Here is a 144,179-nt window from a genome sequence, read left to right as displayed (position 1 = left end):
GTCACGCCTAAACCAAAGGAAGAAGCACACACTTCAACAAATATTTTGTTCAGGTTGACCTCCTGAAACCTAAATGAGCATTAATTTGACCACAGAACTCATTCCTATGAAGATACATTCAAAGTCAGAAAACGTGCTCAGCTCGGCACGAAAATGAATTTAAAGCAATAAAACTCAAATTGAGTGTCACGCCTAAACCAAAGGACTTATGCACACATTTGAACATGTATTTTGTTCAGGATGACCCTAACCCTAACCCTGACCCTGACCCTGACCCTGACCCTGACCCTAACCCTAACCCTAACCCTAACCTTAACCCTCGGCCTGAAAATGCATTTAAAGCAATAAAAACTCAAATTGAGTGTCACGCCTAAACCAAACGACTTATGCACACACTTCAACATGTATTTAGTTCAGGATGATCCCCTGAAGCCTAAATGATTATTAATTAAACCACACAACTCATTCCTATGAAAATACATTCAAACTCAGAAAACGTGCTCAGCTCGGTCTGAAAATGCATTTAAAGCAAAAAAACTCAAATTGAGTGTCACGCCTAAAGCAAAGGACTTATGCGCACACTTCAAAATGTATTTTGTTCAGGATGATCCCCTGAAGCCTAAATAAGCATTAATTTGATCACACAACTCAAACCTATGAAGATACATTCAAAGTCAGAAAACGTGCTCAGCTCGGCCTGAAAATGCATTCAAAGCAATAAAACTCAAATTGAGGGTCACGCCTAAACCAAAGGAAGAAGCACACACTTCAACAAATATTTTGTTCAGGTTGACCTCCTGAAACCTAAATGAGCATTAATTTGACCACAGAACTCATTCCTATGAAGATATATTCAAAGTCAGAAAACGTGCTCAGCTCGGCACGAAAATGAATTTAAAGCAATAAAACTCAAATTGAGTGTCACGCCTAAACCAAAGGACTTATGCACACATTTGAACATGTATTTTGTTCAGGATGACCCTAACCCTAACCCTGACCCTGACCCTGACCCTGACCCTGACCCTGACCCTGACCCTAACCCTAACCCTAACCCTAACCCTAACCCTAACCCTCGGCCTGAAAATGCATTTAAAGCAATAAAAACTCAAATTGAGTGTCACGCCTAAACCAAACGACTTATGCACACACTTCAACATGTATTTAGTTCAGGATGATCCCCTGAAGCCTAAATGATTATTAATTAAACCACACAACTCATTCCTATGAAAATACATTCAAACTCAGAAAACGTGCTCAGCTCGGTCTGAAAATGCATTTAAAGCAAAAAAACTCAAATTGAGTGTCACGCCTAAAGCAAAGGACTTATGCGCACACTTCAAAATGTATTTTGTTCAGGATGATCCCCTGAAGCCTAAATAAGCATTAATTTGATCACACAACTCAAACCTATGAAGATACATTCAAAGTCAGAAAACGTGCTCAGCTCGGCCTGAAAATGCATTCAAAGCAATAAAACTCAAATTGAGGGTCACGCCTAAACCAAAGGAAGAAGCACACACTTCAACAAATATTTTGTTCAGGTTGACCTCCTGAAACCTAAATGAGCATTAATTTGACCACAGAACTCATTCCTATGAAGATACATTCAAAGTCAGAAAACGTGCTCAGCTCGGCACGAAAATGAATTTAAAGCAATAAAACTCAAATTGAGTGTCACGCCTAAACCAAAGGACTTATGCACACATTTGAACATGTATTTTGTTCAGGATGACCCTAACCCTAACCCTGACCCTGACCCTGACCCTGACCCTGACCCTAACCCTAACCCTAACCCTAACCCTAACCCTCGGCCTGAAAATGCATTTAAAGCAATAAAAACTCAAATTGAGTGTCACGCCTAAACCAAACGACTTATGCACACACTTCAACATGTATTTAGTTCAGGATGATCCCCTGAAGCCTAAATGATTATTAATTAAACCACACAACTCATTCCTATGAAAATACATTCAAACTCAGAAAACGTGCTCAGCTCGGTCTGAAAAAGCATTTAAAGCAAAAAAACTCAAATTGAGTGTCACGCCTAAAGCAAAGGACTTATGCGCACACTTCAAAATGTATTTTGTTCAGGATGATCCCCTGAAGCCTAAATAAGCATTAATTTGATCACACAACTCAAACCTATGAAGATACATTCAAAGTCAGAAAACGTGCTCAGCTCGGCCTGAAAATGCATTCAAAGCAATAAAACTCAAATTGAGGGTCACGCCTAAACCAAAGGAAGAAGCACACACTTCAACAAATATTTTGTTCAGGTTGACCTCCTGAAACCTAAATGAGCATTAATTTGACCACAGAACTCATTCCTATGAAGATACATTCAAAGTCAGAAAACGTGCTCAGCTCGGCACGAAAATGAATTTAAAGCAATAAAACTCAAATTGAGTGTCACGCCTAAACCAAAGGACTTATGCACACATTTGAACATGTATTTTGTTCAGGATGACCCTAACCCTAACCCTGACCCTGACCCTGACCCTGACCCTGACCCTGACCCTGACCCTAACCCTAACCCTAACCCTAACCCTAACCCTAACCCTCGGCCTGAAAATGCATTTAAAGCAATAAAAACTCAAATTGAGTGTCACGCCTAAACCAAACGACTTATGCACACACTTCAACATGTATTTAGTTCAGGATGATCCCCTGAAGCCTAAATGATTATTAATTAAACCACACAACTCATTCCTATGAAAATACATTCAAACTCAGAAAACGTGCTCAGCTCGGTCTGAAAATGCATTTAAAGCAAAAAAACTCAAATTGAGTGTCACGCCTAAAGCAAAGGACTTATGCGCACACTTCAAAATGTATTTTGTTCAGGATGATCCCCTGAAGCCTAAATAAGCATTAATTTGATCACACAACTCAAACCTATGAAGATACATTCAAAGTCAGAAAACGTGCTCAGCTCGGCCTGAAAATGCATTCAAAGCAATAAAACTCAAATTGAGGGTCACGCCTAAACCAAAGGAAGAAGCACACACTTCAACAAATATTTTGTTCAGGTTGACCTCCTGAAACCTAAATGAGCATTAATTTGACCACAGAACTCATTCCTATGAAGATACATTCAAAGTCAGAAAACGTGCTCAGCTCGGCACGAAAATGAATTTAAAGCAATAAAACTCAAATTGAGTGTCACGCCTAAACCAAAGGACTTATGCACACATTTGAACATGTATTTTGTTCAGGATGATCCCCCTGAAGCCTAAATGAGCATTAATTAAACCACACAACTCATTCCTATAAAGATACATTCAAAGTCAGAAAACGTGCTCAGCTCAGCATTAATTTGACCACACAACTCATTCCTATGAAGATACATTCAAACTCAGAAAATGTGCTCAGCTCGGCCTGAAAATACATTTAAAGCAATAAACCTCAAATTGAGTGTCACACCTAAACCAAAGGACTTATGCACACACTCAACATGTATTTAGTTCAGGTTGACCTCCTGAAGCCTAAATGAGCATTAATTTGACCGCACAACTCATTCCTATGAAGATACATTCAAAGTCAAAAAATGTGCTCAGCTCGGTCTGAAAATGCATTTAAAGCAATAAAAACTCAAATTGAGTGTCACGCCTAAAGCAAAGGACTTATGGACACACTTCAACATGTATTTTGTTCAGGTTGACCTCCTGAAGCCTAAATGACAATTAATTTGATCACACAACTCATTTTTATGAAGATACATTCAAAGTCATAAAACGTGCTCAGCTCGGCCTGAAAATGCATTTAAAGCAATAAAAACTCAAATTGAGTGTCACGCCTAAACCTATGGACTTGTGCATACATTTAAACATGTATTTAGTTCAAGTTGACCTCCTGAAGCCTAAATGAGCATTAATTTGACCACACAACTCATTCCTATGAAGATACATTCAAACTCAGAAAACGTGCTCAATTCGGCCTGAAAGTGCATTTAAAGCTATAAAAACTCAAAATTGAGTGTCACGCCTAAACCAAAGGACTTGTGCACACATTTCAACATGTATTTAGTTCAGGATAACCTCCTGAAGCCTAAATGAGCATTAATTTGACCACACAACTCATTCCTATGAAGATACATTCAAACTCAGAAAACGTGCTCAATTCGGCCTGAAAGTGCATTTAAAATAAATAAAACTCAAATTGAGTGTCACGCGTAAACCAAAGGTTATATGCACACATTTCAACACGCATTTAGTTCAGGTTGACCTCCTGAAGCCTAAATGACAATTAATTTGACTACACAACTCATTCCTATGAAGATACATTCAAAATCAAAAAACGTGCTCAGCTCGGCCTGAAAAAGCATTTAAAACAAATACAACTCAAATTGAGTGTCACGCATAAACCAAAGGTTTTATGCACACATTTGAACATGCATTTTGTTCAGGTTGACCTCCTGATGACTAAATGAGCATTAATTTGACCACACAACTCATTCCTATAAAGATACATTCAAAGTCAGAAAACGTGCTCAGCTCAGCATTAATTTGACCACACAACTCATTCCTATGAAGATACATTCAAACTCAGAAAATGTGCTCAGCTCGGCCTGAAAATACATTTAAAGCAATAAACCTCAAATTGAGTGTCACACCTAAACCAAAGGACTTATGCACACACTCAACATGTATTTAGTTCAGGTTGACCTCCTGAAGCCTAAATGAGCATTAATTTGACCGCACAACTCATTCCTATGAAGATACATTCAAAGTCAAAAAATGTGCTCAGCTCGGTCTGAAAATGCATTTAAAGCAATAAAAACTCAAATTGAGTGTCACGCCTAAAGCAAAGGACTTATGGACACACTTCAACATGTATTTTGTTCAGGTTGACCTCCTGAAGCCTAAATGACAATTAATTTGATCACACAACTCATTTTTATGAAGATACATTCAAAGTCATAAAACGTGCTCAGCTCGGCCTGAAAATGCATTTAAAGCAATAAAAACTCAAATTGAGTGTCACGCCTAAACCTATGGACTTGTGCATACATTTAAACATGTATTTAGTTCAGGTTGACCTCCTGAAGCCTAAATGAGCATTAATTTGACCACACAACTCATTCCTATGAAGATACATTCAAACTCAGAAAACGTGCTCAATTCGGCCTGAAAGTGCATTTAAAGCTATAAAAACTCAAAATTGAGTGTCACGCCTAAACCAAAGGACTTGTGCACACATTTCAACATGTATTTAGTTCAGGATAACCTCCTGAAGCCTAAATGAGCATTAATTTGACCACACAACTCATTCCTATGAAGATACATTCAAACTCAGAAAACGTGCTCAATTCGGCCTGAAAGTGCATTTAAAATAAATAAAACTCAAATTGAGTGTCACGCGTAAACCAAAGGTTATATGCACACATTTCAACACGCATTTAGTTCAGGTTGACCTCCTGAAGCCTAAATGACAATTAATTTGACTACACAACTCATTCCTATGAAGATACATTCAAAATCAAAAAACGTGCTCAGCTCGGCCTGAAAAAGCATTTAAAACAAATACAACTCAAATTGAGTGTCACGCATAAACCAAAGGTTTTATGCACACATTTGAACATGCATTTTGTTCAGGTTGACCTCCTGATGACTAAATGAGCATTAATTTGACCACAAAACTCATTCCTATAAAGATACATTCAAAGTCAGAAAACGTGCTCAGCTCAGCATTAATTTGACCACACAACTCATTCCTATGAAGATACATTCAAACTCAGAAAATGTGCTCAGCTCGGCCTGAAAATACATTTAAAGCAATAAACCTCAAATTGAGTGTCACACCTAAACCAAAGGACTTATGCACACACTCAACATGTATTTAGTTCAGGTTGACCTCCTGAAGCCTAAATGAGCATTAATTTGACCGCACAACTCATTCCTATGAAGATACATTCAAAGTCAAAAAATGTGCTCAGCTCGGTCTGAAAATGCATTTAAAGCAATAAAAACTCAAATTGAGTGTCACGCCTAAACCAAACGACTTACGCACACATTTCAACATGTATTTAGTTCAGGTTGACCTCCTGAAGCCTAAATGAGCATTAATATGACCGCACAACTCATTCCTATGAAGATACATTCAAACTTAGAAAATGTGCTCAGCTCGGCCTGAAAATACATTTTAAGCAATAAAACTCAAATTGAGTGTCACGCCAAAACCAAAGGACTTATGCACACACTCAACATGTATTTAGTTCAGGTTGACCTCCTGAAGCCTAAATGAGCATTAATTTGACCGCAAAACTCATTCCTATGAAGATACATTCAAAGTAAAAAAATGTGCTCAGCTCGGTCTGAAAATGCATTTAAAGCAATAAAAACTCAAATTGACTGTCACGCCTAAAGCAAAGGAGTTATGCACACACTTCAACATGTATTTTGTTCAGGTTGACCTCCTGAAGCCTAAATGACAATTAATTTGATCACACAACTCATTTTTATGAAGATACATTCAAAGTCATAAAACGTGCTCAGCTCGGCCTGAAAATGCATTTAAAGCAATAAAAACTCAAATTGAGTGTCACGCCTAAACCAAAGGACTTGTGCACACATTTCAACATGTATTTAGTTCAGGTTGACCTCCTGAAGCCTAAATGAGCATTAATTTGACCACACAACTCATTCCTATGAATATACATTCAAACTCAGAAAATGAGCTCAGCTCGGCCTGAAAATGCATTTAAAATAAATAAAACTCAAATTGAGTGTCACGTGTAAACCAAAGGTTTTATGCACACATTTCAACACGCATTTAGTTCAGGTTGACCTCCTGATGACTAAATGAGCATTAAATTGACCACACAACTCATTCCTATGAAGATACATTCAAAGTCAGAAAACATGCTCAGCTCAGCATTAATTTGACCACACAACTCATTCCTATGAAGATACATTCAAACTCAGAAAATGTGCTCAGCTCGGCCTGAAAATACATTTAAAGCAATAAACCTCAAATTGAGTGTCACACCTAAACCAAAGGACTTATGCACACACTCAACATGTATTTAGTTCAGGTTGACCTCCTGAAGCCTAAATGAGCATTAATTTGACCGCACAACTCATTCCTATGAAGATACATTCAAAGTCAAAAAATGTGCTCAGCTCGGTCTGAAAATGCATTTAAAGCAATAAAAACTCAAATTGAGTGTCACGCCTAAACCAAAGGACTTACGCACACATTTCAACATGTATTTAGTTCAGGTTGACCTCCTGAAGCCTAAATGAGCATTAATTCGACAGCAACACTCATTCCTATGAAGATACATTCAAAGTCAAAAAATGTGCTGAGCTTGGTCTGAAAATGCATTTAAAGCAATACAAACTCAAATTGAGTGTCACGCCTAAAGCAAAGGACTTATGCACACACTCAACATGTATTTAGTTCAGGTTGACCTCCTGAAGCCTAAATGAGCATTAATTTGACCACACAACTCATTCCTATGAAGATACATTCAAACTCAGAAAACGTGCTCAATTCGGCCTGAAAGTGCATTTAAAGCAATAAAAACTCAAAATTGAGTGTCACGCCTAAACATAAGGACTTATGCACACATTTCAACATGTATTTAGTTCAGGTTGACCTCCTGAAGCCTAAATGAGCATTAATTTTACCACACAACTCATTGCTATTAAGATACATTCAAACTCAGAAAATGTGCTCAGCTCGGCCTAAAAATGCATTTAAAATAAATAAAACTCAAATTGAGTGTCACGCATAAACCAAAGGTTTTATGCACACATTTGAACGTGCATTTTGTTCAGGTTGACCTCCTGATGACTAAATGAGCATTAATTTGACCACACAACTCATTCCTATAAAGATACATTCAAAGTCAGAAAACATGCTCAGCTGAGCATTAATTTGACCACACAACTCATTCCTATGAAGATACATTCAAACTCAGAAAATGTGCTCAGCTCGGCCTGAAAATACATTTTAAGCAATAAAACTCAAATTGAGTGTCACGCCTAAACCAAAGGACTTATGCACACAATCAACATGTATTTAGTTCAGGTTGACCTCCTGAAGCCTAAATGAGCATTAATTTGACCGCACAACTCATTTTTATGAAGATACATTCAAACTCAGAAAACGTGCTCGACTCAGCCTGAAAATGCATTTAAAGCAATAAAAACTCAAATTGAGTATCACGCCTAAAGCAAAGGACTTATGCACACTCTTCAACATGTATTTTGTTCAGGTTGACCTCCTGAAGCCCAATTGACAATTAATTTGATCACACAACTCATTTTTATGAAGATACATTGAAACTCAGAAAACGTGCTCGACTCAGCCTGAAAATGCATTTAAAGCAATAAAAACTCAAATTGAGTGTCACGCCTAAACCAAACGACTTATGCACACACTTCAACATGTATTTAGTTCAGGATGATCCCCTGAAGCCTAAATGATTATTAATTAAACCACACAACTCATTCCTATGAAAATACATTCAAACTCAGAAAACGTGCTCAGCTCGGTCTGAAAATGCATTTAAAGCAAAAAAACTCAAATTGAGTGTCACGCCTAAAGCAAAGGACTTATGCGCACACTTCAAAATGTATTTTGTTCAGGATGATCCCCTGAAGCCTAAATAAGCATTAATTTGATCACACAACTCAAACCTATGAAGATACATTCAAAGTCAGAAAACGTGCTCAGCTCGGCCTGAAAATGCATTCAAAGCAATAAAACTCAAATTGAGGGTCACGCCTAAACCAAAGGAAGAAGCACACACTTCAACAAATATTTTGTTCAGGTTGACCTCCTGAAACCTAAATGAGCATTAATTTGACCACAGAACTCTTTCCTATGAAGATACATTCAAAGTCAGAAAACGTGCTCAGCTCGGCACGAAAATGAATTTAAAGCAATAAAACTCAAATTGAGTGTCACGCCTAAACCAAAGGACTTATGCACACATTTGAACATGCATTTTGTTCAGGTTGACCTCCTGATGACTAAATGAGCATTAATTTGACCACACAACTCATTCCTATAAAGACACATTCAAAGTCAGAAAACGTGCTCAGCTCAGCATTAATTTGACCACACAACTCATTCCTATGAAGATACATTCAAACTCAGAAAATGTGCTCAGCTCGGCCTGAAAATACATTTAAAGCAATAAACCTCAAATTGAGTGTCACACCTAAACCAAAGGACTTATGCACACACTCAACATGTATTTAGTTCAGGTTGACCTCCTGAAGCCTAAATGAGCATTAATTTGACCGCACAACTCATTCCTATGAAGATACATTCAAAGTCAGAAAACGTGCTCAGCTCGGCCTGAAAATGCATTCAAAGCAATAAAACTCAAATTGAGGGTCACGCCTAAACCAAAGGAAGAAGCACACACTTCAACAAATATTTTGTTCAGGTTGACCTCCTGAAACCTAAATGAGCATTAATTTGACCACAGAACTCATTCCTATGAAGATACATTCAAAGTCAGAAAACGTGCTCAGCTCGGCACGAAAATGAATTTAAAGCAATAAAACTCAAATTGAGTGTCACGCCTAAACCAAAGGACTTATGCACACATTTGAACATGCATTTTGTTCAGGTTGACCTCCTGATGACTAAATGAGCATTAATTTGACCACACAACTCATTCCTATAAAGACACATTCAAAGTCAGAAAACGTGCTCAGCTCAGCCTGAAAGTGTATTTAAAGCAATAAAAACTCAAATTGAGTGTCACGTCTAAACCAAAGGACTTATGCGCACACTTCAACATGTATTTTGTTCAGGATGATCCCCCTGAAGCCTAAATGAGCATTAATTAAACCACACAACTCATTCCTATAAAGATACATTCAAAGTCAGAAAACGTGCTCAGCTCAGCATTAATTTGACCACACAACTCATTCCTATGAAGATACATTCAAACTCAGAAAATGTGCTCAGCTCGGCCTGAAAATACATTTAAAGCAATAAACCTCAAATTGAGTGTCACGCCTAAACCAAAGGACTTACGCACACATTTCAACATGTATTTAGTTCAGGTTGACCTCCTGAAGCCTAAATGAGCATTAATTCGACAGCAACACTCATTCCTATGAAGATACATTCAAAGTCAGAAAACGTGCTCAGCTCGGCACGAAAATGAATTTAAAGCAATAAAACTCAAATTGAGTGTCACGCCTAAACCAAAGGACTTATGCACACATTTGAACATGTATTTTGTTCAGGATGATCCCCCTGAAGCCTAAATGAGCATTAATTAAACCACACAACTCATTCCTATAAAGATACATTCAAAGTCAGAAAACGTGCTCAGCTCAGCATTAATTTGACCACACAACTCATTCCTATGAAGATACATTCAAACTCAGAAAATGTGCTCAGCTCGGCCTGAAAATACATTTAAAGCAATAAACCTCAAATTGAGTGTCACGCCTAAACCAAAGGACTTACGCACACATTTCAACATGTATTTAGTTCAGGTTGACCTCCTGAAGCCTAAATGAGCATTAATTCGACAGCAACACTCATTCCTATGAAGATACATTCAAAGTCAGAAAACGTGCTCAGCTCGGCACGAAAATGAATTTAAAGCAATAAAACTCAAATTGAGTGTCACGCCTAAACCAAAGGACTTATGCACACATTTGAACATGTATTTTGTTCAGGATGATACCCCTGAAGCCTAAATGAGCATTAATTAAACCACACAACTAATTCCTATGAAAATACATTCAAACTCAGAAAACGTGCTCAGCTCGGTCTGAAAATGCATTTAAAGCAAAAAAACTCAAATTGAGTGTCACGCCTAAAGCAAAGGACTTATGCGCACACTTCAAAATGTATTTTGTTCAGGATGATCCCCTGAAGCCTAAATAAGCATTAATTTGATCACACAACTCAAACCTATGAAGATACATTCAAAGTCAGAAAACGTGCTCAGCTCGGCCTGAAAATGCATTCAAAGCAATAAAACTCAAATTGAGGGTCACGCCTAAACCAAAGGAAGAAGCACACACTTCAACAAATATTTTGTTCAGGTTGACCTCCTGAAACCTAAATGAGCATTAATTTGACCACAGAACTCATTCCTATGAAGATACATTCAAAGTCAGAAAACGTGCTCAGCTCGGCACGAAAATGAATTTAAAGCAATAAAACTCAAATTGAGTGTCACGCCTAAACCAAAGGACTTATGCACACATTTGAACATGTATTTTGTTCAGGATGATCCCCCTGAAGCCTAAATGAGCATTAATTAAACCACACAACTCATTCCTATAAAGATACATTCAAAGTCAGAAAACGTGCTCAGCTCAGCATTAATTTGATCACACAACTCAAACCTATGAAGATACATTCAAAGTCAGAAAACGTGCTCAGCTCGGCCTGAAAATGCATTCAAAGCAATAAAACTCAAATTGAGGGTCACGCCTAAACCAAAGGAAGAAGCACACACTTCAACAAATATTTTGTTCAGGTTGACCTCCTGAAACCTAAATGAGCATTAATTTGACCACAGAACTCATTCCTATGAAGATACATTCAAAGTCAGAAAACGTGCTCAGCTCGGCACGAAAATGAATTTAAAGCAATAAAACTCAAATTGAGTGTCACGCCTAAACCAAAGGACTTATGCACACATTTGAACATGTATTTTGTTCAGGATGATCCCCCTGAAGCCTAAATGAGCATTAATTAAACCACACAACTCATTCCTATAAAGATACATTCAAAGTCAGAAAACGTGCTCAGCTCAGCATTAATTTGACCACACAACTCATTCCTATGAAGATACATTCAAACTCAGAAAATGTGCTCAGCTCGGCCTGAAAATACATTTAAAGCAATAAACCTCAAATTGAGTGTCACACCTAAACCAAACGACTTATGCACACACTTCAACATGTATTTAGTTCAGGATGATCCCCTGAAGCCTAAATGATTATTAATTAAACCACACAACTCATTCCTATGAAAATACATTCAAACTCAGAAAACGTGCTCAGCTCGGTCTGAAAATGCATTTAAAGCAAAAAAAACTCAAATTGAGTGTCACGCCTAAAGCAAAGGACTTATGCGCACACTTCAAAATGTATTTTGTTCAGGATGATCCCCTGAAGCCTAAATAAGCATTAATTTGATCACACAACTCAAACCTATGAAGATACATTCAAAGTCAGAAAACGTGCTCAGCTCGGCCTGAAAATGCATTCAAAGCAATAAAACTCAAATTGAGGGTCACGCCTAAACCAAAGGAAGAAGCACACACTTCAACAAATATTTTGTTCAGGTTGACCTCCTGAAACCTAAATGAGCATTAATTTGACCACAGAACTCATTCCTATGAAGATACATTCAAAGTCAGAAAACGTGCTCAGCTCGGCACGAAAATGAATTTAAAGCAATAAAACTCAAATTGAGTGTCACGCCTAAACCAAAGGACTTATGCACACATTTGAACATGTATTTTGTTCAGGATGACCCTAACCCTAACCCTGACCCTGACCCTGACCCTGACCCTGACCCTGACCCTAACCCTAACCCTAACCCTAACCCTAACCCTAACCCTCGGCCTGAAAATGCATTTAAAGCAATAAAAACTCAAATTGAGTGTCACGCCTAAACCAAACGACTTATGCACACACTTCAACATGTATTTAGTTCAGGATGATCCCCTGAAGCCTAAATGATTATTAATTAAACCACACAACTCATTCCTATGAAAATACATTCAAACTCAGAAAACGTGCTCAGCTCGGTCTGAAAATGCATTTAAAGCAAAAAAACTCAAATTGAGTGTCACGCCTAAAGCAAAGGACTTATGCGCACACTTCAAAATGTATTTTGTTCAGGATGATCCCCTGAAGCCTAAATAAGCATTAATTTGACCACACAACTCATTCCTATGAAGATACATTCAAACTCAGAAAATGTGCTCAGCTCGGCCTGAAAATACATTTAAAGCAATAAACCTCAAATTGAGTGTCACACCTAAACCAAAGGACTTATGCACACACTCAACATGTATTTAGTTCAGGTTGACCTCCTGAAGCCTAAATGAGCATTAATTTGACCGCACAACTCATTCCTATGAAGATACATTCAAAGTCAGAAAACGTGCTCAGCTCGGCCTGAAAATGCATTCAAAGCAATAAAACTCAAATTGAGGGTCACGCCTAAACCAAAGGAAGAAGCACACACTTCAACAAATATTTTGTTCAGGTTGACCTCCTGAAACCTAAATGAGCATTAATTTGACCACAGAACTCATTCCTATGAAGATACATTCAAAGTCAGAAAACGTGCTCAGCTCGGCACGAAAATGAATTTAAAGCAATAAAACTCAAATTGAGTGTCACGCCTAAACCAAAGGACTTATGCACACATTTGAACATGCATTTTGTTCAGGTTGACCTCCTGATGACTAAATGAGCATTAATTTGACCACACAACTCATTCCTATAAAGACACATTCAAAGTCAGAAAACGTGCTCAGCTCAGCCTGAAAGTGTATTTAAAGCAATAAAAACTCAAATTGAGTGTCACGTCTAAACCAAAGGACTTATGCGCACACTTCAACATGTATTTTGTTCAGGATGATCCCCCTGAAGCCTAAATGAGCATTAATTAAACCACACAACTCATTCCTATAAAGATACATTCAAAGTCAGAAAACGTGCTCAGCTCAGCATTAATTTGACCACACAACTCATTCCTATGAAGATACATTCAAACTCAGAAAATGTGCTCAGCTCGGCCTGAAAATACATTTAAAGCAATAAACCTCAAATTGAGTGTCACGCCTAAACCAAAGGACTTACGCACACATTTCAACATGTATTTAGTTCAGGTTGACCTCCTGAAGCCTAAATGAGCATTAATTCGACAGCAACACTCATTCCTATGAAGATACATTCAAAGTCAGAAAACGTGCTCAGCTCGGCACGAAAATGAATTTAAAGCAATAAAACTCAAATTGAGTGTCACGCCTAAACCAAAGGACTTATGCACACATTTGAACATGTATTTTGTTCAGGATGATCCCCCTGAAGCCTAAATGAGCATTAATTAAACCACACAACTCATTCCTATAAAGATACATTCAAAGTCAGAAAACGTGCTCAGCTCAGCATTAATTTGACCACACAACTCATTCCTATGAAGATACATTCAAACTCAGAAAATGTGCTCAGCTCGGCCTGAAAATACATTTAAAGCAATAAACCTCAAATTGAGTGTCACGCCTAAACCAAAGGACTTACGCACACATTTCAACATGTATTTAGTTCAGGTTGACCTCCTGAAGCCTAAATGAGCATTAATTCGACAGCAACACTCATTCCTATGAAGATACATTCAAAGTCAGAAAACGTGCTCAGCTCGGCACGAAAATGAATTTAAAGCAATAAAACTCAAATTGAGTGTCACGCCTAAACCAAAGGACTTATGCACACATTTGAACATGTATTTTGTTCAGGATGATACCCCTGAAGCCTAAATGAGCATTAATTAAACCACACAACTAATTCCTATGAAAATACATTCAAACTCAGAAAACGTGCTCAGCTCGGTCTGAAAATGCATTTAAAGCAAAAAAACTCAAATTGAGTGTCACGCCTAAAGCAAAGGACTTATGCGCACACTTCAAAATGTATTTTGTTCAGGATGATCCCCTGAAGCCTAAATAAGCATTAATTTGATCACACAACTCAAACCTATGAAGATACATTCAAAGTCAGAAAACGTGCTCAGCTCGGCCTGAAAATGCATTCAAAGCAATAAAACTCAAATTGAGGGTCACGCCTAAACCAAAGGAAGAAGCACACACTTCAACAAATATTTTGTTCAGGTTGACCTCCTGAAACCTAAATGAGCATTAATTTGACCACAGAACTCATTCCTATGAAGATACATTCAAAGTCAGAAAACGTGCTCAGCTCGGCACGAAAATGAATTTAAAGCAATAAAACTCAAATTGAGTGTCACGCCTAAACCAAAGGACTTATGCACACATTTGAACATGTATTTTGTTCAGGATGATCCCCCTGAAGCCTAAATGAGCATTAATTAAACCACACAACTCATTCCTATAAAGATACATTCAAAGTCAGAAAACGTGCTCAGCTCAGCATTAATTTGATCACACAACTCAAACCTATGAAGATACATTCAAAGTCAGAAAACGTGCTCAGCTCGGCCTGAAAATGCATTCAAAGCAATAAAACTCAAATTGAGGGTCACGCCTAAACCAAAGGAAGAAGCACACACTTCAACAAATATTTTGTTCAGGTTGACCTCCTGAAACCTAAATGAGCATTAATTTGACCACAGAACTCATTCCTATGAAGATACATTCAAAGTCAGAAAACGTGCTCAGCTCGGCACGAAAATGAATTTAAAGCAATAAAACTCAAATTGAGTGTCACGCCTAAACCAAAGGACTTATGCACACATTTGAACATGTATTTTGTTCAGGATGATCCCCCTGAAGCCTAAATGAGCATTAATTAAACCACACAACTCATTCCTATAAAGATACATTCAAAGTCAGAAAACGTGCTCAGCTCAGCATTAATTTGACCACACAACTCATTCCTATGAAGATACATTCAAACTCAGAAAATGTGCTCAGCTCGGCCTGAAAATACATTTAAAGCAATAAACCTCAAATTGAGTGTCACACCTAAACCAAACGACTTATGCACACACTTCAACATGTATTTAGTTCAGGATGATCCCCTGAAGCCTAAATGATTATTAATTAAACCACACAACTCATTCCTATGAAAATACATTCAAACTCAGAAAACGTGCTCAGCTCGGTCTGAAAATGCATTTAAAGCAAAAAAACTCAAATTGAGTGTCACGCCTAAAGCAAAGGACTTATGCGCACACTTCAAAATGTATTTTGTTCAGGATGATCCCCTGAAGCCTAAATAAGCATTAATTTGATCACACAACTCAAACCTATGAAGATACATTCAAAGTCAGAAAACGTGCTCAGCTCGGCCTGAAAATGCATTCAAAGCAATAAAACTCAAATTGAGGGTCACGCCTAAACCAAAGGAAGAAGCACACACTTCAACAAATATTTTGTTCAGGTTGACCTCCTGAAACCTAAATGAGCATTAATTTGACCACAGAACTCATTCCTATGAAGATACATTCAAAGTCAGAAAACGTGCTCAGCTCGGCACGAAAATGAATTTAAAGCAATAAAACTCAAATTGAGTGTCACGCCTAAACCAAAGGACTTATGCACACATTTGAACATGTATTTTGTTCAGGATGACCCTAACCCTAACCCTGACCCTGACCCTGACCCTGACCCTGACCCTGACCCTAACCCTAACCCTAACCCTAACCCTAACCCTAACCCTCGGCCTGAAAATGCATTTAAAGCAATAAAAACTCAAATTGAGTGTCACGCCTAAACCAAACGACTTATGCACACACTTCAACATGTATTTAGTTCAGGATGATCCCCTGAAGCCTAAATGATTATTAATTAAACCACACAACTCATTCCTATGAAAATACATTCAAACTCAGAAAACGTGCTCAGCTCGGTCTGAAAATGCATTTAAAGCAAAAAAACTCAAATTGAGTGTCACGCCTAAAGCAAAGGACTTATGCGCACACTTCAAAATGTATTTTGTTCAGGATGATCCCCTGAAGCCTAAATAAGCATTAATTTGATCACACAACTCAAACCTATGAAGATACATTCAAAGTCAGAAAACGTGCTCAGCTCGGCCTGAAAATGCATTCAAAGCAATAAAACTCAAATTGAGGGTCACGCCTAAACCAAAGGAAGAAGCACACACTTCAACAAATATTTTGTTCAGGTTGACCTCCTGAAACCTAAATGAGCATTAATTTGACCACAGAACTCATTCCTATGAAGATACATTCAAAGTCAGAAAACGTGCTCAGCTCGGCACGAAAATGAATTTAAAGCAATAAAACTCAAATTGAGTGTCACGCCTAAACCAAAGGACTTATGCACACATTTGAACATGTATTTTGTTCAGGATGACCCTAACCCTAACCCTGACCCTGACCCTGACCCTGACCCTGACCCTAACCCTAACCCTAACCCTAACCCTAACCCTCGGCCTGAAAATGCATTTAAAGCAATAAAAACTCAAATTGAGTGTCACGCCTAAACCAAACGACTTATGCACACACTTCAACATGTATTTAGTTCAGGATGATCCCCTGAAGCCTAAATGATTATTAATTAAACCACACAACTCATTCCTATGAAAATACATTCAAACTCAGAAAACGTGCTCAGCTCGGTCTGAAAATGCATTTAAAGCAAAAAAACTCAAATTGAGTGTCACGCCTAAAGCAAAGGACTTATGCGCACACTTCAAAATGTATTTTGTTCAGGATGATCCCCTGAAGCCTAAATAAGCATTAATTTGATCACACAACTCAAACCTATGAAGATACATTCAAAGTCAGAAAACGTGCTCAGCTCGGCCTGAAAATGCATTCAAAGCAATAAAACTCAAATTGAGGGTCACGCCTAAACCAAAGGAAGAAGCACACACTTCAACAAATATTTTGTTCAGGTTGACCTCCTGAAACCTAAATGAGCATTAATTTGACCACAGAACTCATTCCTATGAAGATACATTCAAAGTCAGAAAACGTGCTCAGCTCGGCACGAAAATGAATTTAAAGCAATAAAACTCAAATTGAGTGTCACGCCTAAACCAAAGGACTTATGCACACATTTGAACATGTATTTTGTTCAGGATGACCCTAACCCTAACCCTGACCCTGACCCTGACCCTGACCCTGACCCTGACCCTGACCCTAACCCTAACCCTAACCCTAACCCTAACCCTAACCCTCGGCCTGAAAATGCATTTAAAGCAATAAAAACTCAAATTGAGTGTCACGCCTAAACCAAACGACTTATGCACACACTTCAACATGTATTTAGTTCAGGATGATCCCCTGAAGCCTAAATGATTATTAATTAAACCACACAACTCATTCCTATGAAAATACATTCAAACTCAGAAAACGTGCTCAGCTCGGTCTGAAAATGCATTTAAAGCAAAAAAACTCAAATTGAGTGTCACGCCTAAAGCAAAGGACTTATGCGCACACTTCAAAATGTATTTTGTTCAGGATGATCCCCTGAAGCCTAAATAAGCATTAATTTGATCACACAACTCAAACCTATGAAGATACATTCAAAGTCAGAAAACGTGCTCAGCTCGGCCTGAAAATGCATTCAAAGCAATAAAACTCAAATTGAGGGTCACGCCTAAACCAAAGGAAGAAGCACACACTTCAACAAATATTTTGTTCAGGTTGACCTCCTGAAACCTAAATGAGCATTAATTTGACCACAGAACTCATTCCTATGAAGATACATTCAAAGTCAGAAAACGTGCTCAGCTCGGCACGAAAATGAATTTAAAGCAATAAAACTCAAATTGAGTGTCACGCCTAAACCAAAGGACTTATGCACACATTTGAACATGTATTTTGTTCAGGATGACCCTAACCCTAACCCTGACCCTGACCCTGACCCTGACCCTGACCCTAACCCTAACCCTAACCCTAACCCTAACCCTAACCCTCGGCCTGAAAATGCATTTAAAGCAATAAAAACTCAAATTGAGTGTCACGCCTAAACCAAACGACTTATGCACACACTTCAACATGTATTTAGTTCAGGATGATCCCCTGAAGCCTAAATGATTATTAATTAAACCACACAACTCATTCCTATGAAAATACATTCAAACTCAGAAAACGTGCTCAGCTCGGTCTGAAAAAGCATTTAAAGCAAAAAAACTCAAATTGAGTGTCACGCCTAAAGCAAAGGACTTATGCGCACACTTCAAAATGTATTTTGTTCAGGATGATCCCCTGAAGCCTAAATAAGCATTAATTTGATCACACAACTCAAACCTATGAAGATACATTCAAAGTCAGAAAACGTGCTCAGCTCGGCCTGAAAATGCATTCAAAGCAATAAAACTCAAATTGAGGGTCACGCCTAAACCAAAGGAAGAAGCACACACTTCAACAAATATTTTGTTCAGGTTGACCTCCTGAAACCTAAATGAGCATTAATTTGACCACAGAACTCATTCCTATGAAGATACATTCAAAGTCAGAAAACGTGCTCAGCTCGGCACGAAAATGAATTTAAAGCAATAAAACTCAAATTGAGTGTCACGCCTAAACCAAAGGACTTATGCACACATTTGAACATGTATTTTGTTCAGGATGATCCCCCTGAAGCCTAAATGAGCATTAATTAAACCACACAACTCATTCCTATAAAGATACATTCAAAGTCAGAAAACGTGCTCAGCTCAGCATTAATTTGACCACACAACTCATTCCTATGAAGATACATTCAAACTCAGAAAATGTGCTCAGCTCGGCCTGAAAATACATTTAAAGCAATAAACCTCAAATTGAGTGTCACACCTAAACCAAAGGACTTATGCACACACTCAACATGTATTTAGTTCAGGTTGACCTCCTGAAGCCTAAATGAGCATTAATTTGACCGCACAACTCATTCCTATGAAGATACATTCAAAGTCAAAAAATGTGCTCAGCTCGGTCTGAAAATGCATTTAAAGCAATAAAAACTCAAATTGAGTGTCACGCCTAAAGCAAAGGACTTATGGACACACTTCAACATGTATTTTGTTCAGGTTGACCTCCTGAAGCCTAAATGACAATTAATTTGATCACACAACTCATTTTTATGAAGATACATTCAAAGTCATAAAACGTGCTCAGCTCGGCCTGAAAATGCATTTAAAGCAATAAAAACTCAAATTGAGTGTCACGCCTAAACCTATGGACTTGTGCATACATTTAAACATGTATTTAGTTCAAGTTGACCTCCTGAAGCCTAAATGAGCATTAATTTGACCACACAACTCATTCCTATGAAGATACATTCAAACTCAGAAAACGTGCTCAATTCGGCCTGAAAGTGCATTTAAAGCTATAAAAACTCAAAATTGAGTGTCACGCCTAAACCAAAGGACTTGTGCACACATTTCAACATGTATTTAGTTCAGGATAACCTCCTGAAGCCTAAATGGGCATTAATTTGACCACACAACTCATTCCTATGAAGATACATTCAAACTCAGAAAACGTGCTCAATTCGGCCTGAAAGTGCATTTAAAATAAATAAAACTCAAATTGAGTGTCACGCGTAAACCAAAGGTTATATGCACACATTTCAACACGCATTTAGTTCAGGTTGACCTCCTGAAGCCTAAATGACAATTAATTTGACTACACAACTCATTCCTATGAAGATACATTCAAAATCAAAAAACGTGCTCAGCTCGGCCTGAAAAAGCATTTAAAACAAATACAACTCAAATTGAGTGTCACGCATAAACCAAAGGTTTTATGCACACATTTGAACATGCATTTTGTTCAGGTTGACCTCCTGATGACTAAATGAGCATTAATTTGACCACACAACTCATTCCTATAAAGATACATTCAAAGTCAGAAAACGTGCTCAGCTCAGCATTAATTTGACCACACAACTCATTCCTATGAAGATACATTCAAACTCAGAAAATGTGCTCAGCTCGGCCTGAAAATACATTTAAAGCAATAAACCTCAAATTGAGTGTCACACCTAAACCAAAGGACTTATGCACACACTCAACATGTATTTAGTTCAGGTTGACCTCCTGAAGCCTAAATGAGCATTAATTTGACCGCACAACTCATTCCTATGAAGATACATTCAAAGTCAAAAAATGTGCTCAGCTCGGTCTGAAAATGCATTTAAAGCAATAAAAACTCAAATTGAGTGTCACGCCTAAAGCAAAGGACTTATGGACACACTTCAACATGTATTTTGTTCAGGTTGACCTCCTGAAGCCTAAATGACAATTAATTTGATCACACAACTCATTTTTATGAAGATACATTCAAAGTCATAAAACGTGCTCAGCTCGGCCTGAAAATGCATTTAAAGCAATAAAAACTCAAATTGAGTGTCACGCCTAAACCTATGGACTTGTGCATACATTTAAACATGTATTTAGTTCAGGTTGACCTCCTGAAGCCTAAATGAGCATTAATTTGACCACACAACTCATTCCTATGAAGATACATTCAAACTCAGAAAACGTGCTCAATTCGGCCTGAAAGTGCATTTAAAGCTATAAAAACTCAAAATTGAGTGTCACGCCTAAACCAAAGGACTTGTGCACACATTTCAACATGTATTTAGTTCAGGATAACCTCCTGAAGCCTAAATGAGCATTAATTTGACCACACAACTCATTCCTATGAAGATACATTCAAACTCAGAAAACGTGCTCAATTCGGCCTGAAAGTGCATTTAAAATAAATAAAACTCAAATTGAGTGTCACGCGTAAACCAAAGGTTATATGCACACATTTCAACACGCATTTAGTTCAGGTTGACCTCCTGAAGCCTAAATGACAATTAATTTGACTACACAACTCATTCCTATGAAGATACATTCAAAATCAAAAAACGTGCTCAGCTCGGCCTGAAAAAGCATTTAAAACAAATACAACTCAAATTGAGTGTCACGCATAAACCAAAGGTTTTATGCACACATTTGAACATGCATTTTGTTCAGGTTGACCTCCTGATGACTAAATGAGCATTAATTTGACCACACAACTCATTCCTATAAAGATACATTCAAAGTCAGAAAACGTGCTCAGCTCAGCATTAATTTGACCACACAACTCATTCCTATGAAGATACATTCAAACTCAGAAAATGTGCTCAGCTCGGCCTGAAAATACATTTAAAGCAATAAACCTCAAATTGAGTGTCACACCTAAACCAAAGGACTTATGCACACACTCAACATGTATTTAGTTCAGGTTGACCTCCTGAAGCCTAAATGAGCATTAATTTGACCGCACAACTCATTCCTATGAAGATACATTCAAAGTCAAAAAATGTGCTCAGCTCGGTCTGAAAATGCATTTAAAGCAATAAAAACTCAAATTGAGTGTCACGCCTAAACCAAACGACTTACGCACACATTTCAACATGTATTTAGTTCAGGTTGACCTCCTGAAGCCTAAATGAGCATTAATATGACCGCACAACTCATTCCTATGAAGATACATTCAAACTTAGAAAATGTGCTCAGCTCGGCCTGAAAATACATTTTAAGCAATAAAACTCAAATTGAGTGTCACGCCAAAACCAAAGGACTTATGCACACACTCAACATGTATTTAGTTCAGGTTGACCTCCTGAAGCCTAAATGAGCATTAATTTGACCGCAAAACTCATTCCTATGAAGATACATTCAAAGTAAAAAAATGTGCTCAGCTCGGTCTGAAAATGCATTTAAAGCAATAAAAACTCAAATTGACTGTCACGCCTAAAGCAAAGGAGTTATGCACACACTTCAACATGTATTTTGTTCAGGTTGACCTCCTGAAGCCTAAATGACAATTAATTTGATCACACAACTCATTTTTATGAAGATACATTCAAAGTCATAAAACGTGCTCAGCTCGGCCTGAAAATGCATTTAAAGCAATAAAAACTCAAATTGAGTGTCACGCCTAAACCAAAGGACTTGTGCACACATTTCAACATGTATTTAGTTCAGGTTGACCTCCTGAAGCCTAAATGAGCATTAATTTGACCACACAACTCATTCCTATGAATATACATTCAAACTCAGAAAATGTGCTCAGCTCGGCCTGAAAATGCATTTAAAATAAATAAAACTCAAATTGAGTGTCACGTGTAAACCAAAGGTTTTATGCACACATTTCAACACGCATTTATTTCAGGTTGACCTCCTGATGACTAAATGAGCATTAATTTGACCACACAACTCATTCCTATGAAGATACATTCAAAGTCAGAAAACATGCTCAGCTCAGCATTAATTTGACCACACAACTCATTCCTATGAAGATACATTCAAACTCAGAAAATGTGCTCAGCTCGGCCTGAAAATACATTTAAAGCAATAAACCTCAAATTGAGTGTCACACCTAAACCAAAGGACTTATGCACACACTCAACATGTATTTAGTTCAGGTTGACCTCCTGAAGCCTAAATGAGCATTAATTTGACCGCACAACTCATTCCTATGAAGATACATTCAAAGTCAAAAAATGTGCTGAGCTTGGTCTGAAAATGCATTTAAAGCAATACAAACTCAAATTGAGTGTCACGCCTAAAGCAAAGGACTTATGCACACACTCAACATGTATTTAGTTCAGGTTGACCTCCTGAAGCCTAAATGAGCATTAATTTGACCACACAACTCATTCCTATGAAGATACATTCAAACTCAGAAAACGTGCTCAATTCGGCCTGAAAGTGCATTTAAAGCAATAAAAACTCAAAATTGAGTGTCACGCCTAAACATAAGGACTTATGCACACATTTCAACATGTATTTAGTTCAGGTTGACCTCCTGAAGCCTAAATGAGCATTAATTTTACCACACAACTCATTGCTATTAAGATACATTCAAACTCAGAAAATGTGCTCAGCTGGGCCTAAAAATGCATTTAAAATAAATAAAACTCAAATTGAGTGTCACGCATAAACCAAAGGTTTTATGCACACATTTGAACGTGCATTTTGTTCAGGTTGACCTCCTGATGACTAAATGAGCATTAATTTGACCACACAACTCATTCCTATAAAGATACATTCAAAGTCAGAAAACATGCTCAGCTGAGCATTAATTTGACCACACAACTCATTCCTATGAAGATACATTCAAACTCAGAAAATGTGCTCAGCTCGGCCTGAAAATACATTTTAAGCAATAAAACTCAAATTGAGTGTCACGCCTAAACCAAAGGACTTATGCACACAATCAACATGTATTTAGTTCAGGTTGACCTCCTGAAGCCTAAATGAGCATTAATTTGACCGCACAACTCATTTTTATGAAGATACATTCAAACTCAGAAAACGTGCTCGACTCAGCCTGAAAATGCATTTAAAGCAATAAAAACTCAAATTGAGTATCACGCCTAAAGCAAAGGACTTATGCACACTCTTCAACATGTATTTTGTTCAGGTTGACCTCCTGAAGCCCAATTGACAATTAATTTGATCACACAACTCATTTTTATGAAGATACATTGAAACTCAGAAAACGTGCTCGACTCAGCCTGAAAATGCATTTAAAGCAATAAAAACTCAAATTGAGTGTCACGCCTAAACCAAACGACTTATGCACACACTTCAACATGTATTTAGTTCAGGATGATCCCCTGAAGCCTAAATGATTATTAATTAAACCACACAACTCATTCCTATGAAAATACATTCAAACTCAGAAAACGTGCTCAGCTCGGTCTGAAAATGCATTTAAAGCAAAAAAACTCAAATTGAGTGTCACGCCTAAAGCAAAGGACTTATGCGCACACTTCAAAATGTATTTTGTTCAGGATGATCCCCTGAAGCCTAAATAAGCATTAATTTGATCACACAACTCAAACCTATGAAGATACATTCAAAGTCAGAAAACGTGCTCAGCTCGGCCTGAAAATGCATTCAAAGCAATAAAACTCAAATTGAGGGTCACGCCTAAACCAAAGGAAGAAGCACACACTTCAACAAATATTTTGTTCAGGTTGACCTCCTGAAACCTAAATGAGCATTAATTTGACCACAGAACTCATTCCTATGAAGATACATTCAAAGTCAGAAAACGTGCTCAGCTCGGCACGAAAATGAATTTAAAGCAATAAAACTCAAATTGAGTGTCACGCCTAAACCAAAGGACTTATGCACACATTTGAACATGCATTTTGTTCAGGTTGACCTCCTGATGACTAAATGAGCATTAATTTGACCACACAACTCATTCCTATAAAGACACATTCAAAGTCAGAAAACGTGCTCAGCTCAGCCTGAAAGTGTATTTAAAGCAATAAAAACTCAAATTGAGTGTCACGTCTAAACCAAAGGACTTATGCGCACACTTCAACATGTATTTTGTTCAGGATGATCCCCCTGAAGCCTAAATGAGCATTAATTAAACCACACAACTCATTCCTATAAAGATACATTCAAAGTCAGAAAACGTGCTCAGCTCAGCATTAATTTGACCACACAACTCATTCCTATGAAGATACATTCAAACTCAGAAAATGTGCTCAGCTCGGCCTGAAAATACATTTAAAGCAATAAACCTCAAATTGAGTGTCACACCTAAACCAAAGGACTTATGCACACACTCAACATGTATTTAGTTCAGGTTGACCTCCTGAAGCCTAAATGAGCATTAATTTGACCGCACAACTCATTCCTATGAAGATACATTCAAAGTCAAAAAATGTGCTCAGCTCGGTCTGAAAATGCATTTAAAGCAATAAAAACTCAAATTGAGTGTCACGCCTAAAGCAAAGGACTTATGGACACACTTCAACATGTATTTTGTTCAGGTTGACCTCCTGAAGCCTAAATGAGCATTAATTTGACCACACAACTCATTCCTATGAAGATACATTCAAACTCAGAAAACGTGCTCAATTCGGCCTGAAAGTGCATTTAAAGCTATAAAAACTCAAAATTGAGTGTCACGCCTAAACCAAAGGACTTGTGCACACATTTCAACATGTATTTAGTTCAGGATAACCTCCTGAAGCCTAAATGAGCATTAATTTGACCACACAACTCATTCCTATGAAGATACATTCAAACTCAGAAAACGTGCTCAATTCGGCCTGAAAGTGCATTTAAAATAAATAAAACTCAAATTGAGTGTCACGCGTAAACCAAAGGTTATATGCACACATTTCAACACGCATTTAGTTCAGGTTGACCTCCTGAAGCCTAAATGACAATTAATTTGACTACACAACTCATTCCTATGAAGATACATTCAAAATCAAAAAACGTGCTCAGCTCGGCCTGAAAAAGCATTTAAAACAAATACAACTCAAATTGAGTGTCACGCATAAACCAAAGGTTTTATGCACACATTTGAACATGCATTTTGTTCAGGTTGACCTCCTGATGACTAAATGAGCATTAATTTGACCACACAACTCATTCCTATAAAGATACATTCAAAGTCAGAAAACGTGCTCAGCTCAGCATTAATTTGACCACACAACTCATTCCTATGAAGATACATTCAAACTCAGAAAATGTGCTCAGCTCGGCCTGAAAATACATTTAAAGCAATAAACCTCAAATTGAGTGTCACACCTAAACCAAAGGACTTATGCACACACTCAACATGTATTTAGTTCAGGTTGACCTCCTGAAGCCTAAATGAGCATTAATTTGACCGCACAACTCATTCCTATGAAGATACATTCAAAGTCAAAAAATGTGCTCAGCTCGGTCTGAAAATGCATTTAAAGCAATAAAAACTCAAATTGAGTGTCACGCCTAAACCAAACGACTTACGCACACATTTCAACATGTATTTAGTTCAGGTTGACCTCATGAAGCCTAAATGAGCATTAATATGACCGCACAACTCATTCCTATGAAGATACATTCAAACTTAGAAAATGTGCTCAGCTCGGCCTGAAAATACATTTTAAGCAATAAAACTCAAATTGAGTGTCACGCCAAAACCAAAGGACTTATGCACACACTCAACATGTATTTAGTTCAGGTTGACCTCCTGAAGCCTAAATGAGCATTAATTTGACCGCAAAACTCATTCCTATGAAGATACATTCAAAGTAAAAAAATGTGCTCAGCTCGGTCTGAAAATGCATTTAAAGCAATAAAAACTCAAATTGACTGTCACGCCTAAAGCAAAGGAGTTATGCACACACTTCAACATGTATTTTGTTCAGGTTGACCTCCTGAAGCCTAAATGACAATTAATTTGATCACACAACTCATTTTTATGAAGATACATTCAAAGTCATAAAACGTGCTCAGCTCGGCCTGAAAATGCATTTAAAGCAATAAAAACTCAAATTGAGTGTCACGCCTAAACCAAAGGACTTGTGCACACATTTCAACATGTATTTAGTTCAGGTTGACCTCCTGAAGCCTAAATGAGCATTAATTTGACCACACAACTCATTCCTATGAATATACATTCAAACTCAGAAAATGTGCTCAGCTCGGCCTGAAAATGCATTTAAAATAAATAAAACTCAAATTGAGTGTCACGTGTAAACCAAAGGTTTTATGCACACATTTCAACACGCATTTAGTTCAGGTTGACCTCCTGATGACTAAATGAGCATTAATTTGACCACACAACTCATTCCTATGAAGATACATTCAAAGTCAGAAAACATGCTCAGCTCAGCATTAATTTGACCACACAACTCATTCCTATGAAGATACATTCAAACTCAGAAAATGTGCTCAGCTCGGCCTGAAAATACATTTAAAGCAATAAACCTCAAATTGAGTGTCACACCTAAACCAAAGGACTTATGCACACACTCAACATGTATTTAGTTCAGGTTGACCTCCTGAAGCCTAAATGAGCATTAATTTGACCGCACAACTCATTCCTATGAAGATACATTCAAAGTCAAAAAATGTGCTCAGCTCGGTCTGAAAATGCATTTAAAGCAATAAAAACTCAAATTGAGTGTCACGCCTAAACCAAAGGACTTACGCACACATTTCAACATGTATTTAGTTCAGGTTGACCTCCTGAAGCCTAAATGAGCATTAATTCGACAGCAACACTCATTCCTATGAAGATACATTCAAAGTCAAAAAATGTGCTCAGCTCGGTCTGAAAATGCATTTAAAGCAATAAAAACTCAAATTGAGTGTCACGCCTAAACCAAAGGACTTACGCACACATTTCAACATGTATTTAGTTCAGGTTGACCTCCTGAAGCCTAAATGAGCATTAATTCGACAGCAACACTCATTCCTATGAAGATACATTCAAAGTCAAAAAATGTGCTGAGCTTGGTCTGAAAATGCATTTAAAGCAATACAAACTCAAATTGAGTGTCACGCCTAAAGCAAAGGACTTATGCACACACTCAACATGTATTTAGTTCAGGTTGACCTCCTGAAGCCTAAATGAGCATTAATTTGACCACACAACTCATTCCTATGAAGATACATTCAAACTCAGAAAACGTGCTCAATTCGGCCTGAAAGTGCATTTAAAGCAATAAAAACTCAAAATTGAGTGTCACGCCTAAACATAAGGACTTATGCACACATTTCAACATGTATTTAGTTCAGGTTGACCTCCTGAAGCCTAAATGAGCATTAATTTTACCACACAACTCATTGCTATTAAGATACATTCAAACTCAGAAAATGTGCTCAGCTCGGCCTAAAAATGCATTTAAAATAAATAAAACTCAAATTGAGTGTCACGCATAAACCAAAGGTTTTATGCACACATTTGAACGTGCATTTTGTTCAGGTTGACCTCCTGATGACTAAATGAGCATTAATTTGACCACACAACTCATTCCTATAAAGATACATTCAAAGTCAGAAAACATGCTCAGCTGAGCATTAATTTGACCACACAACTCATTCCTATGAAGATACATTCAAACTCAGAAAATGTGCTCAGCTCGGCCTGAAAATACATTTTAAGCAATAAAACTCAAATTGAGTGTCACGCCTAAACCAAAGGACTTATGCACACAATCAACATGTATTTAGTTCAGGTTGACCTCCTGAAGCCTAAATGAGCATTAATTTGACCGCACAACTCATTTTTATGAAGATACATTCAAACTCAGAAAACGTGCTCGACTCAGCCTGAAAATGCATTTAAAGCAATAAAAACTCAAATTGAGTATCACGCCTAAAGCAAAGGACTTATGCACACTCTTCAACATGTATTTTGTTCAGGTTGACCTCCTGAAGCCCAATTGACAATTAATTTGATCACACAACTCATTTTTATGAAGATACATTGAAACTCAGAAAACGTGCTCGACTCAGCCTGAAAATGCATTTAAAGCAATAAAAACTCAAATTGAGTGTCACGCCTAAACCAAACGACTTATGCACACACTTCAACATGTATTTAGTTCAGGATGATCCCCTGAAGCCTAAATGATTATTAATTAAACCACACAACTCATTCCTATGAAAATACATTCAAACTCAGAAAACGTGCTCAGCTCGGTCTGAAAATGCATTTAAAGCAAAAAAACTCAAATTGAGTGTCACGCCTAAAGCAAAGGACTTATGCGCACACTTCAAAATGTATTTTGTTCAGGATGATCCCCTGAAGCCTAAATAAGCATTAATTTGATCACACAACTCAAACCTATGAAGATACATTCAAAGTCAGAAAACGTGCTCAGCTCGGCCTGAAAATGCATTCAAAGCAATAAAACTCAAATTGAGGGTCACGCCTAAACCAAAGGAAGAAGCACACACTTCAACAAATATTTTGTTCAGGTTGACCTCCTGAAACCTAAATGAGCATTAATTTGACCACAGAACTCATTCCTATGAAGATACATTCAAAGTCAGAAAACGTGCTCAGCTCGGCACGAAAATGAATTTAAAGCAATAAAACTCAAATTGAGTGTCACGCCTAAACCAAAGGACTTATGCACACATTTGAACATGCATTTTGTTCAGGTTGACCTCCTGATGACTAAATGAGCATTAATTTGACCACACAACTCATTCCTATAAAGACACATTCAAAGTCAGAAAACGTGCTCAGCTCAGCCTGAAAGTGTATTTAAAGCAATAAAAACTCAAATTGAGTGTCACGTCTAAACCAAAGGACTTATGCGCACAATTCAACATGTATTTTGTTCAGGATGATCCCCCTGAAGCCTAAATGAGCATTAATTAAACCACACAACTCATTCCTATAAAGATACATTCAAAGTCAGAAAACGTGCTCAGCTCAGCATTAATTTGACCACACAACTCATTCCTATGAAGATACATTCAAACTCAGAAAATGTGCTCAGCTCGGCCTGAAAATACATTTAAAGCAATAAACCTCAAATTGAGTGTCACACCTAAACCAAAGGACTTATGCACACACTCAACATGTATTTAGTTCAGGTTGACCTCCTGAAGCCTAAATGAGCATTAATTTGACCGCACAACTCATTCCTATGAAGATACATTCAAAGTCAAAAAATGTGCTCAGCTCGGTCTGAAAATGCATTTAAAGCAATAAAAACTCAAATTGAGTGTCACGCCTAAAGCAAAGGACTTATGGACACACTTCAACATGTATTTTGTTCAGGTTGACCTCCTGAAGCCTAAATGACAATTAATTTGATCACACAACTCATTTTTATGAAGATACATTCAAAGTCATAAAACGTGCTCAGCTCGGCCTGAAAATGCATTTAAAGCAATAAAAACTCAAATTGAGTGTCACGCCTAAACCTATGGACTTGTGCATACATTTAAACATGTATTTAGTTCAGGTTGACCTCCTGAAGCCTAAATGAGCATTAATTTGACCACACAACTCATTCCTATGAAGATACATTCAAACTCAGAAAACGTGCTCAATTCGGCCTGAAAGTGCATTTAAAGCTATAAAAACTCAAAATTGAGTGTCACGCCTAAACCAAAGGACTTGTGCACACATTTCAACATGTATTTAGTTCAGGATAACCTCCTGAAGCCTAAATGAGCATTAATTTGACCACACAACTCATTCCTATGAAGATACATTCAAACTCAGAAAACGTGCTCAATTCGGCCTGAAAGTGCATTTAAAATAAATAAAACTCAAATTGAGTGTCACGCGTAAACCAAAGGTTATATGCACACATTTCAACACGCATTTAGTTCAGGTTGACCTCCTGAAGCCTAAATGACAATTAATTTGACTACACAACTCATTCCTATGAAGATACATTCAAAATCAAAAAACGTGCTCAGCTCGGCCTGAAAAAGCATTTAAAACAAATACAACTCAAATTGAGTGTCACGCATAAACCAAAGGTTTTATGCACACATTTGAACATGCATTTTGTTCAGGTTGACCTCCTGATGACTAAATGAGCATTAATTTGACCACACAACTCATTCCTATAAAGATACATTCAAAGTCAGAAAACGTGCTCAGCTCAGCATTAATTTGACCACACAACTCATTCCTATGAAGATACATTCAAACTCAGAAAATGTGCTCAGCTCGGCCTGAAAATACATTTAAAGCAATAAACCTCAAATTGAGTGTCACACCTAAACCAAAGGACTTATGCACACACTCAACATGTATTTAGTTCAGGTTGACCTCCTGAAGCCTAAATGAGCATTAATTTGACCGCACAACTCATTCCTATGAAGATACATTCAAAGTCAAAAAATGTGCTCAGCTCGGTCTGAAAATGCATTTAAAGCAATAAAAACTCAAATTGAGTGTCACGCCTAAACCAAACGACTTACGCACACATTTCAACATGTATTTAGTTCAGGTTGACCTCCTGAAGCCTAAATGAGCATTAATATGACCGCACAACTCATTCCTATGAAGATACATTCAAACTTAGAAAATGTGCTCAGCTCGGCCTGAAAATGCATTTAAAGCAATAAAAACTCAAATTGAGTGTCACGCCAAAACCAAAGGACTTATGCACACACTTCAACATGTATTCTGTTCAGGTTGACGTCCTGAAGCCTAAATGAGCATTAATTTGACTACACAACTCATTCCTATGAAGATACATTCAAAGTCAGAAACGCGCTCAGCTCGGTCTGAAAATGCATTTAAAGCAATAAAAACTCAAATTGAGTGTCACGCCTAAAGCAAAGGAGTTATGCACACACTTCAACATGTATTTTGTTCAGGTTGACCTCCTGAAGCCTAAATGACAATTAATTTGATCACACAACTCATTTTTATGAAGATACATTCAAAGTCATAAAACGTGCTCAGCTCGGCCTGAAAATGCATTTAAAGCAATAAAAACTCAAATTGAGTGTCACGCCTAAACCAAAGGACTTGTGCACACATTTCAACATGTATTTAGTTCAGGTTGACCTCCTGAAGCCTAAATGAGCATTAATATGACCACACAACTCATTCCTATGAATATACATTCAAACTCAGAAAATGTGCTCAGCTCGGCCTGAAAATGCATTTAAAATAAATAAAACTCAAATTGAGTGTCACGTGTAAACCAAAGGTTTTATGCACACATTTCAACACGCATTTAGTTCAGGTTGACCTCCTGATGACTAAATGAGCATTAATTTGACCACACAACTCATTCCTATGAAGATACATTCAAAGTCAGAAAACATGCTCAGCTCAGCATTAATTTGACCACACAACTCATTCCTATGAAGATACATTCAAACTCAGAAAATGTGCTCAGCTCGGCCTGAAAATACATTTAAAGCAATAAACCTCAAATTGAATGTCACACCTAAACCAAAGGACTTATGCACACACTCAACATGTATTTAGTTCAGGTTGACCTCCTGAAGCCTAAATGAGCATTAATTTGACCGCACAACTCATTCCTATGAAGATACATTCAAAGTCAAAAAATGTGCTCAGCTCGGTCTGAAAATGCAGTTAAAGCAATAAAAACTCAAATTGAGTGTCACGCCTAAACCAAAGGACTTACGCACACATTTCAACATGTATTTAGTTCAGGTTGACCTCCTGAAGCCTAAATGAGCATTAATTCGACAGCAACACTCATTCCTATGAAGATACATTCAAAGTCAAAAAATGTGCTGAGCTCGGCCTGAAAATACATTTTAAGCAATAAAACTCAAATTGAGTGTCACGCCTAAAGCAAAGGACTTATGCACACACTCAACATGTATTTAGTTCAGGTTGACCTCCTGAAGCCTAAATGAGCATTAATTTGACCACACAACTCATTCCTATGAAGATACATTCAAACTCAGAAAACGTGCTCAATTCGGCCTGAAAGTGCATTTAAAGCAATAAAAACTCAAAATTGAGTGTCACGCCTAAACATAAGGACTTATGCACACATTTCAACATGTATTTAGTTCAGGTTGACCTCCTGAAGCCTAAATGAGCATTAATTTTACCACACAACTCATTGCTATTAAGATACATTCAAACTCAGAAAATGTGCTCAGCTCGGCCTAAAAATGCATTTAAAATAAATAAAACTCAAATTGAGTGTCACGCATAAACCAAAGGTTTTATGCACACATTTGAACGTGCATTTTGTTCAGGTTGACCTCCTGATGACTAAATGAGCATTAATTTGACCACACAACTCATTCCTATAAAGATACATTCAAAGTCAGAAAACATGCTCAGCTGAGCATTAATTTGACCACACAACTCATTCCTATGAAGATACATTCAAACTCAGAAAATGTGCTCAGCTCGGCCTGAAAATACATTTTAAGCAATAAAACTCAAATTGAGTGTCACGCCTAAACCAAAGGACTTATGCACACAATCAACATGTATTTAGTTCAGGTTGACCTCCTGAAGCCTAAATGAGCATTAATTTGACCGCACAACTCATTTTTATGAAGATACATTCAAACTCAGAAAACGTGCTCGACTCAGCCTGAAAATGCATTTAAAGCAATAAAAACTCAAATTGAGTATCACGCCTAAAGCAAAGGACTTATGCACACACTTCAACATGTATTTTGTTCAGGTTGACCTCCTGAAGCCCAATTGACAATTAATTTGATCACACAACTCATTTTTATGAAGATACATTCAAAGTCATAAAACGTGCTCAGCTCGGCCTGAAAATACATTTTAAGCAATAAAACTCAAATTGAGTGTCACGCCTAAACCAAAGGACTTATGCACACACTAAACATGTATTTAGTTCAGGTTGACCTCCTGAAGCCTAAATGAGCATTAATTTGACCACACAACTCATTCCTATGAAGATACATTCAAACTCAGAAAACGTGCTCAATTCGGCCTGAAAGTGCATTTAAAGCAATAAAAACTCAAAATTGAGTGTCACGCCTAAACATAAGGACTTATGCACACACTTCAACAAGTATTTAGTTCAGGATAACCTCCTGAAGCCTAAATGAGCATTAATTTGACCACACAACTCATTCCTATGAAGATACATTCAAACTCAGAAAATGTGCTCAGCTCGGCCTGAAAATGCATTTAAAATAAATAAAAATCAAATTGAGTGTCACGCGTAAACCAAAGGTTTTATGCACACATTTCAACACGTATTTAGTTCAGGTTGACCTCCTGAAGCCTAAATGACAATTAATTTGACCACACAACTCATTCCTATGAAGATGCATTCAAACTCAGAAAATGTGCTCAACTCGGTCTGAAAATGCATTTTAAGCAATAAAAACTCAAATTGAGTGTCACGCCTAAAGCAAAGGACTTATGCGCACACTTCAACATGTATTTTGTTCAGGATGATCCCCTGAAGCCTAAATGAGCATTAATTTAACCACACAACTCATTCCTATAAGATTCATTCAAACTCAGAAAACGTTCTCAGCTCGGCCTGAAAATGCATTTAAAACAAATACAACTCAAATTGAGTGTCACGCATAAACCAAAGGTTTTATGCACACATTTGAACATGCATTTTGTTCAGGTTGACCTCCTGAAGCCTAAATGACATTTAATTTGATCACACAACTCATTTTTATGAAGATACATTCAAACTCAGAAAATGTGCTCAGCTCGGCCTGAAAATACATTTTAAGCAATAAAACTCAAATTGAGTGTCACGCCAAAACCAAAGGACTTATGCATACAGTCAACATGTATTTAGTTCAGGTTGACCTCCTGAAGCCTAAATGAGCATTAATTTGACCGCAAAACTCATTCCTATGAAGATACATTCAAAGTCAAAAAATGTGCTCAGCTCGGTCTGAAAATGCATTTAAAGCAATAAAAACTCAAATTGAGTGTCACGCCTAAAGCAAAGGACTTATGCACACACTTCAACATGTATTTTGTTCAGGTTGACCTCCTGAAGCCTAAATGACAATTAATTTGATCACACAACTCATTTTTATGAAGATACATTCAAAGTCATAAAACGTGCTCAGCTCGGCCTGAAAATGCATTTAAAGCAATAAAAACTCAAATTGAGTGTCACGCCTAAACCAATGGACTTGTGCACAAATTTCAACATGTATTTAGTTCAGGTTGACCTCCTGAAACCTAAATGAGCATTAATTTGACCACACAACTCATTCCTCTGAAGATACATTCAAACTCAGAAAATGGGCTCAGCTCGGCCTGAAAATGCATTTAAAATAAATAAAACTCAAATTGAGTGTCACGCGTAAACCAAAGGTTTTATGCACACATTTCAACACGCATTTAGTTCAGGTTGACCTCCTGAAGCCTAAATGACAATTAATTTGACGACACAACTCATTCCTATGAAGATACATTCAAAATCAAAAAACGGGCTCAGCTCGGCCTAAAAATGCATTTAAAACAAATACAACTCAAATTGAGTGTCACACATAAACCAAAGGTTTTATGCACACATTTGAACATGCATGTTGTTCAGGTTGACCTCCCGATGACTAAATGAGCATTAATTTGACCACACAACTCATTCCTATAAAGATATACTCAAAGTCAGAAAACGTGCTCAGCTCAGCATTAATTTGACCACACAACTCATTCCTATGAAGATACATTCAAACTCAGAAAATGTCCTCAGCTCGGTCTGAAAATACATTTAAAGCAATAAACCTCAAATTGAGTGTCACACCTAAACCAAAGGACTTATGCACACACTCAACATGTATTTAGTTCAGGTTGACCTCCTGAAGCCTAAATGAGCATTAATTTGACTGCACAACTCATTCCTATGAAGATACATTCAAAGTCAAAAAATGTGCTTAGCTCGGTCTGAAAATGCATTTAAAGCAATAAAAACTCAAATTGAGTGTCACGCCTAAACCAAAGGACTTACGCACACATTTCAACATGTATTTAGTTCAGGTTGACCTCCTGAAGCCTAAATGACAATTAATTTGATCACACAACTCATTTTTATGAAGATACATTCAAAGTCATAAAACGTGCTCAGCTCGGCCTGAAAATGAATTTTAAACAATAAAAACTCAAATTGAGTGTCACGCCTAAACCAAAGAACTTGTGCACACATTTCAACATGTATTTAGTTCAGGTTGACCTCCTGAAGCCTAAATGAGCATTAATTTGACCACACAACTCATTCGTATGAAGATACATTCAAACTCAGAAAACGTGCTCAATTCGGCCTGAAAGTGCATTTAAAGCAATAAAAACTCAAAATTGAGTGTCACGCCTAAACATAAGGACTTATGCACACACTTCAACAAGTATTTAGTTCAGGATAACCTCCTGAAGCCTAAATGAGCATTAATTTGACCACACAACTCATTCCTATGAAGATACATTCAAACTCAGAAAATGTGCTCAGCTCGGCCTGAAAATGCATTTAAAATAAATAAAAATCAAATTGAGTGTCACGCGTAAACCAAAGGTTTTATGCACACATTGAAACACGTATTTAGTTCAGGTTGACCTCCTGAAGCCTAAATGACAATTAATTTGAGCACACAACTCATTCCTATGAAGATGCATTCAAAGTCAAAAAATGTGTTTAGCTCGGTCTGAAAATGCATTTAAAGCAATAAAAACTCAAATTGAGTATCACACCTAAAGCAAAGGACTTATGCGCACACTTCAACATGTATTTTGTTCAGGATGATCCCCTGAAGCCTAAATGAGCATTAATTTAACCACACAACTCATTCCTATAAGATACATTCAAACTCAGAAAACGTGCTCAGCTCGGCCTGAAAATGCATTTAAAACAAATACAACTCAAATTGAGTGTCACGCATAAACCAAAGGTTTTATGCACACATTTGAACATGCATTTTGTTCAGGTTGACCTCCTGATGACTAAATGAGCATTAATTTGACCACACAACTCATTCCTATAAAGATACATTCAAAGTCAGAAAACGTGCTCAGCTCAGCATTAATTTGACCATACAACTCATTCCTATGAAGATACATTCAAACTCAGAAAATGTGCTCAGCTCGGCCTGAAAATACATTTTAAGCAATAAAACTCAAATTGAGTGTCACGCCAAAACCAAAGGACTTATGCATACAGTCAACATGTATTTAGTTCAGGTTGACCTCCTGAAGCCTAAATGAGCATTAATTTGACCGCAAAACTCATTCCTATGAAGATACATTCAAAGTCAAAAAATGTGCTCAGCTCGGTCTGAAAATGCATTTAAAGCAATAAAAACTCAAATTGAGTGTCACGCCTAAAGCAAAGGACTTATGCACACACTTCAACATGTATTTTGTTCAGGTTGACCTCCTGAAGCCTAAATGAAAATTAATTTGACTGCACAACTCATTCCTATGAAGATACATTCAAAGTCAAAAAATGTGCTTAGCTCGGTCTGAAAATGCATTTAAAGCAATAAAAACTCAAATTGAGTGTCACGCCTAAACCAAAGGACTTACGCACACATTTCAACATGTATTTAGTTCAGGTTGACCTCCTGAAGCCTAAATGACAATTAATTTGATCACACAACTCATTTTTAAGAAGATACATTCAAAGTCATAAAACGTGCTCAGCTCGGCCTGAAAATGAATTTTTAGCAATAAAAACTCAAATGGAGTGTCACGCCTAAACCAAAGGACTTGTGCACACATTTCAACATGTATTTAGTTCAGGTTGACCTCCTGAAGCCTAAATGAGCATTAATTTGACCACACAACTCATTCCTATGAAGATACATTCAAACTCACAAAACGTGCTCAATTCGGCCTGAAAGTGCATTTAAAACAATAAAAACTCAAAATTGAGTGTCACGCCTAAACATAAGGACTTATGCACACATTTCAACATGTATTTAGTTCAGGTTGACCTCCTGAAACCTAAATGAGCATTAATTTTACCACACAACTCATTCCTATGAAGATACATTCAAAATCAGAAAATGTGCTCAGCTCGGCCTAAAAATGCATTTAAAATAAATAAAACTCAAATTGAGTGTCACGCATAAACCAAAGGTTTTATGCACACATTTGAACGTGCATTTTGTTCAGGTTGACCTCCTGATGACTAAATGAGCCTTAATTTGACCTCATTCCTATAAAGATACATTCAAAGTCAGAAAACATGCTCAGCTGAGCATTAAGTTGACCACACAACTCATTCCTATGAAGATACATTCAAACTCAGAAAATGTGCTCAGCTCGGCCTGAAAATACATTTTAAGCAATAAAACTCAAATTGAGTGTCACGCCTAAACCAAAGGACTTATGCACACAATCAACATGTATTTAGTTCAGGTTGACCTCCAGAAGCCTAAATGAGCATTAATTTGACCGCACAACTCATTTTTATGAAGATACATTCAAACTCAGAAAACGTGCTCGACTCAGCCTGAAAATGCATTTAAAGCAATAAAAACTCAAATTGAGTATCACGCCTAAAGCAAAGGACTTATGCACACTCTTCAACATGTATTTTGTTCAGGTTGACCTCCTGAAGCCCAAATGACAATTAATTTGATCACACAACTCATTTTTATGAAGATACATTCAAACTCAGAAAACGTGCTCGACTCCGCCTGAAAATGCATTTAAAGCAATAAAAACTCAAATTGAGTGTCATGCCTAAACCAATGACTTATGCACACATTTCAACATGTATTTAGTTCAGGTTGACCTCCTGAAGCCTAAATGAGCATTAATTTGACCACACAACTCATTCCTATGAAGATAAATTCAAACTCAAAAAATGTGCTCAGCTCGGCCTGAAAATGCATTTAAAATAAATAAAACTCAAATTGAGTGTCACGCGTAAACCAAAGGTTTTATGCACATATTTCAACACGTATTTAGTTCAGTTTGACCTCCTGAAGCCTAAATGACAATTACTTTGACCTCACAACTTATTCCTATGAAGATACATTCAAAGTCAAAAAAACGTGCTCAGCTCGGCCTGAAAATGCATTTAAAGCAATAAAAATTCAAATTGAGTGTCACGCCTAAACCAAAGGACTTATGCACACACTTCAACATGTATTCTGTTCAGGTTGACGTCCTGAAGCCTAAATGAGCATTAATTTGACTACACAACTCATTCCTATGAAGATACATTCAAAGTCAGAAACGCGCTCAACTCGGCCTGAAAATGCATTTAAAGCAATAAAACTCAAATTGAGTGTCACGCATAAACCAAAGGTTTTATGCACACATTTGAACGTGCATTTTGTTCAGGTTGACCTCCTGATGACTAAATGAGCATTAATTTGACCACACAACTCATTCCTATGAAGATACATTCAAAATCAGAAAATGTGCTCAGCTCGGCCTAAAAATGCATTTAAAATAAATAAAACTCAAATTGAGTGTCACGCATAAACCAAAGGTTTTATGCACACATTTGAACGTGCATTTTGTTCAGATTGACCTCCTGAAGCCTAAATGATCACTAATTTGACCACACAACTCATTCCTAAGAAGATACATTCAAACTCAGAAAACGTGCTCAGCTCGGCCTGAAAATACATTTTAAGCAATAAAACTCAAATTGAGTGTCACGCCTAAACCAAAGGACTTATGCACACACTAAACATGTATTTAGTTCAGGTTGACCTCCTGAAGCCTAAATGAGCATTAATTTGACCACACAACTCATTCCTATGAAGATACATTAGAACTCAGAAAACGTGCTCAATTCGGCCTGAAAGTGCATTTAAAGCAATAAAAACTCAAAATTGAGTGTCACGCCTAAACATAAGGACTTATGCACACACTTCAACAAGTATTTAGTTCAGAATAACCTCCTGAAGCCTAAATGAGCATTAATTTGACCACACAACTCATTCCTATGAAGATACATTCAAACTCAGAAAATGTGCTCAGCTCGGCCTGAAAATGCATTTAAAATAAATAAAAATCAAATTGAGTGTCACGCGTAAACCAAAGGTTTTATGCACACATTTCAACACGTATTTAGTTCAGGTTGACCTCCTGAAGCCTAAATGACAATTAATTTGACCACACAACTCATTCCTATGAAGATGCATTCAAACTCAGAAAATGTGCTCAACTCGGTCTGAAAATGCATTTTAAGCAATAAAAACTCAAATTGAGTGTCACGCCTAAAGCAAAGGACTTATGCGCACACTTCAACATGTATTTTGTTCAGGATGATCCCCTGAAGCCTAAATGAGCATTAATTTAACCACACAACTCATTCCTATAAGATACATTCAAACTCAGAAAACGTGCTCAGCTCGGCCTGAAAATGCATTTAAAACAAATACAACTCAAATTGAGTGTCACGCATAAACCAAAGGTTTTATGCACACATTTCAACATGTATTTAGTTCAGGTTGACCTCCTGAAGCCTAAATGAGCATTAATTTGACCACACAACTCATTCCTATGAAGATAAATTCAAACTCAAAAAATGTGCTCAGCTCGGCCTGAAAATGCATTTAAAATAAATAAAACTCAAATTGAGTGTCACGCGTAAACCAAAGGTTTTATGCACATATTTCAACACGTATTTAGTTCAGTTTGACCTCCTGAAGCCTAAATGACAATTACTTTGACCTCACAACTTATTCCTATGAAGATACATTCAAAGTCAAAAAAACGCGCTCAACTCGGCCTGAAAATGCATTTAAAGCAATAAAACTCAAATTGAGTGTCACGCATAAACCAAAGGTTTTATGCACACATTTGAACGTGCATTTTGTTCAGGTTGACCTCCTGATGACTAAATGAGCATTAATTTGACCACACAACTCATTCCTATGAAGATACATTCAAAATCAGAAAATGTGCTCAGCTCGGCCTAAAAATGCATTTAAAATAAATAAAACTCAAATTGAGTGTCACGCATAAACCAAAGGTTTTATGCACACATTTGAACGTGCATTTTGTTCAGATTGACCTCCTGAAGCCTAAATGATCACTAATTTGACCACACAACTCATTCCTAAGAAGATACATTCAAACTCAGAAAACGTGCTCAGCTCGGCCTGAAAATACATTTTAAGCAATAAAACTCAAATTGAGTGTCACGCCTAAACCAAAGGACTTATGCACACACTAAACATGTATTTAGTTCAGGTTGACCTCCTGAAGCCTAAATGAGCATTAATTTGACCACACAACTCATTCCTATGAAGATACATTAGAACTCAGAAAACGTGCTCAATTCGGCCTGAAAGTGCATTTAAAGCAATAAAAACTCAAAATTGAGTGTCACGCCTAAACATAAGGACTTATGCACACACTTCAACAAGTATTTAGTTCAGAATAACCTCCTGAAGCCTAAATGAGCATTAATTTGACCACACAACTCATTCCTATGAAGATACATTCAAACTCAGAAAATGTGCTCAGCTCGGCCTGAAAATGCATTTAAAATAAATAAAAATCAAATTGAGTGTCACGCGTAAACCAAAGGTTTTATGCACACATTTCAACACGTATTTAGTTCAGGTTGACCTCCTGAAGCCTAAATGACAATTAATTTGACCACACAACTCATTCCTATGAAGATGCATTCAAACTCAGAAAATGTGCTCAACTCGGTCTGAAAATGCATTTTAAGCAATAAAAACTCAAATTGAGTGTCACGCCTAAAGCAAAGGACTTATGCGCACACTTCAACATGTATTTTGTTCAGGATGATCCCCTGAAGCCTAAATGAGCATTAATTTAACCACACAACTCATTCCTATAAGATACATTCAAACTCAGAAAACGTGCTCAGCTCGGCCTGAAAATGCATTTAAAACAAATACAACTCAAATTGAGTGTCACGCATAAACCAAAGGTTTTATGCACACATTTGAACATGCATTTTGTTCAGGTTGACCTCCTGAAGCCTAAATGACAATTAATTTGATCACACAACTCATTTTTATGAAGATACATTCAAACTCAGAAAATGTGCTCAGCTCGGCCTGAAAATACATTTTAAGCAATAATACTCAAATTGAGTGTCACGCCAAAACCAAAGGACTTATGCATACAGTCAACATGTATTTAGTTCAGGTTGACCTCCTCAAGCCTAAATGAGCATTAATTTGACCGCAAAACTAATTCCTATGAAGATACATTCAAAGTCAAAAAATGTGCTCAGCTCGGTCTGAAAATGCATTTAAAGCAATAAAAACTCAAATTGAGTGTCACGCCTAAAGCAAAGGACTTATGCACACACTTCAACATGTATTTTGTTCAGGTTGGCCTCCTGAAGCCTAAATGACAATTAATTTGATCACACAACTCATTTTTATGAAGATACATTCAAAGTCATAAAACGTGCTCAGCTCGGCCTGAAAATGCACTTAAAGCAATAAAAACTCAAATTGAGTGTCACGCCTAAACCAATGGACTTGTGCACACATTTCAACATGTATTTAGTTCAGGTTGACCTCCTGAAACCTAAATGAGCATTAATTTGACCACACAACTCATTCCTCTGAAGATACATTCAAACTCAGAAAATGGGCTCAGCTCGGCCTGAAAATGCATTTAAAATAAATAAAACTCAAATTGAGTGTCACGCGTAAACCAAAGCTTTTATGCACACATTTCAACACGCATTTAGTTCAGGTTGACCTCCTGAAGCCTAAATGACAATTAATTTGACTACACAACTCATTCCTATGAAGATACATTCAAAATCAAAAAACGGGCTCAGCTCGGCCTAAAAATGCATTTAAAACAAATACAACTCAAATTGAGTGTCACGCATAAACCAAAGGTTTTATGCACACATTTGAACATGCATTTTGTTCAGCTTGACCTCCTGAAGCCTAAATGAGCATTAATTTGACCACACAACTCATTCCTATGAAGATACATTCAAACTCAGAAAACGTGCTCAATTCGGCCTGAAAGTGCATTTAAAGCAATAAAATCTCAAAATTGAGTGTCACGCCTAAACATAAGGACTTATGCACACACTTCAACATGTATTTAGTTCAGGATAACCTCCTTAAGCCTAAATGAGCATTAATTTGACCACACAACTCATTCCTATGAAGATACATTCAAACTCAGAAAATGTGCTCAGCTCGGCCTGAAAATGCATTTAAAATAAATAAAACTCAAATTGAGTGTCACGCGTAAACCAAAGGTTTTATGCACACATTTCAACACGTATTTAGTTCAGGTTGACCTCCTGAAGCCTAAATGACAATTAATTTGACTACGCAACTCATTCCTATGAAGATACATTCAAAATCAAAAAACGTGCTCAGCTCGGACTGAAAATGCATTTAAAGCAATAAAAATTCTAATTGAGTGTAACGCCTAAACCAAATGACTTATGCACACACTTCAACATGTATTTAGTTCAGGTTGACCTCCTGAAGCCTAAATGAGCATTAATTTGACCACACAACTCATTCCTATGAATATACATTCAAAGTAAGAAAATGTGCTCAGCTCGGCCTGAAAATGCATTTAAAATAAATAAAACTCAAATTGAGTGTCACACGTAAACCAAGGGTTTTATGCACACATTTCAACACGTATTTAGTTCAGGTTGACCTCCTGAAGCCTAAATGAGCATTAATTTGACCACACAACTCATTCCTATGAAGATACATTTAAAGTCAGAAAATGTGCTCACCTCGGCCTGAAAATGCATTTAAAATAAATAAAACTCAAATTGAGTGTCACGCGTAAACCAAAGGTTTTATGTACACATTTCAACACATATTTAGTTCAGGTTAACCTCCTGAAGCCTAAATGAGCATTACTTTGACCACACAACTCATTCCTATGAAGATACATTCAAACTCAGAAAACGTGCTCAGCTCAGCATTAATTTGACCACACAACTCATTCCTATGAAGATACATTCAAACTCAGAAAACGTGCTCAATTCGGCCTGAAAGTGCATTTAAAGCAATAAAAACTCAAAATTGAGTGTCACGCCTACACATAAGGACTTATGCACACACTTCAACATGTATTTAGTTCAGGATAACCTCCTGAAGCCTAAATGAGCATTAATTTGACCACACAACTCATTCCTATGAAGATACATTCAAACTCAGAAAATGTGCTCAGCTCGGCCTGAAAATACATTTTAAGCAATAAAACTCAAATTGAGTGTCACGCCTAAACCAAAGGACTTATGCACACACTTCAACATGTATTTTGTTCAGGATGATCCCCTGAAGCCTAAATGAGCATTAATTTAACCACACAACTCATTCCTATAAGATACATTCAAACTCAGAAAACGTTCTCAGCTCGGCCTGAAAATACATTTTAAGCAATAAAATTCAAAATTGAGTGTCACGCCTAAACCAAAGGACTTATGCACACACTTCAACATGTATTTTGTTCAGGATGACTTCCTGATGACTAAATGAGCATTAGTTTGACCTCACAACTTATTCCTATGAAGATACATTCAAAGTCAAAAAAACGTGCTAAGCTCAGCCTGAAAATGCATTTTAAGCAATAAAAATTCAAATTGAGTGTCACGCCTAAACCAAAGGACTTATGCACACAATTCAACATGTATTTAGTTCAGGTTGACCTCCTGAAGCCTAAATGACCATTAATTTGATCACACAACTCATTCACATGATGATACATTCACAGTCAGAAAACGTGCTCAGCTCGGCCTGAAAATGCATTTAAAACAAATACAACTCAAATTGAGTGTCACGCATAAACCAAAGGTTTTATGCACACATTTGAACATGCATTTTGTTCAGGTTGACCTCCTGATGACCAAATGAGCATTAATTTAACCACACAACTCATTCCTATAAGATACATTCAAACTCAGAAAACGTTCTCAGCTCGGCCTGAAAATACATTTTAAGCAATAAAATTCAAAATTGAGTGTCACGCCTAAACCAAAGGACTTATGCACACACTTCAACATGTATTTTGTTCAGGATGACTTCCTGATGACTAAATGAGCATTAGTTTGACCTCACAACTTATTCCTATGAAAATACATTCAAAGTCAAAAAAACGTGCTAAGCTCAGCCTGAAAATGCATTTAAAGCAATAAAAATTCAAATTGAGTGTCACGCCTAAACCAAAGGACTTATGCACACAATTCAACATGTATTTAGTTCAGGTTGACCTCCTGAAGCCTAAATGACCATTAATTTGATCACACAACTCATTCACATGATGATACATTCACAGTCAGAAAACGTGCTCAGCTCGGCCTGAAAATACATTTAAAGCAATAAACCTCAAATTGAGTGTCACACCTAAACCAAAGGACTTATGCACACACTCAACATGTATTTAGTTCAGGTTGACCTCCTGAAGCCTAAATGAGCATTAATTTGACCGCACAACTCATTCCTATGAAGATACATTCAAAGTCAAAAAATGTGCTCAGCTCGGTCTGAAAATGCATTTAAAGCAATAAAAACTCAAATTGAGTGTCACGCCTAAACCAAAGGACTTACGCACACATTTCAACATGTATTTAAGTTCAGGTTGACCTCCAGAAGCCTAAATGAGCATTAATTTGACCACACAACTCATTCCTATGAATATACATTCCAAGTCAGAAAATGTGCTCAGCTCGGCCTGAAAATGCATTTAAAATAAATAAAACTCAAATTGAGTGTCACGCGTAAACCAAAGGTTTTATGCACACATTTCAACACGTATTTAGTTCAGGTTGACCTCCTGAAGCCTAAATGACAATTAATTTGACTACACAACTCATTCCTATGAAGATGCATTCAAACTCAGAAAATGTGCTCAACTCGGTCTGAAAATGCATTTAAAGCAATAAAACTCAAATTGAGTGTCACGCCTAAACCAAAGGACTTATGCACACACTTCAACATGTATTTTGTTCAGGATGACCCCCTAAAGCCTAAATGAGCATTAATTTGACCACAGAACTCATTTCTATGAAAATACATTAAAACTCTGAAAAGGTGCTCAGCTCGGCCTGAAAATGCATTTAAAGCAATAAAAACTCAAATTGAGTGTCACGCCTAAACCAAAACATTATGTCAACATTTCAACATGTATTTATTTCAGGCTGACCTCCTGAAGTCTAAATGATCACTAATTTGACGTCACAACTTATTCCTATGAAGATACATTCAAACTCAGAAAATGTGCTCAGCTCGGCGTGAAAATACATTTTAAGCAATAAAAATTCAAATTGAGTGTCACGCCTAAACCAAAGGACTTATGCACACATTTCAACATGTATTTAGTTCAGGTTGACCTCCTGAAGCCTAAATTACCATTAATTTGATCACACAACTCATTCCCTTGATGATACATTCACAGTGGGAAAACGTGCTCAGCTCGGCCTGAAAATGCATTTAAAACAAATACAACTCAAATTGAGTGTCACGCATAAACCAAAGGTTTTATGCACACATTTGAACATTCATTTTGATCAGGTTGACCTCCTGATGACTAAATGAGCATTAATTTGACCAGACAACTCATTCCTATAAAGATACATTCAAAGTCAGAAAACGTGCTCAGCTCAGCATTAATTTGACCACACAACTCATTCCTATGAAGATACATTCAAACTCAGAAAATGTGCTCAGCTCGGCGTGAAAATACATTTTAAGCAATAAAAATTCTAATTGAGTTTAACGCCTAAACCAAATGACTTATGCACACACTCAACATGTCTTTAGTTCAGGTTGACCTCCTAAAGCCTAAATGAACATTAGTTTGACCGCACAACTCATTCCTATGAAGATACATTCAAAGTCAAAAAATGTGCTCAGCTCGGTCTGAAAATGCATTTAAAGCAATAAAAACTCAAATTGAGTGTCACGCCTAAACCAAAGGACTTATGCACACATTTCAACATGTATTTAGTTCAGGTTGACCTCCTGAAGCCTAAATGAGCATTAATTTGACCACACAACTCATTCCTATGAAGATACATTCAAAATCAAAAAACGTGCTAAGCTCGGCCTGAAAATGCATGTAAAGCAATAAAAATTCTAATTGAGTTTAACGCCTAAACCAAATGACTTATGCACACACTTCAACATGTATTTAGTTCAGGTTGACCTCCTGAAGCCTAAATGAGCATTAATTTGACCACACAACTCATTCCTATGAATATACATTCAAAGTCAGAAAATGTGCTCAGCTCGGCCTGAAAATGCATTTAAAATAAATAAAACTCAAATTGAGTGTCACGCCTAAACCAAAGGTTTTATGCACACATTTCAACACGTATTTAGTTCAGGTTGACCTCCTGAAGCCTAAATGACAATTAATTTGACCACACAACTTTCCTATGAAGATGCATTCAAACTCAGAAAATGTGCTCAACTCGGTCTGAAAATGCATGTAAAGCAATAAAAATTCTAATTGAGTTTAACGCCTAAACCAAATGACTTATGCACACACTCAACATGTATTTAGTTCAGGTTGACCTCCTGAAGCCTAAATGAACATTAGTTTGACCGCACAACTCATTCCTATGAAGATACATTCAAAGTCAGAAAATATGCTCAGCTCGGCCTGAAAATGGATTTAAAATAAATAAAACTCAAATTGAGTGTCACGCCTAAACCAAACGACTTATGCACACATTTCAACATGTATTTAGTTCAGGTTGACCTCTTAATGCATAATGACCATTAATTCTATCACACAACTCATACACACACTTCGACATGTATTAATAAGTTCAGGTTGACCTCCTGAAGCCTAAATGAGCATCAATTTGACCACAAAACTCATTCCTATGAAGATACATTCAAACTCAGAAATTGTGCTCAGCTCGGCCTGAAAATACATTTTAAGCAATAAAATTCAAATTGAGTGTCACGCCTAAACCAAAGGACTTATGCACACACTTCAACATGTATTTTGTTCAGGATGACCACCTGAAGCCTAAATGACCATTAATTTAATCACACAACTCATTCCCATGAAGATACATTCAAAGTCAGAAAATGTGCTCAGCTCGGCCTGAATATGCATTTAAAATAAATAAGACTCAAATTGAGTGTCACGCGTAAACCAAAGGTTTTATGCACACATTTCAACACATATTTAGTTCAGGTTGACCTCCTGAAGCCTAAATGAGCATTAATTTGACCACACAACTCATTCCTATGAAGATACATTCAAACTCAGAAATTGTGCTCAGCTCGGCCTGAAAATACATTTAAAGCAATAAACCTCAAATTGAGTGTCACACCTAAACCAAAGGACTTATGCACACACTCAACATGTATTTAGTTCAGGTTGACCTCCTGAAGCCTAAATGAGCATTAATTTGACCGCACAACTCATTCCTATGAAGATACATTCAAAGTCAAAAAATGTGCTCAGCTCGGTCTGAAAATGCATTTAAAGCAATAAAAACTCAAATTGAGTGTCACGCCTAAACCAAAGGACTTACGCACACATTTCAACATGTATTTAAGTTCAGGTTGACCTCCAGAAGCCTAAATGAGCATTAATTTGACCACACAACTCATTCCTATGAATATACATTCCAAGTCAGAAAATGTGCTCAGCTCGGCCTGAAAATGCATTTAAAATAAATAAAACTCAAATTGAGTGTCACGCGTAAACCAAAGGTTTTATGCACACATTTCAACACGTATTTAGTTCAGGTTGACCTCCTGAAGCCTAAATGACAATTAATTTGACTACACAACTCATTCCTATGAAGATGCATTCAAACTCAGAAAATGTGCTCAACTCGGTCTGAAAATGCATTTAAAGCAATAAAACTCAAATTGAGTGTCACGCCTAAACCAAAGGACTTATGCACACACTTCAACATGTATTTTGTTCAGGATGACCCCCTAAAGCCTAAATGAGCATTAATTTGACCACAGAACTCATTTCTATGAAAATACATTAAAACTCTGAAAAGGTGCTCAGCTCGGCCTGAAAATGCATTTAAAGCAATAAAAACTCAAATTGAGTGTCACGCCTAAACCAAAACATTATGTCAACATTTCAACATGTATTTATTTCAGGCTGACCTCCTGAAGTCTAAATGATCACTAATTTGACGTCACAACTTATTCCTATGAAGATACATTCAAACTCAGAAAATGTGCTCAGCTCGGCGTGAAAATACATTTTAAGCAATAAAAATTCAAATTGAGTGTCACGCCTAAACCAAAGGACTTATGCACACATTTCAACATGTATTTAGTTCAGGTTGACCTCCTGAAGCCTAAATTACCATTAATTTGATCACACAACTCATTCCCTTGATGATACATTCACAGTGGGAAAACGTGCTCAGCTCGGCCTGAAAATGCATTTAAAACAAATACAACTCAAATTGAGTGTCACGCATAAACCAAAGGTTTTATGCACACATTTGAACATTCATTTTGATCAGGTTGACCTCCTGATGACTAAATGAGCATTAATTTGACCAGACAACTCATTCCTATAAAGATACATTCAAAGTCAGAAAACGTGCTCAGCTCAGCATTAATTTGACCACACAACTCATTCCTATGAAGATACATTCAAACTCAGAAAATGTGCTCAGCTCGGCGTGAAAATACATTTTAAGCAATAAAAATTCTAATTGAGTTTAACGCCTAAACCAAATGACTTATGCACACACTCAACATGTCTTTAGTTCAGGTTGACCTCCTAAAGCCTAAATGAACATTAGTTTGACCGCACAACTCATTCCTATGAAGATACATTCAAAGTCAAAAAATGTGCTCAGCTCGGTCTGAAAATGCATTTAAAGCAATAAAAACTCAAATTGAGTGTCACGCCTAAACCAAAGGACTTATGCACACATTTCAACATGTATTTAGTTCAGGTTGACCTCCTGAAGCCTAAATGAGCATTAATTTGACCACACAACTCATTCCTATGAAGATACATTCAAAATCAAAAAACGTGCTAAGCTCGGCCTGAAAATGCATGTAAAGCAATAAAAATTCTAATTGAGTTTAACGCCTAAACCAAATGACTTATGCACACACTTCAACATGTATTTAGTTCAGGTTGACCTCCTGAAGCCTAAATGAGCATTAATTTGACCACACAACTCATTCCTATGAATATACATTCAAAGTCAGAAAATGTGCTCAGCTCGGCCTGAAAATGCATTTAAAATAAATAAAACTCAAATTGAGTGTCACGCCTAAACCAAAGGTTTTATGCACACATTTCAACACGTATTTAGTTCAGGTTGACCTCCTGAAGCCTAAATGACAATTAATTTGACCACACAACTTTCCTATGAAGATGCATTCAAACTCAGAAAATGTGCTCAACTCGGTCTGAAAATGCATGTAAAGCAATAAAAATTCTAATTGAGTTTAACGCCTAAACCAAATGACTTATGCACACACTCAACATGTATTTAGTTCAGGTTGACCTCCTGAAGCCTAAATGAACATTAGTTTGACCGCACAACTCATTCCTATGAAGATACATTCAAAGTCAGAAAATATGCTCAGCTCGGCCTGAAAATGGATTTAAAATAAATAAAACTCAAATTGAGTGTCACGCCTAAACCAAACGACTTATGCACACATTTCAACATGTATTTAGTTCAGGTTGACCTCTTAATGCATAATGACCATTAATTCTATCACACAACTCATACACACACTTCGACATGTATTAATAAGTTCAGGTTGACCTCCTGAAGCCTAAATGAGCATCAATTTGACCACAAAACTCATTCCTATGAAGATACATTCAAACTCAGAAATTGTGCTCAGCTCGGCCTGAAAATACATTTTAAGCAATAAAATTCAAATTGAGTGTCACGCCTAAACCAAAGGACTTATGCACACACTTCAACATGTATTTTGTTCAGGATGACCACCTGAAGCCTAAATGACCATTAATTTAATCACACAACTCATTCCCATGAAGATACATTCAAAGTCAGAAAATGTGCTCAGCTCGGCCTGAATATGCATTTAAAATAAATAAGACTCAAATTGAGTGTCACGCGTAAACCAAAGGTTTTATGCACACATTTCAACACATATTTAGTTCAGGTTGACCTCCTGAAGCCTAAATGAGCATTAATTTGACCACACAACTCATTCCTATGAAGATACATTCAAACTCAGAAATTGTGCTCAGCTCGGCCTGAAAATACATTTAAAGCAATAAACCTCAAATTGAGTGTCACACCTAAACCAAAGGACTTATGCACACACTCAACATGTATTTAGTTCAGGTTGACCTCCTGAAGCCTAAATGAGCATTAATTTGACCGCACAAATCATTCCTATGAAGATACATTCAAAGTCAAAAAATGTGCTCAGCTCGGTCTGAAAATGCATTTAAAGCAATAAAAACTCAAATTGAGTGTCACGCCTAAACCAAAGGACTTACGCACACATTTCAACATGTATTTAAGTTCAGGTTGACCTCCAGAAGCCTAAATGAGCATTAATTTGACCACACAACTCATTCCTATGAATATACATTCCAAGTCAGAAAATGTGCTCAGCTCGGCCTGAAAATGCATTTAAAATAAATAAAACTCAAATTGAGTGTCACGCGTAAACCAAAGGTTTTATGCACACATTTCAACACGTATTTAGTTCAGGTTGACCTCCTGAAGCCTAAATGACAATTAATTTGACTACACAACTCATTCCTATGAAGATGCATTCAAACTCAGAAAATGTGCTCAACTCGGTCTGAAAATGCATTTAAAGCAATAAAACTCAAATTGAGTGTCACGCCTAAACCAAAGGACTTATGCACACACTTCAACATGTATTTTGTTCAGGATGACCCCCTAAAGCCTAAATGAGCATTAATTTGACCACAGAACTCATTTCTATGAAAATACATTAAAACTCTGAAAAGGTGCTCAGCTCGGCCTGAAAATGCATTTAAAGCAATAAAAACTCAAATTGAGTGTCACGCCTAAACCAAAACATTATGTCAACATTTCAACATGTATTTATTTCAGGCTGACCTCCTGAAGTCTAAATGATCACTAATTTGACGTCACAACTTATTCCTATGAAGATACATTCAAACTCAGAAAATGTGCTCAGCTCGGCGTGAAAATACATTTTAAGCAATAAAAATTCAAATTGAGTGTCACGCCTAAACCAAAGGACTTATGCACACATTTCAACATGTATTTAGTTCAGGTTGACCTCCTGAAGCCTAAATTACCATTAATTTGATCACACAACTCATTCCCTTGATGATACATTCACAGTGGGAAAACGTGCTCAGCTCGGCCTGAAAATGCATTTAAAACAAATACAACTCAAATTGAGTGTCACGCATAAACCAAAGGTTTTATGCACACATTTGAACATTTTGATCAGGTTGACCTCCTGATGACTAAATGAGCATTAATTTGACCAGACAACTCATTCCTATAAAGATACATTCAAAGTCAGAAAACGTGCTCAGCTCAGCATTAATTTGACCACACAACTCATTCCTATGAAGATACATTCAAACTCAGAAAATGTGCTCAGCTCGGCGTGAAAATACATTTTAAGCAATAAAAATTCTAATTGAGTTTAACGCCTAAACCAAATGACTTATGCACACACTCAACATGTCTTTAGTTCAGGTTGACCTCCTAAAGCCTAAATGAACATTAGTTTGACCGCACAACTCATTCCTATGAAGATACATTCAAAGTCAAAAAATGTGCTCAGCTCGGTCTGAAAATGCATTTAAAGCAATAAAAACTCAAATTGAGTGTCACGCCTAAACCAAAGGACTTATGCACACATTTCAACATGTATTTAGTTCAGGTTGACCTCCTGAAGCCTAAATGAGCATTAATTTGACCACACAACTCATTCCTATGAAGATACATTCAAAATCAAAAAACGTGCTAAGCTCGGCCTGAAAATGCATGTAAAGCAATAAAAATTCTAATTGAGTTTAACGCCTAAACCAAATGACTTATGCACACACTTCAACATGTATTTAGTTCAGGTTGACCTCCTGAAGCCTAAATGAGCATTAATTTGACCACACAACTCATTCCTATGAATATACATTCAAAGTCAGAAAATGTGCTCAGCTCGGCCTGAAAATGCATTTAAAATAAATAAAACTCAAATTGAGTGTCACGCCTAAACCAAAGGTTTTATGCACACATTTCAACACGTATTTAGTTCAGGTTGACCTCCTGAAGCCTAAATGACAATTAATTTGACCACACAACTTTCCTATGAAGATGCATTCAAACTCAGAAAATGTGCTCAACTCGGTCTGAAAATGCATGTAAAGCAATAAAAATTCTAATTGAGTTTAACGCCTAAACCAAATGACTTATGCACACACTCAACATGTATTTAGTTCAGGTTGACCTCCTGAAGCCTAAATGAACATTAGTTTGACCGCACAACTCATTCCTATGAAGATACATTCAAAGTCAGAAAATATGCTCAGCTCGGCCTGAAAATGGATTTAAAATAAATAAAACTCAAATTGAGTGTCACGCCTAAACCAAACGACTTATGCACACATTTCAACATGTATTTAGTTCAGGTTGACCTCTTAATGCATAATGACCATTAATTCTATCACACAACTCATACACACACTTCGACATGTATTAATAAGTTCAGGTTGACCTCCTGAAGCCTAAATGAGCATCAATTTGACCACAAAACTCATTCCTATGAAGATACATTCAAACTCAGAAATTGTGCTCAGCTCGGCCTGAAAATACATTTTAAGCAATAAAATTCAAATTGAGTGTCACGCCTAAACCAAAGGACTTATGCACACACTTCAACATGTATTTTGTTCAGGATGACCACCTGAAGCCTAAATGACCATTAATTTAATCACACAACTCATTCCCATGAAGATACATTCAAAGTCAGAAAATGTGCTCAGCTCGGCCTGAATATGCATTTAAAATAAATAAGACTCAAATTGAGTGTCACGCGTAAACCAAAGGTTTTATGCACACATTTCAACACATATTTAGTTCAGGTTGACCTCCTGAAGCCTAAATGAGCATTAATTTGACCACACAACTCATTCCTATGAAGATACATTCAAACTCAGAAATTGTGCTCAGCTCGGCCTGAAAATACATTTAAAGCAATAAACCTCAAATTGAGTGTCACACCTAAACCAAAGGACTTATGCACACACTCAACATGTATTTAGTTCAGGTTGACCTCCTGAAGCCTAAATGAGCATTAATTTGACCGCACAACTCATTCCTATGAAGATACATTCAAAGTCAAAAAATGTGCTCAGCTCGGTCTGAAAATGCATTTAAAGCAATAAAAACTCAAATTGAGTGTCACGCCTAAACCAAAGGACTTACGCACACATTTCAACATGTATTTAAGTTCAGGTTGACCTCCAGAAGCCTAAATGAGCATTAATTTGACCACACAACTCATTCCTATGAATATACATTCCAAGTCAGAAAATGTGCTCAGCTCGGCCTGAAAATGCATTTAAAATAAATAAAACTCAAATTGAGTGTCACGCGTAAACCAAAGGTTTTATGCACACATTTCAACACGTATTTAGTTCAGGTTGACCTCCTGAAGCCTAAATGACAATTAATTTGACTACACAACTCATTCCTATGAAGATGCATTCAAACTCAGAAAATGTGCTCAACTCGGTCTGAAAATGCATTTAAAGCAATAAAACTCAAATTGAGTGTCACGCCTAAACCAAAGGACTTATGCACACACTTCAACATGTATTTTGTTCAGGATGACCCCCTAAAGCCTAAATGAGCATTAATTTGACCACAGAACTCATTTCTATGAAAATACATTAAAACTCTGAAAAGGTGCTCAGCTCGGCCTGAAAATGCATTTAAAGCAATAAAAACTCAAATTGAGTGTCACGCCTAAACCAAAACATTATGTCAACATTTCAACATGTATTTATTTCAGGCTGACCTCCTGAAGTCTAAATGATCACTAATTTGACGTCACAACTTATTCCTATGAAGATACATTCAAACTCAGAAAATGTGCTCAGCTCGGCGTGAAAATACATTTTAAGCAATAAAAATTCAAATTGAGTGTCACGCCTAAACCAAAGGACTTATGCACACATTTCAACATGTATTTAGTTCAGGTTGACCTCCTGAAGCCTAAATTACCATTAATTTGATCACACAACTCATTCCCTTGATGATACATTCACAGTGGGAAAACGTGCTCAGCTCGGCCTGAAAATGCATTTAAAACAAATACAACTCAAATTGAGTGTCACGCATAAACCAAAGGTTTTATGCACACATTTGAACATTCATTTTGATCAGGTTGACCTCCTGATGACTAAATGAGCATTAATTTGACCAGACAACTCATTCCTATAAAGATACATTCAAAGTCAGAAAACGTGCTCAGCTCAGCATTAATTTGACCACACAACTCATTCCTATGAAGATACATTCAAACTCAGAAAATGTGCTCAGCTCGGCGTGAAAATACATTTTAAGCAATAAAAATTCTAATTGAGTTTAACGCCTAAACCAAATGACTTATGCACACACTCAACATGTCTTTAGTTCAGGTTGACCTCCTAAAGCCTAAATGAACATTAGTTTGACCGCACAACTCATTCCTATGAAGATACATTCAAAGTCAAAAAATGTGCTCAGCTCGGTCTGAAAATGCATTTAAAGCAATAAAAACTCAAATTGAGTGTCACGCCTAAACCAAAGGACTTATGCACACATTTCAACATGTATTTAGTTCAGGTTGACCTCCTGAAGCCTAAATGAGCATTAATTTGACCACACAACTCATTCCTATGAAGATACATTCAAAATCAAAAAACGTGCTAAGCTCGGCCTGAAAATGCATGTAAAGCAATAAAAATTCTAATTGAGTTTAACGCCTAAACCAAATGACTTATGCACACACTTCAACATGTATTTAGTTCAGGTTGACCTCCTGAAGCCTAAATGAGCATTAATTTGACCACACAACTCATTCCTATGAATATACATTCAAAGTCAGAAAATGTGCTCAGCTCGGCCTGAAAATGCATTTAAAATAAATAAAACTCAAATTGAGTGTCACGCCTAAACCAAAGGTTTTATGCACACATTTCAACACGTATTTAGTTCAGGTTGACCTCCTGAAGCCTAAATGACAATTAATTTGACCACACAACTTTCCTATGAAGATGCATTCAAACTCAGAAAATGTGCTCAACTCGGTCTGAAAATGCATGTAAAGCAATAAAAATTCTAATTGAGTTTAACGCCTAAACCAAATGACTTATGCACACACTCAACATGTATTTAGTTCAGGTTGACCTCCTGAAGCCTAAATGAACATTAGTTTGACCGCACAACTCATTCCTATGAAGATACATTCAAAGTCAGAAAATATGCTCAGCTCGGCCTGAAAATGGATTTAAAATAAATAAAACTCAAATTGAGTGTCACGCCTAAACCAAACGACTTATGCACACATTTCAACATGTATTTAGTTCAGGTTGACCTCTTAATGCATAATGACCATTAATTCTATCACACAACTCATACACACACTTCGACATGTATTAATAAGTTCAGGTTGACCTCCTGAAGCCTAAATGAGCATCAATTTGACCACAAAACTCATTCCTATGAAGATACATTCAAACTCAGAAATTGTGCTCAGCTCGGCCTGAAAATACATTTTAAGCAATAAAATTCAAATTGAGTGTCACGCCTAAACCAAAGGACTTATGCACACACTTCAACATGTATTTTGTTCAGGATGACCACCTGAAGCCTAAATGACCATTAATTTAATCACACAACTCATTCCCATGAAGATACATTCAAAGTCAGAAAATGTGCTCAGCTCGGCCTGAATATGCATTTAAAATAAATAAGACTCAAATTGAGTGTCACGCGTAAACCAAAGGTTTTATGCACACATTTCAACACATATTTAGTTCAGGTTGACCTCCTGAAGCCTAAATGAGCATTAATTTGACCACACAACTCATTCCTATGAAGATACATTCAAACTCAGAAATTGTGCTCAGCTCGGCCTGAAAATACATTTAAAGCAATAAACCTCAAATTGAGTGTCACACCTAAACCAAAGGACTTATGCACACACTCAACATGTATTTAGTTCAGGTTGACCTCCTGAAGCCTAAATGAGCATTAATTTGACCGCACAACTCATTCCTATGAAGATACATTCAAAGTCAAAAAATGTGCTCAGCTCGGTCTGAAAATGCATTTAAAGCAATAAAAACTCAAATTGAGTGTCACGCCTAAACCAAAGGACTTACGCACACATTTCAACATGTATTTAAGTTCAGGTTGACCTCCAGAAGCCTAAATGAGCATTAATTTGACCACACAACTCATTCCTATGAATATACATTCCAAGTCAGAAAATGTGCTCAGCTCGGCCTGAAAATGCATTTAAAATAAATAAAACTCAAATTGAGTGTCACGCGTAAACCAAAGGTTTTATGCACACATTTCAACACGTATTTAGTTCAGGTTGACCTCCTGAAGCCTAAATGACAATTAATTTGACTACACAACTCATTCCTATGAAGATGCATTCAAACTCAGAAAATGTGCTCAACTCGGTCTGAAAATGCATTTAAAGCAATAAAACTCAAATTGAGTGTCACGCCTAAACCAAAGGACTTATGCACACACTTCAACATGTATTTTGTTCAGGATGACCCCCTAAAGCCTAAATGAGCATTAATTTGACCACAGAACTCATTTCTATGAAAATACATTAAAACTCTGAAAAGGTGCTCAGCTCGGCCTGAAAATGCATTTAAAGCAATAAAAACTCAAATTGAGTGTCACGCCTAAACCAAAACATTATGTCAACATTTCAACATGTATTTATTTCAGGCTGACCTCCTGAAGTCTAAATGATCACTAATTTGACGTCACAACTTATTCCTATGAAGATACATTCAAACTCAGAAAATGTGCTCAGCTCGGCGTGAAAATACATTTTAAGCAATAAAAATTCAAATTGAGTGTCACGCCTAAACCAAAGGACTTATGCACACATTTCAACATGTATTTAGTTCAGGTTGACCTCCTGAAGCCTAAATTACCATTAATTTGATCACACAACTCATTCCCTTGATGATACATTCACAGTGGGAAAACGTGCTCAGCTCGGCCTGAAAATGCATTTAAAACAAATACAACTCAAATTGAGTGTCACGCATAAACCAAAGGTTTTATGCACACATTTGAACATTCATTTTGATCAGGTTGACCTCCTGATGACTAAATGAGCATTAATTTGACCAGACAACTCATTCCTATAAAGATACATTCAAAGTCAGAAAACGTGCTCAGCTCAGCATTAATTTGACCACACAACTCATTCCTATGAAGATACATTCAAACTCAGAAAATGTGCTCAGCTCGGCGTGAAAATACATTTTAAGCAATAAAAATTCTAATTGAGTTTAACGCCTAAACCAAATGACTTATGCACACACTCAACATGTCTTTAGTTCAGGTTGACCTCCTAAAGCCTAAATGAACATTAGTTTGACCGCACAACTCATTCCTATGAAGATACATTCAAAGTCAAAAAATGTGCTCAGCTCGGTCTGAAAATGCATTTAAAGCAATAAAAACTCAAATTGAGTGTCACGCCTAAACCAAAGGACTTATGCACACATTTCAACATGTATTTAGTTCAGGTTGACCTCCTGAAGCCTAAATGAGCATTAATTTGACCACACAACTCATTCCTATGAAGATACATTCAAAATCAAAAAACGTGCTAAGCTCGGCCTGAAAATGCATGTAAAGCAATAAAAATTCTAATTGAGTTTAACGCCTAAACCAAATGACTTATGCACACACTTCAACATGTATTTAGTTCAGGTTGACCTCCTGAAGCCTAAATGAGCATTAATTTGACCACACAACTCATTCCTATGAATATACATTCAAAGTCAGAAAATGTGCTCAGCTCGGCCTGAAAATGCATTTAAAATAAATAAAACTCAAATTGAGTGTCACGCCTAAACCAAAGGTTTTATGCACACATTTCAACACGTATTTAGTTCAGGTTGACCTCCTGAAGCCTAAATGACAATTAATTTGACCACACAACTTTCCTATGAAGATGCATTCAAACTCAGAAAATGTGCTCAACTCGGTCTGAAAATGCATGTAAAGCAATAAAAATTCTAATTGAGTTTAACGCCTAAACCAAATGACTTATGCACACACTCAACATGTATTTAGTTCAGGTTGACCTCCTGAAGCCTAAATGAACATTAGTTTGACCGCACAACTCATTCCTATGAAGATACATTCAAAGTCAGAAAATATGCTCAGCTCGGCCTGAAAATGGATTTAAAATAAATAAAACTCAAATTGAGTGTCACGCCTAAACCAAACGACTTATGCACACATTTCAACATGTATTTAGTTCAGGTTGACCTCTTAATGCATAATGACCATTAATTCTATCACACAACTCATACACACACTTCGACATGTATTAATAAGTTCAGGTTGACCTCCTGAAGCCTAAATGAGCATCAATTTGACCACAAAACTCATTCCTATGAAGATACATTCAAACTCAGAAATTGTGCTCAGCTCGGCCTGAAAATACATTTTAAGCAATAAAATTCAAATTGAGTGTCACGCCTAAACCAAAGGACTTATGCACACACTTCAACATGTATTTTGTTCAGGATGACCACCTGAAGCCTAAATGACCATTAATTTAATCACACAACTCATTCCCATGAAGATACATTCAAAGTCAGAAAATGTGCTCAGCTCGGCCTGAATATGCATTTAAAATAAATAAGACTCAAATTGAGTGTCACGCGTAAACCAAAGGTTTTATGCACACATTTCAACACATATTTAGTTCAGGTTGACCTCCTGAAGCCTAAATGAGCATTAATTTGACCACACAACTCATTCCTATGAAGATACATTCAAACTCAGAAATTGTGCTCAGCTCGGCCTGAAAATACATTTAAAGCAATAAACCTCAAATTGAGTGTCACACCTAAACCAAAGGACTTATGCACACACTCAACATGTATTTAGTTCAGGTTGACCTCCTGAAGCCTAAATGAGCATTAATTTGACCGCACAACTCATTCCTATGAAGATACATTCAAAGTCAAAAAATGTGCTCAGCTCGGTCTGAAAATGCATTTAAAGCAATAAAAACTCAAATTGAGTGTCACGCCTAAACCAAAGGACTTACGCACACATTTCAACATGTATTTAAGTTCAGGTTGACCTCCAGAAGCCTAAATGAGCATTAATTTGACCACACAACTCATTCCTATGAATATACATTCCAAGTCAGAAAATGTGCTCAGCTCGGCCTGAAAATGCATTTAAAATAAATAAAACTCAAATTGAGTGTCACGCGTAAACCAAAGGTTTTATGCACACATTTCAACACGTATTTAGTTCAGGTTGACCTCCTGAAGCCTAAATGACAATTAATTTGACTACACAACTCATTCCTATGAAGATGCATTCAAACTCAGAAAATGTGCTCAACTCGGTCTGAAAATGCATTTAAAGCAATAAAACTCAAATTGAGTGTCACGCCTAAACCAAAGGACTTATGCACACACTTCAACATGTATTTTGTTCAGGATGACCCCCTAAAGCCTAAATGAGCATTAATTTGACCACAGAACTCATTTCTATGAAAATACATTAAAACTCTGAAAAGGTGCTCAGCTCGGCCTGAAAATGCATTTAAAGCAATAAAAACTCAAATTGAGTGTCACGCCTAAACCAAAACATTATGTCAACATTTCAACATGTATTTATTTCAGGCTGACCTCCTGAAGTCTAAATGATCACTAATTTGACGTCACAACTTATTCCTATGAAGATACATTCAAACTCAGAAAATGTGCTCAGCTCGGCGTGAAAATACATTTTAAGCAATAAAAATTCAAATTGAGTGTCACGCCTAAACCAAAGGACTTATGCACACATTTCAACATGTATTTAGTTCAGGTTGACCTCCTGAAGCCTAAATTACCATTAATTTGATCACACAACTCATTCCCTTGATGATACATTCACAGTGGGAAAACGTGCTCAGCTCGGCCTGAAAATGCATTTAAAACAAATACAACTCAAATTGAGTGTCACGCATAAACCAAAGGTTTTATGCACACATTTGAACATTCATTTTGATCAGGTTGACCTCCTGATGACTAAATGAGCATTAATTTGACCAGACAACTCATTCCTATAAAGATACATTCAAAGTCAGAAAACGTGCTCAGCTCAGCATTAATTTGACCACACAACTCATTCCTATGAAGATACATTCAAACTCAGAAAATGTGCTCAGCTCGGCGTGAAAATACATTTTAAGCAATAAAAATTCTAATTGAGTTTAACGCCTAAACCAAATGACTTATGCACACACTCAACATGTCTTTAGTTCAGGTTGACCTCCTAAAGCCTAAATGAACATTAGTTTGACCGCACAACTCATTCCTATGAAGATACATTCAAAGTCAAAAAATGTGCTCAGCTCGGTCTGAAAATGCATTTAAAGCAATAAAAACTCAAATTGAGTGTCACGCCTAAACCAAAGGACTTATGCACACATTTCAACATGTATTTAGTTCAGGTTGACCTCCTGAAGCCTAAATGAGCATTAATTTGACCACACAACTCATTCCTATGAAGATACATTCAAAATCAAAAAACGTGCTAAGCTCGGCCTGAAAATGCATGTAAAGCAATAAAAATTCTAATTGAGTTTAACGCCTAAACCAAATGACTTATGCACACACTTCAACATGTATTTAGTTCAGGTTGACCTCCTGAAGCCTAAATGAGCATTAATTTGACCACACAACTCATTCCTATGAATATACATTCAAAGTCAGAAAATGTGCTCAGCTCGGCCTGAAAATGCATTTAAAATAAATAAAACTCAAATTGAGTGTCACGCCTAAACCAAAGGTTTTATGCACACATTTCAACACGTATTTAGTTCAGGTTGACCTCCTGAAGCCTAAATGACAATTAATTTGACCACACAACTTTCCTATGAAGATGCATTCAAACTCAGAAAATGTGCTCAACTCGGTCTGAAAATGCATGTAAAGCAATAAAAATTCTAATTGAGTTTAACGCCTAAACCAAATGACTTATGCACACACTCAACATGTATTTAGTTCAGGTTGACCTCCTGAAGCCTAAATGAACATTAGTTTGACCGCACAACTCATTCCTATGAAGATACATTCAAAGTCAGAAAATATGCTCAGCTCGGCCTGAAAATGGATTTAAAATAAATAAAACTCAAATTGAGTGTCACGCCTAAACCAAACGACTTATGCACACATTTCAACATGTATTTAGTTCAGGTTGACCTCTTAATGCATAATGACCATTAATTCTATCACACAACTCATACACACACTTCGACATGTATTAATAAGTTCAGGTTGACCTCCTGAAGCCTAAATGAGCATCAATTTGACCACAAAACTCATTCCTATGAAGATACATTCAAACTCAGAAATTGTGCTCAGCTCGGCCTGAAAATACATTTTAAGCAATAAAATTCAAATTGAGTGTCACGCCTAAACCAAAGGACTTATGCACACACTTCAACATGTATTTTGTTCAGGATGACCACCTGAAGCCTAAATGACCATTAATTTAATCACACAACTCATTCCCATGAAGATACATTCAAAGTCAGAAAATGTGCTCAGCTCGGCCTGAATATGCATTTAAAATAAATAAGACTCAAATTGAGTGTCACGCGTAAACCAAAGGTTTTATGCACACATTTCAACACATATTTAGTTCAGGTTGACCTCCTGAAGCCTAAATGAGCATTAATTTGACCACACAACTCATTCCTATGAAGATACATTCAAACTCAGAAATTGTGCTCAGCTCGGCCTGAAAATACATTTTAAGCAATAAAATTCAAATTGAGTGTCACGCCTAAACCAAAGGACTTATGCACACACTCAACATGTATTTTGTTCAGGTTGACCTCCTGAAGCCTAAATGAGCATTAATTTGACCACACAACTCATTCCTATGAAGATACATTCAAACTCAGAAAACGTGCTCAATTCGGCCTGAAAATGCATTTAAAGCAATAAAAACTCAAAATTGAGTGTCACGCCTAAACATAAGGACTTATGCACACACTTCAACATGTATTTAGTTCAGGATAACCTCCTGAAGCCTAAATGTGTCACGTCCCGTGCCGGCCAGCAGGTGGCGGGCTTTTCCCTCCGCCAACTGCACACCTGTCCGTAATTTCGGGCTGATTACCTGCCTTTATTAAGAGGCTCCGGCAGTCCACTCACTGCCGGAGAATTCCACGCCGTGCCATTGTTCTCTCGTGCTAATTCCTCTATTGTAGATTACTCGCTGCCTTCTTGCCTTGCGGCCATTACTCTTGCTATTCGCGTTAGTCACTAAATTGTATACTTCTATATTGCCTAATCAGTAGTTCCTTGCACTTTGTTTTTTCAGCGAGCGTTTTCGGTTGTTTCCTTATTTCTTCCCTGGTCCTTATTTGACCAGTGTTTTTTGTTACTGTTTCCCTGTCGGGCTCTTTCTGTTCGTTATTAAAGACTTTTTGTGTTCCTACAAAATCTTTTCGTGTCTGCTTTACCTGGGGATCCACCTCGTTATTTTGTTGTGCACGAGGTGATCTTTCATCGCCTCGGGCACAACGTGACAGAATTCTCCGGCCAACATGGATCCCGCAGACATCAAAAAAATTTTGGCCGCTCTTTCCCGACAAGAGCAACAGATGAGTCAGCAGGGCCAAGCCATTAAGGAACTCTGCGGCGCGGTCTCCATGCTGACTCATTGGTACGATGATTTAGAACCTCGGTTGGTCTGGGTGGAGGAGCAGAGACCATCTCCCCCCGGGGTTCGTTCAATCATTCCTGAAGCGCCCTCCTCATATCCCACTATGACGAGGGAGCCATCGCTTCCACACCCCCCTAAGGGGGGTGAGCACGGGCAGTGTGACACTTCCTCCACCAATGCTCCCTCATTTTCGACCAACAACCATCTGCCTTCGCTAATGACGCCGCGAGAGTGGCATATGTTATGAGCTTGTTGACAGGTCCGGCGGCGTCATGGGCGATAGCAACCAGTGACGCGAAGCCGAATCTCCGTACTTCGTTCCCCGACTTTGTGGCAGCGTTCCGCCGGGTGTTCCACCATCCCGTGCGGGGCAGAGAGGCAGAAGGCCGGTTACTCGCCCTCCACCAGGGAGAGCGATCGGTAGCAGATTACTCCATCGAGTTCCGGATCCTGGCCGCCCAGAGTGGATACGGTGATCGGGCATTGTGTGGTCTGTTTCGCCGCGGACTAAACCCTCAACTCAAGGACGAGCTGGCGACCCGCGACCACAGCACCGACCTGCAGGAGTTAATCGACCTCTCCCTCCTCATGGACAATCGCCTGAGGGAGCGAAGCCGGGAGCGTGGAGGTGATCGGTTCCAGTTCCGGCGTACACCCACGGAGGAACAGATGCAGCTGGGAGGCAAGGACGTTGGTGCGGAAGAAAGAAGGCGTCGTTTCAGCGATCGAGCGACGACTGACAGCGTTCAACCATCTCCTCACGCCGCAACCAGCTATCCGGGGTCGTCATCCCCTGTCCACCCTGAGTACTGTGAGTCACGACCTCGCGCGCCACCCTTCGAGTCTAGGCGAGTCGACTCGCGGCCGGGACACCCCAACAGACTTGAGCTCGAGGGGGAGATATTTGGTGGGTCCCGGTCGTGGCGGGTTCGGGCCCTGGTAGACTCGGGGGCAGATGACTGTTTAATGGACACCAATCTCGCATCCGAGCTGGGTTGTTCCGTGGAGAAATTGATCGATAGGAAGCGGGTTTGTGATCTTGATGGGCGCCTCCTGGCCGTAGTAACGCATAGAACGGAGCCGTTGAAACTTCAACTCTCCGGCAACCATGTCGAGCATCGCCGTTTTTACTTAATGCGGTCCCGCAACGCCCCGATCATTCTCGGATTACCCTGGCTTAAGACACACAACCCTGTGATTTCCTGGGCGCGCCCAGCAATAGATAGCTGGAGCCAGTATTGTTACCAGCACTGTCTACAATCGGCCGTCGGGAAGCACGAACGTGTCACACCCCCCGAGGAGATCTGCCTTGACGGAGTGCCGGATTGCTATCGGGATCTTAAGGAAGTGTTCAGCGAGGATCGTGCACGCTCTTTGCCCCCACACCGCCCCTACGATTGCGCGATAGACCTGCAGGCGGGCGCTCCGTTGCCGACCTCGCGGCTGTATCAGGTGTCCCAACCCGAGCGCGAGGCGTTGACGGAGTACATCAACAGCTCGCTCGCTGCAGGTCTCATTAGACCATCGCGTTCACCGTTAGGGGCGGGTTTTTTCTTCATAGGGAAGAAGGACAAGACCCTGCGACCCTGCGTAGACTATCGTGGATTAAACGAAATTACAATTAAGAATAGATACCCGCTACCCTTGTTGGACTCCGCCTTTGCCCCATTACAATCAGCCATCATTTTCTCAAAATTAGACTTACGCAGCGCTTACCACTTGGTTCGCATCCGGGAGGGTGACGAGTGGAAAACAGCTTTTAAGACCCCTCTGGGTCATTTCGAATACTTGGTTATGCCTTTTGGGCTGACAAACGCTCCTGCCGTGTTCCAGAACCTGATCAACGACGTTTTAAGGGACATGATTAACATTTTTTGTTTCGTTTATCTTGACGACATTTTGATTTTTTCCCGGTCATTACACAAGCACCAGCAACACGTTAGGCTGGTGTTACAACGTCTACTGGAAAACCGGCTCTTCGTCAAGGCAGAAAAGTGTGAATTCCATGTCCCCGTCATCTCCTTCCTGGGGTTCATTATCGAACAGGGCAGGTTAAGAGCGGACCCCATTAAGACGCGTGCAGTCACTAACTGGCCGGTTCCTACCAATCGCAAGGAACTGCAGCGCTTTTTGGGGTTCGCAAACTTCTACCGACGCTTCATCCGCGGTTACAGTCAGAAGGTGCTCCCCTTAACTCGCCTTACGTCCATTAAAATCACATTTAAGTGGGATCCGCCCGCGGATGCGGCGTTCGCGAACCTGAAGGCGGCGTTTACCAGTGCCCCCATACTACAACATCCTGATACTGATCTCCCCTTTATCGTGGAGGTGGACGCCTCGGATTCGGGGGTGGGGGCTGTGCTGTCCCAGCGCTCTCCGGTCGACCAGAGGCTGCACCCCTGCGCCTTTTTCTCCCGTCGTCTCAGTGCTGCCGAATCCAATTACGACGTGGGCAACCGTGAACTGTTGGCTGTTGTGACCGCCTTGCAGGAGTGGCGGCACTGGCTCGAGGGGGCAAAGGAACCCTTCACGGTCTACACTGATCATAAGAATCTCGCTTATCTCCGTTCCGCTAAAAGACTGAACGCCCGTCAGGCCCGGTGGGCCCTGTTCCTCACCAGGTTCGACTTTATCCTTACCTACTCTCCCGGGTCCAAGAACACCAAGCCCGACGCCCTTTCCTGTCTCCACGAACCTTCGGGGAGGGACCGGTCCCCGGAAACCATCCTCCCGGCCCAGTGCATCGTGGGGGCCGTCCAATGGGAGATTGAGCAGCGGATCCAGGCAGGCCTGGAGGGTGTTCAGGTGCCGGCGGGGTGCCCAGCGGGGAGGCTGTTCGTGCCTCCGCCCCTGCGATCTGAAGTTCTGCAGTGGGGACATGGGTCCAAGGTGGCATGTCACCCCGGGGTGAACCGGACGGTGCAACTCGTCGCCCAGCGGTTCTGGTGGCCGGAGCTCCGTAGTGACGTGACGGAGTTCATCAAGGCCTGCACCTCCTGCGCCTGCGGCAAGTCGTCCCATCAACCTCCGGCGGGACTGCTCCAGCCGTTGCCCATTCCTCCTCGCCCGTGGTCCCACATCGCTCTGGACTTCATCACGGGCCTTCCTCCTTCCCGGGGTCGAACTGTCGTGCTCACGATCGTGGACCGCTTCTCCAAGGCTGCTCATTTTGTGCCTTTGTCCAGGTTGCCGTCGGCGCTGGAGACAGCCGACCTCCTCGTCAAACACGTCTTCCGTCTCCACGGCATTCGGGCGGACATTGTGTCGGATCGGGGGCCCCAGTTCGTGTCTCGCGTCTGGAAGTGGTTCTGCCGGTCCCTCGGAGCTACGGCCAGCCTGACCTCGGGATACCACCCCCAGTCCGATGGACAGGCTGAGCGCGCCAACCAGGATCTGGGGGCGGCCCTCCGCTGTGTGTGCCTCCACCGTCCCGCATCCTGGGTCGACCACCTACCCTGGGTGGAATATGCACACAACACCCTCGTCTCTTCCGCCACAGGCAGATCGCCATTCATGACGGCTTACGGTTACCAGCCGCCGCTGTTCCCGTCCGAGGAGGGGCAGGTGGAGGTCCCTTCTGTACAGCACCACCTTAAGCGGGCCCATCGCGTGTGGAAGGAGGCCCGGGCTGCGTTGTCCTGCACTGCGACCCGGAACCGGCAGATCGCAGATCGTCGTCGGCGCCCGGCGCCCTCATATGTGGAGGGACAGAAGGTGTGGCTGGCAACGAAGGATCTTCGTCTGCAAAGCTGGGACCCCGATTCACTGGACCATTCGAGGTCGAGGCCGTCATCAGTCCCGTCGCAGTCAGGCTCCGGCTACCGGCCACCATGAAGGTTCACCCCGTGTTCCACGTCTCCTTGCTCAAGCCTGTGTCTTCCAGTATCTTGGCGCCTTCTCCCGCTCCGCCACCACCTCCGCGGGTGGTCGATGGTGGTCCAGTGTACGCGGTACGTGCCATCCTGGACTCTCCGCGCAGGAGCAGGGGTTTCCAGTACCTGGTCGACTGGGAGGGCTACGGGCCGGAGGAGCGGCAATGGGTGCCCCGCTCCTGGATCCTTGATCGGTCCCTTTTGAGCGACTTCCACACTGCTCATCCGTCCAAGCCGGGTTTTCCGCCGGGAGGCGTCGATTGAGGGGGGGGGAACTGTCACGTCCCGTGCCCGCCAGCAGGTGGCGGGCTTTTCCCTCCGCCAACTGCACACCTGTCCGTAATTTCGGGCTGATTACCTGCCTTTTTTAAGAGGCTCCGGCAGTCCACTCACTGCCGGAGAATTCCACGCCGTGCCATTGTTCTCTCGTGCTAATTCATCTATTGTAGATTACTCGTTGCCTTCTTGCCTTGCGGCCATTACTCTTGCTATTCGCGTTAGTCACTAAATTGTATACTTCTATATTGCCTAATCAGTACTTCCTCGCACTTTGTTTTTTCAGCGAGCGTTTTCGGTTGTTTCCTTATTTCTTCCCTGGTCCTTATTTGACCAGCGTTTTTTGTTACTGTTTCCCTGTCGGGCTCTTTCTGTTCGTTATTAAAGACTTTTTGTGTTCTTACAAAATCTTTTCGTGTCTGCTTTACCTGGGGATCCACCTCGTTATTTTGTTGTTTCATCGCCTCGGCACAACGTGACAAAATGAGCATTAATTTGATCATACAACTCATACAATACAATGCTCAGCTCGGCCTGAAAATGCATTTAAAGCAATAAAAACTCAAATTGAGTGTCACGCCTAAACCAAAGGACTTACACACACATTTCAACATGTATTTAGTTCAGGTTGACCTCCTAAAGCCTAAATGACCATTAATTTGATCACACAACTCATACACACACTTCGACATGTATTAATAAGTTCAGGTTGACCTCCTGAAGCCTAAATGACCATTAATTTGATCACACAACTCATTCCTATGAAGATACATTCATAGTCAGAAAATGTGCTCAGCTCGGCCTGAAAATGCATTTAAAGCAATAAAAACTCAAATTGAGTGTCACGCCTAAACCAAAGGTTTTATGGACACACTCAACATGGATTTAGTTCAGGTTGACCTCCTGAAGCTTAAACGAGCATTAATTTGACCGCACAATTCATTCCTATGAAGATACATTCAAAGTCAAAAAATGTTCTCAGCTCGGTCTGAAAATGCATTTAAAGCAATAAAAACTCAAATTGAGTGTCACGCCTAAAGCAAAGGACTTATGCACACACTTCAACATGTATTTTGTTCAGGTTGACCTCCTGAAGCCTAAATGACCATTAATTTGATCACACAACTCATACACACACTTCGACATGTATTAATAAGTTCAGGTTGACCTCCTGAAGCCTAAATGACCATTAATTTGATCACACAACTCATTCCTATGAAGATACATTCATAGTCAGAAAATGTGCTCAACTCGGCCTGAAAATGCATTTAAAGCAATAAAAACTCAAATTGAGTGTCACGCCTAAACCAAAGGTTTTATGCACACACTCAACATGGATTTAGTTCAGGTTGACCTCCTGAAGCTTAAACGAGCATTAATTTGACCGCACAATTCATTCCTATGAAGATACATTCAAAGTCAAAAAATGTTCTCAGCTCGGTCTGAAAATGCATTTAAAGCAATAAAACTCAAATTGAGTGTCACGCCTAAAGCAAAGGACTTATGCACACACTTCAACATGTATTTTGTTCAGGTTGACCTCCTGAAGCCTAAATGACAATTAATTTGACTACACAACTCATCCCCTCCGTGAGTCGTCACCTTACCGTGGTGGAGGGGTTTGTGTGTCCCAATGATCCTAGAAGCTAAGTTGTCTGGGGCTTTATGCCCCTGGCAGGGTCACCCATGGCAAACAGGTTCTAGGTGAGGGGCCAGACAAAGCACGGCTCAAAAGACCCCTTATGATGAGTAAAATTAATGGATCTCAGTTTCCCTTGCCCGGACGCGGGTCACCGGGGCCCCCCTCTGGAGCCAGGCCTGGAGGTGGGGCTCGTTGGCAGGCGCCTGGTGGCCGGGCTTACACCCATGGGGCCCGGCCGGGCACAGCCCGAAGAGGCAACGTGGGTCCCCCTTCCCTTGGGCTCACCACCCATGAGAGGGGCCAAAGGGGTCGGGTGCAATGTGAGCTGGGCGGCAGCCAAAGGCGGGGACCCTGGCGGTCCGATCCTCGGCTGCAGAAGCTAGCTCTTGGGACATGGAATGTCACCTCTCTGGCAGGGAAGGAGCCCGAGCTGGTATGTGAGGCAGAGAATTTCCGACTGGATATAGTCGGACTTGCCTCCACACACAGCCTGGGTTCTGGTACCAGTTCTCTCGAGAGGGGTTGGACTCTCTTCCACTCTGGAGTTGCTCACGGTGAGAGGCGCAGAGCAGGTGTGGGCATACTCATTGCCCCCTGGCTCAGTGCCTGTACATTGGGGTTCACACCGGTAGACGAGAGGGTTGCCTCCCTCCGCCTTCGGGTGGGTGGACGGGTCCTGACTGTTGTTTGTGCATATGCACCAAACAGCAGCTCAGCATACCTACCCTTTTTGGAGTCCTTGGAGGATGTGCTGGAGAGTACTCCTGCTGGGGACTCCATTGTTCTGCTGGGGGACTTCAATGCTCACGTGGGCAATGACAGTGATACCTGGAGGGGCGTGATTTGGAGGAACGGCCCCCCCCGATCAAAACCCGAGTGGTGTTTTGTTATTGGACTTCTGTGCTCGTCACGGATTGTCCATAACTTACACCTTGTTCAAACATAAGGGTGTCCATATGTGCACTTGGCACCAGGACACCCTAGGCCGCAGTTCGATGATCGACTTTGTAGTTGTATCATCGGATTTGCGGCCGCATGTTCTGGACACTCGTGTGAAGAGAGGGGCGGAGCTGTCAACTGATCACCACCTGGTGGTGAGTAGGCTCCGATGGTGGGGGAAGATGCCGGTCCGTCCTGGCAGACCCAAACGTATAGTGAGGGTTTGTTGGGAGCGTCTGGCGGAATCCCCTGTCAGAAGGAGTTTCAACTCCCACCTCCGACAGAGCTTTTCCCATGTTCCGTGCCTCTATTGTTGAGGCAGCCAATCTGAGTTGTGGCCGTAAGGTGGTTGGTGCCTGTCGTGGCGGCAATCCCCGTACTCGCTGGTGGACACCAGCAGTAAGGGATGCCGTCAAGCTGAAGAAGGAGTCCTATCGAGCCTTTATGGCCTGTGGGACCCCAGAGGCAGCTGACGGGTATCGACTGGCCAAGCGGACCGCGGCTTCGGTGGTCGCCGAGGCAAAAACCCGAGCGTGGGAAGAGTTCGGTGAGGCCATGGAAGCCGACTTCCGGACGGCTTAGAGGAAATTCTGGTCCACCATCCGACGTCTCAGGAGGGGGAAGCAGTGCACCACTAACACTGTGTACAGTGGGGATGGGGCGCTGCTGACTTCGACTCTGGACGTTGTGAACCGGTGGGCAGGGTACTTTGAAGACCTCCTCAACGCCACCAACACGCCTTCCTTGGAGGAAGCAGAGCCTGGGGACTCTGAGGTGGGCTCTCCTATCTCTGTGGTTGAAGTCACCGATGTTGTTAAAAAGCTCCACGGTGGCAAGGCCCCAGGGGTGGATGAGATCCGCCCGGAGTTCCTCAAGGCTCTGGATGTTGTGGGGCTGTCCTGGTTGACACGCCTCTGCAACATCGCGTGGTCAACAGGGAGAGTGCCTCTGGATTGGCAGACCGGGGTGGTAGTCCCTCTTTTTAAAAAGGGGGACCGGAGGGTGTGTTCCAACTACAGAGGGATCACACTCCTCAGCCTCCCTGGTAAGGTCTATTCAGGGGTGCTGGAGAGGAGGGTCCGTCAGGAAGTCAAGCCTCAGATTGAGGAGGAGCAGTGTGGTTTTCGTCCCGGCCGTGGAACAGTGGACCAGCTCTACACCCTTAGCAGGGTCCTTGAGGGTATGTGGGAATTCGCCCAACCAGTCTACATGTGTTTTGTGGACTTGGAGAAGGCGTTTGACCGTGTCCCTCGGGGAATTCTGTGGGGGGTGCTTCGTGGGTATGGGGTACCGAACCCCCTGATACGGGCTGTTCGGTCACTATACCACCGATGTCAGAGTTTGGTTCGCATTGCCGGCAGTAAGTCGGAATCGTTTCCAGTCGGGGTAGGACTCCGCCAAGGCTGCCCTTTGTCGCCGATTCTGTTCATAACGTTTATGGACAGAATTTCTAGGCGCAGCCGAAGCGTTGAGGGGGTCCGTTTTGGGGGCCTCAGTATTACATCCCTGCTTTTTGCAGATGATGTGGTGCTGTTGGCTCCTTCAAACGGGGCTCTCCAACTCTCACTGGAGCGTTTCGCAGCCGAGTGTGAAGCGGTTGGGATGAAAATCAGCACCTCCAAATCTGAAACCATGGGCCTCAGTCGGAAAAGGGTGGAGTGCCCCCTCCGGGTCGGGGAGGAGATCTTACCCCAAGTGGAGGAGTTCAAGTATCTTGGGGTCTTGTTCACGAGTGGGGGTAGGAGGGAGCGGGAGATCGACAGGCGGATCGGTGCAGCGTCTGCTGTGATGCGGACGTTGTATCGGTCTGTCGTGGTGAAGAAGGAGCTGAGCCAAAGGGCGAAGCTCTCAATTTACCGGTCGATCTACGTCCCAACCCTCACCTATGGTCACGAGCTATGGGTCGTGACCGAAAGAACGAGATCCCGGATTCAAGCGGCTGAAATGAGTTTTCTCCGCAGGGTGTCCGGGCTCTCCCTTAGAGATAAGGGGAGAAGCTCAGTCATCCGGGAGGGGCTCAGAGTCGAGCCGCTTCTCCTCCACATCGAGAGGAGCCAGATGAGGTGGCTTGGGAATCTGATTCGGATGCCCCCTGAGCGCCTCCCCGGTGAGGTGTTCCGGTCATGTCCCACCGGGAGGAGACCCCGAGGAAGACCCAGGACACGCTGGAGAGACTATGTCACCCAGCTTGCCTGGGAACGACTTGGGATCCACCGGGGAGAGCTGGAAGAAGTAGCTAGGGAGAGGGAAGTCTGGGCTTCCCTGCTAAAGCTGTTGCCCCCGCGACCCGATAAGCGGTAGATGATGGATGGATGGATGGATGGATGGATGGATGGATACACAACTCATTCCTATGAAGATACATTCAAAATCAAAAAACGTGCTCAGCTCGGCCTGAAAACGCATTTAAAGCAATAAAAATTCTAATTGAGTGTAACGCCTAAACCAAATGACTTAAGCACACACTTCAACATGTATTTAGTTCAGGTTGACCTCCTGAAGCCTAAATGAGCATTAATTTGACCACACATAAAACCTTTCCTCTCACATGAACACTTTGAGACAGTAATTCATGCCTTTGTCACATCCCGGCTCGATTACTGCAACGCCCTGTACTTTGGAGTCAGCCAGTCCTCCATCAAGTGCCTTCAGCTGGTACAGAATGCCGCTGCTCGCCTCTTGACTGGTACTCGTAAGAGGGAGCATATAACTCCTACTTTGGCATCCCTTCACTGGCTCCCCATTCATTTTAGAATTATTTTTAAGATCCTCCTCTTTGTTTTCAAATCTCTGAATAATCTCGCGCCACCTTACCTCTCTGAGCTCATACGCCCCTACACCCCTGCCCGGCGCCTCAGGTCTGTGGACCAGTCTTTGCTAGACGTACCAAGAACTAAACTGAGGCTCAGAGGGGATCGAGCCTTTTCTGTTGCTGGTCCATCTCTCTGGAATGACCTCCCACTGAACATTCGGCAAGCCTCCTCGCTGCCCATCTTTAAATCCCTCCTCAAAACTCACTTGTATTCTTTGGCGTTTGACTCAGCATGACTTAGATTTGCTATTGGTTTTACTGCTTGGTGCTTTCTACCGCCTTATTACTTATTACTTATTACTGATTCGTCTTACTGTTTATTGTATATGTTAAATCGCTCCATGTACAGCACTTTGTATGCAGCGATGGCTGTTTGAAAGTGCTCTATAAATACTGTTGACTTGACTTGACTTGACACAACTCATTCCTATGAATATACATTCAAAGTCAGAAAATGTGCTCAGCTCGGCCTGAAAATGCATTTAAAATAAATAAAACTCAAATTGAGTGTCACGCGTAAACCAAAGGTTTTATGCACACATTTCAACATGTATTTAGTTCAGGTTGACCTCCTGAAGCCTAAATGAAAATTAATTTGACTCCACAACTCATTCCTATGAAGATACATTCATTATCAAAAAACGTGCTCAGCTCAGCCTGAAAATGCATTTAAAGCAATAAAAATTCTAATTGAGTGTAACGCCTAAACCAAAGGACTTATTCACACACTTCAACATGTATTTTGTTCAGGATGACCCCCTGAAGCCTAAATGAGCAATAATTTGACCACAGAACTCATTCCTATGAAGATACATTCAAACTATGAAAACGTGCTCAGCTCGGCCTGAAAATGCATTTAAAGCAATAAAAACTCAAGTTGAGTGTCACGCCTAAGCCAAAGGACTTATGCACACATTTCAACATGAATTTAGTTCAGGATGTCTTCCTGAAGCCTAACTCACCTTTAATTTGATCACACAACTCAGTCCCATGAAGATACATTCCAAGTCAAAAAACGTGCTCAGCTCGGCCTGAAAATGCATTTAAAATAAATAAAACTCAAATTGAGTGTCACGGCTAAACCAAAACATTATGTAAACATTTCAACATGTATTTTGTTCAGGATGACCACCTGAAGCCTAAATGACCATTAATTTGATCAGACAACTCATGCACACACTTCAACATGTATTAAGTTCAGGTTGACCTCCTGAAGCCTAAATGACCATTAATTTGATCACACAACTCATTCTATGAAGATATGTTCAAACTCAGAAAACGCGCTAAGCTCGGCCTGAAAATGCATTTAAAGCAATAAAAGTTAAATTGAGTGTCACGCCTAAACCAAAACATTATGTAAACATTTCAACATGTATTTAGTTCAGGTTGACCTCCTGAAGCCTAAATGAGCATTAATTTGACCTAAGATCTCATTCCTATGAAGATACATTCAAAGTCACAAAATGTGCTCAGCTCGACCCGAAAATGCATTCAAAGCAATAAAACTCAAATTGAGCGTCACGCCTAAACCAAAGGACTTATGCACACATTTCAACATGTATTTAGGTCAGGTTGATGTCCTGAAGCCTAAATGAGCATTAATTTCACCACACAACTCATTCCTATGAAGATACATTCAAACTCAGAAAACGTGCTCAACTCGGCCTGAAAATGCATTTAAAGCAATGAAAAGTCAAATCGAGCGTCACACCTAAACCATAGGACTTATGCACACATTTCAACATTAATTTAGTTCAGGATGACCTCCTGAAGCCTAAATGAGCATTAATTTGAACACACAACTCATTCCTATGAAGATACATTCAAAGTCAGAAAACGTGCTCAACTCGGCCTGAAAATGCATTTAAAACAATAAAAACTCAAATTGAGTGTCACGCCTCAACCGTAGGACTTATGCACACATTTCAACATGTATTTAGTTCAGGAGACTTCCTCTAGCCTAAATGAGCATTAATTTGATCACACAACTCATTCCTATTAAAAAACATTCAAACTCAGAAAACGAGCTCAGCTCCGACTCAAACTGCACTTAAAGCAATAAAAACTGAAATTGAGTATAGTCATGGTACCCGCGTTGAGTTATAATTAGTTCAAGAACAAAGAGTCATGGAATAATTGGCTGAAGAGTACAGTTATACAGTCATATAAATGAAAATGGTTTCAGGCCTCGGAGACAATATCGGAATTTGGTCAGTAGAGGGCGACACAGACCATAACATGATTCAAGACATCTTTTGAAAACCTTCTCAGCTCGGCCTGAAAATGAGTGTCACGCCTAAACCAAAGGACATATGCACACATTTCAACATTTATTTAGTTCAGGATGACCTCCTGAAGCCTAAATGACCATTATTTTGACTATACAACTCATTCCTATGAAGATACATTCAAAGTCAGTAAACGTACTCAGCTCGGCCAGAAAATGCATTTAAAGCAATAAAAACTAAAATTGAGTGTCACACCTAAACCAAAGGACTTGTGCACACATTTCAACATGAATTTAGTTCAGGATGATCTCCTGAAGCCTAAATGAGCATTAATTTGACTACACAACTCATTCCTATGTAGATAAATACAAACTCAGAAAACACGCTCAGTGCGGCCTGAAAATGCATTTAAAGCAATAAAAAACTCAAATTGAGTGTCACGAATAAACCAAAGGACTTATGCACACATTTCAACATGTATTTAGTTCAGGTTGACCTCCTGACGCCTAAATGACTATTAATTTGACTACACGACTCATTCCTACAAAGATACATTCAAAGTCAGAAAACGTGCTCAGCTCGGCCTGAAAATGCATTTAAAGCAATAAAAACTCAAATTGAGTGTCACGCCTAAACAAAAGGACTTATGGCCACATTTCAACATGAATTTAGTTCAGGATGACCTCCTGAAGGCTAAATGAGCATTAATTTGACCACACAACTCATTCCTATGAAGATACATTAAAAGTCAGAAAACGTGGTCAACTCGGCCTGAAAATGCATTTAAAGCAATAAAAACTCAAATTGAGTGTCACGCCTCAACCAAAGGACTTATGCGCACACATCAACATGAATTTAGTTCAGGATGACCTCCTGAAGCCTAAATGAGCATTAATTTGATCACACAACTCATTCCTATTAAAAAACATTCAAACTCAGAAAACGAGCTCAGCTCAGACTGAAACTGCACTTAAAGCAATAAAAACTGAAATTGACTATAGTCATGTTACCCGCGTTGAGTTATAATTAGTTCAAGAACAAAGAGTCATGGAATAATTGGCTGAAGAGTACAGTTATACAGTCATATAAATGAAAATAGTTTCAGGCCTCGGAGACAATATCGGATATTGGTCAGTAGAGGGCGACACAGACCATAACATGAATCAGGACATCTTTTGAAAACCTTCTCAGCTCGGCCTGAAAATGCATTTAAAGCAATAAATACTCTAAATGAGTGTCACGCCTAAACCAAAGGACTTATGCACACATTTCAACATTTATTTAGTTCAGGATGACTAATTTGACTATACAACTCATTCCCATAAAGATACATTCAAGCTCAGAAAACGTGCACAACTCGGCCTGAAAATGCATTTAAAGCAATAAAACTCAAATTGAGTTTCACGCCTAAACCAAAGGACTTATGCACACATTTCAACATGTATTTAGTTTGCAGATGAAATTGAAAAATCCCGTCATTCATTCTCGGCAATAGCGCTTGTGTCCGCCAGAGGGCGGTGTAGTAGGCAAAAGGCCATTAATTTTAACGGGCGTCGGAGAGCGGGCCGGCTCGGCGGCCGGGCAGCAGATTGAGAGATTAAAAAAAAAGACGGCCCGGCTTTTTTTTTAAGCGTCAAAATGACCTTACTAGTGAACTAGTGAGCGTTTTGTGGCTTACATGTTCACGAGTAAGCGTCAAAATGATCTTACTAGTGAACTAGTGGGCGTTTTGCGGCTTACATGTTCACTAGTAAGCGTCAAAATGACCTTACTAGTGAACTAGTGAGCGTTTTGTGGCTTACATGTTCACTAGTAAGCGTAAAAATGACCTTACTAGTGAACTAGTGAGCGTTTTGTGGCTTACATGTTCACTAGTAAGCGTCAAAATGATCTTACTAGTGAACTAGTGGGCGTTTTGTGGCTTACATGTTCACTAGTAAGCCTCAAAATGATCTTACTAGTGAACTAGTAGGCGATTTGTGGCTTACATGTCAACTAGTAAGCCTCAAAATGAACTTACTAGTGAACTAGTAGGCGATTTGTGGTTACATGTCAACTAGTAAGCCTCAAAATGAACTTACTAGTGAACTAGCGGGCACATTTATGGCCTTACATGTTCACTAGTAAGCGTCAAAATGATCTTACTAGTGAACTAGTGGGCGTTTCGCGGCTTACATGTCAACTAGTAAGCCTCAAAATGACCTTACTAGTGAACTAGTGGGCGTTTTGCGGCTTACATGTCAATGAGTAAGCCTCAAAATGATCTTACGAGTGAACTAGTGGGCGTTTATCGGCTTACATGTCAACTAGTAAGCCTCAAAATTACCTTACTAGTGAACCAGTGAGCGTTTTGTGGCTTACATGTTAACTAGTAAGCGTCAAAATGACCTTACTAGTGAACTAGTGAGCGTTTTGTGGCTGACATGTTCATAAATAAGCGTCAAAATGATCTTACTAGGGAACTAGTGGGCGTTTTGTGGCTTACATGTTCACTAGTAAGCGTCAAAATTACCTTACTAGTGAACCAGTGAGCGTTTTGTGGCTGACATGTTCATAAATAAGCGTCAAAATGACCTTACTAGTGAACTAGTGAGCGTTTTGTGGCTTACATGTTCACTAGTAAGCGACAAAATTACCTTACTAGTGAACCAGTGAGCGTTTTGTGGCTTACATGTTCACTAGTAAGCGTCAAAATGACTTTACTAGTGAACTAGTGAGCGTTTTGTGGCTTACATGTTCACTAGTAAGCGTCAAAATGATCTTACTAGTGAACTAGTGGGCACATTGATGGCCTTACATGTTCACTAGTAAGCGTCAAAATGACCTTACTAGTGAACTAGTGGGCAATATGGAATAAATACTCAAAGGGCTTGCCTGGCAAGCCCTTTGAGTATTTATTCATCCGTGATGGTATTGTAGACCAATGAGAGCACGTCCGACAGACACGTGGACTTCGGGCAGCCAATCATGATGCATTTCGAGCCAAGCCCCAACAAAAACGGAGGAGAAAACTTTCAGACGCTTTGAAAGCTTTTGGGGTACATATTTCTCTTGTTGTTACACAAAATTTTGTTTTACGATTATTTTAGGCGGTAACGTTATGGTGTAAATGTCAAATACGTGGTCAATTTATCAAGATGAAGCCTGCTTAAAAATTTGCTCCAATGATTTCGGAGATGTGTCTGACTTTGACAGCAATGGCGGCAGTTCAACGCTGACAGTCGCAGTCGGGTACAGATTTATTTCGGCAGGACTTTCCAAAATCTGCCGTTTGCTCTGACAGTTCTCTGTCTGACAGTCACATTTTGTCTTATTACTCACAAGCTAATTGACATTTAAAAAAGAGTTAAAGTTAATGTTTGGAACACGATTTTGCTCTTACTGTTTGCTGCCTTAGTTCGTTTGAATTATTCGCTTCCTGCATTACATGAAGTACATTTTTTAATATTCACAAGACTGTAACTGTGCATTATAAATAATGTCACATTTGCACTATGTTTTACTGGATCTACAACTAAACTAGGTCCTCGTTTCTGGGAGAGTCCACAGCACCTCCTGTATCACAACCATTCTGCCGGCACACCTTCAGCAGCACGATGTTTCTAACGGGAGCTGGAGGGTGATCAGCTTCATTGAAGAACAGGAGGAGGAGAGGCACAACGTTTGTCATTTGTGATATGTTTTTAGACTTTTCTCCTAATTAAAAAAACTGTATGTTTTGTTAATTTCTTGATAAAGTTCTTGTATTTAAATATTTTAACAATCAAATATTTTTCAACTGTGTTTTAGATATGAATTGTATGAAATAAATCAGTGAAGCCCCATTCAAATTCTACTCCATCTAATCTGCTCGATCACACTGCTGTCAACCTGCTGTAAATAATGCCTCCATTCATGATTGTAGAAAACCCAGAACGGTAAACATGTGATTATTTTATTTTAAAATATAAGAAGCCTATGTTTTGCAATTGTGCTCATTTTCATTGTATTGCACGACAAATATAATAGATGAGCCGGTTTGGGGACATCATCAACCAAGCTGCTGCTCCAATTGCAATGCGATATATTGTCCTGCTCTCCTAAATTCGCATCTACACCACAAATTTCTGTATACTGTAGTTATTACACAAATGGCGGTAAATAATTGTGAAAGCTCAGAATCAGGTTTTAAAGGGTTAATTCTTTGCTGGGTGGAGCTCTTATCATGGAGCCAATAGGAGGTGTCCTCGGGTGGTGTCCGTCCCTCATTCAGCTCGGGTCCTCCAACAGAGGCCAGGAAGCCCGAGGTCCCCGCGCAGTACCCCCGCCGCTCCCAGCACCGCACACCTCCGGACCGAGATGTCCGACGCTGCTCCCGGGATCCGTCGCAACCACCCCTCCAGTAAGGGGGTCACTGCCCCGAGCGCCCCGACCACCACAGGCACGACCGCCACCCCCACCCCCCAGGCCCTCCCCAGCCCCTCCCCGAGCCCCTGGTACCCCCCGAGCCCCCCATGCTCCCCCCTCCCGATGCCTCCACCACCTGGGACCGCCACATCCACCACAACGGCCCTCCTCTGCCCCCCATCCACGACCACGACATCTGGTTGACTCGCCACCAACATCCCGCCAGTCTGGATCCGGAAGTCCCACAGGATCCCCGCTCCGCCACCCTCCACCACCCTCGTAGGTGCCCCCCACTCCGACCCCGGGGCCCCCAGTCCACACTCCGCACAGATGCCTCGGCAGACCACGCCAGCCACCTGGCCATGGCGCTCCACGCAGGCCCCCCCTGCCAGCATCCCACACCCCGCAGCCACGTGCCGGATCGTCCCAGGCGCCTCCCCGCACAACCCACACCCCGGGTCCTGTCCGGCGCGGCACATCCGGGCCTCGACGGCTCCGGCGCCCAAGGCCCGCTCCTGAGCAGCCAGGATGAGCGCCCCTGCGCTGTCCCCCAGGCAAGCCCCCTCCAGCCACCGATAGGACTTCTTGAGATCAGCCACCTCAGCCATGGTCCGGTGGCACATCCCGCGTAGGGGCCCGCCCCCCCACGATGGTCCCCCCCCCCAGCGCCCGTCCCTCCGCTCCCCACTGTCCGAGACACTCTCCAAGCACGTCACCCGCCGGAGCCCCCGGCCCCCGATGCATTCATGGAGCCCGGATGTCCCATCCCAGAAAGCGGCGCCGACACCCACCAGTCCCCGGCCTCCCTCCCCTCGGCCCGCGCACACAGTCTCTATATATATAGCTGGATAGCTCAGTTGGTAAGGTTTGGCGTACGGGAGACGCTGGTTCGCTTGGGTCCCGCTTGGGGCAAAAAATGAGCACATAACACCATCCAGTGTGGGTCCTTGGGCAAGAGCCTTCACGCTAATGCGTACCTCATACAATGATGAGAGACAATAAAATGAATGACATGCCAGCTCAGAGGTCGCCCGGCCAAACAAGGTCTGCGTCAGGTGCTGGGGAACCAGAGCACCTTGATGAAAAATGGAGCGGAGATGGGCAAGATGCAATAACATGGCTCTGTTGGAATGCTACTACTCAAGCAAGCCTAGTCAGAGAGGTTACATGCAGAGAATCTGGGCTAAATGGTTACTTCAAAACCCACAGTCACGGGTGACCACGAAACAACTAGTAACTCAGTGTTCCAACATCCACAAACGGCAACTGCTGTCACAACTTGAGATTGATGAGGTACAACGCAGGTTCCATGGTGAGGGGCCCCAGGCTGCCAGATCAGAGGAGGAGTTCATACCAGAGTGAATGCAGATGATGAGATTGGGAGTGCTGTGAATGAATGAAATGCTGAGCGAGGCAGCAACTGACCTGAAAGCTAAGATCATGGCAAGAATGAAAGCTGGGAAACCTAGAAACCGATTACAACGGCTATGTGAAGTACCACCTGAAAGTCTCATGGAAAGTGTGAATGCAGCTCTGAGGGCGAACCCGACCGTAACAATCACGGAAATGAACTGATATGCGCTTCAGCATCAGTGATCCTTGAGATGCTTGGCTATAAGAGCAACCATGGAAGCCATGAGATACATTACCGACCATGGAAAAGACGGTTGGAGGCTAAGATCAAGGCGGCTCAGAAAGATGTGAGTCCATTGACGGAGGCCCAGAGAGGTGTGATGAAAAGGCCGATACCTGAGAGGTACATCCAGATGACCATACCTGAAGCACTCGAAACTGCCAAACAAAGGCTCCAAGCCATGTCCAGCCGCCTAAAGCGGTACACGAAAGAGAATGAGGCCAGACGAATAAACAGGCTGTTCACAACACAACCTGCGAAAGTGTACGCTCAGTGGCAGGGTCCTAAAAGGTACTGGAAAGGCATATGGGAGAAGGAGGTTGCACATAACAGCAGTGCACAATGGCTGGTCTCCCTGAGAGAGGAGCACAGACACCTCCCTGAACAGAATCCAGTTACCATAACAGTGGCAGACATACAGGAAAGAGTCTCAGATATGAAGAAATGGACAGCACCAGGCCCGGACATGGTCCACACCTACTGGCTAAAGAAACTCACAGCACTCCATGAGCGTCGAGCAGCATAAACGAACCAGCTGCTGAGGGATGGCTAACCGAAGGGCGAACGATACTGATCATGAAGGATCCCTCAAAGGGTGCAGTCGCATCCAACTATCGGCCATTAACCTGTCTCTCCACAACATGGAAGCTCATGCTGCGGCTAAGATAAGTGCACACATGGATCAATACATGAGCGAAGCACGGAAGGGCATTGGTAGAGATACCGGGGGAGCCAAACATCAGCTCCTGGTTGACAGAACAGTCGCACAAGACTGCAGGTCCCGATGTACCAACCTGTGCACAGGCTGGATTGATTACAAGAAAGCCTATGACTCGATGCCACATACATGGATCACTGAATGCTTGAATATGTATAAGTTGAACAGGACCCTAAGAGCTTTCGTTGCGAACTTGATGAGGATGTGGAAAACCACACTTGAAGCCAATGGCAAGCCACTTACCCAAGTGTCCATCAAATGTGGCATATACCAAGGTGATGCACCCTCCCCACTGCTGTTCTGCGTAGGACTGAACCCCCTAAGCCAAGTAATCACCAAGACAGGCCATGGATACCGCCTCAGAAATGGAGCTACGATCAGTCACCTCCTCTACAAGGATGACATGTAGCTGTTTGCTAAGAGCGAAAGGGACATAGACTCCCTGATCCACACAATCAGGATCTACAGCAGCGACATCGGGATGTCATTCGGGCTGGAGAAATGTATTCGGATGGTGACTAAGAGAGGAAGGGTAGTCCGCACTGAAGGGGTCTCACTCCCTGAAGGAACAATAGCAGACATTGAGGACAGCTACAAGTACCTCGGTATACCACAAGCCAATGGCAACCTCAAACTGGCAACAAGGAAAGCGGCTACGGCCAAATACCTCCAGCGAGTGAGGCAAGTCCTAAGAAGCCAGCTCAATGGCAAGAATAAGACCCGGGCAATAAACAGCTATGCCCTTTCCAGTGATCAGATACCCTGCAGGAAAAATAAGGTGGCCAAGGGAAGAGATTCAGACCACGGATGTTAAGACCCGAAAGCTCGTTACCATGCATGGAGGGTTCCATCCCAAATCCAGCACCCTGAGACTGTACACAAGCCATCCAAGCCACAAACATCCAAGCTCCACAAATACATCAAGGAGAAGGCACCAACGGATGATGTACTCAGAGAATGTCTCAGACAATGGGGAACAGAAGATGAGGTGCTGGAAGAGGGACCATCATGGGAGGACAAGCCCCTACACGGGATGTACCACCGGACAATAACTGCCGCGGCCAATCTCAAGAAGTCCTATCAGAGTTCTAGATAGGGCTGGCCTGAAGGACAGCACAGAGGCACTCATCCTGGCTGCTCAGGAGCAGGCCCTGAGCACCAGAGCCATCGAGGCCTAGATATACCACACTAGCCAAGACCCAAAGTGTAGGTTGTGCAAAGAGGCACCTGAGACGATCTAACACATAACTGCAGGGTGTAAGGTGCTGGCAGGGAAAGCCTATATGGAACGCCATAACCAGGTGGCTGGCATAGTCTACCGAAACATCTGTGCGGAGTATGGACTGGACACCCCAAGGTCAAAATGGGAAACACCTCCGAAGGTGGTGGAGAATGACAGAGCGAAGATCCTGTGGGACTTCCAGATCCAGACTGACAAGATGGTAATGGCGAACCAACCAGATATCCTGATCATAGATAAAGGGCAGAGGAAAGCCGTTGTAGTGGATGTAGCGGTCCCAAGTGATGGAAACATCAGAAAGAAGGAACACGAGAAACTCGAGAAATCCCAAGGGCTCAGAGAGGAGCTGGAGAAAGCCTGGAAGGTAAAGGTGACAGTCGTGCCTGTGGTGGTCGGAGCACTCGGGGCAGTGACCCCCAAACTAGATGATGAGTGGTTGCAACAGATCCCGGGAACAACATCGGACATCTCAGTCCAGAAACGTGCAGTGCTGGGAACAGCAAGGATACTGCGCAGAACCCTCAAGCTTCCTGGCCTCGGGTAGAGGACCCCAGCTGAATGAGGGATGGACACCACCCGAGGGGTGAGACGAGGAGTTTTTTTTAAAAATATATACAGTCCCTGATTGACTATTGTGTTCTTGAGATACAGCACAAACATTGCTGATTACTTCAGCGTTCATGCTTTCCCTATGGAATGCAATGTTAACGGAGTGGTGGCTTGCTGACATGGTGATGCACTGCAGTTCCAAAACAACAATGGCGGAGCCACCCGGGTTTGCAACAGAAAAAAAAAAACACAAGCAGCCAACACCTGCCCAAAAAGATGTTTGTGAGAAATATAACAAGTCACCGATGCAAAAGCACAGAGACTATGTTTATATGCAGACGTACTATATGCTCATGCATACTTGACATTTTCAATGGTCAATTTCAACACCAGGTTGGTCATATTTTTTTTACAAAGAAAACACCTTTATTTCAGCCTTGTACTGTGTTATGGCTGCTTCATCATCGCCGTTGTGAGTCGTTATGAGTACAAATATTTTTATTTGTTGATATGTCTCTCTTAATAGACTGTATGATACATTTTAACTGTGTTTGATCATTTAAAAAATGTGTTAAAACACCGTAAAAACATTTTTTTAAATGTTCTGGAAATGATTTCTTAACTTGCCTAAGGTGTGTAATTGAAGGAAACACAACTGTAACATTCGTTCACCTATTCTCTATATTGCTCATGAGAGTCACAGGTGACCTGGATCCTATCACAGCTCAATCCCGATTAGGCATGATAAACCCTGGACTGGCCGCGTCTCTATTGCAGGGCACTTATCGACAAACATCCATTCACACCTAAGGATTTGTTTTTAGTTTTCAATTAACCCAAAAAGTGTGGTTTTGGAATGCAGGAGGAAGCCAGAGTACTGGCATAAAATCCCGAAAAGCATGGAGAGGGCATGCAAACTTCTGGAGGCCCAAGCTTGGATTCTAACAACCAACCTCAGGACTGTTAAGTGACCACACCATATTATATATAATTTTACTTTGACCTTAATGAGTAACTTTTTTATTCAGTTCACATACTGTAAATACTTTTTAAAAAATGTATAATTTTCAAAGGCATTAAAAAGTTACTCAAGTTTTTTATTTATTTATTTATTTATTTTTTAGGTTACCTCTATCCGCTGTTGCAGCATGATCTAATGGGCCAGTGGTCCTCAACTAGAAATGCTGAAGGTCCACTTTTGTTTTTTTTAATAAGACTAAGGTCCGATTTCATGCACGGGAATCATGGGTAGCAGGGCTATATGCCCATTTAGTATGGTAAAGCCAAGCTTATACAAAACAACACTCCTCACAACCAATCAATAATGGGGTGCATGAAAATAACCCCGGGTAGACGGGAGCAGAACTGCACACAATGGAAACCTCCCGCGATTCGTTTTGTCTAATTGTCTATGTGCGGCTCTCCTGGGCTGAAGCTGTGAGCACACTGTGGCGTCGCGCATGCGTCTGTTTCCGGACACAATCCTCAATTTTGAATCGCCGTGTTAGCGTTAGCTTGTGGCGTAATGTAAACACCGACTAGTAAAAAGGAGGTGAACTCACGTAGCGAGTAGAATGGCTTGCAGTTTGTTGGAAAATCCTGCGCACTATGCGGGTGTAGGGCCGTCTCGTTTTTGATCCCCGCGACGCTCGGGTTCGACGGCGGGTATCGTCCGAGGCGCGCCCTTCGGGTTGCGCAGGCCGTCTCGTTTTTGCTCCCCGCGACGCTCGGGTTCGACGGCGGGTATCGTCCGAGGCGCGCCCTTCGGGTCGCCGCGCGCGGCGGGTCGATGGCCGCCGCTGCCCGGCTCCGACCGCGCCAGCTTGCAACGCACTGTCAGACAAGGGCTCGGAACGCCCCAGCGCGCATGCAAATTAGCCATGTGCGCGAAAGCCGCGTGCGGGATTCGAAATGTACGCACCTTGTGTTGTCGTCTGAAATGAAAAATAAAATCATTTGCCCTCCCGCCGCCCCCCTCTCTCTACTCGTCCGAGGCATTTTGAATGCGTATGTATTGGGATAGACGCGTGTTGACGGTTACGTATGGGCACACCTTAAATTCAAATGAGCCAATCAGCGTATCGTATATGCTGACGCTTAGGTATGTGCACCCTTAAATTCAAATGGGCCAATCAGCGCATCGTATATGCTGACGCTTAGGTATGGGCACACCTTAAATTCAAATGAGCCAATCAGCGCATCGTATATGCCGACGCTAATGTATGGGCACACTTTCATTTCAGAGGAGCCATCAGGCGCCGACAGGTATGGCAGCCTCAGTCACACGCTCCCTAGTATTATCCCTGTTTTTGTCATTTTCGTTTGTTTTTGGCGACCCTGAGCGGCTTACTTACACGAGGGAAAAGTTGCTGCGCATTGGGGAGGCTACGCTAGGTCTTTTTTCACCAGCACACGAAAATCCACAAGGTTTTTCGGAGCTAATCGCGAGCGGAGCGGCTGCGCTGTACGGAGCATGGAAACGCCGCCGGAGGAGGGGGAAGCGAGCCGGCGTGCTCGTTAAGCTCCGGCAGCGCGGATTTCAAACCCCGCTCCCATCGATCCATCTTGCTAATCTACGATCTCTGCCAACTAAGATGGATGGACTTTTTCTCACAAAGACCAACAAAACCTTTGCACGCTACATCTACCCAGCTTCCGCCTTCTCCGAGCCGACCGCGACACGGAGCTATCAGGGAAAACGAGAGGTGGTGGGATTTGTTTCTATATAAACGAAGAATGGTGCACTGATGTCACGAAGCTCGACGCACACTGCAGCCCGGACCTGGAGTCGCTGTCTTTAAACTGCAAGCCATTCTACTCGCCACGTGAGTTCACCTCCTTTTTACTAGTCGGTGTTTTCATTGCGCCACAAGCTAACGCTAACACGGCGATACAAACGCTAGCCAAACAAGTAAACAAACTCGAACTAAAATACCCAGAGTCACCCCTGATCATTTTGGGCGATTTTAATAGAGCACATCTTAACCGTGAACTTCCCAGATATAAGCAGCACATCGACTGTTTCACCAGAGAAGGCAACATTCTAGACCACTGCTATACGACAATAAAAAATGCATACCGATCGGTCGCCCGTGCAGCATTGGGTCTTTCTGACCACAATGTAATCCACTTAATACCTACATACAGACAGAAACTCAAATGTGTTAAACCGGTTGTTAAGACTGTGAAAAAAAATGGACGGATGAAGCAAAGCTAGCTCTACAAGAATGCTTAGACTGCACTGATTGGGGCGTCTTTGAAACTTCAACGGGCACACTGGATGAATACACAGACACTGTAACATCATACATCAGTTTCTGTGAGCACATGTGTGTACCAACGAAGTTCTTCCGCCATGGTTTACTCCCAAACTCGGGCAACTCAGGAAAGAGAAAGAGGCTGCATTTAGAAGTGGAGATCGGGCACTGTACAAACACGCCCGAAACCAATTGACAAAGGAAGTTAACATCGCTAAGAGAAGCCCCGACCACCACAGGCACGACCGCCACCCCCACCCCCCAGGCCCTCCCCAGCCCCTCCCCGAGCCCCTGGTACCCCCCGAGCCCCCCATGCTCCCCCCTTCCGATGCCTCCACCACCTGGGACCGCCACATCCACCGCAACGGCCCTCCTCTGCCCCCCATCCACGACCACGACATCTGGTTGACTCGCCACCATCATCCCGCCAGTCTGGATCCGGAAGTCCCACAGGATCCCCGCTCCGCCACCCTCCACCACCATTCGTAGGTGCCCGCCACTCCGACCCCGGGGCCCCCAGTCCACACTCCGCACAGATGCCTCGGCAGACCACGCCAGCCACCTGGCCATGGCGCTCCACGCAGGCCCCCCCTGCCAGCATCCCACACCCCGCAGCCACGTGCCGGATCGTCCCAGGCGCCTCCCCGCACAACCCACACCCCGGGTCCTGTCCGGCGCGGCACATCCGGGCCTCGACGGCTCCGGCGCCCAAGGCCCGCTCCTGAGCAGCCAGGATGAGCGCCCCTGCGCTGTCCCCCAGGCAAGCCCCCTCCAGCCACCGATAGGACTTCTTGAGATCAGCCACCTCAGCCATGGTCCGGTGGCACATCCCGCGTAGGGGCCCGCCCCCCCACGATACCCCCCCCCCCCCCAGCGCCCGTCCCTCCGCTCCCCACTGTCCGAGACACTCTCCAAGCACGTCACCCGCCGGAGCCCCCGCCCCCCGATGCATTCATGGAGCCCGGATGTCCCATCCCAGAAAGCGGCGCCGACACCCACCAGTCCCCGGCCTCCCTCCCCTCGGCTACTACTACTACTGCTACTACTCAAGCAAGCCTAGTCAGAGAGGTTACATGCAGAGAATCTGGGCTAAATGGTTACTTCAAAACCCACAGTCACGGGTGACCACGAAACAACTAGTAACTCAGTGTTCCAACATCCACAAACGGCAACTGCTGTCACAACTTGAGATTGATGAGGTACAACGCAGGTTCCATGGTGAGGGGCCCCAGGCTGCCAGATCAGAGGAGGAGTTCATACCAGAGTGAATGCAGATGATGAGATTGGGAGTGCTGTGAATGAATGAAATGCTGAGCGAGGCAGCAACTGACCTGAAAGCTAAGATCATGGCAAGAATGAAAGCTGGGAAACCTAGAAACCGATTACAACGGCTATGTGAAGTACCACCTGAAAGTCTCATGGAAAGTGTGAATGCAGCTCTGAGGGCGAACCCTACCGTAACAATCACGGAAATGAACTGATATGCGCTTCAGCATCAGTGATCCTTGAGATGCTTGGCTATAAGAGCAACCATGGAAGTCATGAGATACATTACCGACCATGGAAAAGACGGTTGGAGGCTAAGATCAAGGCGGCTCAGAAAGATGTGAGTCCATTGACGGAGGCCCAGAGAGGTGTGATGAAAAGGCCGATACCTGAGAGGTACATCCAGATGACCATACCTGAAGCACTCGAAACTGCCAAACAAAGGCTCCAAGCCTTGTCCAGCCGCCTAAAGCGGTACACGAAAGAGAATGAGGCCAGACGAATAAACAGGCTGTTCACAACACAACCTGCGAAAGTGTACGCTCAGTGGCAGGGTCCTAAAAGGTACTGGAAAGGCATATGGGAGAAGGAGGTTGCACATAACAGCAGTGCACAATGGCTGGTCTCCCTGAGAGAGGAGCACAGACACCTCCCTGAACAGAATCCAGTTACCATAACAGTGGCAGACATACAGGAAAGAGTCTCAGATATGAAGAAATGGACAGCACCAGGCCCGGACATGGTCCACACCTACTGGCTAAAGAAACTCACAGCACTCCATGAGCGTCGAGCAGCATAAACGAACCAGCTGCTGAGGGATGGGACATACCCGGGATGGCTAACCGAAGGGCGAACGATACTGATCATGAAGGATCCCTCAAAGGGTGCAGTCGCATCCAACTATCGGCCATTAACCTGTCTCTCCACAACATGGAAGCTCATGTTGCGGCTAAGATAAGTGCACACATGGATCAATACATGAGCGAAGCACGGAAGGGCATTGGTAGAGATACCAGGGGAGCCAAACATCAGCTCCTGGTTGACAGAACAGTCGCACAAGACTGCAGGTCCCGATGTACCAACCTGTGCACAGGCTGGATTGATTACAAGAAAGCCTACGACTCGATGCCACATACATGGATCACTGAATGCTTGGATATGTATAAGTTGAACAGGACCCTAAGAGCCTTCGTTGCGAACTTGATGAGGATGTGGAAAACCACACTTGAAGCCAATGGCAAGCCACTTACCCAAGTGTCCATCAAATGTGGCATATACCAAGGTGATGCACTCTCCCCACTGCTGTTCTGCATAGGACTGAACCCCCTAAGCCAAGTAATCACCAAGACAGGCCATGGATACCGCCTCAGAAATGGAGCTACGATCAGTCACCTCCTCTACAAGGATGACATGTAGCTGTTTGCTAAGAGCGAAAGGGACATAGACTCCCTGATCCACACAATCAGGATCTACAGCAGCGACATCGGGATGTCATTCGGGCTGGAGAAATGTAGTCGGATGGTGACTAAGAGAGGAAGGGTAGTCCGCACTGAAGGGGTCTCACTCCCTGAAGGAACAATAGCAGACATTGAGGACAGCTACAAGTACCTCGGTATACCATAAGCCAATGGCAACCTCAAACTGGCAACAAGGAAAGCGGCTACGGCCAAATACCTCCAGCGAGTGAGGCAAGTCCTAAGAAGCCAGCTCAATGGCAAGAATAAGACCCGGGCAATAAACAGCTATGCCCTTTCCAGTGATCAGATACCCTGCAGGAAAAATAAGGTGGCCAAAGGAAGAGATTCAGACCACGGATGTTAAGACCCGAAAGCTTGATACCATGCATGGAGGGTTCCATCCCAAGTCCAGCACCCTGAGACTGTACACAAGCCGAAAGGAAGGAGGCCGGGGACTAGTGAGTGTGAGAGCCACTGTCCAGGATGAAACATCCAAGCTCCACAAATAAATCAAGGAGAAGGCACCAACGGATGATGTACTCAGAGAATGTCTCAGACAATGGGGAACAGAAGATGAGGTGCTGGAAGAGGGACCATCATGGGAGGACAAGCCCCTACACGGGATGTACCACCGGACAATAACTGCCGTGGCCAATCTCAAGAAGTCCTATCAGAGTTCTAGAGAGGGCTGGCCTGAAGGACAGCACAGAGGCACTCATACTGGCTGCTCAGGAGCAGGCCCTGAGCACCAGAGCCATCGAGGCCTAGATATACCACACCAGCCAAGACCCAAGGTGTAGGTTGTGCAAAGAGGCACCTGAGACGATCTAACACATAACTGCAGGGTGTAAGGTGCTGGCAGGGAAAGCCTATATGGAACGCCATAACCAGGTGGCTGGCATAGTCTACCGAAACATCTGTGCAGAGTATGGACTGGACACCCCAAGGTCAAAATGGGAAACACCTCCGAAGGTGGTGGAGAATGACAGAGCGAAGATCCTGTGGGACTTCCAGATCCAGACTGACAAGATGGTAATGGCGAACCAACCAGATATCCTGATCATAGATAAAGGGCAGAGGAAAGCCGTTGTAGTGGATGTAGCGGTCCCAAGTGATGGAAACATCAGAAAGAAGGAACACGAGAAACTCGAGAAATCCCAAGGGCTCAGAGAGGAGCTGGAGAGAGCCTGGAAGGTAAAGGTGACAGTCGTGCCTGTGGTGGTCGGACCACTCGGGGCAGTGACCCCCAAACTAGATGATGAGTGGTTGCAACAGATCCCGGGAACAACATCGGACATCTCAGTCCAGAAATGTGGAGTGCTGGGAACAGCAAGGATACTGCGCAGAACCCTCAAGCTTCCTGGCCTCTGGTAGAGGACCCGAGCTGAATGAGGGACAGACAGCACCCGAGGGTGGGTGAGACGAGGATTTTTTTTTTAAAATATATACAGTCCCTGATTGACTATTGTGTTCTTGAGATACAGCACAAACATTGCTGATTACTTCAGCGTTCATGCTTTCCCTATGGAATGCAATGTTAACGGAGTGGTGGCTTGCTGACATGGTGATGCACTGCAGTTCCAAAACAACAATGGCGGAGCCACCCGGGTTTGCAACAGAAAAAAAAAACACAAGCAGCCAACACCTGCCCAAAAAGATGTTTGTGAGAAATATAACAAGTCACCGATGCAAAAGCACAGAGACTATGTTTATATGCAGACGTACTATATGCTCATGCATACTTGACATTTTCAATGGTCAATTTCAACACCAGGTTGGTCATATTTTTTTTACAAAGAAAACACCTTTATTTCAGCCTTGTACTGTGTTATGGCTGCTTCATCATCGCCGTTGTGAGTCGTTATGAGTACAAATATTTTTATTTGTTGATATGTCTCTCTTAATAGACTGTATGATACATTTTAACTGTGTTTGATCATTTAAAAAATGTGTTAAAACACCGTAAAAACATTTTTTTAAATGTTCTGGAAATGATTTTTTAACTTGCCTAAGGTGTGTAATTGAAGGAAACACAACTGTAACATTCGTTCACCTATTCTCTATATTGCTCATGAGAGTCACAGGTGACCTGGATCCTATCACAGCTCAATCCCGATTAGGCATGATAAACCCTGGACTGGCCGCGTCTCTATTGCAGGGCACTTATCGACAAACATCCATTCACACCTAAGGATTTGTTTTTAGTTTTCAATTAACCCAAAAAGTGTGGTTTTGGAATGCAGGAGGAAGCCAGAGTACTGGCATAAAATCCCGAAAAGCATGGAGAGGGCATGCAAACTTCTGGAGGCCCAATCTTGGATTCTAACAACCAACCTCAGGACTGTTAAGTGACCACACCATATTATATATAATTTTACTTTGACCTTAATGAGTAACTTTTTTATTCAGTTCACATACTGTAAATACTTTTTAAAAAATGTATAATTTTCAAAGGCATTAAAAAGTTACTCAAGTTTTTTATTTATTTATTTATTTATTTTTTAGGTTACCTCTATCCGCTGTTGCAGCATGATCTAATGGGCCAGTGGTCCTCAACTAGAAATGCTGAAGGTCCACTTTTGTTTTTTTTAATAAGACCAAGGTCCGATTTCATGCACGGGAATCATGGGTAGCAGGGCTATATGCCCATTTAGTATGGTAAAGCCAAGCTTATACAAAACAACACTCCTCACAACCAATCAATAATGGGGTGCATGAAAATAACCCCGGGTAGACGGGAGCAGAACTGCACACAATGGAAACCTCCCGCGATTCGTTTTGTCTAATTGTCTATGTGCGGCTCTCCTGGGCTGAAGCTGTGAGCACACTGTGGCGTCGCGCATGCGTCTGTTTCCGGACACAATCCTCAATTTTGAATCGCCGTGTTAGCGTTAGCTTGTGGCGCAATGTAAACACCGACTAGTAAAAAGGAGGTGAACTCACGTAGCGAGTAGAATGGCTTGCAGTTTGTTGGAAAATCCTGCGCACTATGCGGGTGTAGGGCCGTCTCGTTTTTGATCCCCGCGACGCTCGGGTTCGACGGCGGGTATCGTCCGAGGCGCGCCCTTCGGGTTGCGCAGGCCGTCTCGTTTTTGCTCCCCGCGACGCTCGGGTTCGACGGCGGGTATCGTCCGAGGCGCGCCCTTCGGGTCGCCGCGCGCGGCGGGTCGATGGCCGCCGCTGCCCGGCTCCGACCGCGCCAGCTTGCAACGCACTGTCAGACAAGGGCTCGGAACGCCCCAGCGCGCATGCAAATTAGCCATGTGCGCGAAAGCCGCGTGCGGGATTCGAAATGTACGCACCTTGTGTTGTCGTCTGAAATGAAAAATAAAATCATTTGCCCTCCCGCCGTCCCCCTCTCTCTACTCGTCCGAGGCATTTTGAATGCGTATGTATTGGGATAGACGCGTGTTGACGGTTACGTATGGGCACACCTTAAATTCAAATGAGCCAATCAGCGTATCGTATATGCTGACGCTTAGGTATGGGCACCCTTAAATTCAAATGGGCCAATCAGCGCATCGTATATGCTGACGCTTAGGTATGGGCACACCTTAAATTCAAATGAGCCAATCAGCGCATCGTATATGCCGACGCTAATGTATGGGCACACTTTCATTTCAGAGGAGCCATCAGGCGCCGACAGGTATGGCAGCCTCAGTCACACGCTCCCTAGTATTATCCCTGTTTTTGTCATTTTCGTTTGTTTTTGGCGACCCTGAGCGGCTTACTTACACGAGGGAAAAGTTGCTGCGCATTGGGGAGGCTACGCTAGGTCTTTTTTCACCAGCACACGAAAATCCACAAGGTTTTTCGGAGCTAATCGCGAGCGGAGCGGCTGCGCTGTACGGAGCATGGAAACGCCGCCGGAGGAGGGGGAAGCGAGCCGGCGTGCTCGTTAAGCTCCGGCAGCGCGGATTTCAAACCCCGCTCCCATCGATCCATCTTGCTAATCTACGATCTCTGCCAACTAAGATGGATGGACTTTTTCTCACAAAGACCAACAAAACCTTTGCACGCTACATCTACCCAGCTTCCGCCTTCTCCGAGCCGACCGCGACACGGAGCTATCAGGGAAAACGAGAGGTGGTGGGATTTGTTTCTATATAAACGAAGAATGGTGCACTGATGTCACGAAGCTCGACGCACACTGCAGCCCGGACCTGGAGTCGCTGTCTTTAAACTGCAAGCCATTCTACTCGCCACGTGAGTTCACCTCCTTTTTACTAGTCGGTGTTTTCATTGCGCCACAAGCTAACGCTAACACGGCGATACAAACACTAGCCAAACAAGTAAACAAACTCGAACTAAAATACCCAGAGTCACCCCTGATCATTTTGGGCGATTTTAATAGAGCACATCTTAACCGTGAACTTCCCAGATATAAGCAGCACATCGACTGTTTCACCAGAGAAGGCAACATTCTAGACCACTGCTATACAACAATAAAAAATGCATACCGATCGGTCGCCCGTGCAGCATTGGGTCTTTCTGACCACAATGTAATCCACTTAATACCTACATACAGACAGAAACTCAAATGTGTTAAACCGGTTGTTAAGACTGTGAAAAAAAATGGACGGATGAAGCAAAGCTAGCTCTACAAGAATGCTTAGACTGCACTGATTGGGGCGTCTTTGAAACTTCAACGGGCACACTGGATGAATACACAGACACTGTAACATCATACATCAGTTTCTGTGAGCACATGTGTGTACCAACGAAGTTCTTCCGCCATGGTTTACTCCCAAACTCGGGCAACTCAGGAAAGAGAAAGAGGCTGCATTTAGAAGTGGAGATCGGGCACTGTACAAACACGCCCGAAACCAATTGACAAAGGAAGTTAACATCGCTAAGAGAAGCTATGCAGAGAGTCTGAAAAACCAGTTCTCTGCTAAAGACTCTGCATCTGTATGGAATGGCCTGAAAGCAATCACTAACTATAGAATGCCACCCCCCCCCCAAACAGTGAACAATAAGGGTCTTGCTAATGAACTAAACATGTTTTTCTGCCGATTTGAAAAGGACACCCCCATTTCCTACACACACCCACCACTACCAGAAACCACTCTACCTACTCTAAACCTATCTTTTGGTTTAATGACAATGGCATTCCAATTACTTAGGGCATTGTTTTAGTTTGACTAGTTGTCATTTTATGAAAAGAAAATTGGGAAAGTCACAATGCTGCCTGTGGTTTGTGGTATTTTTTTTCCACAGCAAGAAAGTTCAGTTTATGATGCAAGTTTGAATGACTAAATTATTGGAGTAGGCCTTAATCCCTTTGATGACATGAAAAATAGTGACTCCCCATAGACAAAGGGAAATGTGTATTACAAAGCCGTAACAGTCTCAGTTGTAAAAAAAAAAGATTGTCTCTGCTTTGCAATTGGGAAAAAATATATTTATTTCATAAACCATACACTGTTTTAGGACTCAGAGACAGACAACCATTTACAAAGACTCACCGTCAACACTATAGCCCATTTATAGTGTAGTGATAAATGGGCCTTTTTTTGTTTTCCGCTATCCATTTAGTGGCAGTATGTACTAGTATGGTGACCTGGTAAAACTCACCAAGGTGAGCATGTATGTTTGCTGGTTGGTTTTAGTTTGTGCTGGTTATCTTGTAAAACATTCACAAAGTGCAAAGTAATTAACAAGATTTAATAAGAAAGAGCAAATCCGAGGATGAGTGTATGTGCATGCTTGTCACAGATAAGAGACAAAAAAGACTGGTGTGTTTGATGAGGATATTATATCGAAACATTTTCAATTGAGTTTTAGAAATTAAATGAAACCACTTTTTACAATGCTCAAGGTAAATTTAACATGTGACGTAAAAATAAAACATCTAATGTTGAACTTGAAAATAAAGAAAAATACTGCCAAGTAGAATATGCATTACAAAATGTTAAGCACACATAAAGGGAACAGGAGCAGCTCTGCTTGGCTATCAGGAATTAGAGCAGGCAAACATACATAGGATGATGCACTGTATGCATAGTAGTAATGCTAAAAAAAATACAAATAAATACTAGTTCACTAGTAAGATCATTTTGACGCTTACTAGTGAACATGTAAGGCCATAAATGTGCCCACTAGTTCACTAATAAGATCGTTTTGAGGCTTACTAGTTGACATGTAAGCCACAAAACGCCCACTAGTTCACTCGTAAGATCATTTTGAGGCTTACTAGTGAAGATGTAAGCCACAAAACGCCCACTGGTTCACTAGTAAGATCATTTTGACGCTTACTAGTGAACATGTAAGGCCATAAATGTGCCCACTTGTTCACTAGTAAGATCATTTTGAGGCTTACTGGTTGACATGCAAGCCACAAAATGCCCACTAGTTCACTAGTAAGATCATTTTGAGGCTTACTAGTTGACATGTAAGCCGCAAAACGCCCACTAGTTCACTGGTAAGATCATTTTGACGCTTACTAGTGAACATGTAAGCCACAAAACACTCACTAGTTCACTAGTAAGGTCATTTTGACGCTTACTATTGAACATGCAAGCCACAAAACGCTCACTAGTTCACTAGTAAGATCAGTTTGACGCCTACTAGTGAACATGTAAGCCACAAAACACTCACTAGTTCACTAGTAAGGTAATTTTGACACTTACTAGTGAACATGTAAGCCACAAAACGCTCACTAGTTCACTCGTAAGATCATTTTGAGGCTTACTAGTTGACATGTAAGCCGCAAAACGCCCACTAGCTCACTCGTAAGATCATTTTGACTCTTACTAGTGAACATGTAAGCCGCAAAACGCACACTAGTTCACTAGTAAGATCATTTTGAGGCTTACTAGTTGACATGTAAGCCGCAAAACACCTACTAGTTCACTAGTAAGATCATTTTGACGCTTACTAGTGAACATGTTAGGTCATAAATGTGCCCACTAGTTCACTAGTAAGATCATTTTGAGACTTACTAGTTGACATGTAAGCCGCAAAACGCCCACTAGTTCACTAGTAAGATCATTTTTATGCTTACTAGTGAACATGTAAGGCCATAAATGTGCCCACTAGGTCACTAGTAAGATCATTTTGACGCTTACTAGTGAACATGTAAGGCCATAAATGTGCCCACTAGTTCACTAGTAAGGTCATTTTGACGCTTACTAGTGAACATGTAAGCCACAAAACGCTCACTAGTAAGGTCATTTTGAGGCTTACTAGTGAAGATGTAAGCCACAAAACGCCTACTAGTTCACTAGTAAGATCATTTTGACGCTTACTAGTGAACATGTAAGGCACAAAACGCTCACTAGTTCACTAGTAAGGTCATTTTGACGCTTACTAGTGAACATGTAAGCCACAAAACGCCCACTAGTTCACTAGTAAGATCATTTTGACTCTTACTAGTGAACATGTAAGGCCATAAATGTGCCCACTAGTTCACTAGTAAGATGATTTTGACGCTTACTAGTGAGCATGTAAGGCCATAAATGTGCCCACTAGTTCACTAGTAAGATCATTTTGACGCTTACTAGTGAACATGTTAGGTCATAAATGTGCCCACTAGTTCACTAGTAAGATCATTTTTATGCTTACTAGTGAACATGTAAGGCCATAAATGTGCCCACTAGGTCACTAGTAAGATCATTTTAACGCTTACTAGTGAACATGTAAGGCCATAAATGTGCCCACTAGTTCACTAGTAAGGTCATTTTGACGCTTACTAGTGAAGATGTAAGCCACAAAACGCCTACTAGTTCACTAGTAAGATCATTTTGACGCTTACTAGTGAACATGTAAGGCACAAAACGCTCACTAGTTCACTAGTAAGGTCATTTTGACGCTTACTAGTGAACATGTAAGCCACAAAACGCCCACTAGTTCACTAGTAAGATCATTTTGACTCTTACTAGTGAACATGTAAGGCCATAAATGTGCCCACTAGTTCACTAGTAAGATCATTTTGACGCTTACTAGTGAGCATGTAAGGCCATAAATGTGCCCACTAGTTCACTAGTAAGATCATTTTGACGCTTACTAGTGAACATGTAAGGCCATAAATGTGCCCACTAGTTCACTAGTAAGATCATTTTGAGGCTTACTAGTTGACATGTAAGCCGCAAAACGCCCACTAGTTCACTAGTAAGATCATTTTGAGGCTTACTAGTTGACATGTAAGCCACAAAATGCCCACTAGTTCACTAGTAAGATCATTTTGACGCTTACTAGTGAACATGTAAGGCCATAAATGTGCCCACTAGTTCACTAGTAGGATCATTTTGACGCTTACTAGTGAACATGTAAGGCCATAAATGTGCCCACTAGTTCACTAGTAAGATCATTTTGAGGCTTACTAATTGACATGTAAGCCACAAAACGCCCACTAGTAAGATAATTTTGAGGCGTACTAGTTGACATGTAAGCCGCAAAACGCCCACTAGTTCACGAGTAAGATCATTTTGAGGCTTACTAGTGAAGATGTAAGGCTATAAATGTGCCCACTAGTTCACTAGTAAGATAATTTTGAGGCTTACTAGTTGACATGTAAGCCACAAAACGCCCACTAGTTCACTAGTAAGATCATTTTGACGCTTACTAGTGAACATATAAGGCCATAAATGTGCCCACTAGTTCACTAGTAAGATCATTTTGAGGCTTACTAGTTGACATGTAAGCCACAAAACGCTCACTAATTCACTAGTAAGGTCATTTTGACGCTTACTAGTGAACATGTAAGCCACAAAACGCCCACTAGTTCATTAGTAAGATCATTTTGAGGTTTACTTGTTGACATGTAAGCCGCAAAACGCCGACTAGTTCACTAGTAAGATCATTTTGACGCTTACTCGTGAACATGTAAGCCACAAAACGCCCACTAGTTCACTGGTAAGATACTTTTGAGGCTTACTAGTGAACATGTAAGGCCATAAATGTGCCCACTAGTTCACTAGTAAGATCATTTTGAGGCTTACTGGTTGACATGTAAGCCACAAAACGCCCCTTAGCTCACTCGTAAGATCATTTTGAGGCTTACTAGTTGACATGTAAGCCACAAAACGCCCACTAGTTCACTAGTAAGGTCATTTTGAGGCTTACTAGTGAAGATGTAAGCCACAAAACGCCTACTAGTTCACTAGTAAGATCATTTTGACGCTTACTAGTGAACATGTAAGGCACAAAACGCTCACTAGTTCACTAGTAAGGTCATTTTGACGCTTACTAGTGAACATGTAAGCCACAAAACGCCCACTAGTTCACTAGTAAGATCATTTTGACTCTTACTAGTGAACATGTAAGGCCATAAATGTGCCCACTAGTTCACTAGTAAGATCATTTTGACGCTTACTAGTGAGCATGTAAGGCCATAAATGTGCCCACTATTTCACTAGTAAGATCATTTTGACGCTTACTAGTGAACATGTAAGGCCATAAATGTGCCCACTAGTTCACTAGTAAGATCATTTTGAGGCTTACTAATTGACATGTAAGCCACAAAACGCCCACTAGTTCACTAGTAAGATCATTTTGAGGCTTACTAGTTGACATGTAAGCCACAAAATGCCCACTAGTTCACTAGTAAGATCATTTTGACGCTTACTAGTGAACATGTAAGGCCATAAATGTGCCCACTAGTTCACTAGTAGGATCATTTTGACGCTTACTAGTGAACATGTAAGGCCATAAATGTGCCCACTAGGTCACTAGTAAGATCATTTTGACGCTTACTAGTGAACATGTAAGGCCATAAATGTGCCCACTAGTTCACTAGTAAGGTCATTTTGACGCTTACTAGTGAACATGTAAGCCACAAAACGCTCACTAGTAAGGTCATTTTGAGGCTTACTAGTGAAGATGTAAGCCACAAAACGCCTACTAGTTCACTAGTAAGATCATTTTGACGCTTACTAGTGAACATGTAAGGCACAAAACGCTCACTAGTTCACTAGTAAGGTCATTTTGACGCTTACTAGTGAACATGTAAGCCACAAAACGCCCACTAGTTCACTAGTAAGATCATTTTGACTCTTACTAGTGAACATGTAAGGCCATAAATGTGCCCACTAGTTCACTAGTAAGATCATTTTGACGCTTACTAGTGAGCATGTAAGGCCATAAATGTGCCCACTAGTTCACTAGTAAGATCATTTTGACGCTTACTAGTGAACATGTAAGGCCATAAATGTGCCCACTAGTTCACTAGTAAGATCATTTTGAGGCTTACTAGTTGACATGTAAGCCGCAAAACGCCCACTAGTTCACTAGTAAGATCATTTTGAGGCTTACTAGTTGACATGTAAGCCACAAAATGCCCACTAGTTCACTAGTAAGATCATTTTGACGCTTACTAGTGAACATGTAAGGCCATAAATGTGCCCACTAGTTCACTAGTAGGATCATTTTGACGCTTACTAGTGAACATGTAAGGCCATAAATGTGCCCACTAGTTCACTAGTAAGATCATTTTGAGGCTTACTAATTGACATGTAAGCCACAAAACGCCCACTATTAAGATCATTTTGAGGCGTACTAGTTGACATGTAAGCCGCAAAACGCCCACTAGTTCACGAGTAAGATCATTTTGAGGCTTACTAGTGAAGATGTAAGGCTATAAATGTGCCCACTAGTTCACTAGTAAGATAATTTTGAGGCTTACTAGTTGACATGTAAGCAACAAAACGCCCACTAGTTCACTAGTAAGATCATTTTGACGCTTACTAGTGAACATATAAGGCCATAAATGTGCCCACTAGTTCACTAGTAAGATCATTTTGAGGCTTACTAGTTGACATGTAAGCCACAAAACGCTCACTAATTCACTAGTAAGGTCATTTTGACGCTTACTAGTGAACATGTAAGCCACAAAACGCCCACTAGTTCATTAGTAAGACCATTTTGAGGTTTACTTGTTGACATGTAAGCCGCAAAACGCCGAATAGTTCACTAGTAAGATCATTTTGACGCTTACTCGTGAACATGTAAGCCACAAAACGCCCACTAGTTCACTGGTAAGATACTTTTGAGGCTTACTAGTGAACATGTAAGGCCATAAATGTGCCCACTAGTTCACTAGTAAGATCATTTTGAGGCTTACTGGTTGACATGTAAGCCACAAAACGCCCCTTAGCTCACTCGTAAGATCATTTTGAGGCTTACTAGTTGACATGTAAGCCACAAAACGCCCACTAGTTCACTAGTAAGGTCATTTTGAGGCTTACTAGTGAAGATGTAAGCCACAAAACGCCTACTAGTTCACTAGTAAGATCATTTTGACGCTTACTAGTGAACATGTAAGGCACAAAACGCTCACTAGTTCACTAGTAAGGTCATTTTGACGCTTACTAGTGAACATGTAAGCCACAAAACGCCCACTAGTTCACTAGTAAGATCATTTTGACTCTTACTAGTGAACATGTAAGGCCATAAATGTGCCCACTAGTTCACTAGTAAGATCATTTTGACGCTTACTAGTGAGCATGTAAGGCCATAAATGTGCCCACTATTTCACTAGTAAGATCATTTTGACGCTTACTAGTGAAAATGTAAGGCCATAAATGTGCCCACTAGTTCACTAGTAAGATCATTTTGAGGCTTACTAATTGACATGTAAGCCACAAAACGCCCACTAGTTCACTAGTAAGATCATTTTGAGGCTTACTAGTTGACATGTAAGCCACAAAATGCCCACTAGTTCACTAGTAAGATCATTTTGACGCTTACTAGTGAACATGTAAGGCCATAAATGTGCCCACTAGTTCACTAGTAGGATCATTTTGACGCTTACTAGTGAACATGTAAGGCCATAAATGTGTCCACTAGTTCACTAGTAAGATCATTTTGAGGCTTACTAATTGACATGTAAGCCACAAAACGCCCACTAGTTCACTAGTAAGATCATTTTGAGGCGTACTAGTTGACATGTAAGCCGCAAAACGCCCACTAGTTCACGAGTAAGATCATTTTGAGGCTTACTAGTGAAGATGTAAGGCTATAAATGTGCCCACTAGTTCACTAGTGAGATCATTTTGACGCTTACTAGTGAACATGTAAGGCTATAAATGTGCCCACTAGTTCACTAGTAAGATAATTTTGAGGCTTACTAGTTGACATGTAAGCCACAAAACGCCCACTAGTTCACTAGTAAGATCATTTTGACGCTTACTAGTGAACATGTAAGGCCATAAATGTGCCCACTAGTTCACTAGTAAGATCATTTTGAGGCTTACTAGTTGACATGTAAGCCACAAAACGCTCACTAATTCACTAGTAAGGTCATTTTGACGCTTACTAGTGAACATGTAAGCCACAAAACGCCCACTAGTTCATTAGTAAGATCATTTTGAGGTTTACTTGTTGAAATGTAAGCCGCAAAACGCAGACTAGTTCACTAGTAAGATCATTTTGACGCTTACTCGTGAACATGTAAGCCACAAAACGCCCACTAGTTCACTGGTAAGATACTTTTGAGGCTTACTAGTGAACATGTAAGGCCATAAATGTGCCCACTAGTTCACTAGTAAGATCATTTTGAGGCTTACTGGTTGACATGTAAGCCACAAAACGCCCCTTAGCTCACTCGTAAGATCATTTTGAGGCTTACTAGTTGACATGTAAGCCACAAAACGCCCACTAGTTCACGAGTAAGATCATTTTGAGGCTTACTAGTTGACATGTAAGCCACAAAACGCCCACTAGTTCACGAGTAAGATCATTTTGAGGCTTACGAGTGAAGATGTAAGCCACAAAACGCCCACTAGTTCACTAGTAAGATCATTTTGACGCTTACTAGTGAACACGTAAGGCCATAAATGTGCCCACTATTTCACTAGTAAGATCATTTTGAGGCTTACTAGTGAACATGTAAGCCACAAAACGCCCACTAGTTCACTAGTAAGATCATTTTGAGGCTTACTTGTTGACATGTAAGCCGCAAAACGCCCACTAGTTCACTCGTAAGATCATTTTGAGGCTTACTAGTTGACATGCAAGCCGCAAAATGCCCACTAGTTCACTAGTAAGATCATTTTGACGCTTACTAGTGAATATGTAAGGCCATAAATGTGCCCACTAGTTCACTAGTAAGATCATTTTGAGGCTTACTAGTTGACATGTAAGCCACAAAACGCTCACTAATTCACTAGTAAGGTCATTTTGACTCTTACTAGTGAACATGTAAGCCACAAAACGCCCACTAGTTCATTAGTAACATCATTTTGAGGCTTACTTGTTGACATGTAAGCCGCAAAACGCCCACTAGTTCACTAGTAAGATCATTATGAGGCTTACTAGTTGACATGTAAGCCACAAAATCCCCACTAGTTCACTAGTAAGATCATTTTGAGGCTTACTAGTTGACATGTAAGCCGCAAAACGCCCACTAGTTCACTGGTAAGATCATTTTGAGGCTTACTAGTGAACATGTAAGGCCATAAATGTGCCCACTAGTTCACTAGTAAGATCATTTTGAGGCTTACTAGTTGACATGTAAGCCACAAACGCCCACTAGTTCACTAGTAAGATCATTTTGAGGCTTACGAGTGAAGATGTAAGCCACAAAACGCCCACTAGTTCACTAGTAAGATCATTTTGAGGCTTACTAGTTGACATGTAAGCCACCAAACGCTCACTAATTCACTAGTAAGGTCATTTTGACGCTTACTAGTGAACATGTAAGCCACAAAACGCCCACTAGTTCATTAGTAAGATCATTTTGAGGTTTACTTGTTGACATGTAAGCCGCAAAACACCCACTAGTTCACTAGTAAGATCATTTTGACGCTTACTAGTGAACATGTAAGCCACAAAACGCCCACTAGTTCATTAGTAAGATCATTTTGAGGTTTACTTGTTGAAATGTAAGCCGCAAAACGCAGACTAGTTCACTAGTAAGATCATTTTGACGCTTACTCGTGAACATGTAAGCCACAAAACGCCCACTAGTTCACTGGTAAGATACTTTTGAGGCTTACTAGTGAACATGTAAGGCCATAAATGTGCCCACTAGTTCACTAGTAAGATCATTTTGAGGCTTACTGGTTGACATGTAAGCCACAAAACGCCCCTTAGCTCACTCGTAAGATCATTTTGAGGCTTACTAGTTGACATGTAAGCCACAAAACGCCCACTAGTTCACGAGTAAGATCATTTTGAGGCTTACTAGTTGACATGTAAGCCACAAAACGCCCACTAGTTCACGAGTAAGATCATTTTGAGGCTTACGAGTGAAGATGTAAGCCACAAAACGCCCACTAGTTCACTAGTAAGATCATTTTGACGCTTACTAGTGAACACGTAAGGCCATAAATGTGCCCACTATTTCACTAGTAAGATCATTTTGAGGCTTACTAGTGAACATGTAAGCCACAAAACGCCCACTAGTTCACTAGTAAGATCATTTTGAGGCTTACTTGTTGACATGTAAGCCGCAAAACGCCCACTAGTTCACTCGTAAGATCATTTTGAGGCTTACTAGTTGACATGCAAGCCGCAAAATGCCCACTAGTTCACTAGTAAGATCATTTTGACGCTTACTAGTGAATATGTAAGGCCATAAATGTGCCCACTAGTTCACTAGTAAGATCATTTTGAGGCTTACTAGTTGACATGTAAGCCACAAAACGCTCACTAATTCACTAGTAAGGTCATTTTGACGCTTACTAGTGAACATGTAAGCCACAAAACGCCCACTAGTTCATTAGTAAGATCATTTTGAGGCTTACTTGTTGACATGTAAGCCGCAAAACGCCCACTAGTTCACTAGTAAGATCATTATGAGGCTTACTAGTTGACATGTAAGCCACAAAATCCCCACTAGTTCACTAGTAAGATCATTTTGAGGCTTACTAGTTGACATGTAAGCCGCAAAACGCCCACTAGTTCACTGGTAAGATCATTTTGAGGCTTACTAGTGAACATGTAAGGCCATAAATGTGCCCACTAGTTCACTAGTAAGATCATTTTGAGGCTTACTAGTTGACATGTAAGCCACAAACGCCCACTAGTTCACTAGTAAGATCATTTTGAGGCTTACGAGTGAAGATGTAAGCCACAAAACGCCCACTAGTTCACTAGTAAGATCATTTTGAGGCTTACTAGTTGACATGTAAGCCACAAAACGCTCACTAATTCACTAGTAAGGTCATTTTGACGCTTACTAGTGAACATGTAAGCCACAAAACGCCCACTAGTTCATTAGTAAGATCATTTTGAGGTTTACTTGTTGACATGTAAGCCGCAAAACACCCACTAGTTCACTAGTAAGATCATTTTGACGCTTACTCGTGAACATGTAAGCCACAAAACGCCCACTAGTATACTAGTAAGATCATTTTGAGGCTTACAAGTGAACATGTACGGCCATCAATGTTCCCACTAGTTCACTCGTAAGATCATTTTGGGGCTTACTAGTTGACATGTAAGCCACAAAATCCCCACGAGTTCACTAGTAAGATCATTTTGAGGCTTACTAGTTGACATGTAAGCCGCAAAACGCCCACTAGTTCACTGGTAAGATCATTTTGAGGCTAACTAGTTGACATGTAAGCCACAAAACGCCCACTAGTTCACTAGTAAGATCATTTTGAGGCTTACAAGTGAAGATGTAAGCCACAAAACGCCCACTCGTTTACTAGTAAGATCATTTTGACGCTTACTAGTGAACACGTAAGGCCATAAATGTGCCCACTAGTTCACTAGTAAGATCATATTGAGGCTTACTATTTGACATGTAAGTCACAAAACGCCCACTAGTTCACTAGTAAGATCATTTTGAGGCTTACTAGTGAACATGTAAGCCACAAAACGCCCACTAGTTCACTAGTAAGATCATTTTGAGGCTTACTAGTGAACATGTAAGCCACAAAACGCCCACTAGTTCACTAGTAAGGTCATTTTGACGCTTACTCGTGAACATGTAAGCCACAAATTGTCACTAGTTCACTAGTAAGATCATTTTGAGGCTTACTAGTTGACATGTAAGCCACAAACGCCCACTAGTTCACTAGTAAGATCATTTTGAGGCTTACGAGTGAAGATGTAAGCCACAAAACGCCCACTAGTTCACTAGTAAGATCATTTTGAGGCTTACTAGTTGACATGTAAGCCACAAAACGCTCACTAATTCACTAGTACGGTCATTTTGACGCTTACTAGTGAACATGTAAGCCACAAAACGCCCACTAGTTCATTAAAAAGATCATTTTGAGGTTTACTTGTTGACATGTAAGCCGCAAAACTCCCACTAGTTCACTCGTAAGATCATTTTGAGGCTTACTAGTTGACATGCAAGCGGCAAAACACCCACTAGTTCACTAGTAAGATCATTTTGACGCTTACTCGTGAACATGTAAGCCACAAAACGCCCACTAGTATACTAGTAAGATCATTTTGAGGCTTACAAGTGAACATGTACGGCCATCAATGTTCCCACTAGTTCACTCGTAAGATCATTTTGGGGCTTACTAGTTGACATGTAAGCCACAAAATCCCCAATAGTTCACTAGTAAGATCATTTTGAGGCTTACTAGTTGACATGTAAGCCGCACAACGCCCACTAGTTCACTGGTAAGATCATTTTTAGGCTAACTAGTTGACATGTAAGCCACAAAACGCCCACTAGTTCACTAGTAAGATCATTTTGAGGCTTACAAGTGAAGATGTAAGCCACAAAACGCCCACTCGTTTACTAGTAAGATCATTTTGACGCTTACTAGTGAACACGTAAGGCCATAAATGTGCCCACTAGTTCACTAGTAAGATCATATTGAGGCTTACTATTTGACATGTAAGTCACAAAACGCCCACTAGTTCACTAGTAAGATCATTTTGAGGCTTACTAGTGAACATGTAAGCAACAAAACGCCCACTAGTTCACTAGTAAGGTCATTTTGACGCTTACTCGTGAACATGTAAGCCACAAATTGTCACTAGTTCACTAGTAAGGTCATTTTGACGCTTACCCGTGAACATGTAAGCCACAGAACGCCCACTAGTTCACTAGTAAGATCATTTTGAGGCTTACTAGTGAACATGTAAGGCCATAAATGTGCCCACTAGTTCACTAGTAAGATCATTTTGACGCCTACTAGTGAACATGTAAGCCACAAAACACTCACTAGTTCACTAGTAAGGTCATTTTGACACTTACTAGTGAACATGTAAGCCACAAAACGCTCACTAGTTCACTAGTAAGATCATTTTGAGGCTTACTAGTGAACATGTAAGGCCATAAATGTGCCCACTAGTTCACTAGTAAGATCATTTTGAGGCTTAGTAGTTGACATGTAAGCCACAAAATGCCCACTAGTTCACTAGTAAGATCATTGTGAGGCTTACTAGTTGACATGTAAGCCGCAAAACGCCCACTAGTTCATTAGTAAGATCATTATGAGGCTTACTTGTTGACATGTAAGCCGCAAAACGCCCACTAGTTCACTCGTAAGATCATTTTGATGCTTACTAGTTGACATGCAAGCCGCAAAACGCCCACTAGTTCACTAGTAAGATCATTTTGACGCTTACTCGTGAACATGTAAGCCACAAAACGGCCACTAGTTCACTGGTAAGATCATTTTGAGGCTTACTAGTGAACATTTAAGCCACAAAAGGCCCACTAGTTCACTAGTAAGATCATTTTGAGGCTTACTAGTTGACATGTAAGCCACAAAATCCCCACTATTTCACTAGTAAGATCATTTTGAGGCTTACTAGTTGACATGTAAGCCGCAAAACGCCCACTAGTTCACTGGTAAGATCATTTTGAGGCTTACTAGTGAACATGTAAGGCCATAAATGTGCCCACTAGTTCACTAGTAAGATCATTTTGAGGCTTACTAGTTGACATGTAAGCCACAAACGCCCACTAGTTCACTGGTAAGATCATTTTGAGGCTTACGAGTGAAGATGTAAGCCACAAAACGCCCACTAGTTCATTAGTAAGATAATTTTGAGGCTTCCTTGTTGACATGTAAGCCGCAAAACTCCCACTAGTTCACTCGTAAGATAATTTTGAGGCTTACTAGTTGACATGCAAGCCGCAAAACACCCACTAGTTCACTAGTAAGATCATTTTCACGCTTACTCGTGAAGATGTAAGCCACAAAACGCCCACTACTATCCTAGTAAGATCATTTTCAGGCTTACAAGTGAACATGTAAGGCCATAAATGTGCCCACTAGTTCACTCGTAAGATCATTTTGGGGCTTACTAGTTGACATGTAAGCCACAAAATCCCCACTAGTTCACTAGTAAGATCATTTTGAGGCTTACTAGTTGACATGTAAGCCGCAAAACGCCCACTAGTTTACTGGTAAGATCATTTTGAGGCTTACTAGTGAACATGTAAGGCCATAAATGTGCCCACTAGTTCACTAGTAAGATCATTTTGAGGCTAACTAGTTGACATGTAAGCCACAAAACGCCCACTAGTTCACTAGTAAGATCATTTTGAGGCTTACAAGTGAAGATGTAAGCCACAAAACGCCCACTAGTTTACTAGTAAGATCATTTTGACGCTTACTAGTGAACACGGAAGGCCATAAATGTGCCCACTAGTTCACTAGTAAGATCATATTGAGGCTTACTATTTGACATATAAGCCACAAAACGCCCACTTGTTCACTAGTAAGATCATTTTGACGCTTACTAGTGAACATGTAAGCCACAAAACGCTCACTAGTTCACAAGTAAGGTCATTGTGACGCTTACTAGTGAACACGTAAGCCACAAAAGAACCCACTAGTTCACTATTAAGATCATTTTGAGGCTTACTAGTTGACATGTAAGCCGCAAAACGCCCACTAGTTCACGAGTAAGATCATTTTCACGCTTACTAGTTGACATGTAAGGCCATAAACGTGCCCACTCGTTCACTAGTAAGATCATTTTGAGGCTTACTAGTTGACATGTAAGCCACAAAATGCCCACTAGTTCTCTAGTAAGATCATTTTGAGGCTTATTAGTGAAGATGTAAGCCACAAAACGCCCACTTGTTCACTAGTAAGATCATTTTGACGCTTACTAGTTAACATGTAAGCCACAAAACGCCCACTAGTTCACTAGTAAGATAATTTTGAGGCTTACTTGTTGACATGTAAGCCGCAAAATGCCCACTAGTTCACTCGTAAGATCATTTTGAGGCTAACTAGTTGACATGTAAGCCACAAAACGCCCACTAGTTCACTAGTAAGATCATTTTGAGGCTTACAAGTGAAGATGTAAGCCACAAAACGCCCACTAGTTTACTAGTAAGATCATTTTGACGCTTACTAGTGAACACGGAAGGCCATAAATGTGCCCACTAGTTCACTAGTAAGATCATATTGAGGCTTACTATTTGACATATAAGCCACAAAACGCCCACTAGTTCACTAGTAAGATCATTTTGAGGCTTACTAGTGAACATGTAAGCCATAAAACGCCCACTTGTTCACTAGTAAGATCATTTTGACGCTTACTAGTGAACATGTAAGCCACAAAACGCTCACTAGTTCACAAGTAAGGTCATTGTGACGCTTACTAGTGAACACGTAAGCCACAAAAGAACCCACTAGTTCACTATTAAGATCATTTTGAGGCTTACTAGTTGACATGTAAGCCGCAAAACGCCCACTAGTTCACGAGTAAGATCATTTTCACTCTTACTAGTTGACATGTAAGGCCATAAACGTGCCCACTAGTTCACTAGTAAGATCATTTTGAGGCTTACTAGTTGACATGTAAGCCACAAAATGCCCACTAGTTCTCTAGTAAGATCATTTTGAGGCTTACTAGTGAAGATGTAAGCCACAAAACGCCCACTTGTTCACTAGTAAGATCATTTTGACGCTTACTAGTTAACATGTAAGCCACAAAACGCCCACTAGTTCACTAGTAAGATAATTTTGAGGCTTACTTGTTGACATGTAAGCCGCAAAATGCCCACTAGTTCACTCGTAAGATCATTTTGTGGCTTACTAGTTGACATGCAAGCCGCAAAACGCCCACTAGTTCACTAGTAAGATCATTTTGACGCTTACTAGTGAACATGTAAGGCCATAAATGTGCCCACTAGTTCACTAGTAAGATCATTTTGAGGCTTACTCGTTGACATGTAAGCCACAAAACGCTCACTAATTCACTAGTAAGGTCATTTTGACGCTTACTAGTGAACATGTAAGCCACAAAACGCCCACTAGTTCATTAGTAAGATCATTTTGAGGCTTACTTGTTGACATGTAAGCCGCAAAACGGCCACTAGTTCACTAGTAAGATCATTTTGACGCTTACTAGTGAATATGTAAGGCCATAAATGTGCCCACTAGTTCACTAGTAAGATCATTTTGAGGCTTACTCGTTGACATGTAAGCCACAAAACGCTCACTAATTCACTCGTAAGGTCATTTTGACGCTTACTAGTGAACATGTAAGCCACAAAACGCCCACTAGTTCATTAGTAAGATCATTTTGAGGCTTACTTGTTGACATGTAAGCCGCAAAACGCCCACTAGTTCACTAGTAAGATCATTATGAGGCTTACTAGTTGACATGTAAGCCACAAAATCCCCACTAGTTCACTAGTAAGATCATTTTGAGGCTTACTAGTTGACATGTAAGCCGCAAAACGCCCACTAGTTCACTGGTAAGATCATTTTGAGGCTTACTAGTGAACATGTAAGGCCATAAATGTGCCCACTAGTTCACTAGTAAGATCATTTTGAGGCTTACTAGTTGACATGTAAGCCACAAACGCCCACTAGTTCACTAGTAAGATCATTTTGAGGCTTACGAGTGAAGATGTAAGCCACAAAACGCCCACTAGTTCACTAGTAAGATCATTTTGAGGCTTACTAGTTGACATGTAAGCCACAAAACGCTCACTAATTCACTAGTAAGGTCATTTTGACGCTTACTAGTGAACATGTAAGCCACAAAACGCCCACTAGTTCATTAGTAAGATCATTTTGAGGTTTACTTGTTGACATGTAAGCCGCAAAACACCCACTAGTTCACTAGTAAGATCATTTTGACGCTTACTCGTGAACATGTAAGCCACAAAACGCCCACTAGTATACTAGTAAGATCATTTTGAGGCTTACAAGTGAACATGTACGGCCATCAATGTTCCCACTAGTTCACTCGTAAGATCATTTTGGGGCTTACTAGTTGACATGTAAGCCACAAAATCCCCACGAGTTCACTAGTAAGATCATTTTGAGGCTTACTAGTTGACATGTAAGCCGCAAAACGCCCACTAGTTCACTGGTAAGATCATTTTGAGGCTAACTAGTTGACATGTAAGCCACAAAACGCCCACTAGTTCACTAGTAAGATCATTTTGAGGCTTACAAGTGAAGATGTAAGCCACAAAACGCCCACTCGTTTACTAGTAAGATCATTTTGACGCTTACTAGTGAACACGTAAGGCCATAAATGTGCCCACTAGTTCACTAGTAAGATCATATTGAGGCTTACTATTTGACATGTAAGTCACAAAACGCCCACTAGTTCACTAGTAAGATCATTTTGAGGCTTACTAGTGAACATGTAAGCCACAAAACGCCCACTAGTTCACTAGTAAGATCATTTTGAGGCTTACTAGTGAACATGTAAGCCACAAAACGCCCACTAGTTCACTAGTAAGGTCATTTTGACGCTTACTCGTGAACATGTAAGCCACAAATTGTAACTAGTTCACTAGTAAGATCATTTTGAGGCTTACTAGTTGACATGTAAGCCACAAACGCCCACTAGTTCACTAGTAAGATCATTTTGAGGCTTACGAGTGAAGATGTAAGCCACAAAACGCCCACTAGTTCACTAGTAAGATCATTTTGAGGCTTACTAGTTGACATGTAAGCCACAAAACGCTCACTAATTCACTAGTAAGGTCATTTTGACGCTTACTAGTGAACATGTAAGCCACAAAACGCCCACTAGTTCATTAAAAAGATCATTTTGAGGTTTACTTGTTGACATGTAAGCCGCAAAACTCCCACTAGTTCACTCGTAAGATCATTTTGAGGCTTACTAGTTGACATGCAAGCGGCAAAACACCCACTAGTTCACTAGTAAGATCATTTTGACGCTTACTCGTGAACATGTAAGCCACAAAACGCCCACTAGTATACTAGTAAGATCATTTTGAGGCTTACAAGTGAACATGTACGGCCATCAATGTTCCCACTAGTTCACTCGTAAGATCATTTTGGGGCTTACTAGTTGACATGTAAGCCACAAAATCCCCAATAGTTCACTAGTAAGATCATTTTGAGGCTTACTAGTTGACATGTAAGCCGCACAACGCCCACTAGTTCACTGGTAAGATCATTTTTAGGCTAACTAGTTGACATGTAAGCCACAAAACGCCCACTAGTTCACTAGTAAGATCATTTTGAGGCTTACAAGTGAAGATGTAAGCCACAAAACGCCCACTCGTTTACTAGTAAGATCATTTTGACGCTTACTAGTGAACACGTAAGGCCATAAATGTGCCCACTAGTTCACTAGTAAGATCATATTGAGGCTTACTATTTGACATGTAAGTCACAAAACGCCCACTAGTTCACTAGTAAGATCATTTTGAGGCTTACTAGTGAACATGTAAGCAACAAAACGCCCACTAGTTCACTAGTAAGGTCATTTTGACGCTTACTCGTGAACATGTAAGCCACAAATTGTCACTAGTTCACTAGTAAGGTCATTTTGACGCTTACCCGTGAACATGTAAGCCACAGAACGCCCACTAGTTCACTAGTAAGATCATTTTGAGGCTTACTAGTGAACATGTAAGGCCATAAATGTGCCCACTAGTTCACTAGTAAGATCATTTTGACGCCTACTAGTGAACATGTAAGCCACAAAACACTCACTAGTTCACTAGTAAGGTCATTTTGACACTTACTAGTGAACATGTAAGCCACAAAACGCTCACTAGTTCACTAGTAAGATCATTTTGAGGCTTACTAGTGAACATGTAAGGCCATAAATGTGCCCACTAGTTCACTAGTAAGATCATTTTGAGGCTTAGTAGTTGACATGTAAGCCACAAAATGCCCACTAGTTCACTAGTAAGATCATTGTGAGGCTTACTAGTTGACATGTAAGCCGCAAAACGCCCACTAGTTCATTAGTAAGATCATTATGAGGCTTACTTGTTGACATGTAAGCCGCAAAACGCCCACTAGTTCACTCGTAAGATCATTTTGATGCTTACTAGTTGACATGCACGCCGCAAAACGCCCACTAGTTCACTAGTAAGATCATTTTGACGCTTACTCGTGAACATGTAAGCCACAAAACGGCCACTAGTTCACTGGTAAGATCATTTTGAGGCTTACTAGTGAACATTTAAGCCACAAAAGGCCCACTAGTTCACTAGTAAGATCATTTTGAGGCTTACTAGTTGACATGTAAGCCACAAAATCCCCACTATTTCACTAGTAAGATCATTTTGAGGCTTACTAGTTGACATGTAAGCCGCAAAACGCCCACTAGTTCACTGGTAAGATCATTTTGAGGCTTACTAGTTGACATGTAAGCCACAAAATCCCCACTATTTCACTAGTAAGATCATTTTGACGCTTACTAGTGAACACGGAAGGCCATAAATGTGCCCACTAGTTCACTAGTAAGATCATATTGAGGCTTACTATTTGACATATAAGCCACAAAACGCCCACTAGTTCACTAGTAAGATCATTTTGAGGCTTACTAGTGAACATGTAAGCCACAAAACGCCCACTTGTTCACTAGTAAGATCATTTTGACGCTTACTAGTGAACATGTAAGCCACAAAACGCTCACTAGTTCACAAGTAAGGTCATTGTGACGCTTACTAGTGAACACGTAAGCCACAAAAGAACCCACTAGTTCACTATTAAGATCATTTTGAGGCTTACTAGTTGACATGTAAGCCGCAAAACGCCCACTAGTTCACGAGTAAGATCATTTTCACGCTTACTAGTTGACATGTAAGGCCATAAACGTGCCCACTAGTTCACTAGTAAGATCATTTTGAGGCTTACTAGTTGACATGTAAGCCACAAAATGCCCACTAGTTCTCTAGTAAGATCATTTTGAGGCTTATTAGTGAAGATGTAAGCCACAAAACGCCCACTTGTTCACTAGTAAGATCATTTTGACGCTTACTAGTTAACATGTAAGCCACAAAACGCCCACTAGTTCACTAGTAAGATAATTTTGAGGCTTACTTGTTGACATGTAAGCCGCAAAATGCCCACTAGTTCACTCGTAAGATCATTTTGAGGCTAACTAGTTGACATGTAAGCCACAAAACGCCCACTAGTTCACTAGTAAGATCATTTTGAGGCTTACAAGTGAAGATGTAAGCCACAAAACGCCCACTAGTTTACTAGTAAGATCATTTTGACGCTTACTAGTGAACACGGAAGGCCATAAATGTGCCCACTAGTTCACTAGTAAGATCATATTGAGGCTTACTATTTGACATATAAGCCACAAAACGCCCACTAGTTCACTAGTAAGATCATTTTGAGGCTTACTAGTGAACATGTAAGCCACAAAACGCCCACTTGTTCACTAGTAAGATCATTTTGACGCTTACTAGTGAACATGTAAGCCACAAAACGCTCACTAGTTCACAAGTAAGGTCATTGTGACGCTTACTAGTGAACACGTAAGCCACAAAAGAACCCACTAGTTCACTATTAAGATCATTTTGAGGCTTACTAGTTGACATGTAAGCCGCAAAACGCCCACTAGTTCACGAGTAAGATCATTTTCACGCTTACTAGTTGACATGTAAGGCCATAAACGTGCCCACTAGTTCACTAGTAAGATCATTTTGAGGCTTACTAGTTGACATGTAAGCCACAAAATGCCCACTAGTTCTCTAGTAAGATCATTTTGAGGCTTACTAGTGAAGATGTAAGCCACAAAACGCCCACTTGTTCACTAGTAAGATCATTTTGACGCTTACTAGTTAACATGTAAGCCACAAAACGCCCACTAGTTCACTAGTAAGATAATTTTGAGGCTTACTTGTTGACATGTAAGCCGCAAAATGCCCACTAGTTCACTCGTAAGATCATTTTGTGGCTTACTAGTTGACATGCAAGCCGCAAAACGCCCACTAGTTCACTAGTAAGATCATTTTGACGCTTACTAGTGAACATGTAAGGCCATAAATGTGCCCACTAGTTCACTAGTAAGATCATTTTGAGGCTTACTCGTTGACATGTAAGCCACAAAACGCTCACTAATTCACTAGTAAGGTCATTTTGACGCTTACTAGTGAACATGTAAGCCACAAAACGCCCACTAGTTCATTAGTAAGATCATTTTGAGGCTTACTTGTTGACATGTAAGCCGCAAAACGGCCACTAGTTCACTAGTAAGATCATTTTGACGCTTACTAGTGAATATGTAAGGCCATAAATGTGCCCACTAGTTCACTAGTAAGATCATTTTGAGGCTTACTCGTTGACATGTAAGCCACAAAACGCTCACTAATTCACTCGTAAGGTCATTTTGACGCTTACTAGTGAACATGTAAGCCACAAAACGCCCACTAGTTCATTAGTAAGATCATTTTGAGGCTTACTTGTTGACATGTAAGCCGCAAAACGCCCACTAGTTCACTAGTAAGATCATTATGAGGCTTACTAGTTGACATGTAAGCCACAAAATCCCCACTAGTTCACTAGTAAGATCATTTTGAGGCTTACTAGTTGACATGTAAGCCGCAAAACGCCCACTAGTTCACTGGTAAGATCATTTTGAGGCTTACTAGTGAACATGTAAGGCCATAAATGTGCCCACTAGTTCACTAGTAAGATCATTTTGAGGCTTACTAGTTGACATGTAAGCCACAAACGCCCACTAGTTCACTAGTAAGATCATTTTGAGGCTTACGAGTGAAGATGTAAGCCACAAAACGCCCACTAGTTCACTAGTAAGATCATTTTGAGGCTTACTAGTTGACATGTAAGCCACAAAACGCTCACTAATTCACTAGTAAGGTCATTTTGACGCTTACTAGTGAACATGTAAGCCACAAAACGCCCACTAGTTCATTAGTAAGATCATTTTGAGGTTTACTTGTTGACATGTAAGCCGCAAAACACCCACTAGTTCACTAGTAAGATCATTTTGACGCTTACTCGTGAACATGTAAGCCACAAAACGCCCACTAGTATACTAGTAAGATCATTTTGAGGCTTACAAGTGAACATGTACGGCCATCAATGTTCCCACTAGTTCACTCGTAAGATCATTTTGGGGCTTACTAGTTGACATGTAAGCCACAAAATCCCCACGAGTTCACTAGTAAGATCATTTTGAGGCTTACTAGTTGACATGTAAGCCGCAAAACGCCCACTAGTTCACTGGTAAGATCATTTTGAGGCTAACTAGTTGACATGTAAGCCACAAAACGCCCACTAGTTCACTAGTAAGATCATTTTGAGGCTTACAAGTGAAGATGTAAGCCACAAAACGCCCACTCGTTTACTAGTAAGATCATTTTGACGCTTACTAGTGAACACGTAAGGCCATAAATGTGCCCACTAGTTCACTAGTAAGATCATATTGAGGCTTACTATTTGACATGTAAGTCACAAAACGCCCACTAGTTCACTAGTAAGATCATTTTGAGGCTTACTAGTGAACATGTAAGCCACAAAACGCCCACTAGTTCACTAGTAAGATCATTTTGAGGCTTACTAGTGAACATGTAAGCCACAAAACGCCCACTAGTTCACTAGTAAGGTCATTTTGACGCTTACTCGTGAACATGTAAGCCACAAATTGTCACTAGTTCACTAGTAAGATCATTTTGAGGCTTACTAGTTGACATGTAAGCCACAAACGCCCACTAGTTCACTAGTAAGATCATTTTGAGGCTTACGAGTGAAGATGTAAGCCACAAAACGCCCACTAGTTCACTAGTAAGATCATTTTGAGGCTTACTAGTTGACATGTAAGCCACAAAACGCTCACTAATTCACTAGTAAGGTCATTTTGACGCTTACTAGTGAACATGTAAGCCACAAAACGCCCACTAGTTCATTAAAAAGATCATTTTGAGGTTTACTTGTTGACATGTAAGCCGCAAAACTCCCACTAGTTCACTCGTAAGATCATTTTGAGGCTTACTAGTTGACATGCAAGCGGCAAAACACCCACTAGTTCACTAGTAAGATCATTTTGACGCTTACTCGTGAACATGTAAGCCACAAAACGCCCACTAGTATACTAGTAAGATCATTTTGAGGCTTACAAGTGAACATGTACGGCCATCAATGTTCCCACTAGTTCACTCGTAAGATCATTTTGGGGCTTACTAGTTGACATGTAAGCCACAAAATCCCCAATAGTTCACTAGTAAGATCATTTTGAGGCTTACTAGTTGACATGTAAGCCGCACAACGCCCACTAGTTCACTGGTAAGATCATTTTTAGGCTAACTAGTTGACATGTAAGCCACAAAACGCCCACTAGTTCACTAGTAAGATCATTTTGAGGCTTACAAGTGAAGATGTAAGCCACAAAACGCCCACTCGTTTACTAGTAAGATCATTTTGACGCTTACTAGTGAACACGTAAGGCCATAAATGTGCCCACTAGTTCACTAGTAAGATCATATTGAGGCTTACTATTTGACATGTAAGTCACAAAACGCCCACTAGTTCACTAGTAAGATCATTTTGAGGCTTACTAGTGAACATGTAAGCAACAAAACGCCCACTAGTTCACTAGTAAGGTCATTTTGACGCTTACTCGTGAACATGTAAGCCACAAATTGTCACTAGTTCACTAGTAAGGTCATTTTGACGCTTACCCGTGAACATGTAAGCCACAGAACGCCCACTAGTTCACTAGTAAGATCATTTTGAGGCTTACTAGTGAACATGTAAGGCCATAAATGTGCCCACTAGTTCACTAGTAAGATCATTTTGACGCCTACTAGTGAACATGTAAGCCACAAAACACTCACTAGTTCACTAGTAAGGTCATTTTGACACTTACTAGTGAACATGTAAGCCACAAAACGCTCACTAGTTCACTAGTAAGATCATTTTGAGGCTTACTAGTGAACATGTAAGGCCATAAATGTGCCCACTAGTTCACTAGTAAGATCATTTTGAGGCTTAGTAGTTGACATGTAAGCCACAAAATGCCCACTAGTTCACTAGTAAGATCATTGTGAGGCTTACTAGTTGACATGTAAGCCGCAAAACGCCCACTAGTTCATTAGTAAGATCATTATGAGGCTTACTTGTTGACATGTAAGCCGCAAAACGCCCACTAGTTCACTCGTAAGATCATTTTGATGCTTACTAGTTGACATGCACGCCGCAAAACGCCCACTAGTTCACTAGTAAGATCATTTTGACGCTTACTCGTGAACATGTAAGCCACAAAACGGCCACTAGTTCACTGGTAAGATCATTTTGAGGCTTACTAGTGAACATTTAAGCCACAAAAGGCCCACTAGTTCACTAGTAAGATCATTTTGAGGCTTACTAGTTGACATGTAAGCCACAAAATCCCCACTATTTCACTAGTAAGATCATTTTGAGGCTTACTAGTTGACATGTAAGCCGCAAAACGCCCACTAGTTCACTGGTAAGATCATTTTGAGGCTTACTCGTTGACATGTAAGCCACAAAATCCCCACTATTTCACTAGTAAGATCATTTTGACGCTTACTAGTGAACACGGAAGGCCATAAATGTGCCCACTAGTTCACTAGTAAGATCATATTGAGGCTTACTATTTGACATATAAGCCACAAAACGCCCACTAGTTCACTAGTAAGATCATTTTGAGGCTTACTAGTGAACATGTAAGCCATAAAACGCCCACTTGTTCACTAGTAAGATCATTTTGACGCTTACTAGTGAACATGTAAGCCACAAAACGCTCACTAGTTCACAAGTAAGGTCATTGTGACGCTTACTAGTGAACACGTAAGCCACAAAAGAACCCACTAGTTCACTATTAAGATCATTTTGAGGCTTACTAGTTGACATGTAAGCCGCAAAACGCCCACTAGTTCACGAGTGAGATCATTTTCACTCTTACTAGTTGACATGTAAGGCCATAAACGTGCCCACTACTTCACTAGTAAGATCATTTTGAGGCTTACTAGTTGACATGTAAGCCACAAAATGCCCACTAGTTCTCTAGTAAGATCATTTTGAGGCTTACTAGTGAAGATGTAAGCCACAAAACGCCCACTTGTTCACTAGTAAGATCATTTTGACGCTTACTAGTTAACATGTAAGCCACAAAACGCCCACTAGTTCACTAGTAAGATAATTTTGAGGCTTACTTGTTGACATGTAAGCCGCAAAATGCCCACTAGTTCACACGTAAGATCATTTTGTGGCTTACTAGTTGACATGCAAGCCGCAAAACGCCCACTAGTTCACTAGTAAGATCATTTTGACGCTTACTAGTGAACATGTAAGGCCATAAATGTGCCCACTAGTTCACTAGTAAGATCATTTTGAGGCTTACTCGTTGACATGTAAGCCACAAAACGCTCACTAATTCACTAGTAAGGTCATTTTGACGCTTACTAGTGAACATGTAAGCCACAAAACGCCCACTAGTTCATTAGTAAGATCATTTTGAGGCTTACTTGTTGACATGTAAGCCGCAAAACGGCCACTAGTTCACTAGTAAGATCATTTTGACGCTTACTAGTGAATATGTAAGGCCATAAATGTGCCCACTAGTTCACTAGTAAGATCATTTTGAGGCTTACTCGTTGACATGTAAGCCACAAAACGCTCACTAATTCACTCGTAAGGTCATTTTGACGCTTACTAGTGAACATGTAAGCCACAAAACGCCCACTAGTTCATTAGTAAGATCATTTTGAGGCTTACTTGTTGACATGTAAGCCGCAAAACGCCCACTAGTTCACTAGTAAGATCATTATGAGGCTTACTAGTTGACATGTAAGCCACAAAATCCCCACTAGTTCACTAGTAAGATCATTTTGAGGCTTACTAGTTGACATGTAAGCCGCAAAACGCCCACTAGTTCACTGGTAAGATCATTTTGAGGCTTACTAGTGAACATGTAAGGCCATAAATGTGCCCACTAGTTCACTAGTAAGATCATTTTGAGGCTTACTAGTTGACATGTAAGCCACAAACGCCCACTAGTTCACTAGTAAGATCATTTTGAGGCTTACGAGTGAAGATGTAAGCCACAAAACGCCCACTAGTTCACTAGTAAGATCATTTTGAGGCTTACTAGTTGACATGTAAGCCACAAAACGCTCACTAATTCACTAGTAAGGTCATTTTGACGCTTACTAGTGAACATGTAAGCCACAAAACGCCCACTAGTTCATTAGTAAGATCATTTTGAGGTTTACTTGTTGACATGTAAGCCGCAAAACACCCACTAGTTCACTAGTAAGATCATTTTGACGCTTACTCGTGAACATGTAAGCCACAAAACGCCCACTAGTATACTAGTAAGATCATTTTGAGGCTTACAAGTGAACATGTACGGCCATCAATGTTCCCACTAGTTCACTCGTAAGATCATTTTGGGGCTTACTAGTTGACATGTAAGCCACAAAATCCCCACGAGTTCACTAGTAAGATCATTTTGAGGCTTACTAGTTGACATGTAAGCCGCAAAACGCCCACTAGTTCACTGGTAAGATCATTTTGAGGCTAACTAGTTGACATGTAAGCCACAAAACGCCCACTAGTTCACTAGTAAGATCATTTTGAGGCTTACAAGTGAAGATGTAAGCCACAAAACGCCCCCTCGTTTACTAGTAAGATCATTTTGACGCTTACTAGTGAACACGTAAGGCCATAAATGTGCCCACTAGTTCACTAGTAAGATCATATTGAGGCTTACTATTTGACATGTAAGTCACAAAACGCCCACTAGTTCACTAGTAAGATCATTTTGAGGCTTACTAGTGAACATGTAAGCCACAAAACGCCCACTAGTTCACTAGTAAGATCATTTTGAGGCTTACTAGTGAACATGTAAGCCACAAAACGCCCACTAGTTCACTAGTAAGGTCATTTTGACGCTTACTCGTGAACATGTAAGCCACAAATTGTAACTAGTTCACTAGTAAGATCATTTTGAGGCTTACTAGTTGACATGTAAGCCACAAACGCCCACTAGTTCACTAGTAAGATCATTTTGAGGCTTACGAGTGAAGATGTAAGCCACAAAACGCCCACTAGTTCACTAGTAAGATCATTTTGAGGCTTACTAGTTGACATGTAAGCCACAAAACGCTCACTAATTCACTAGTAAGGTCATTTTGACGCTTACTAGTGAACATGTAAGCCACAAAACGCCCACTAGTTCATTAAAAAGATCATTTTGAGGTTTACTTGTTGACATGTAAGCCGCAAAACTCCCACTAGTTCACTCGTAAGATCATTTTGAGGCTTACTAGTTGACATGCAAGCGGCAAAACACCCACTAGTTCACTAGTAAGATCATTTTGACGCTTACTCGTGAACATGTAAGCCACAAAACGCCCACTAGTATACTAGTAAGATCATTTTGAGGCTTACAAGTGAACATGTACGGCCATCAATGTTCCCACTAGTTCACTCGTAAGATCATTTTGGGGCTTACTAGTTGACATGTAAGCCACAAAATCCCCAATAGTTCACTAGTAAGATCATTTTGAGGCTTACTAGTTGACATGTAAGCCGCACAACGCCCACTAGTTCACTGGTAAGATCATTTTTAGGCTAACTAGTTGACATGTAAGCCACAAAACGCCCACTAGTTCACTAGTAAGATCATTTTGAGGCTTACAAGTGAAGATGTAAGCCACAAAACGCCCACTCGTTTACTAGTAAGATCATTTTGACGCTTACTAGTGAACACGTAAGGCCATAAATGTGCCCACTAGTTCACTAGTAAGATCATATTGAGGCTTACTATTTGACATGTAAGTCACAAAACGCCCACTAGTTCACTAGTAAGATCATTTTGAGGCTTACTAGTGAACATGTAAGCAACAAAACGCCCACTAGTTCACTAGTAAGGTCATTTTGACGCTTACTCGTGAACATGTAAGCCACAAATTGTCACTAGTTCACTAGTAAGGTCATTTTGACGCTTACCCGTGAACATGTAAGCCACAGAACGCCCACTAGTTCACTAGTAAGATCATTTTGAGGCTTACTAGTGAACATGTAAGGCCATAAATGTGCCCACTAGTTCACTAGTAAGATCATTTTGACGCCTACTAGTGAACATGTAAGCCACAAAACACTCACTAGTTCACTAGTAAGGTCATTTTGACACTTACTAGTGAACATGTAAGCCACAAAACGCTCACTAGTTCACTAGTAAGATCATTTTGAGGCTTACTAGTGAACATGTAAGGCCATAAATGTGCCCACTAGTTCACTAGTAAGATCATTTTGAGGCTTAGTAGTTGACATGTAAGCCACAAAATGCCCACTAGTTCACTAGTAAGATCATTGTGAGGCTTACTAGTTGACATGTAAGCCGCAAAACGCCCACTAGTTCATTAGTAAGATCATTATGAGGCTTACTTGTTGACATGTAAGCCGCAAAACGCCCACTAGTTCACTCGTAAGATCATTTTGATGCTTACTAGTTGACATGCACGCCGCAAAACGCCCACTAGTTCACTAGTAAGATCATTTTGACGCTTACTCGTGAACATGTAAGCCACAAAACGGCCACTAGTTCACTGGTAAGATCATTTTGAGGCTTACTAGTGAACATTTAAGCCACAAAAGGCCCACTAGTTCACTAGTAAGATCATTTTGAGGCTTACTAGTTGACATGTAAGCCACAAAATCCCCACTATTTCACTAGTAAGATCATTTTGAGGCTTACTAGTTGACATGTAAGCCGCAAAACGCCCACTAGTTCACTGGTAAGATCATTTTGAGGCTTACTCGTTGACATGTAAGCCACAAAATCCCCACTATTTCACTAGTAAGATCATTTTGACGCTTACTAGTGAACACGGAAGGCCATAAATGTGCCCACTAGTTCACTAGTAAGATCATATTGAGGCTTACTATTTGACATATAAGCCACAAAACGCCCACTAGTTCACTAGTAAGATCATTTTGAGGCTTACTAGTGAACATGTAAGCCACAAAACGCCCACTTGTTCACTAGTAAGATCATTTTGACGCTTACTAGTGAACATGTAAGCCACAAAACGCTCACTAGTTCACAAGTAAGGTCATTGTGACGCTTACTAGTGAACACGTAAGCCACAAAAGAACCCACTAGTTCACTATTAAGATCATTTTGAGGCTTACTAGTTGACATGTAAGCCGCAAAACGCCCACTAGTTCACGAGTAAGATCATTTTCACGCTTACTAGTTGACATGTAAGGCCATAAACGTGCCCACTAGTTCACTAGTAAGATCATTTTGAGGCTTACTAGTTGACATGTAAGCCACAAAATGCCCACTAGTTCTCTAGTAAGATCATTTTGAGGCTTATTAGTGAAGATGTAAGCCACAAAACGCCCACTTGTTCACTAGTAAGATCATTTTGACGCTTACTAGTTAACATGTAAGCCACAAAACGCCCACTAGTTCACTAGTAAGATAATTTTGAGGCTTACTTGTTGACATGTAAGCCGCAAAATGCCCACGAGTTCACTCGTAAGATCATTTTGAGGCTAACTAGTTGACATGTAAGCCACAAAACGCCCACTAGTTCACTAGTAAGATCATTTTGAGGCTTACAAGTGAAGATGTAAGCCACAAAACGCCCACTAGTTTACTAGTAAGATCATTTTGACGCTTACTAGTGAACACGGAAGGCCATAAATGTGCCCACTAGTTCACTAGTAAGATCATATTGAGGCTTACTATTTGACATATAAGCCACAAAACGCCCACTAGTTCACTAGTAAGATCATTTTGAGGCTTACTAGTGAACATGTAAGCCACAAAACGCCCACTTGTTCACTAGTAAGATCATTTTGACGCTTACTAGTGAACATGTAAGCCACAAAACGCTCACTAGTTCACAAGTAAGGTCATTGTGACGCTTACTAGTGAACACGTAAGCCACAAAAGAACCCACTAGTTCACTATTAAGATCATTTTGAGGCTTACTAGTTGACATGTAAGCCGCAAAACGCCCACTAGTTCACGAGTAAGATCATTTTCACGCTTACTAGTTGACATGTAAGGCCATAAACGTGCCCACTAGTTCACTAGTAAGATCATTTTGAGGCTTACTAGTTGACATGTAAGCCACAAAATGCCCACTAGTTCTCTAGTAAGATCATTTTGAGGCTTACTAGTGAAGATGTAAGCCACAAAACGCCCACTTGTTCACTAGTAAGATCATTTTGACGCTTACTAGTTAACATGTAAGCCACAAAACGCCCACTAGTTCACTAGTAAGATAATTTTGAGGCTTACTTGTTGACATGTAAGCCGCAAAATGCCCACTAGTTCACTCGTAAGATCATTTTGTGGCTTACTAGTTGACATGCAAGCCGCAAAACGCCCACTAGTTCACTAGTAAGATCATTTTGACGCTTACTAGTGAACATGTAAGGCCATAAATGTGCCCACTAGTTCACTAGTAAGATCATTTTGAGGCTTACTCGTTGACATGTAAGCCGCAAAACGGCCACTAGTTCACTAGTAAGATCATTTTGACGCTTACTAGTGAATATGTAAGGCCATAAATGTGCCCACTAGTTCACTAGTAAGATCATTTTGAGGCTTACTCGTTGACATGTAAGCCACAAAACGCTCACTAATTCACTCGTAAGGTCATTTTGACGCTTACTAGTGAACATGTAAGCCACAAAACGCCCACTAGTTCATTAGTAAGATCATTTTGAGGCTTACTTGTTGACATGTAAGCCGCAAAACGCCCACTAGTTCACTAGTAAGATCATTATGAGGCTTACTAGTTGACATGTAAGCCACAAAATCCCCACTAGTTCACTAGTAAGATCATTTTGAGGCTTACTAGTTGACATGTAAGCCGCAAAACGCCCGCTAGTTCACTGGTAAGATCATTTTGAGGCTTACTAGTGAACATGTAAGGCCATAAATGTGCCCACTAGTTCACTAGTAAGATCATTTTGAGGCTTACTAGTTGACATGTAAGCCACAAACGCCCACTAGTTCACTAGTAAGATCATTTTGAGGCTTACGAGTGAAGATGTAAGCCACAAAACGCCCACTAGTTCACTAGTAAGATCATTTTGAGGCTTACTAGTTGACATGTAAGCCACAAAACGCTCACTAATTCACTAGTAAGGTCATTTTGACGCTTACTCGTGAACATGTAAGCCACAAAACGCCCACTAGTATACTAGTAAGATCATTTTGAGGCTTACAAGTGAACATGTACGGCCATCAATGTTCCCACTAGTTCACTCGTAAGATCATTTTGGGGCTTACTAGTTGACATGTAAGCCACAAAATCCCCACGAGTTCACTAGTAAGATCATTTTGAGGCTTACTAGTTGACATGTAAGCCGCAAAACGCCCACTAGTTCACTGGTAAGATCATTTTGAGGCTAACTAGTTGACATGTAAGCCACAAAACGCCCACTAGTTCACTAGTAAGATCATTTTGAGGCTTACAAGTGAAGATGTAAGCCACAAAACGCCCACTCGTTTACTAGTAAGATCATTTTGACGCTTACTAGTGAACACGTAAGGCCATAAATGTGCCCACTAGTTCACTAGTAAGATCATATTGAGGCTTACTATTTGACATGTAAGTCACAAAACGCCCACTAGTTCACTAGTAAGATCATTTTGAGGCTTACTAGTGAACATGTAAGCCACAAAACGCCCACTAATTCACTAGTAAGGTCATTTTGACGCTTACTAGTGAACATGTAAGCCACAAAACGCCCACTAGTTCATTAGTAAGATCATTTTGAGGCTTACTTGTTGACATGTAAGCCGCAAAACGGCCACTAGTTCACTAGTAAGATCATTTTGACGCTTACTCGTGAACATGTAAGCCACAAAACGCCCACGAGTTCACTGGTAAGATCATTTTGAGGCTTACTAGTGAACATGTAAGGCCATAAATGTGCCCACTAGTTCACTGGTAAGATCATTTTGAGGCTTACTAGTTGACATATAAGCCGCAAAACCCCCATTAGTTCACTGGTAAGATCATTTTGAGGCTTACTTGTTGACATGTAAGCCGCAAAACGGCCACTAGTTCACTAGTAAGATCATTTTGACGCTTACTCGTGAACATGTAAGCCACAAAACGCCCACGAGTTCACTGGTAAGATCATTTTGAGGCTTACTAGTGAACATGTAAGGCCATAAATGTGCCCACTAGTTCACTGGTAAGATCATTCTGAGGCTTACTAGTTGACATGTAAGCCACAAAATCCCCACTAGTTCACTAGTAAGATCATTTTGAGGCTTACTAGTTGACATATAAGCTGCAAAACCCCCACTAGTTCACTGGTAAGATCGTTTTGAGGCTTACTAGTGAACATGTAAGGCCATAAATGTGCCCACTAGTTCACGAGTAAGATCATTTTGAGGCTTACTAGTTGACATGTAAGCCACAAAACGCCCACTAGTTCACTAGTAAGATCATTTTGAGTCTTACTAGTGAACATGTAAGCCACAAAACGCCCACTAGTTCACTAGTAAGATCATTTTGACGCTTACTAGTGAACATGTAAGCCACAAAACGCTCACTAGTTCATAAGTAAGGTCATTGTGACGCTTACTAGTGAACATGTCATCCACAAAAGAACCCACTAGTTCACTAGTAAGATCATTTTGAGGCTTACTAGTTGACATGTAAGCCATAAAATGCCCCTTAGCTCACTCTTAAGATCATTTTGAGGCTTACTAGTGAACATGTAAGCCACAAAACGCCCACTAGTTCACTAGTAAGATAATTTTGAGGCTTACTTGTTGACATGTAAGCCGCAAAATGCCCACTAGTTCACTCGTAAGATCATTTTGAGGCTAACTAGTTGACATGTAAGCCACAAAACGCCCACTAGTTCACTAGTAAGATCATTTTGAGGCTTACAAGTGAAGATGTAAGCCACAAAACGCCCACTAGTTTACTAGTAAGATCATTTTGACGCTTACTAGTGAACACGGAAGGCCATAAATGTGCCCACTAGTTCACTAGTAAGATCATATTGAGGCTTACTATTTGACATATAAGCCACAAAACGCCCACTAGTTCACTAGTAAGATCATTTTGAGGCTTACTAGTGAACATGTAAGCCACAAAACGCCCACTTGTTCACTAGTAAGATCATTTTGACGCTTACTAGTGAACATGTAAGCCACAAAACGCTCACTAGTTCACAAGTAAGGTCATTGTGACGCTTACTAGTGAACACGTAAGCCACAAAAGAACCCACTAGTTCACTATTAAGATCATTTTGAGGCTTACTAGTTGACATGTAAGCCGCAAAACGCCCACTAGTTCACGAGTAAGATCATTTTCACGCTTACTAGTTGACATGTAAGGCCATAAACGTGCCCACTAGTTCATTAGTAAGATCATTTTGAGGCTTACTAGTTGACATGTAAGCCACAAAATGCCCACTAGTTCTCTAGTAAGATCATTTTGAGGCTTACTAGTGAAGATGTAAGCCACAAAACGCCCACTTGTTCACTAGTAAGATCATTTTGACGCTTACTAGTTAACATGTAAGCCACAAAACGCCCACTAGTTCACTAGTAAGATAATTTTGAGGCTTACTTGTTGACATGTAAGCCGCAAAATGCCCACTAGTTCACTCGTAAGATCATTTTGTGGCTTACTAGTTGACATGCAAGCCGCAAAACGCCCACTAGTTCACTAGTAAGATAATTTTGACGCTTACTAGTGAACATGTAAGGCCATAAATGTGCCCACTAGTTCACTAGTAAGATCATTTTGAGGCTTACTTGTTGACATGTAAGCCGCAAAACGGCCACTAGTTCACTAGTAAGATCATTTTGACGCTTACTCGTGAACATGTAAGCCACAAAACGCCCACGAGTTCACTGGTAAGATCATTTTGAGGCTTACTAGTGAACATGTAAGGCCATAAATGTGCCCACTAGTTCACTGGTAAGATCATTTTGAGGCTTACTAGTTGACATATAAGCCGCAAAACCCCCACTAGTTCACTGGTAAGATCATTTTGAGGCTTACTTGTTGACATGTAAGCCGCAAAACGGCCACTAGTTCACTAGTAAGATCATTTTGACGCTTACTCGTGAACATGTAAGCCACAAAACGCCCACGAGTTCACTGGTAAGATCATTTTGAGGCTTACTAGTGAACATGTAAGGCCATAAATGTGCCCACTAGTTCACTGGTAAGATCATTCTGAGGCTTACTAGTTGACATGTAAGCCACAAAATCCCCACTAGTTCACTAGTAAGATCATTTTGAGGCTTACTAGTTGACATATAAGCTGCAAAACCCCCACTAGTTCACTGGTAAGATCGTTTTGAGGCTTACTAGTGAACATGTAAGGCCATAAATGTGCCCACTAGTTCACGAGTAAGATCATTTTGAGGCTTACTAGTTGACATGTAAGCCACAAAACGCCCACTAGTTCACTAGTAAGATCATTTTGAGTCTTACTAGTGAACATGTAAGCCACAAAACGCCCACTAGTTCACTAGTAAGATCATTTTGACGCTTACTAGTGAACATGTAAGCCACAAAACGCTCACTAGTTCATAAGTAAGGTCATTGTGACGCTTACTAGTGAACATGTCATCCACAAAAGAACCCACTAGTTCACTAGTAAGATATTTGAGGCTTACTAGTTGACATGTAAGCCATAAAACGCCCCTTAGCTCACTCGTAAGATCATTTTGAGGCTTACTAGTGAACATGTAAGCCACAAAACGCTCATTAGTTCACTAGTAAGGTCATTTTGACCCTTACTCGTGAACATGTAAGCCACAAAACGGCCACTAGTTCACTAGTAAGATCATTTTGAGGCTTACTATTGAACATGTAAGCCACAAAACGGCCACTAGTTCACTAGTAAGATCATTCTGACGCTTACCGGTGAACATGTAAGCCACAGAACGCCCACTAGTTCACTAGTAAGATCATTTTGAGGCTTACTAGTTGACATATAAGCTGCAAAACCCCCACTAGTTCACTGGTAAGATCGTTTTGAGGCTTACTAGTGAACATGTAAGGCCATAAATGTGCCCACTAGTTCACGAGTAAGATCATTTTGAGGCTTACTAGTTGACATGTAAGCCACAAAATCCCCACTAGTTCACTAGTAAGATCATTTTGAGGCTTACTAGTTGACATATAAGCTGCAAAACCCCCACTAGTTCACTGGTAAGATCGTTTTGAGGCTTACTAGTGAACATGTAAGGCCATAAATGTGCCCACTAGTTCACGAGTAAGATCATTTTGAGGCTTACTAGTTGACATGTAAGCCACAAAACGCCCACTAGTTCACTAGTAAGATCATTTTGAGTCTTACTAGTGAACATGTAAGCCACAAAACGCCCACTAGTTCACTAGTAAGATCATTTTGACGCTTACTAGTGAACATGTAAGCCACAAAACGCTCACTAGTTCATAAGTAAGGTCATTGTGACGCTTACTAGTGAACATGTCATCCACAAAAGAACCCACTAGTTCACTAGTAAGATCATTTTGAGGCTTACTAGTTGACATGTAAGCCATAAAACGCCCCTTAGCTCACTCGTAAGATCATTTTGAGGCTTACTAGTGAACATGTAAGCCACAAAACGCTCATTAGTTCACTAGTAAGGTCATTTTGACCCTTACTCGTGAACATGTAAGCCACAAAACGGCCACTAGTTCACTAGTAAGATCATTTTGAGGCTTACTATTGAACATGTAAGCCACAAAACGGCCACTAGTTCACTAGTAAGATCATTCTGACGCTTACCGGTGAACATGTAAGCCACAGAACGCCCACTAGTTCACTAGTAAGATCATTTTGAGGCTTACTAGTGAACATGTAAAGCCATAAATGTGACCACTAGTTCACTAGTAAGATCATTTTGACACTTACTAGTGAACATGTAAGCCACAAAACGCTCACTAGTTCACTAGTAAGATCATTTTGAGGCTTACTCCTGAACATGTAAGGCCATAAATGTGCCCACTAGTTCACTAGTAAGATCATTTTGAGGCTTAGTAGTTGACATGTAAGCCACAAAATGCCCACTAGTTCACTAGTAAGATCATTGTGAGGCTTACTAGTGAACATGTAAGCCACAAAACGCTCACTAGTTCACTAGTAAGATCATTTTGAGGCTTACTAGTTGACATGTAAGCCGCAAAACGCCAACTAGCTCACTCGTAAGATCATTTTGACTCTTACTAGTGAACATGTAAGCCGCAAAACGCACACTAGTTCACTAGTAAGATCATTTTGAGGCTTACTAGTTGACATGTAAGCCGCAAAACGCCTACTAGTTCACTAGTAAGATCATTTTGACGCTTACTAGTGAACATGTAAGCCACAAAACACTCACTAGTTCACTAGTAAAGTCATTTTGACACTTACTAGTGAACATGTAAGCCACAAAACGCTCTCTAGTAAGATCATTTTGAGGCTTACTAGTGAACATGTAAGGCCATAAATGTGCCCACTAGTTCACTAGTAAGATCATTTTGAGGCTTAGTAGTTGACATGTAAGCCACAAAATGCCCACTAGTTCACTAGTAAGATCATTTTGAGGCTTACTAGTTGACATGTAAGCCGCAAAACGCCCACTAGGTCACTCGTAAGATCATTATGACGCTTACTAGTGAACATGTGAGCCGCAAAACGCACACTAGTTCACTAGTAAGATCATTTTGAGGCTTACTAGTTGACATGTAAGCCGCAAAACGCCTACTATTTCACTAGTAAGATCATTTTGACGCTTACTAGTGAACATGTTAGGTCATAAATGTGCCCACTAGTTCACTAGTAAGATCATTTTGAGGCTTACTAGTTGACATGTAAGCCGCAAAACGCCCACTAGTTCACTAGTAAGATCATTTTTATGCTTACTAGTGAACATGTAAGGCCATAAATGTGCCCACTAAGTCACTAGTAAGATCATTTTGACACCCACTAGTTCACTAGTAAGATCCTTTTGAGGCTTACAAGTGAAGATGTAAGCCACAAAACGCCCACTAGTTTACTAGTAAGATCATTTTGACGCTTACTAGTGAACACGTAAGGCCATAAATGTGCCCACTAGTTCACTAGTAAGATCATATTGAGGCTTACTATTTGACATGTAAGCCACAAAACGCCCACTAGTTCACTAGTAAGATCATTTTGAGGCTTACTAGTGAACATGTAAGCCACAAAACGCCCACTAGTTCACTAGTAAGATCATTTTGACGCTTACTAGTGAACATGTAAGCCACAAAACACTCACTAGTTCACTGGTAAGATCATTTTGAGGCTTACTTGTTGACATGTAAGCCGCAAAACGGCCACTAGTTCACTAGTAAGATCATTTTGACGCTTACTCGTGAACATGTAAGCCACAAAACGCCCACGAGTTCACTGGTAAGATCATTTTGAGGCTTACTAGTGAACATGTAAGGCCATAAATGTGCCCACTAGTTCACTGGTAAGATCATTCTGAGGCTTACTAGTTGACATGTAAGCCACAAAATCCCCACTAGTTCACTAGTAAGATCATTTTGAGGCTTACTAGTTGACATATAAGCTGCAAAACCCCCACTAGTTCACTGGTAAGATCGTTTTGAGGCTTACTAGTGAACATGTAAGGCCATAAATGTGCCCACTAGTTCACGAGTAAGATCATTTTGAGGCTTACTAGTTGACATGTAAGCCACAAAACGCCCACTAGTTCACTAGTAAGATCATTTTGAGTCTTACTAGTGAACATGTAAGCCACAAAACGCCCACTAGTTCACTAGTAAGATCATTTTGACACTTACTAGTGACAATGTAAGCCACAACGCTCTCTAGTAAGATCATTTTGAGGCTTACTAGTGAACATGTAAGGCCATAAATGTGCCCACTAGTTCACTAGTAAGATCATTTTGAGGCTTAGTAGTTGACATGTAAGCCACAAAATGCCCACTAGTTCACTAGTAAGATCATTTTGAGGCTTACTAGTTGACATGTAAGCCGCAAAACGCCCACTAGCTCACTCGTAAGATCATTTTGACGCTTACTAGTGAACATGTAAGCCGCAAAACGCACACTAGTTCACTAGTAAGATCATTTTGAGGCTTACTAGTTGACATGTAAGCCGCAAAACGCCTACTAGTTCACTAGTAAGATCATTTTGACGCTTACTAGTGAACATGTTAGGTCATAAATGTGCCCACTAGTTCACTAGTAAGATCATTTTGAGGCTTACTAGTTGACATGTAAGCCGCAAAACGCCCACTAGTTCACTAGTAAGATCATTTTTATGCTTACTAGTGAACATGTAAGGCCATAAATGTGCCCACTAAGTCACTAGTAAGATCATTTTGACGCTTACTAGTGAACATGTAAGCCACAAAACGCTCACTAGTTCACTAGTAAGATCATTTTGAGGCTTACTCGTGAACATGTAAGGCCATAAATGTGCCCACTAGTTCACTAGTAAGATCATTTTGAGGCTTAGTAGTTGACATGTAAGCCACAAAATGCCCACTAGTTCACTAGTAAGATCATTGTGAGGCTTACTAGTTGACATGTAAGCCGCAAAACGCCCACTAGTTCATTAGTAAGATCATTTTGAGGCTTACTTGTTGACATGTAAGCCGCAAAACGCCCACTAGTTCACTCGTAAGATCATTTTGAGGCTTACTAGTGTACGTGCAAGCCGCAAAACGCCCACTAGTTCACTAGTAAGATCATTTTGACGCTTACTCGTGAACATGTAAGCCACAAAACGGCCACTAGTTCACTGGTAAGATCATTTTGAGGCTTACTAGTGAACATTTAAGCCACAAAACGCCCACTAGTTCACTAGTAAGATCATTTTGAGGCTTACGAGTGAAGATGTAAGCCACAAAACGCCCACTAGTTCACTAGTAAGATCATTTTGAGGCTTACTAGTTGACATGTAAGCCACAAAACGCTCACTAATTCACTAGTAAGGTCATTTTGACGCTTACTAGTGAACATGTAAGCCACAAAACGCCCACTAGTTCATTAGTAAGATAATTTTGAGGCTTCCTTGTTGACATGTAAGCCGCAAAACTCCCACTAGTTCACTCGTAAGATAATTTTGAGGCTTACTAGTTGACATGCAAGCCGCATTACACCCACTAGTTCACTAGTAAGATCATTTTGACGCTTACTCGTGAACATGTAAGCCACAAAACGCCCACTACTATACTAGTAAGATCATTTTGAGGCTTACAAGTGAACATGTAAGGCCATAAATGTGCCCACTAGTTCACTCGTAAGATCATTTTGGGGCTTACTAGTTGACATGTAAGCCACAAAATCCCCACTAGTTCACTAGTAAGATCATTTTGAGGCTTACTAGTTGACATGTAAGCCGCAAAACGCCCACTAGTTCACTCGTAAGATCATTTTGAGGCTTACTAGTGTACGTGCAAGCCGCAAAACGCCCACTAGTTCACTAGTAAGATCATTTTGACCCTTACTCGTGAACATGTAAGCCACAAAACGGCCACTAGTTCACTGGTAAGATCATTTTGAGGCTTACTAGTGAACATTTAAGCCACAAAACGCCCACTAGTTCACTAGTTAGATCATTTTGAGGCTTACTAGTTGACATGTAAGCCACAAACGCCCACTAGTTCACTAGTAAGATCATTTTGAGGCTTACGAGTGAAGATGTAAGCCACAAAACGCCCACTAGTTCACTAGTAAGATCATTTTGAGGCTTACTAGTTGACATGTAAGCCACAAAACGCTCACTAATTCACTAGTAAGGTCATTTTGACGCTTACTAGTGAACATGTAAGCCACAAAACGCCCACTAGTTCATTAGTAAGATAATTTTGAGGCTTCCTTGTTGACATGTAAGCCGCAAAACTCCCACTAGTTCACTCGTAAGATAATTTTGAGGCTTACTAGTTGACATGCAAGCCGCAAAACACCCACTAGTTCACTAGTAAGATCATTTTGACGCTTACTCGTGAACATGTAAGCCACAAAACGCCCACTACTATACTAGTAAGATCATTTTGAGGCTTACAAGTGAACATGTAAGGCCATAAATGTGCCCACTAGTTCACTCGTAAGATCATTTTGGGGCTTACTAGTTGACATGTAAGCCACAAAATCCCCACTAGTTCACTAGTAAGATCATTTTGAGGCTTACTAGTTGACATGTAAGCCGCAAAACGCCCACTAGGTCACTCGTAAGATCATTATGACGCTTACTAGTGAACATGTGAGCCGCAAAACACTCACTAGTTCACTAGTAAAGTCATTTTGACACTTACTAGTGAACATGTTAGGCCATAAATGTGCCCACTAGTTCACTAGTAAGATCATTTTGACGCTTACTAGTGAACATGTAAGCCACAAAACACTCACTAGTTCACTAGTAAAGTCATTTTGACACTTACTAGTGAACATGTAAGCCACAAAACGCTCTCTAGTAAGATCATTTTGAGGCTTACTAGTGAACATGTAAGGCCATAAATGTGCCCACTAGTTCACTAGTAAGATCATTTTGAGGCTTAGTAGTTGACATGTAAGCCACAAAATTCCCACTAGTTCACTAGTAAGATCATTTTGAGGCTTACTAGTTGACATGTAAGCCGCAAAACGCCCACTAGGTCACTCGTAAGATCATTATGACGCTTACTAGTGAACATGTGAGCCGCAAAACGCACACTAGTTCACTAGTAAGATCATTTTGAGGCTTACTAGTTGACATGTAAGCCGCAAAACGCCTACTAGTTCACTAGTAAGATCATTTTGACGCTTACTAGTGAACATGTTAGGTCATAAATGTGCCCACTAGTTCACTTTTAAGATCATTTTGAGGCTTACTAGTTGACATGTAAGCCGCAAAACGCCCACTAGTTCACTAGTAAGATCATTTTTATGCTTACTAGTGAACATGTAAGGCCATAAATGTGCCCACTAAGTCACTAGTAAGATCATTTTGACGCCCACTAGTTCACTAGTAAGATCATTTTGAGGCTTACAAGTGAAGATGTAAGCCACAAAACGCCCACTAGTTTACTAGTAAGATCATTTTGACGCTTACTAGTGAACACGTAAGGCCATAAATGTGCCCACTAGTTCACTAGTAAGATCATATTGAGGCTTACTATTTGACATGTAAGCCACAAAACGCCCACTAGTTTACTAGTAAGATCATTTTGAGGCTTACTAGTGAACATGTAAGCCACAAAACGCCCACTAGTTCACTAGTAAGATCATTTTGACGCTTACTAGTGAACATGTAAGCCACAAAACACTCACTAGTTCACTAGTAAAGTCATTTTGACACTTACTAGTGAACATGTAAGCCACAAAACGCTCTCTAGTAAGATCATTTTGAGGCTTACTAGTGAACATGTAAGGCCATAAATGTGCCCACTAGTTCACTAGTAAGATCATTTTGAGGCTTAGTAGTTGACATGTAAGCCACAAAATGCCCACTTGTTCACTAGTAAGATCATTTTGAGGCTTACTAGTTGACATGTAAGCCGCAAAACGCCCACTAGCTCACTCGTAAGATCATTTTGACGCTTACTAGTGAACATGTAAGCCGCAAAACGCACACTAGTTCACTAGTAAGATCATTTTGAGGCTTACTAGTTGACATGTAAGCCGCAACACGCCTACTAGTTCACTAGTAAGATCATTTTGACGCTTACTAGTGAACATGTAAGGCCATAAATGTGCCCACTAGTTCACTAGTAAGGTCATTTTGACGCGTACTAGTGAACATGTAAGCCACAAAACGCTCACTAGTAAGGTCATTTTGAGGCTTACTAGTGAAGATGTAAGCCACAAAACGCCTCCTAGTTCACTAGTAAGATCATTTTGACGCTTACTAGTGAACATGTAAGCCACAAAACGCTCACTAGTTCACTAGTAAGATCATTTTGAGGCTTACTCGTGAACATGTAAGGCCATAAATGTGCCCACTAGTTCACTAGTAAGATCATTTTGAGGCTTAGTAGTTGACATGTAAGCCACAAAACGCCCACTAGTTCACTAGTAAGATCATTTTGAGGCTTACTAGTTGACATGTAAGCCACAAAACGCTCACTAATTCACTAGTAAGGTCATTTTGACGCTTACTAGTGAACATGTAAGCCACAAAACGCCCACTAGTTCATTAGTAAGATAATTTTGAGGCTTCCTTGTTGACATGTAAGCTGCAAAACTCCCACTAGTTCACTCGTAAGATAATTTTGAGGCTTACTAGTTGACATGCAAGCCGCAAAACACCCACTAGTTCACTAGTAAGATCATTTTGACGCTTACTCGTGAACATGTAAGCCACAAAACGCCCACTACTATACTAGTAAGATCATTTTGAGGCTTACAAGTGAACATGTAAGGCCATAAATGTGCCCACTAGTTCACTCGTAAGATCATTTTGGGGCTTACTAGTTGACATGTAAGCCACAAAATCCCCACTAGTTCACTAGTAAGATCATTTTGAGGCTTACTAGTTGACATGTAAGCCACAAAACGCCCACTAGTTCACTGGTAAGATCATTTTGAGGCTTACTAGTGAACATGTAAGACCATAAATGTGCCCACTAGTTCACTAGTAAGATCATTTTGAGGCTAACTAGTTGACATGTAAGCCACAAAACGCCCACTAGTTCACTAGTAAGATCATTTGGAGGCTTACAAGTGAATATGTAAGCCACAAAACGCCCACTAGTTTACTAGTAAGATCATTTTGACGCTTACTAGTAAGATCATTTTGACGCTTACTAGTGAACACGTAAGGCCATAAATGTGCCCACTAGTTCACTAGTAAGATCATATTGAGGCTTACTATTTGACATAAAAGCCACAAAACGCCCACTAGTTCACTAGTAAGATCATTTTGAGGCTTACTAGTGAACATGTAAGCCACAAAACGCCCACTAGTTCACTAGTAAGATCATTTTGACGCTTACTAGTGAACATGTAAGCCACAAAACGCTCACTAGTTCACTAGTAAGGTCATTTTGACGCTTACTCGTGAACATGTAAGCCACAAATTGTCACTAGTTCACTAGTAAGGTCATTTTGACGCTTACTAGTTAACATGTAAGCCACAAAACGCTCACTAGTTCACTAGTAAGATCATTTTGAGGCTAACTAGTGAACATGTAAGCCACAAAACGCCCACTAGTTCACTAGTAAGATCATTTTGAGGCTTACAAGTGAAGATGTAAGCCACAAAACGCCCACTAGTTTACTAGTAAGATCATTTTGACGCTTACTAGTGAACACGTAAGGCCATAAATGTGCCCACTACTTCACTAGTAAGATCATTTTGAGGCTTACTAGTTGACATGTAAGCCGCAAAACGCCCACTAGTTCACTGGTAAGATCATTTTGAGGCTTACTAGTTGACATGTAAGCCGCAAAACGCCCACTAGTTCACGAGTAAGATCATTTTCACGCTTACTAGTTGACATGTAAGGCCATAAACGTGCCCACTAGTTCACTAGTAAGATCATTTTGAGGCTTACTAGTTGACATGTAAGCCACAAAATGCCCACTAGTTCTCTAGTAAGCTCATTTTGAGGCTTACTAGTGAAGATGTAAGCCACAAAACGCCCACTTGTTCACTAGTAAGATCATTTTGACGCTTACTAGTTAACATGTAAGCCACAAAACGCCCACTAGTTCACTAGTAAGATAATTTTGAGGCTTACTTGTTGACATGTAAGCCGCAAAATGCCCACTAGTTCACTCGTAAGATCATTTTGAGGCTTACTAGTTGACATGCAAGCCGCAAAACGCCCACTAGTTCACTAGTAAGATCATTTTGACGCTTACTGGTGAACATGTAAGGCCATAAATGTGCCCACTAGTTCACTAGTAAGATCATTTTGAGGCTTACTCGTTGACATGTAAGCCACAAAACGCTCACTAATTCACTAGTAAGGTCATTTTGACGCTTACTCGTGAACATGTAAGCCACAAAACGCCCACTAGTTCATTAGTAAGATCATTTTGAGGCTTACTTGTTGACATGTAAGCCGCAAAACGGCCACTAGTTCACTAGTAAGATCATTTTGACGCTTACTCGTGAACATGTAAGCCACAAAACGCCCACGAGTTCACTGGTAAGATCATTTTGAGGCTTACTAGTTGACATGTAAGCCACAAAATCCCCACTAGTTCACTAGTAAGATCATTTTGAGGCTTACTAGTTGACATATAAGCCGCAAAACCCCCACTAGTTCACTGGTAAGATCATTTTGAGGCTTACTAGTGAACATGTAAGGCCATAAATGTGCCCACTAGTTCACTGGTAAGATCATTTTGAGGCTTACTAGTTGACATGTAAGCCACAAAATCCCCACTAGTTCACTAGTAAGATCATTTTGAGGCTTACTAGTTGAAATATAAGCCGCAAATCCCCCACTAGTTCACTGGTAAGATCATTTTGAGGCTTACTAGTGAACATGTAAGGCCATAAATGTGCCCACTAGTTCACTAGTAAGATCATTTTGAGGCTTACTAGTTCACATGTAAGCCACAAAACGCCCACTAGTTCACTAGTAAGATCATTTTGAGGCTAACGAGTGAAGATGTAAGCCACAAAACGCCCACTAGTTCACTAGTAAGATCATTTTGAGTCTTACTAGTGAACATGTAAGCCACAAAACGCCCACTAGTTCACTAGTAAGATCATTTTGACGCTTACTAGTGAACATGTAAGCCACAAAACGCTCACTAGTTCACAAGTAAGGTCATTGTGACGCTTACTAGTGAACATGTCATCCACAAAAGAACCCACTAGTTCACTAGTAAGATCATTTTGAGGCTTACTAGTTGACATGTAAGCCACAAAACGCCCCTTAGCTCACTCGTAAGATCATTTTGAGGCTTACTAGTGAACATGTAAGCCACAAAACGCTCACTAGTTCACTAGTAAGGTGTTGGATTGATTATTGTTTAGTAATCATACATTCACGTATTATTCGGTTGATTCTCGTGTCGTCATTTTATGCTCGCAATGAAGAATGCTTCTGCCTGTCAGTATAGTTTGATTTTGCTTGCAAAGAACGCTTATCCTTGCAATCATTAGTTGGCTTTGCCTGCAATGAAGAACGCTTATGCTTTCAATAAAGATTTATCCTTTATTATTTACTCACATCTATAATCATTATATGTTCTTCATTATGTGCTCACTTTTGCTTGCTGTACTGTGTGAGAAGTTAGGGTCGCAACCACCTTTCCGAGGACGTGGCTGGGAAGAGATAACTGTTAAGACTAAACAGCGAGCAAGGCTGAACCGTGAATGGAGACATCAACACCAGCTGCAACGGGATGTTTATGTCTATTTGCACACATGTACGTAAATTGCACTCACATACACACACATAGTCAAACAAGTTCAGTGTGTGTTCAACAGCCCCCACCCTTTAGGTTGGACACACCTATGTAGTAGCTTTTCCCAATAAATGAGGAGGTGAAGGGGGAGATCGTTAGGGTTACGTGTGGAGAACTGAAACCGAACGCTTCTCCTCATTCCCTCCTGGTACCAGAATCGAGTCTCCTGTCTCCTCCTTTAGGTTATTCTTGAGTGTCAATTTGGACCAACCTGACATTTTTGGGGGCTCGTCCGGGATCGCAACATACCTGACGCCTCCAGACGCTGAGTCGACGGCCAGGAAGACCGTGGCCATGGCAAAGACACCCTTTCTGGGACTGGGTTTCGGCTCCTCGTCTGGGGGCTGAGGGTTGACGCGAATCCCAGAGGAGAGAGGACTACTCTTGGTAAGTAGGGCGGCGGTGTCCTGTACGTACTTAAACTCCGCATCGACACTCGAGGAGTGTTTGCGCGCCGGGTTTGTAAAGACGGAGGTCGGGGTCTTTAAACCCGTTTTCAATTGAAACACTCTCAGGGCAGGTGTTGTAGTTTGGTTCGAACGCCTGGTTCGAGACCCTGTGTGAGCCTGAGAGGGGTTTGTTGAGAAGGAACTCTTTCAACGGTGATTGAGTGTTTGCGCGCCGGCAAAAAGACGAGGTCTTTTTAAGCCGTAAAGCCCTGAGCCATACTAGTCCCTATCAGGCATACAGACCGTGCAAGTCTCTAAACTGATGAGGGCGACGGTGTCCTGCACGTGCTTAAACTCCGTGTGTAAATAATGTGTGTTAAACCCCGGGTATAAATAAGATAAGATATCCTTTATTCGTCCCAAAGTGGGGACATTTATAATGTCTATATAGTGCGTTACCTCTGGTCAAGGTAATAGGATAAAACCAAATCAAATGCGCATAAATGTATGACTGTGTAACTGTGTGAGTGGAGGTTCGCTACCTCATCTGAACAGGACATTTGTTGTGGCAACTGTCTGAGGAAGCAGAGGCAAGAATTTCCCGCCACCGTGGTGGTAGAAGGTTGGAAATTACCTCAGTCGGAGAAATTGCCACCCTGTTCAAGGGAATAGTCAGCCTAGTTACCCTAGGTAAATCGCTGACTCTAAACAAAAAATTCTCAAATTCTCAAAGTTCCACCCCCTAATTCGCAAATGGGGGTTCATAATAGTAAGACCATGGAGAGAGGTGATCCCAAAAAGAAGTTAACATGTAAGGACTGGAGATTCGTAGAGAGACAATGTCCTTCGAAGATAAAACATTTAGATACGTGGATAGAAAAATACACCACCGTTATATCCGACTCTTCCGACATCTCCTCCTTTTCCACCATCCTCTCCACCCTCTTACAGAGTGGAATTTTCAAAAAATTGGAGTAGTGTTTTTTCCCCTGCTGCGACGAAGGTTGACTCATCCGGGAGTGAGGTACGAGACGCTTTTCCCATGATTGAAGTTGCAGATCCAGACATAAAAGGTGAGTCGCCTGTCATTCTTGTTTATAGAACATGGACACAAGAAGATGTAAAAAAAAGCCGTAGACGGCATTACATCACATAAAATTGACGTGGTACAATTTGTCCAGGAAATGGAGGATCTGCGAAAATCATATCATCTAAATGGAGCTGAGGAGCAACAAGTTTGGATGGCGGCTTGTTTGACAGTAAATTGATGGTGTATACTGTATCGATATTTGGATGGAGTGAAGTCTTCTCGCGGATGACAAAATTAAAAGTTTGGATGTGCTTAACTTGGTTGTGAGCGGTAGTAAGGTGAATATTTTGGTTTGTCTGTAGGCTTGTGTCTGCGAACATGTGTTGAATTAGTCTTTGCGTGTGGGTGTGTAGATAAGCGTGACTCTTGGCGCGACTCATGGAGTCTTGTTTGTTTTGTTTTCTGGCTTTTGCAGTATAGAAGGTTTGTATGACATCTATTATAATTACCGGTACTTGTAATTGAAACTGTTTTTATTATAATTCCTAACACCACTTCAGCTTCATAATTTCAACCGGCGCTACATGAAGTATGTGTAAATCAGGTAAAGAAATAAAATGGTTAAGTATGGGTGTGGTGACACAGAGAGTTTTGGATACTTATAGTGGGTGACAGGCAAGTGAAAATATTGATGGTGAGACGTAAGGTGATGATGGAAGTTGAGTATGTTGAGAATAAAGAAAGGCACAGGCAGGTGAGGTTTGACACAGTGATGCTACGAATGAGGAGGTCACCGTGTGTTTAGGTTGAAATGGGCCGGAAGGTCACGAGATGCTTAGATGGTTGTTTGTAAGTCGTAAACAGTGGACGTGTGTGGGACGTTGTTAACTTTCTGGAAGGAGTTAGAATGTGTAAGTATTCAGTGAAGGCCTTGATCAGGATGATTTGTGAATGTTAATGTCTGTGGGTTTCAGTTATCTTATTTGTTTTATAAATGCTTCTGTTATGCTGCTAATTGCCAGGATGTTCCGATTATGTTCCAATGTTTTTTTTAGATTACGTTCATAAGATGCACATTTCTCTTGAAACCTGATAAGAGCCATCACGGCTCCTGATGTGGGAGGAATGATGGTCTTGTCTCATGAATTTGGAAAATTCTGTTACAACTTTGCTATCCGTGGATTGTGTTGTGCCTTCCGTCATTATGAAATTTAATGACTAGAGTTGAAGCTATCGTCGAACATACAAATTCTTGTTGGTTTGAGTCATAAAAAAACCCGTCAGATTTTACGACACATCTCATTTGTGCATACACAGGCTGGATTTCTAATTTCGTTTGTCACAAGAGCAAAATCTTCCAGCTTTAATCAGCACGTTTCAGGGTCACGTGTGAATAATTTACAATTGGCTTCGTTAACTTAGTATGACTGCACGTTTTAAGGTCAACAGTGGCATTTTTGAGTATCACGCACCCTAGGTGGTGTTTACCAAAGACAGTTGTGGCATAGATAAGCCTTTTGGCAGCAGTGTATGGTGTGAACTCTGCATGCTGGAAGAGTGCTAGAAAAAAAAAAGATAAAGGGATGAGCTGTTGCACACTAGCATGACGTTTTTTTGTCGCCTGTTTGGCATTTATTTTGTGTGTCTATGTTGTTATGTCGATCCCCTTTAACGCTGGAAAAATGCACAGTGCTTAACCGTGCTACTTTGTTGTGGCTTCCTGATGGGTGTTTGTTTGTTTGTTTTTTGATTGTTTGTTTGTTTGTCTGTTTGTTTGTTGGAATGTGAACAGGTAATAGTGATTTGAGAGGTTGTAGGAGGAAGTACAACAAACTCATCTCATCTTATCTCCCGTTTTGTGTGTGTGTTGTTTGTTGTTTGTTTCATATTAATATTGCGATGACCTGCATGACTGCCTGATTGGAAACTCTAAATTGTCCCTAGGTGTGAGCATGGGCTTGGGTGGTTGTGCTTGTGTCTGTGTGCCCTGTAATTGGTTGGCGACCGGTTCGGGTTGTCCCCATCCTGCTGCCCGGAGTTGGATGGAATAAACTCCACTCACCCCCGCGAACCTCGTGAGGATAAAAGCGGATCGGACATTGAATGACTGAATGTATTGCTTCATATAGTGATGGGTCGTTTTATTGGGTACATCTCGGTTTAACGGGCGAAGGGAGGAATCTTGATATAAACAAGCGCGTTTTGCGGGCTATATTTAGGTGGGTTTGTGCGACTTTCAGTTGGTGCACAAACTGTTTGAGCATATACGGGAGCCTATTTATGCGTCGCTTTTCAAAATTGGTGCCCCGTTACATTACGGCAACTCATCAGTTTATTGGCTTAAAACTGATTTGTATAGTTATTTTGCGGTTTGCGGTTGTTGTATAACACGTGAAGTATTGTTAATTCAGTGTGACGAATGTTGTTCGTTTTTGTATCATGTTGTGATAGTTACGCGGCTCACACGGCAACGATTTCTTTTTTTTAGGGGGGACTTGCTGACTAACAGCAACATGATAACGTTTTGGTTTCAGTTCACTTCTGTTTTATATGCGGCAACAAATTGGGACCCACGCGGACATATGTCCAAACTTCCTTTTTGTGTCATGGATTATCTCACGCATTGGCAGGGGGAATGGTGTCTCTGGTTCGGAAACATGATACAACCTATGGTTTTAACCAATGTTGGAATACGGTACATTTTGAACTACATCTCCATTTCAGATAATGTAGATGGTTTTCGTTGAATTCATGAGGGGGTTTGGTTGAGGCTTTTCCAAAATGGGTCGAAAATTGATAAAATGGAATGCATGTTTCACATTTTATTTGAGACACTATTGCTCCTGCCATCCACAATCTGCAGGATTGGTAGCAAGTCTGAAAGTATATGGTTAAAATTCAATTAAAGAAATTGAATTGAAATTGAATTGACTTATATGTTAATATTACGAGAATGGTGTTTTCTTCTTTGTTCGAAATATTGTTTGGGAGACTATATATATTATTGATAATTTCTACAAAATTGTGAACTAGGAAATTAAGCTGATTCGGTTGACAATATGTGAGAATGTTTAGAAAAAAAATGAATTGAGATTGCCGTAGGACGATTGTGCCTTTTTCACAGCAGGTTCCAGCAGACATGGCTCTGATTCGAAACATGAAAAACAAACATTGTGTTTCTTTGAAGTTTTGATGACCACACCGTTTGATGGACATTGTGAAAAGGTCATCTCGACAGAAACAACCACTGAGGAAGGTGAGCGAAGTCCGGTGACGCGATGGGCACAGTATTTTA

Source organism: Hippocampus zosterae, chromosome 5 (assembly GCF_025434085.1).
Source record: "Hippocampus zosterae strain Florida chromosome 5, ASM2543408v3, whole genome shotgun sequence".
In the NCBI taxonomy this organism is placed as follows: Eukaryota; Metazoa; Chordata; class Actinopteri; order Syngnathiformes; family Syngnathidae; genus Hippocampus; species Hippocampus zosterae.
The sequence above is the reverse complement of the archived record's forward strand: the minus strand, read 5'-3'. Positions refer to the sequence as shown.